Below are 121896 nucleotides of genomic sequence, written 5' to 3'. Positions count from 1 at the left end.
TGCAGGCAATATTTTTATCTAGCATTCTTTTTGTTCTGTATTAAATGTTGTGTAAAAAAAACACACAAAAAAACACTTAAATAATCCTGGATTCGCGAAAAAACGTCTGCTCCTGAACGCCTCATGATCACGTGCGTGCAGAGCAGTCAAAATAAAACGTCACCGCTCCGCCCCTTCAAACTGACAGCCTCGTAGCCAATCAGAGTAAATCCTACTACGTAGCGTACGTGCATCACGGCTACGTGCCAGGCTGCACGGTACGTGCAGTGGAAGTGCAGCGTCGCCAGTGTTCCCTTGTGTTGTCGTTTAATCTTAACCTGCCCATGTGTGTTACCTCGTGTCTGAAACTCTTTCGCACGGGAGGAGTGAGTGTGACGCAGCTTTAGTGTGGTTTGCGGTAAGAGGAAACTCAGCCGGAATATGTGCTGTGCAGGGCCCCTCGCTTTGGACTTGTGAGCAAGCTGCTAGCTACTTTTAGCTGTTTAAGCTCAGCTGGGATTAAGCGTAACGCAAGATTTTAACCTGCCCAAATACGGTTAGTATAATAACTAGTTAAATAGCGAGCTAACTGGTGGCCTTGCTGTGCTGTTGTTTGCCAGAGGAAACACTCCATTTGGAAAGCAATCCCACTAGCAAACGGTTCACCTTACTGGTGAATTAGGAAAGAGCTTGGTGCACCTGGTGACCTTCCTTGACACCTGGGTGTGTGTCTGTTTACTTCACTCCCAGACTTCTGTGAACGGACAATACTTCCATCTGACATATGACCCAACATGTCAGCTCCGTAACAGCAGTACCGAGCAGGGCTCCCGTTCAGCACTTTTAATTGGACATGTAATTGAGTTTATGGTTGTGTGTTCACTCATAAGAATGACTCGCCGCCCAGTGGGGAACTTGGTGTGTCTTGGGAATCGAGCCTTCAGCCTGCTGTATGGAAACTCCCTTCGCCCCCTCCACACTTCAATATGCAACACCTCATCTCAGCCAAAAAGTGGATTCAATCCGGGAAAAGTAGCAGTGGTTACAAAGACTACGCGATATGAGTTTGAACAGCAGCGGTATCGCTATGCAGGGCTTTCTGAAGAGGACTTGAAACACCTGGTAAGACCAGACATGCCTGTGACCTCCCAGGAAAAACAAACGCTGATATTTTACCAGGTTTATTTGTGTCTGTCTTGCAGCTTGCTATGAAGGGGTCGAGCTACAGCGGCCTGCTGGAAAGACACAACATCCACACTAACAATGTGGAACATATTGTGAGGAGTCTGCGGTAAGATGTGGCCCTTCACAGCCACGTTTCTAAGAAGCAGACAAGGAAGGATTCCTTTTTTCACAGCCGGGACTCCATTTGTAAAAGGCTGTTTTAACAATCTGTGTTTGCAGGAAAGAAGGCATTGAGGTACGAGTCGTGAAGCGAGGAGAATATGATGAAGAGGTAGTGCGGTGGGCAGATGCCATCATCTCTGCTGGAGGTAGAAATTTATTAGTTATTTGGGTGTATTTGTACTTCAGCCTCCTGCCTGTGACATTGATTCATTACAAATGAAGTGAAGGTACTACATGCCATTAATTCCAGGAAAGTCACCGTTTGTAAATGTTGGATTTTATGGTCATTACTATTTGTTTGAATAAATGAAAACTGAATAAAATAATCTTCCTTAAACACCAACTTTCGTGTCCAGCACAGGCATGACGTACAGAATGGGCAGGACTTTAACTTATTCAGCTCAGGGGCCAAAAAGTCACATGAACAGAGGCTTTCAGACAACAGACGCAAATACACAATACAAGTTCTTTAACTGCAGTTTGTTTTGTTAGGTGATGGGACAATGCTACTTGTTGCCAGTAAGGTTTTAAGCAAGGACAAACCAGTTGTTGGAGTAAACACAGACCCTGAGAGGTAAAACACTGAACAGCATTTTTTGGGAAGGGCTTGGATTGTTAAATGTTTGTCAAACAATAATACCTGATACCTGCTCTTTGCAAAGAAAAACTTCAGAGGAAGTTGGTTCATAAGCATAATGTCACGTCATAACTCCACATTGTTACTATTTAACGTTCCTCTAATATTCAGCTGAGTTCATTACATTTCTCTCTTTCAACTAAAGGTCAGAAGGTCATCTGTGCCTGCCTGTGCGGTACACTCGTGCCTTCCCAGAGGCACTGGAGAAACTCTGCCGTGGTGAGTTCAGGTGCGTATTAAACCACGAATAATCTGAGTGCTGTGACTTCCTTCAGGTGAACATCCTGCCCTGTCCTCCTGTGTGTTTTCCATCTCTTACCTTCCAGCATCTTTTTCCAGCTCATTAGTGAAAACCTACAAGTTAGTCACTTTGTAAGGTACTGCTAGTGGTTGACTAATACGGGTTTTTCAATGGCCAATATATAATGCCCATTTTGAAAACAAAGAAAAGTCGTATGATTCCATTATTCCATACAGAGTGCAACGAGTGTTGCTTTAGATGGAAGTTAATCAATGAAATAGAAACACACATTGGGTTCTGCTGTAGATTTTAGAACCTGACTGGTGTTTAAGGGAGAGCGGGGTACAGTTTGTCAGAAGTGATGTCATTCAGCTGCATTAATCTCTACAGTATAATAATATCTATTTAATGCTGGTAGCCCATAATGCTGTAGAAAAGACGACGGTGACTGAGGAACTTTAGGGGTCCAAACTTTATCACCAGCTTCCAAAAACTCACAAGGGGGAGCACTAGACGTGTCCAGACATTTCTTGTTCAGCGGCCTCGTGAGTGCAGGTGATTAACCAGCTGACCCTGGGGCAGTTTCTGTCATTAGCTTACAGTTCAAGCCCCGTTTAAACCCGTATTATCTGGAGAAAGTCACACGGTGAGAGACAGGAGAGCCTAAATCCAGTTTTTTTTAACTGCTAGCGGAGGTCACTGTGTCTGAATGTGCTGTTTGAAGCTGAAGTGTAAGTTACAGAGTTTAGTAAAACTCAGCAGTTAGAATTGATTGGTGATTGTCAGGTCAAAGGATGTCTTAAGCTGATGAAACACGGGGCAACTTTTTGAGCAATGTTGCTGGGCAATATTGTTAGTGGCAAGTCCGACTATGTTTTGAACGGATAGTGGCGGGGCGCGTGGTGGGGGAAGGGGATTACGGTAGTAATCTTTACTCATTACCATTGACGGCAACGTTGCCCTGCACAATTGCTCTAAACATTGCTCTGTGTATCATCAGCTTTACTTTTGAGGTTAATACCCGTATACATTTGTGACATCTTTGTTCCATAAAACTGTTTCAGCAGTTTTTCGACCAAACGTAAACCTAACACCGACTTACTGAGTCTGTGCTCACATTTATATTGCTAATATCTTAAAAATGAATATCTTTCACCATATTTGCAGAAGTGAAGGAAACTCTTAAGTGTGGATTAAACATGATATTGTGGCATTAATATTATGCCTGAATAGCTTCAAACGTCTTGAACAACATAGAGAGGCAAATCAACTACATAAAGAGGAGAGGACCTGCATCCTTCATGTGTTTTTGGTGAAGTAGCCATTGAGCCAGATTGTTGAGGCGCCTGAATCAGCCACAAAGAAAACAACACTCCTCTCTGCTGAAGTGATCTCGGCTCATGCAGTTAATTGGGTTATTGAATTAAGGCATTTGTGCAACCCCAGTATTGTTGCATTGTGGGAAATGTAGGATCCAGCGTTTCTGAAGCCTGACCCATACAGAGGACTAAAAGTCAGGATGGCTGTCTTTGCTACTTGATTCTGACTAAATCAGTGGAGATCCCCTTATATAAACCATAAGTTTGTTGTACATTTACAGCCTCTCCGGTACAATAAAAGTGCTACAGGTGTTAATAAACTTTATTGGTTTGTTGAAAGAAAGATATAAGATGCAACATTTCTTTCCTCAGAATATAACTACAATATTTAAAGGACGAGCCGCTGGTTCAGTTTAGGCCCAGGGGTGCTCTGTACGGCAGATCTTGTCCTCTCACCTCTCTGTGCGTGTTCAGGTGGCTGTGGCGTCAGAGGATCCGTCTGCACTTAGAGGGCACAGGAATCAATCCCACCCCCGTGGACCTGCACGAGCAGCAGCTTAGCCTGGAGCAGCACAGCCAAGCTCACCGCATCACCACCATGGACAGCCGGCGGAGTACGACTCCAACACCTGTCATGTGTACCTGTCCCTGTCTGTCTGCCTGTCCTGTCTGCCCCACTGTTGTTTGTCCATTAGGGTTAGATTGGCTATAATGGGTTTTTTGACCTCTAATCAGGAACTTGATTATTATTTATTTTCTCGCTGTTCTTCTACTAATTCAGTGCCATTTCTCAGGGACAGGAAGACTACATGAGAGCTTCTCCAAGCCTAGTCTCCTCCCGATCAGAAGCCTGAATGAAATCTTCATCGGAGAATCTTTGTCCTCCAGGTACCTCTGTCATCCAAACTCTGTCCACGCGCGCATGTTTTAACCCTCATTAATCCCCAGACCTTTCACCAGCACCGTACTCATCTCTCCAGCACTCATCAGGGGAATCTCTGTCCACCACAGGGTGAAGTTAAAATCCTTCAAACCCCATGTTAACCTCTTGCTCCATAGGGCTTCCTACTATGAGATCTCTGTGGACGACGGCCCATGGGAAAAGCAGAAGAGCTCAGGACTCAGCATTTGCACAGGAACAGGATCCAAAGCATGGTACATTTAACTATACTCAACTTTGTTTTACATTTAATGTTTCTCTAGTGCCTAATCCTCATCCACCATGTATTTAAGGGAGTTACAGTCAAAGTTTTATTTTTTATATTTTCACAAAGTTTCAAATTGCAGATCTAATAATGAAACAAATAAATACTATATGAAGGTGCATCCCAGAGACATACAAAACCAGAAAGGTTTCTGTTTGTCTCCCCCTGCTTCCACTCTTTATGCTAAGCTAAACTCTGGCTGTAGCTTCATGCTTAAACAGACATGACAGTGGTATCGATTCTTCTCATGTAACTCTAAAAAAAACAGTGTGTAAGTGTATTTTCCAAAATGTCCCAAACTATTCCTTTAATTCAGTATATCTTTTTTTGTAAGAAACACTCATGCCCTATAGGTTTTTAACAGGCCTGTGAAAACTTAGCCGTAAAAGAGCATTATGTAACATGTCCAAAGTATTAACTGCTCACAATCATTGTAATTAGGCATTTTTTGGTGAGAATGTATCAGAAACCTACAGAGCAAACGTATGGAGAGTGGAGATGTGAATTATGCCGCAGGATAAGTTTATGAATGGTACTGTATGATTAGTCGTGAAATCGGGTCCCCATTGAAATCTTTCCATCCAACTGCTGTGAAAGGGTGGGAGTATGACCTTATTGGCGCTCTTCGCTTTTGTATCAGACATTCTCCAGCTGGTGGCAAAAGAGAAGCAAACTTTTTTGTCTGGTTACTACAGCATAGTATAGATGTTTCTGGAACAAGCTTTATCTGTCAATAGATGGGTAGGTGTGTAATTAAGATGTCAAAACATATAGCAAGATATGATTTATTAATATTTATGATGGTTTTATTGCAGAACTTTAGAACAACCACAATCTCATTAATCACATTAGCTTGATTTCCAGGTAACATCAGTGCTCCAAAATAATCATGTTAAATAAAATGCAAAGAGCACAATAAACTAAAATGGTGGTGAGGTGGGTACAATCCCCTGCAGTAAACAGTTTTTACATCCCAGCTGGTATGAAGCAGTAATATTTGTGATGAAAGTCAGAGAGAGCTGTCAGTTTGTTACATAGCTGAAATGATTATTAAATCATAGTGACTCCCAGTATGCACCAGTGCCCAATCACTACAGTACATAGTTATGACATCCCATGGGTTAAATCCTGTATTAATCCACTTTTCTGCTCCTAATGTTTTTTTTTCTTTCTTGGTGTCTGCAGGTCCTATAACATCAACAAACTTGTTGAACAAGCTGTGGAGGACATTCTAAAAATCGGTATGTGTGTGCACTTTTCGATGGAAGTCTAAAGTGAAACTTTTTTTCCCCACCTGACTTCACTGACAAACAATGTGTCTTTTCTCAGGAAAGTCCCAAACGGGTCTTGATATCCCACTTAATCCTGACTTTATTGAAAAGGGTGAGTTGATAGTCGTGTTTTTATTGTCAACTAGCATTTTTGGGCCCTTTGTTTTATGTGACGGTGCTATCTCTGTGTGTTCAGTTACTGATGAGTACAACGAGTCTCTGGTGTTCAGTCCAGACGACAGGCGTTTGTTCTACAGCATCAGGGAGCCCATCGTCAACAGAGTCTTCTCCAGCAGTCGGCAGAGAGGCTTCGCCAGCAAGTCAGTGAGCGTTCCTCAACCTCAGAACCCAGGCTAAGTGAGAGTTCACACTGGAGAAGCTGTAAAAATGTATCTTTTGAATGTTGTGATGCCTCTGCTGCTTCAGGGTGTGTGTCCGCTCACGGTGTTGGGATGCCTGCATGGTGGTCGACGGTGGGACTTCATTTGAGTTCAATGACGGTGCCATCGCTACAATCAGCATGAGTGAGGAGGACGAGCTCCGCACAGTCCTTCTTGAAAACTGAGATGAGTCCAGAGCACAGGACATTTGACTGGTTTCCCTCCAACCAACAGTGTTAAAAGGGAAGTACCAGTTTTTAGCTTTTAGCCTGTGTTGAATATTTTTATACCTGGGAAGGGGGGAAATATTATTGTTACTTTTAAATGTGTGCATTGTGCCTTTTTTAAAATTAGTTTCATTTTCTTTTTGCTTTTTAATCTCCATCCCACTGGTTATAACAAGTTATAATCCACCAGGTTAAAAAGGCTACTATCCATTTTGTAGATATTATGTCAAGCAACATGTTAAGTATGTTACTATTGACTGTCTTCTAAGCAGCCCTCATTCTCTCAACATCCAAATCAATATAAAGCATATGACAATATCAATCTTACAATTTAATGGCACCTTGAACAAAGTACAGATCTACATAGACACCATTACAACACATTTTCAATACATGCCTCCACCCTTGCCTGGGGGTCTGTATTAAGACTTCCCTACCCTGTCTGTGGCATTCAGCCCCAAACCCATTGGTTCATACGGAAGACGTACATCTTTGAAAACCGCTCACAAATATACCATTTTATTTTATTTTTCAAAGGCTCAGTGGTTTCCTAAAACAGCTACTTATGGTAGTTTTTAACAGGCATTACTCAAACAGGAGAAAACAGTGCATTTGTTAGGGACTGTTTTCAGCGCTGGGTGAATCCACATGTGGTGCTGTAGTGAGTGTTTGGGGCAGCAGGACGGTGTGTGTGTGGGACGGAGTCAGAAAAATCATGGTGATGAAGGAGCATGTCACACTGTGCAGCAGGGAGGCTCGCTGATGTGTGTTAAAAGTTAGTGGACAACAATTCCGGAGACATCCGGCTATGAGACACACAGGACTTGTTAGTAGATACATTCAGTGTTGTTTTGAGTCTGCACATGGGATTTGTTGACAATAGTAAAAATATCACCAGGCTTATATTTTCAATTGTGAAATTTGCGCTGAAAGTATATAGAGGTGTCTGTATAGTGAACTGACAGCACAGCAGCTGTTTTTTTTTTTTTTTTTTTTTTTTTTTTTTTTTTTTTTACAGCTTGTTTTGTTCACTAAAGATATTTTTGGAACATAGCTTATATTTTTTTGTAGCTGATTGGGTGCTAAAAATGAAGTTTGAGAGAAAAGAATTAAGGGCACTAAAAACTCCATGCCTAAAGAGGCATTTTGTTCCATGTTTTAAGTGTCAAGTGTCTTGTACCTCTCACAAGACAGGAACAATTGGCTTTAAATGTGCTACTGAAAGAGCAGCATGTACCAGAGGTGGACATGTCTAATATTTTCACAACAAAAAACAGTTCAAACTGTGTCTGTGATATGAAGTGATACAAATTATTTTAAACCGGTAAGGCCACTTGGCATTTAAGTCTTTAACAGTGCTGTTTGGTGATGCTGAAATGATAGAGAACATGTTTGACCAAGATGGTGTAGTTGTAATGATTTTAATTATAATAAGAATCTAGTAGGTCTCTTATATGAGCTTGTAATTCCACTTGATCAGTAAAACAGTATTGGTGCACCTTGTAACACCTCCCTGCCCTGGACTCTGAACCAGGTGTTCTTTTTTGAGGAGTGGTCTACAAAACGACCAGGAAATTGTAATATGCAGCCTGCCAAAGGCATAGTGTCACTATGTAAGGATGTTTTGTGTTTCAATCAGATAAAGTGATATTACAAGGAAATGGTGTTTGTGTGCTTATTTAAACTCTGTATGAACCCATTTTAATGTACTCCAAAGAAGGTTAGTCAGGGGCAACTGGACTTGGTTGAAGATACTGGAAGACGTTTCGTCCCTCATCCAAAGGACTTCTTCAGTTCTGACTGACTGGCAGGGAAACTCAGCTATTTAACCTCAGTGGGGTCGTTGGCCCGGGTCATCGATACCGCTGGTTCGTTAGTGTTCCTGGCTGTGGGAACGACAGTTGTTAGGACTACCCGAGGCCAAGACTGAACGACCATCGTTGGCATCTTCACCTGAGGCTGCATCCAAACTACTCCGTAAAATAAAGTTTACAAAGGGAGAATTAAAACTGTTAGCCTCCTGAATGTAGCACGGGAGTGTGGCGGCAGTAAACAGACTGGGAGTCGTCGCAAAGTAAACGGCGACATGCGCAGTACAAGTGTAGGCAGATAAGTGTTATTTGAACGGTACAGAATATTTTAATAAAAATACCATGTCAAAAACTCTGTCAGAAGCATCGTGCTTTTGCTTTTCATGACTTCTAAGACCCAATCAGAGAGCCGACCGTGAGCAGCCGCGTCATCGTTTCTGAAGTCCTCCGTTTTGGCCCGTCTTCACTAAAACACCCTCCGGAGTTTTGAAACGCAAAACGGGGCCGGCAGCGTTTCCAAACTTCTCTGTTGTAGGTCTTCGTTTTCGGCGTTGTAGTCTGAATTGGAGGTGCAAACGTAGCAACAGGTCTCCGTTTTAATTCCAAAACGCAGTAGTGTGGCTGGAGCCTGAGGCCAAGAGGTCACTTTTGTTCCGTTTCCTGGGGAGTAATGAAAGCATTGTTGGGGATAAGTGGTGGCGTAGACCCCCTCCCATGTTCAGCGACGGCTTCTCAACCCTGGTGTAGATGCTTCCTTGAAACCTCTATAAAACAATCCATCTTCTCTGTCTAAAATGTGCACCTGGTGGTCCTCAAACGAGTGTCCTCTGTCCTTCAGATGTAAGTAGACTGCAGAGTCTTGACCTGAGGAGTTGGCCCTTCTGTGTTGAGCCATGCGTTTGTGTAGTGGTTGTTTAGTCTCCCCAATATACAGGTCTGTGCATTCCTCACTGCATTGGACCGCATACACTAGATTGTTTGGGTGTGCGGTCTTTAACAGGCCACCCCACAGAGGTTAAATAGCTGAGTTTCCCTGCTGTGTCTTGGATGAGGGACGACATGGTCTTGTTCAGGTTTGAGACATCTCTGCCTCTTAGACACTGTTAAAAGTTTCCATTGGAACACTTTCTTTGGTGGAAAGTAGTAGCTAACGTTACTAATCTTGACCGTGAGATGTGTTTGTTCTACACAATTGCTCGCACACTGATTCTGTAAACTGATGTTGAATCAATTTTATTTATTTTTAAATTATAGTCCAGTCACCTCCATTGGTCTGTGGTGGAAACAGAGATGGATTTATTAAAACCAATGAGTGAGACTGCAGACGCCCATTCTAGTATTGCATCAGATATAAAACCAATGTTAAAAATTCAAATAAATGTTAAATATTGTGATATCCAGCTGGTCATACCTGGCTGTTATTGCTACAGATAATATTCTATATTTACTATATGATATTCAACAATGAATGAACCTTTTCCATAAAAGACACATGACAATAAGAAATACACAGGGTTAACTAAATATGACTTAACGTGTGAAGAAATGATGGCTGAATTTCAGTTAGCTGCTTCAGTTTCAGGTTCCTGGTGTTGTACACATGTCATGGCTCACTGGGACACTTGATTAGAACAGAGCCATCATTACTGTTATTAGTAACACCTGTGATTTTTCTACTATGCCATGTCCAAATGCCAGCTGGGAAAAAGACCTGTACTACGTAAGTTTAACATACCCAAGATATTTCTTTTATCTGCCTTCACTAACTAACAACCAGAATAAAGATAAGCGGTCACACAACGCTAATTATCAACTTGGTAAATCAACCCAGTGTTTCCCAATCCAGCCATGAGTGCATTCACATGAAAGAGGCGGTGTTTGCAGCAGATGACCAATCGCAGAGCGGCAGATTTTACTCATGAAGCAAACTAATATTAGACAAATATGAAGAAGTTAATAATCCTGACTAAAAGCAACACAGCTGCCACATGCAGGAAGGACAGCTGACAACGACATTGTAGACCGCGTGAATGAGGATGTTAACAGGCTTGTAATATCACTGCCCCATCATTACGGCACGAGCAGATCTGACTATAATTACATTTTTGTGTTCCATTAAATGAATGTATCGTACTGAATAATAAATAGATTCCTTTATTTAATGTACTCAAAACTTTTTTAAAACATTGCTCTGAAAGAACTTCATAAAGCAACAAAATGAAGAAATCCATTCATGCCATAAAAAGTGCTCAAAAAGACACAGACATGCTCCAAGCAGGTTAGCCATTCAGCATAAAGCGGAGGTCGAGCAGGAACATGGGGGAGGCAGGAAGCCTCCACAGCTCCAGAGCCAGAAACACCTGCAGGAGACCGAAGGAGAGAGGAGAGGGACGAGGAAGAAGAAGTGGAGTTAGTATCATGCAATAACGGGATAAGACTACATACAGATGGAGAAGAGGAGAGAGTAGCCCAGTCCATCATGGGAAGCCCCCCTGCAGTCTAGGCCTATAGCAGCATAACTAAGGGATGGTTCAGGACTCACCTGAGCCAGCTGTAACTGCACTGTGTGCACAATTATTAGGTGAATTGTATTCCTCAGGATTTATTTTATGGATGAACAAACACAACTAAGGGAACGTGAGTTTTGTCTTGCTCAGGATATGTGTGCAGATCAAATTACTTGTTTATTCTCAGTTTTGAAGTGTAACAACACACCTTCCATATATGTAGTCAATTTCTTGATCTGTTCACGACCAGCAGGCTCACAGCAACCACGCTGTTCGAAGAGGTGTATTCTCTTCCCTGTGGGCCCACAAGTTTTCATTAGGATTCAAGTAAGGTAAGGAAGAGGGGCAGGTCATTATTTGAGGCCCTTGCTGGCTAGCCAAGCAGTGGAGTACTTGGAAGCATGTGATGGAGCATAAAGCATGGCCTTGAAAACTGAAGGCTTCTACATTTGAGGAACAACATACAATCATCAACAGAGCATAAAATACAGCATGAGATCTACAACTGACAATACAAGAAAGTATGTGAAAGTATCTTCCAGAAACTGGCAGCAGGTTTGGGAGTTTACTTCAGTACATCTTCAACCCGAAAAGGTCCAACTATCTCATCCTTAATGATAGCAGCCCATAACAGTACCCCTCCTCCACCTTGCTGGCGCCTGAGTCGAAGTGGTGCCCTGTGTCCATCAGTGATCCAGCCTTGGGCCCATTCATCTGGTCCATCAAGAGCCACTCTCATTTCATCTGTCCATAAAACCTTTGAAAAATCTCTCCTCAGGTATTTCTTTGCCCAATCTTGACGCTTCAACTTGGGAATCTTCTTCAGTGGTGGTCGACCCAAACTGGAACCTGGTTCCACAGGAGAGGAGCTTGATAGCTGAACGCTCTGGCTCCTAGTCTACTTTTGGAGACTCTAGGAACCACAAGTAACCCTGCATTCTGGGAGCGCAGTGCTCTGGTGGGGTAGTAAGGTACTATGAGCTCTTTAAGATAAGATGGTGCCTGACCATTAAGAGCTTTGTATGTGAGAAGAAGTGCTCACTAACAGATTTGTGAACAGTATTTGAGAGAAATAGGCCTTTGTGGACATAGAGAAACACTTAGATCTTTGAGCTCAGCTCATGAGGAATGGGGGCAAAAACAAAAGTGTTGTGTTTATAATTTTGTTCAGTGAATGATCTCCTTTCCTGGTTCTTGTCAGTACACACACCACAACATTCCGGATCAACAGAAGAGTCTTTAGTGGCTTATTCAGGCAGTTTAATAAGGAACCTAGCAGCCTAGCAGTAACAAATGCATGGACTAGTTTTTCCACATCATTTTGAAACAGGATATTCCAGATTTTTGCAATGTTACATCGGTGAAAAAAGGCGGTCCTTGAAGTTTGTTTTATGTGAGAGTTAAACGACATGTCCTGATCAAAGATAAGTCAGATTCCTCACGGTGGTGCTGGAGGCCAGGGCGATGCATCCAGAGTAACTATACACAGCTAAAAAAGAAACGTCCTCTCATTGCAATTGCAATTTGTTGCCCTGGCAACATCGGCAGACCTCATGCCTCTTTGCAGCATGCCTAAGGCACGTTGACGCAGATGAGCAGGGACCCTGCACATCTTTCTTTTGGTGTTTTTCAGAGTCAGTAGAAAGGTCTCTTTAGTGTTTAGTTTTTATAACTTTGACCTTAATTGCCTACAGTCTGAACGCTGTTAGTGTCTTAACCATTCCACAGGTGCATGTTTGATTGTTTGTGGTTCTTTGAACAAGCATGGAAGACATTATTTACACCCTTTACAATAAAGATCTGTAAAGTCATGTTTTTTTTTTTTTACAGAATTATCTTTAAAATACAGAGTCCTGAAAAATGGACATTTCTTTTTTTTTTCTTTAGATGATGGGTCTCGGAGGTGTTTGGGGCCAAGTTTAATATCATGGAAAACATGGATGACCTGCAAATTTGTTGGTTATTTTACATCCTGTACACACGCTTGGAGTTTAGTTAACTGATTGGTTTCATATGGCTTGATAGATATAAATGAGTCATTTGCATAACAATGTTTATGGAATATTTCCTGATAATAATGCCTAAAGGAAGCATAAATAAGGTGAATATGATTGGTCCAAGCACAGAACTTTGTAGAACTATACCTCTGGCGTGCATAGAGGATTCATCGTTAACATGTACAAACTGATCGTTGAGATAAATAGACAAAAGTAAAGGATATGCACACGACACATACCTCTAATTAATCCCATGAATTTGTTGAATGTGAGAATGGATTCAAAGAGTAAACAAGAGTTTCCTCAGCAGGTGGAGGCGCTGTTGTGCTTTTTTGTACACAGTCAGCGTGTTGTGCAAAGGACAGGCAGGTGTCCATCTCTGTTCCCAGGACTCAACCTGCTCCACCAGCTGACCCTGGATATTGAGAGGTTGGAAGACATGGGAAGATGTTTTGACTCTGCCTCTTTTGTGTTATATTGAGCTCAAGTGAGTGTTCAGTAAATGTTTGGTCCAGGTTGACGGCCTGTCAGTATTGGGACAGGGCATCCTTGCCAGTCAGGTGTGCCACCAGGGCCATGTCATCTGCGTACTTAGAAAGAGCCATTCCTCCACTGCTGCAGGAGATGTTAGTATAAGCAGAGAAGACACAGCCCTGGGGGAGTCCGGTGTTTAAAACCAACTTGCTGGATTTCAAACCATTTAAAAACAACTTTCACACTCAACTCTGAACATTTTGTCTCAGTCTGACAAATAAAATAGCTTCTACTCAATGCAAGGAAACAAGCTGACACAATGGTTTGGGTATTCAGTGGTTTACTTGAAAAAAGGGAAGATGAACAATTCACAAGTTAAAATTCATTTCAAGTTCAGTCTGTATGGCATTTGAGTTGTAATCTAGAGCAGTGAGCACATCTACCTGACCCCTGTACACAGACATAATGAGCTTAAAAGCAGCCACTGTCAGGCTGGGGAGGAGTCACGCTAATGAATGATGAGCAGTTATTACAGTAGCACACAGCGAGGCCATGTGTAAGCCTGCATATAAACATAGTGTCTGTTCAGCAACAACGCGGTTCAACGGGAATTCTCCAACTAGTCTGGAGATCCAAAACACATAATTTTACATTAAAACTTCCTTGCTGATTTTAACTGTTCTCATTATTAGAGCTGAGAACAGGATGTTTCTGCCATCAGTATTAAAATGTATCTGATTAACATTTCATTGAGCCTTTTCAACCATGTTTCCCTTACAAGATATTTTAAATTAACACATTAGAACAAAACGGATTAAAAAAACAAAATCCACTAAAAGTGTGTTAACACATTCCAACAAGAACTGGATTCAACATCCAAATGTGACTTCCTACATAAAATATTACATTTCTCTACAAGCTTGCATGTTCAGCACTTCACAGCTTGGTCCAGCATGTGACCTTGAGTATGTAAAGGCCAGCAAACACTAAAAGCCTGTTCTATTAGCAGCAAGAAACACTGAAACATGGCTCCATCACTGCACAACAGGCTGCACTCCCCGTTATGCGTGTTGGAATACCCCAGGGATAAAACAATCAACAGAAACAAACTGCTTAAAACACGAGGCGCAGGGGTTACAGTTTGAACCTCAGATGACACTTCCTGTTCCACATGGCGCGGTTGCTGCAGGAGCCGGTGAGCCTGCTGGCTGGCGTAGGCCGAGCGATGCTGGAGAACGGCCTGGAATTGAGGCCGACGTAAGGCAACTCCTTCTTCAGAGAAGGCAGATGGCCGTCCTGTACAAGGCCGAACACATCCAGCAGGCCCAGCATGGGGAACGTCTTACCGAGGTCGCTGCAAATACAGACACTAGTTTGAGCATACAAGCCTAAAAACCAGTCGCACAAGGGTAAGAGAAGCAGGGGCAGCAGCGGGGTAAGTTACGTGAGAGCAGCGAGGTGGATGTGGTAACAGCGACTCAGGGACAGATGCCGCAGATGCTTCAGCTGTTTGAGGACGGGGAAGCTGTCGGCCATCAGCAGAGTGCTGTCACTGTAACACAGAGGAACCACAGGTGAATAGTGTTCTGTACTGATTTGTTTTGGCCATGAAATATGTGCGTTTCCATCAGCTTGTTTGGAGCGAATAAACCAGGCTACGGCAAGCGTAGTTACATCAGTAGGTGACGTTACACATGGCTGTAATAAACAAGACGTATGGGTTCCAAACCAGAAACAAAACCAGTCGCTGTTGGAAAAAAAAAAAAAAAAAGGGGAGAGAGGTCCTCAGAAATGCGTTTCAAGCAGGCAAGTTGCTGCTAGCCAAGACTCTGCACGTTACGGGAATAGCTGGTGTTTTGCATGCCTGCTGAGAATTACATGCACCTCCAGATAATGCTTTTAAACGCTATAATATACTTTCATAACAATTGATGAACCCCACAACGATACACTCAGATTTTATGAACATTTCGAATATTTTATTACACTCAGAAGCAGCATTCATTGAGAGTCAGCATAAATATGCTGTGATAACCCCATTTGAACAGTGTGCAGAGCAAAGGATCTGAAAAGGACCTTTAAGAGGTGAATGCATAATTTGGCAGAACAGAGGCTACCTGCCAAGACTTGCATCCACCTCTCTTCTCAGCACAAATGAACGTTACCAGCTGTGGAGGTGCAGAAAATTCTCAGCAGGCGTGCAGAGTTCTGCACAACTGGACAAAACGCTGACAGCAGAAACAGCTGATCAGTCGTGAGTTACAAGCTAATTCACTCCATTCACTATGGATGGTGTCCAACGGCAACACACGTGTATATGGTGAGTCTCCATAGTCAAAGACTGGCAATATTGTAGCAGCATTAATACATTTATAAAATGTTACGCCACACAAGACATTCTCTGTATTGAGTCTGTCCTCCAGGATATGCGAACATGAACATACGGACACACACGGATGTAGCTTACAGGTCCAAACTGTTCACGAGGAATAAAATCTTACCTTAAATCTAGAGTTTCAATATGGGGGCATCGCGTCACCAACACCTTCACATCTGTAAAAAGACAAAATACTGGCATCTCAGATCTTTGTGTCTGCAACAAAAGTGAACAGGAAGTTTCATCCAACAGCAGCAGATGGATCTGGTGACACACTCCCTGCCGAAATGCAACCAATCAGTGTGAAACCTTATAAAGAACGTTTGATGCGACAGGTTTCCTCTGGCCGTTTGTGTTGTACAGGAACCGCGGGTGTCGGCTTCTCGACTGCACGGTGGCAGCTAGGCCCTTCTGAGCATTCTGACGGACTCAAGCCATTGACGCATGAATGCACTTCTTACGCAGAGAACGTCAGTCGAGTAGGTGGTCCTGAGCAATCTGAGCTCAATGCTCCTGGGTGCACTCACAGCTGTCCACTTATGATGGGATCACCCAAGACACCAGGGCTGAATGGTTTAAAAAAATAAAAACAAAAAACAAACAACTGACAAAAGCGATATGATTCGTGATATTTTAGGGAATGATTAAGCAATAGCTCATAACAGGCCGTGGTATACGCTTATTAGACCACAGTTAAGGGGCGTCGTTTGGATCGACGTGAAGCAAAGTATGGCAAAAAGAAAGCAGGCTAACAGACACTACTGACTTTATTTCAGACATTTCTTCTCTCTAGATATATGCGCACGTTGCCGTTTGTTTTGCAGCCACTTAAAAACAAACAAACTGTCCACTGCCAGTAGAGGGACTTTGGTAACTTGGATTTATATGATAATATGCTTGCTACTGTGTGCCGGCGGCCAGCACAGTGTTACATAACACTTTAATATTATACCTACCAGAAAGGGCGGAATTGCGTCTCTCCTTGAGCAATAGTCTTTTGAACAGGCTATTTAAACTTAAACTTTGCTGCAATATCGCAGACATCTGGGGCAAGTAGTGGACTGCTGTGTGTGTTTTCATGTGTGAGAGGGGGAGTGTTGAATCACGTAATAGGTCTCTCTCCCTCTCTCTAAAAATCAGATCACATTTTAACACACGGTGTAAATGGGGCGTGAGACCCCCCCCCGGAAGCTCAGATTATAACTAATTATAACTTTGAAGACATTTAAAATGATTATGGATGTTTTGTTTTTGCAAGATCTGTACCAAACAAAGATGTTCTCTTAGGATGTGTATGCCAGGACATCTCTGCAGCACCACAACACAGCTGGTGTAAACAGGGACAAACACACAGAGCAGAGAGGCAGGCGTCGTGTTCCTAGTCCACAGCCAAGATCCACATTATTGGACCCAAGTATCAGCTAAAATTCCATCGTTTGAACAATAATGATCATTTAATTTTCTTGCTCATCTGCCAATAATATATCAGCCACCAAATATATCGTGCATCCCTTACTTGTAAACACTCAAAATCCTGCCTGTTCAAAGTCCACATCTGGAGCATGGAACTCTGGTTTCCACAGACATTCCTCACTTTGTTATTCATGTGCCGTGCTCTAAAACTATAAACACGTGAGTTTACACGTGCACAGGAAATGGAAAGACTAACCTGGTCGATATAGATCGAGACATTGCTCAGGTGGTACAGAGCTACACAAACCGGTAGAAAAGGCTTCTAGCATGAAGAGAAAGTAGAGTGTTTGGAATAATTACTCATGGAAAGATCGGAAGCAACTTTGTGTGAAGTAAAAATGTTACTTACCGTCTAATGTGAGGTTCTCTCTGTAACCACTGAGGTTGAGGTGCGTAACACTGGAGCTCAGATTATCAACAACACTCTTCACATGATTATTGTTGAAGTCACACCATGATATGTTCAACTGCTTTAATCTGCACAGGGGAAAAAAGCACAACAGCATCAGTAAATGACAGACGGAGGATGAATAGAACCAGCTGTTATTTGGATAACAGGGTTTGGCAGACGGAGCTGACCTGGAGCAGGATTTGAGCATGTCAGACAAAGCAGGAGCAGAGAAGCCGGAGCAGCCACTTAGGTTGAGCTGCAGCAGGTTTGGGTTCTTGGACAGGGAGCTGAGAGAGAGAGACAAAAACAATCCATCATCCAGCTGAATCAGTTACCGAGAGAAGACCAGAGAGGCCCACACCTAAGAGAGTAACCCTGCAATAATGATGAGAAACGTGTTGCTTCCATTTGAACTGCCATTTTTCCACCTAATAAATGTATTGCAACAGCTTTGGAGGTGTTTGAAAGCATTTTTGCAACTTCAATAAAAAGGAAAACTTAAATATCACATTAGCATTCTCACTGCCCAGTACTTTGTTGAAGCACCTTTGGCAGATATTACAGCCTTGGATCTTCTTGGTTTTGGATGTGACAGCTTTGCACACCTGGAGTTGGGGATTTTGTACCTGGATGGGGAGCCATATTTGGGTCTTGATTGCACTCACAACCAGGCTCTGACAGGGCCACTCAAGGACACTGACATAGTTCGGTCATTGTCTTGCTGGAAGGTGAACCTTATGTACTTTTCTTCGTTCAGCTTTCCCATCAAACCTGGCTAGAAACACACACGCGCACACCCCCCCCCCCCCCGGCATCCTGACTCTGGCTAAATCTACATCTGTCCACTGTAGAGACTCTATCCACCACCTGGACGAGGTACTAGTATACCTGAGTGCATTAGTATCATATTCTAAACATTAAATAAAGAGTAATGTTCAGTTAAAAGTATACTGTTAGTAGCCTATAACAATATTACTATATTCATAATAATAAGCGGAGAAGAGCTCACACACACCGTTTGTTTTTTTTAAATCGCACACTTTTTGTAGTTGTAATCTCACATGACGACATCGCGACTGCGATAAGATTAATCGTGCAGCCCTACTCCAGACATGACGATTAGAACTGAGGCCAAACAGTTCAATCTTTGTTTCTTCAGACAAGAGAAGCTTGTTTCTCAGTCTGAGTCTGCTTTAGGTTGTTTAGGCTTTCATGCACGGTTCAGTGAAGAGAGGCCTCCATCCAGCCACTCTGCCGTGAAGCCCAGATCGGTTCAGTGTTGCAGTGATGGTTGTCCTTCTGGACGTTTCTCCACACAGGATCTGACGCTCAGCCAGAGTGACGATTAGGTTTGTGGTCACCTCTCTTGCCAAGGCCCTTCTGCCCCAACTGCGCAGTTTAACCAGGTGGCCGACTCTAGGAAAACTCCTGGATGTTCCAAACTCCATGTACGGATGATGGAAGCCACTGAGCTACTGGAAACCGTCACTGCAGCAGAATTGTCTGTAGCCTGCAGTTCCTTCCACCTCATGGCTCGGTCTTTTGCTTCCGATGTGCATTGTCGGCTGTGAGACCTTGGCTGAGTTCAGCGCCAACAAAACATTTTTCCTTCAACAGAAACGATGGTTCCCTGAACACCCTGCTGTGGACGCAAGCGCACTGAATTTTCCTGCCTTTTTAACACCGTTGTGTTTACAAAACTGTCACAGCTGATTGGGTAACACCCGAGACACGCCCACCAAACATACCTCGAAGCCCGTTGCAAGGAAACATGTCGTTCAATCCGAAAATGTCGCAAACTGGTGCAAAACATTTTGAGATTGAACTCGCCCCTCAAAGACATATGTGCCTTTCCAAAGCATGTCCAACCAATCGGATTTCATGAAAATGAACACATCGTTCAACTCCTCTCCAGTACGCTTTCAGCCACCTTGCCTTCGTCAGGGTGAAGCCCTGCCGTCAAGCTGTAGAAACAGCTCAAAGGTGATCGAGAAACGGGAGTGACCCGAGCTAGATTTCAAGACATCAACAAGGATTCCAAGGGGACAGAATCAGCAACATGTGCACACCTTTGATGAAACAAAGGTTTGCTCATTCAGTGGAGAGGAGTAGAGTGGAATAGAGTGTAAAAACTTACCTGATGATGATGTCAGAGAGCTGCAGACCCTCCAGGCTCAGATACTCCAAGAGCCTGCAGTGACAGATGATGCTCTCCAGAGCTGAGGTGGGGATGATCGAGCTGGACAGATCCATCTCAACGATCTGCAGTGGCCTAACAACAGAAAGGACAAAAAATTTTAAAAAATTTGTTTGTTTTTTTAAAAAGCACAATTCCATCAGGTGTCTTTTTAAAGTCACTTCAGATGTTTCCTACTTTCAGAAGGACTGAAATGTTCCATTTGGGAAGAAAGCATATAATAGCCGCCTCCATTAGCTCTGTAAATGCCACAATGATGAAACCAAAGTTAATATTTTTAGATACAAGCAAAACTAAACTAGTAAATGACTTTAGGTCCAAATCTGTGGTTACAGTGCTAGTTGAGCCAAACTTGAGCTGGTGTGTGGTGGCAGCAGCTCTCAGTGTTTCAGTTAAACTCTGGGTTAGGCTCTAATTCCTTAAAACAGCTGGTCACTGTAGTTTTAGCAAATATTACTCAATGTAATGTAACTGGGGGGAGAAAGTGCATTTGCAGTGTGTGTTCCTGGTAATGAAGGAGGTGTCGTGCTGTGCAGCAGTAAGGCTCACTGACATGTTAATAGTTTCTAAACTATGGAGCTCTGAGGAGGAAGGAGAGATCAGGCTGTGTCACACACTCCTGTTAGTAGGAGACAGTGTTGGTTTGGGTCCTCACAGGGGATTTGTTGACAAGACAAGATAGAATATAGAATATCCCTAGAGTTATTTTTAAACACCCAAATGGAGCAAGGCAGATACAAAGCCTTCCACGGCCTGAGTTGTACAGACCAGACTAAGACATGGACAGCGCGCCGTCAGCTGCTGGACTCACCCTGTTCCTGTGAAGTGCAGCTCTTCCACAAAGGAGCGAGGGCAGCGCAGCCTGCGGATTCCGGTCTTCAGCACCTGCTGCAGAGCTGGACCCATGTGGGTCAAACCTTCCAGATCCACGCTGTGCCACAGAGACTCATCAAACCTGCAACAGTCACAAGCAGGGAGGGCTACTTTAATGCCCAAGTCCGTCTGCAGTAAACAGCCTGCACAGACTAAACCTCCCTTTGACCTTGTCACATTATCTATGTAGCATTCACTGCCCTGGGAACATGTGTAGAATTGTAGAAGCTACTTAAGAGTCAGTTTCAGCTTCAATCTGACTTTGAATGTTGAATACGAGGATGCACCGCTGCACGACACATTTCCTTTTACCCTGACGTTTAAGAAATCAGATTACAGACCTCCGGTTACCGAAGCAGTGTTCATTTTTTTGACAACTTTTTGATTAAATCTACTGTCACTATGATTAAATCTACTGACAGCTCGAGCCCAAAAGGTTAGGAAGGGACGTCACTGTCACAATCTAGTGGTTTGAGACTCACGCTAAGCGATGCCAGCGTTTGCAAACAGTTGACATCCTGAGGAGGTCCTGCAGAGACAGGTAGAAGAGGATCTTGAGTAGCAGCTCGTCAGGTAGGTGGTCCCATGAAATGTCAGCTGAGGGAAATAACGGAAGAAGAGCAAAGGTTATAGCGACACACAACCTCTGCAGCTGCTAAGAGGAGGTCAGAAAGCAGATTCCTACCTGAGGTGGAGTCTTTTTTCCTCCTGGATCTCCTGGCGAGGACAAACTGGCTGCTGTCGTTCTCTTTCCCCTTGCTGGTGAGCCGCTGGTGCTTGTGGCTTGGAGACCACTGCTGGATGAGCTCTGTTGGAGTGCACTCAGTGTCCAGGCCCTCACTAAGACAGTCCCTGGACTTGCGTTTCATGACCCTCTTGGGCTGAGACAACATGGAGCCCTGGAGACTCAGGCAGGGCAGATCCTGCAGTGGCATGCTGGGTGGAAGGAGAAACGAACCAAACACATTTATATTCGATATATTAGAACGGTTATATAACCCTTCCCCCCTTTCCTTTTATAGCAACATCTCAGAGAAAGATTCGTTCGCGACCAGCTTCCTCCAGAAGAGAACCCCTCTCTGCCCGCCATATTGCTCCAGCGCCGTGACCGCGCAAACTAACTGCAAAAGGAAACGCGAATACTTTGTCACTTCCATTTCAAGAGATATATGTGTGCCTTTTTATTTTCACTCATATTAGCTGGTTTACCGTTTTCTAAACCAGGAAGAAAGCACAGGGAGACGTGCACGGAGGCCTGGCTGAGATGAAAGCGCGGCATCAATCATTAGCTTCAGTTTTAACGTTATATTAAAGCTGCTCGGACACACTCAAACCATGACCAACCGTACAGCCTTTAACTCACTTAAAAGCTTCTTTGAGAGATTGATGCGATTTTTTTTATTTGTAACCCAACAGAAGTAACAAACCAGGTAACTTTACTTTGGCTCATTTCCACATGGACGGTAATTTACGTTTGAGATGAACTGACAGTGTCGCTCGAAATGTTTTCTGTTAAAGTATAAAAACACGTAACCATACCTGTCTGTTGGCATCTCCGGTTCAGCTCAGAATAACGTTATAGAACCGACTGCTCATGAAGCGGCTGACTATTTCCCCTGCAGACCTGATCTGGATCACTGATCGGGACTCTTTAAACTCACCGCCAGCAGCACGGCGCCCTGTATCACCACGTCATGACGTATCTTCGCCATACGTTTTACGTGGCCCATGTGGCATTCCAGTCTTGCTCGTTTTTCCGCCTTTTTTTAAAATAAATGCTAAGAGGAGCGTCGGTAGTTTCTCCATTACGTGAATCGGAAAACAACAGAAGATGCCATCTCAGTAGGGTTAAACTTAAACTGTTAATGAGCACAAAGGCACGTGGTTCAAGAGAAACAATAAAAAACGCATAAATTCAAACTTCTGTAGACAGACATTTAAACGCCAACTCATCCTCAGCAGATCATCACTACTACTCTGAAAGCCCCTTTAAGTTTAGGCAATTTGTGATTTAGTGATATACAAAAAAAATTTCCTTCTTAAATTTATTGTGCAATTTTAATACACACTTCTCAGAGGGCTCAAGTTCTTGTGTCATCAGGAAATAACTGCTTGTTATGTTTTGTTTGCTGATTCAGGGTAAGACATTTTGAAATATTTGGGGCAACCTGGTTGCTCTCATTTTCTCCCTCTGTGACCCTCATTTCCATATTCATGAAATGCCTGGAGAAACTGCTTCTGAATACCATGCTTACCGCCGTTAGACAGGGCCAAACAAAGGACAGAGGACGTTGTGACATGCCTCCTCCACTCCCTCTATACCTCCCTTACACCTGGAATCACCAGAATCCTCTTTGTGGACTTCAGCCCCACTTTCAACACAATCCAACACCACCAAATGATCAATACACTCCTACATCTCATCATCCTTCCACTCCTCATCCACTTTTGGTCCAGCTCAGCAACAGGCGGGCTGTAAGAATTGACACAGTAAGATCACCAAACCCCCCCAGGGCTGTCTTCAGTCCCTTTCTTTACACCCTCTATTCACACATTTCAGCATCAGCCCTGCACATACTTCAAATTCTCAGATGATGCTTTCATACTTGGAGAAGCAGCGTTCAGTTTTTATGCTCCATATATCTGTAACAAACTCCCAGAAAACTGCAGGTCTGCTGAAACTGTTCTTTTAAATCAAAAATGAAGACTTTTCATTTTACCACTGCCTTCAATTAAATGAAATTTAAGGTTGTAGATTGATAACTTACACTGCACTGTAACTTTTTATATTTCCCTGTTGGTTTTATGTAAAACACTTTGAATTACCTTGTTGAAATGTGCTATACAAATAAACTTACCTTGTCCTGCCCTACTCATAGACAACTAGTGCCTATTCCATTTTTCACTTCACATAAGGGTGCCCAGCTGAATGTCTAACCAAAAGAACTGTGCTTACAGATGAGTGGATACATATGTGAGCATGTTTATGTGTGTGGAAGTCTCTATGGGCAGAAATGGGTCGCCACAAGTACTCAAGTAGAAGTAAAAGTGGTCATCTAAATAACTACTTGAGTTAGAGTACAAAAGTATTTACTGAAAAAAAAACTTGAGTAGCGAGTAACTTAATAAAAAATAAATCAATCTTTCATTTGATGTGGATATGTGAAATAATTTCAGCTACTGATGTTCTCCCTCAGGTAAAAAAAAAAAAAAAGCAAAGATACACTTGAATTTCTTTGTGATTGAAAGTCCTCATCTCCTGATTAGATAACCTGCTACATATACACCAGGACAATATTCCCAGTGTGTATCACTCAAGTGTGATTACAATATATTGCATTAATGTTATAGTATGTTAAGTACACCAAGAAGTAAAGAGAGCTTTATTGTTGGTGAGCGGCCTGGATGAAAGAGATGACTGTCGGAAGATAGCTCTGTTGCCAATTGTGGAATAAATAGGACATATGCTCCAAAAGTTCTCAATCCCAATGAATGGAAAAGGACTGCGTCTACACAAGTAAGACACATTATGTTTTTTGGGCCACGAAGGACAGACCAAAAATATTCAAAAACAAGGGTGGACAATTTTTTTTAATTGACTCAATTACAATTTAAGCAGATTTCATCTTGACAAGTTCCATTTAAGTGCATTTCGTGTTTTAATGGGTCCACAGGGACATTCAAGTGTAGTCAGTGTAGTTTGTTTTATACCGAAATTCAATTTCAAACTCATCTGAGGTTAGAGGGTGAACGATGTGAAGCTGATGGCCTCTGTTAGCTTCACTGACCTCAGTGATATGTGCATTTTATACAGTTTCAATTTCTACCATTATTATTATTATTACATACAGTAACGATGTATTAGTCAGATAATGCAAATTGAAATGGCCCATTTAAATATTAATATAATTCCAGTGTTAAACAGATTACACAGAATGCCAACACTCCTGTCAGAATATTTAGACATCTACAACAAAGACACGACTAGGTCATGTGTAAGAAGCACTTTGTCAAATCCTGACAAAATATAAGTAGAAACCGTGCAAAATGTTTTCATTTTTAAAAAAAGGCTGGAAGGTAATAGTCAGGTGTTCCAAATAGATAAGTTAAAACCAGAAAGCTGATAACTTCATGTGGTCCATGTAGCACTTATTGGTGCCCATTAATGTAATAACCATCACACCACTCTGGTTCATCCAGGTGGCATCAGAGTACCAGTTTAGCCATCTCAGCTCATGTTGTGGTGTACATGAATATAGCCTCTGCAGTTCATGTAAACATATTTGGCTTCAAGTTAAGTTAAAGACATGAGCTGCACACGTTTGTGCGGCCGTCTGTAAGGCTCTGGGTGAAGCTTGGCTTGATGTGAGGCTTGGAGCAGCCTTGGTTCAAACTAACCTGCTCTAAGCATCTGCCACTGTAGGGAAGCTTCTGAGAAACCTGGGTACAGCTAATCCCTTTCAGGTAAACACAAAAAGCTAGTATCACAAAACCTCATCTATACACACAGAAATTATTTTTCTTCCATAAAAAGGTAATTGTGTATTTATGCAGAGCGCGAATCCATTATTTTAAACTTAATTGTCCGTTTACTTGGAGGAAGCTGGGTCGAGGTGTTTGAGTACTCCTCCCACCAGGTGGAGGCTTCCGGTAATGAGGACGTGGATCTCGGCTGCATCGCAGAGCGCAGCAGCTTTGGCCATGATGCTGGGTTTAACTGGTAAGACTGTTTTGGTTGGGTCTGCCAGCACCGAATCCCTGCCCTGGGTGATCCACTGGAGGGCGCTGAGGATGCAGGGGAACACCAGGGCATCTGCCTTCTTTTCAGGGATCAGGGGCAGGCTGCCCTCGATGAGCAGCTGTGTACCTTTTTTATCCCCCAGGCTGTTGTGGAGACGCCAGCTCCTCTCATTGTCCAAGCAGCGAGTCAACATGTTCTCCACTGAGACGTTGAAGTTCTGCTGGTCTGAGAGGTGTGGGAATGACAGGATGAAGTTAACAGGTTTTCTGGGAAACAGCTGCCATTTTAAAATCTCTCAGTGTAAAAGCAGTAGTTCAGCATTTTGGGAAATATTCTTATTTGCTTTTTGCATTCTTACATAAGCAAAACTGTAAAAATGACTTTTATGTGGTTGAACTATTTCTTGTGGAACAAGAAGCACTGGGCAAATATTGTTTGTCTAGAAATACTTCAAACCCAACCCCACAAAACTACAAATTGTATTTTGTATGGATTAAAACAAACAGGATACAGCATATTTTAATCTTGCTTCCAGTCTTTATGCTTAGCAAGGTTAACCACATCTTAACTCCTTCTCAGCAGAGACATGAGATTGGTATCCGTCTTCTTATCTTATTCTTAATGCTTAGAAATAAAGCAAACATGCATATTTCCCAAAAGGTTGTTGTTCCTTTAAATGAACCACAGACTTCCTGCCTGTAGACGCCATTCTCAAAACTACAGAATGCTTTGAATAATTTGCAGTCATGAAAAGTACATGTGATTTGTGGTTAATAGGCTAAAGGCCAGAGTTTGCATGTTCTCCCGGTGCAGCTCCAGGTGCTCTGGTTTCCTCCCACAGTCCAAAGACATGCAGGGTAGGTTAACTGGCGAATCGAAATTGGCGTGGGTGTGAATGTGAGAGTGACTGGTTGTCTGTCTATTTGTGTCAGCCCAAAAATGTAAGCTGGGATTGGTGCCAGCCCCCCACAACCCTCTAGTAAGGATAAGCAAGTGTAGCTAATGGGTGGATGAATTAAAGATCACTGGTATGATCCCTTTTAGGTAGAGATTGATTTTAGCTGCCAACAGCCAAAAGCAACATGCTCAATGATCTTACCTGCATTGCAAGAAGCGATGACTTCAGTGATGTTTGGACAAAACACTGCAAAGTCAAACTGACATGGCTGAAAAAAGGCAAGACACACAAATATCTATATTAGTTGGCTGAACAATGTTGTCAAATCAAACCTTCTGGTGGGATCTTGCTTACTTCAGCCAGGGTGAAAAGATGATGTCAGAGCAAGACAATCAGATTTTCTGGTTAAAGCTGGGGTGGGCACTATGGGCATTATTTGTTTAATTAGTTCACATTCTCTTTACATCTGACACGAATCAATAAATAAAATGCTGTGGTGTCTGTCGCAGGATTGTAGCAAACACGGCCTGCCTGCACTCTTCCTATGCCCTCACTGTGCATGTGTGTTTTGGGGGAGTGGCTGTGGAGGGAGGCCTGAAGGGAGGGGGTTTGGTTGGATACTTTCAAAATCTAGTTTCTCCAACATTGCCATCCCCAGCTTTAAAGATGGAGGTTTCTACACTGAATATAGCCAATTTAATATGAATCTGGCTTTGTTCTTACTTCTCCTAATTCATAATGCTCTAAAGAGCCATCTTTGGGGTAAATAAGTTCTTTGTGGAGTGAACAATAAGACACATGTATCAGTCAACTTACAGCGAAGTCAAAGAACAACATTGAAGATGAGCTCTCGAGTGATCCCATGTCTGCTCTGAGCAGGAAGTGTCACAGTCTGCTCCTGAGGTTCCCCTTGGCCTCGGTCTCCAGCCCCTGCTCCCTAGTGTGCATGTGGAAGATGCCACATGCACACTTCTTTACATGGGTTTTAATCACACTCGTAGGGTGCAAAAACTATGGTGCAGCTAGTTTATTGATTTCTCGTCTGCTTTTAATTGTATTCAGCCTTATATTTTTGCAGAAATGCGAATGAGTACCCACACTGACCTTGGCCTTGTAAGCTGGCTGATGGACTTTCTAACGGGGGAGGCCCCAACGTGTGGTTTAAGTGGCATTTTATCAGACATCCTAATTTCCTCTCGCATCTCTTGTACACAAACGTGTCAAAGCCATTAAGTGGGGAGCCACATCCTGAAGTTTGCTGATGATTCTGTCGTCGTGTCACTTCTCAATAGCATGGACCCAGACAATAGTTCTGTCATGTCTGAGTTCACTGACTGGTGCAAGGCATCCTTGATGGACATAAACGTTTCCAATATAAAGGAGATTGTTCTTTTTTGGGGAAAAATCCTCTGGGCATCGCAGTATTTCCCAGAATTCCTCAATGATCAGGCTGAGGTTGTCCATCAGTATAAACATCCGGGCACAGTGATTTACAACAAACTGACTGCTGAGCATCATGTGGATGCGGTGTGTAAGAAAGCACTATGTGGTTTTAACGTGGACAATACTTTGATGAAAATGTTTTATTCTTGTCTTAGTGAAATTGAAAGTTTGCTTTTATCAGCTGGTATGGCTCACTTTCAGTAAAGAACAGGAACAGACTACAATGCATTGTGAAAATCTGCACAAAGATTGCTGTTAAAGACCTCGATTAAAGCACTCTTTTGTCCCTGCTGCCACTGGTTTCTGAAACAACTCACTGTGATTATACATGGCATTCGTTACTTTAAAAGTTGGAGCTTCTATGTTTAGTAAGATATTGTAGTGCCTGCGATGGACTGGCGACCTGTCCAGGGTGTACCCCGTCTTTCACCCAATGTCAGCTGGGATTGGCTCCAGCCCCCTGCGACCCTGTACTCAGGATAAGCGGTTGCCGATGGATGGAAGATATTGTAGTGGATTTATTTTACTAGTTTTACTAAACAATAACTGTTAACAGCTAACAGCTTCTGTGAGTGTTTGTGTGTATTGTGGTTCTTCTGAGTTTTAATGCGTTTGTGCTGCACAATTATTTACCCCTCGGGGATAAAAAAAGAATTCCTTCCTAGGTCATGTTTTTCTTTGTTTCATGTCATTCATTCATTGTTTCCCATTTTATTTTGAAATACTTCTGTCCTCTTGTTTCAGTTACTTCACTTCATGCCTGTGTTGTCTGTGATTGTCTGCCCTGCTCCGATATATATAATATTTTTCTTTCATGATCTGTTATTTCCCCTTTCACTTTTATTATGGAGACAACTAAAGTCAGAGTCAGAGAGTCTACCTCTATCAGCAGAGTAGTATGCGCTCCATTCTTAAAAACCTGTCATTTAAAAAAAATGTTTGTAAAATCCATAATGTATTGCATAATAATTAACATGGGAAATAATCAAATATAGAAGAGAACCAAGCTGCAGTTTCCTCATTTTCTCTACAAGTCAATCCATATACACACTCCAATACCCACAACAACACTGAGCTTAACAGCTGTGACGACAATGACCTTGTTCTCTGTATTGCTGAAAGCAGTTGTACTCACCACCAGAAGTTTCAGCATGGCTGCTGAGTCTCTCTCTCCTGTGGCATTGAACAGCAAAACTCTGGCTACAGGTCCACTACAACACACACACACACACACGCCAAGGTCTTACATCAGTATTGCTTAACCTTTTGAAAAATGTTAAGTGGTAAACAAGTGGTTGTTTAGTAGAAGCAGAGGCCAGTGGCCCGTACTACAAAGGGAGTTCAACCTACTCAGAGTTAACTCAGGGTTATCAGGTAAACTCAGGGTTGACAAACTCTGACCGCTACACTGGAGTTAAACGGTACTACGATCGTGGATAAGATGTTGGTTAGTTGAGTCGTGTTAACTCAATTGGAGTTGGTGCGCGTTCTCATAAAAGGGGTGTGTTCGGCCGTGCAGGCAGAGCTTTTCACAACGGTGCATGCTGCGTATTTTCCACAGTAGAATGCACGTTGATTGTGTCAGGATATGAGGAGTTTAAAGACACGTTTACGGCCAAATCTAACACGGTGGCGGCTGACAAAGCCAGGGAGACTTGCTGGCATCGCATTGAGTAAATTTGTAGCCTAATTATCTTCACAGTGTTCTTATTGTATGTATTTTATGGGCTCTTATTTTATGTGTAATATGATTAAGATGTAAAGGTAGAACTGCACATAAGGTCCATTGTAATAGAAAAAAAAAGGAGCCAGTGGAGAGGGTTAATAGTCCGATACACATTTCCAAGATTAATCTACAAGTAAAAAACTTGAATATTCTCTGACAGTCACATTTATGAGAGAAACTTCACTTTGCAAGGCTGCAACATCACACACACACACACACACACACGTCTGCCGTGTATTATGCATGCATTGGAAAGTTATATTAAACTTTGCAATCGGATTTAGCAGTGAGGAAATACTCCTGAGTTTAGCTCACAATCATTCTCATGCACCTTAGAGACTTTGCCTTGGATTCAGCATATTCAGAAGAAAGCACCAGAATGATTTTCGATTTTTTATGACATTAATTTCAGGGAATTTCCGATTTTTCTTCTTGTAACTTTCATCTAGGATTTTTTTTCTTGGTTATTAACCCCAACCTGGCTCCCTATTTTTTGGACACCATAGTCCAATCTAAATATGTGAAAACACTTAGGATAATTCAATTATAGACTACAGATGGGCTCCTAAGAAACTGTCCTGTTAATTAATTAAGATTCCTCTCTAAAATCCCCGAGGCTGCAGGTTCAGTAAATGCTGGAACTGAAGCCGTGGTTCAGATTTTATTGTTGTGATCTTAGGGCTGGACAATAAAACAATAACCATAATTATCGTGATATGATTTTTTTTTCCATAACAGATGTTCAGTAAGTATTAAATTAATGTTTGATTTTACTTACTTTAATCATCATCATTTAATCATCAACCACCGCTAGACTGATGTTATTAATGTTGTGCTCTACAGAGTCTTTGCATTCTAACTAACTCCTTTTAACTTTAAAGCTTCTGCTTCATTGTGCTTTCTTTGTCTGCAACTTGTGTCCGCGTTCGTGCACGCTGAACATATGGTGCAGATCACGCATTCGCACAGACACGCTCTCCTTATCACTCACACCTCTTTGTCTTTTAGTTTAGTGCATTTTAGTTAAGAGTCATCTGACATGTTGTGCTTTTATTTATCTTTTAAATAAATGCTTGTCTATGTACGTGCTGGTTTCTTTGATGTTGCATAAAGTGAATATATTGCCAACCTCTTCTACATAGAACTCCAAATTCTTCAACCTACTAGCATCTACAGATACATATATCTGTATGTGATTAACACATTGATAGGGATGTGTCTAGTTCAGACAGTAAGTGCAGTACAACATGTACTGCTACTTACAGCATATACCAATTTTTTCTCATTTTTAAATTGGAAAGTGAACATACATAATGCAGACACAGTAAATCTGCATTCACAGCGCGACACGTAAACCTGTACACATCAAGATAATTCATTATTGTATAAAATAAAAAGTGGACATAAGGGCACCTTAATTGCCGGGTTCAGTACTATGATCACCTCCAAACACAGTTTCATCAGGTAGCCTGATGGATGCAGGTACAACAGAGTCATGTCATTGGGGAGTGATGTTCACCTTGCATTCCTTTCATGCTGGGCTGCAGTCTCTCTGAACCAGTGTACACAGGCCTGCATACTGCGCATGGTGTGAGCTCCATCCAAGAAGTAGGTGACTGCTCCGTGTTTCAGAGTCTGGTTCCTTCCAGGCCACTCTGTGTCTGCCAGCCCTGAGACCAAACCATAGAACATACATAACCATACTGGATGTTGTCACATTTAACCTGTGAAATGCTAACCCTTTGATTTTAATTGATTTTGAGGCCCAAATATCACAACTACCAGTAGCACAATGGGTCTCGGATATTTGAAGAGCTTTAGTGTGCATTTGTCTGAATTAATCTGGTGAAACAGAAACAGGACATTTCTACATAATTAAGATGTCAGCTGTTGTTCTTCTTAACTGCATGTCTACTTTTTACAAGGGATGTACTTCAAGACAAATAATTATCCCTCCCCCCAAATTTGCTCTTCTCAACAGGGACTGTGCTTCAGGACTCACCTTTCAACATGATGGGGCTGGGCTTGAAGGAAGTCACCTGAAGTACACTTGTGTTGTCAACACCAGTGGAGAGATAGCTTTTATCTGTTGAGAGAGACAAATGAAACAACCTTAAGCCCTTTATAGACTTGGAATAGACAACACTGCTGTAACATAATGTAATTATGGTTGAACTTTTTATTTAATCTTCTTTGGCACGGCACAAAGAGGGAGAACATTTTTAAAGGCTGATCTGACAAGTAAATATAGGCTCATTAACAGTGTTCTGTTATCAAACTTTTTCCTTTGTGGCCAAGGGATGATAATTAAGCAATACATTTATTGTGTTTTATAAGAAGGCTGCTGTGGCCTCTTTATGTCTAGCCTAGCCAAATGGCTGTTCCTGTCCTGTCTAACCTGGTAGGCATCTTTTCTGTAGCCAAGTGTGACTCAGCTGGAGGGCCAGCGAGGCATTTGAGTGCTGGTGCTGCCCTGCCAGCCCCAGACGCAAAGGTCCACAGTCTGTCTGGTAGTCCTCCAGCTCTGGACACACCCACAGAGGACACTAAAACAACAGGTTAAACTGTTTTACATTCAACTGAACAGCTGGGGGAGAGATTTTAACAACTATGTTTATTTAAACCTTTACATTTTACTGTGATGTGACAGTGAAAACATTAGTCTGAACGCTCACTTACTTGTTTCTCTTCAGCCCTGTTCCTGAGCACAGCCATCGCATCTTCTGGCTGTTTCACTGTGAAGGCAGGAACCCCCGGCTGAAAACACATGATCAACAGCTAGTGAGATGACGTAGAAAAATACTGTGTAGTTTTATTTTGTAGGACTTCAGTGTCTCTCCACAAAGCATGAATTGAAGTATGTAACTGAAATATTTAGTCAGCCAGCACACCTTGAAAATGCCTCCTTTTTGCCAGGCAATCTTTTCGATGGTATCTCCAAGAATCTGAGTGTGGTCTATACCCAGAGAGGAGATGCCACACACCCACGGTCTCCTGGTGACCCAGAAGCACAGAGGAGAAAACACAATGGTGAAATTGTATTTCAACACTGATAAAGTTGTAAACAAAACTTTATGGTGACAATGTACCATCATCTTGACAAGCAATAGTATACTTCAATATGTAACTGGCAAGGCCCTCAGTGTTATCAGATTTGTCAGCCTCATAATTTGACATATGTGATAAGTTGGAGCTTCTCTCAGTCTGGCATGGCAGCTATCACTGCTCACACCAACCACTCCGTTATTCTTCTTTAAAAACAAGAGAACCTTTTCAGAGAAATTGAACAGTAGGCTGAAAAGCTGTGTTTCACTGCCCTCTCTTTCTTTTGCACATGTAACCACACCAATCAGTGAAGTCACAGTGTACTGACACACTCTGGAGCAGAGATTCTCATTTTCAGTCCTGAAGACTGGCAAAAAAGTCCAGAGCGGTGGAAACAAAGTTCAATGTTTTTCCAATTTAATTAATTCTGACAAGTCACATAATGTCAGGTCAGTAGATTATGCTGCCATACTGTATAACAAAAGACCAGGGGAGGAACAATACATGCCAGCAAGTATCATGGGACATTTAAGCTGCAAACTTAAAAACTGTAGTTATAAACTTGACTCTCCAGAGGCAACAGAATGAAACTTTTAGCTTCTGAAATGCATTTTTAGACGCTCTGATGGAGCTCAGGATTGATCTGGAGCACAGCTGCTTTACGCCAAACTAGTTTACTTTATGAACCTGGACTGTGTGAGACCTTTTGGACGAGTAGAACACATTAATTAACATTAGATCCTGAGTGTTACGATTCCTCCCTTTCTTTCTGCTGTGGCTTCGTTGGCTGTTTCCTGCTGGAGCTGGCAGTTTGGGAGGGCTCGTTAGATAATGTAGGCCTCAGCCTAGGCTTCATCCATTCACCGGCAACTTTATTAGGTACACCTGTTCAAATGCTTGTTAACAAAAATAGCTGCAGCCAATCACATGGCAGCAACTCAATACATTTAGGCATGTAGCTGTGGTCAAGACAACTTGGTGAAGTTCAAACCGAGCATCAGAATGGGGAAGAAAGGGAATTTAAGTGACTTTGAACGTGGCATGGTTGTTGGTGCCAGACGGGCTGCTCTGAGTATTTCAGAAACTGCTGATCTACTGGGATTTTCACACACAGCCATCTCCAGGCTTTACAGAGAATGGTCTGAAAAAGAGGACATATCCAGTGAACAGCTGTGTGGAATGGGAGATTCTCATCATGGATCTCCATCTGGGCATCACTAGAACCCTTCTATGAAGACGCAACTTATTTTCTCAATAATGCACCCTTTAAATAGTAGGAAAACTTTAGACCAGGTTTTACTTGGTCACTGGCGTAATGCCTTTCTACTGCCTCACATTAGCAATGTGCTGACCACACTTCCTTGTAAGATCAATACGGTCATGGCCGAGAAGATGGGTGCACAACACGGGCAATGGGCGTGAAAAAGACAACTGCGATGATCGTAAACCGATGGAAGCTTTGTGTCGGGTTTAAGGTAGGTATGTCCACTTTGGAAACTATTCCCATGTAGTGAATATTTAATAAGCAAATAACCTTAGATGACACCTCACATCATAACTAAACTTTAATGTCAACATTCTGTTAATATGGGAGAGTAGCAGTGATATATGGCTCGTCAGGAATAATAACATGCTCACATGTTGACAGTCTTTTCTATAGTCAATGACTGAACATTGTAACCTTCATGAAGGCAGAATTTGCCTGTGTGTCTGTATCAAATTGACATGTCAGTCACGCACACAAAGCTAAAGATTAATTCTTGAATGTTGAACATATTAATGCTACTTTTTTTGTAACAAACAATCGTTGTTCACTAGTCCCTGATCTGAAGTATGTTCTGAAACTTGAGTCATTTAAGCAATATAAATATATCAAGTCTGAATAAAATGTGATCAAGAATGTAAAGATAACCAAATACTAACTCTCTATTTCCAGTTTGAAGAAGGTAAGTCAGTTACAAGTGACAGCAGCCTTATAAATAGTCTTACCTTATAATGTTGGTGCAGTCATATGCTCCACCAATCCCAACTTCAATTACAGCTAAATCCACCTGGACAAAGGGCAGAGTTGTTTAGATTTGAGGCAAGTTAGTAATTTAAGTAATAAAACTGTTTGCTCTGCTAGCAGACTGGAGGATGGTGATGTTAGTTCATTAGTCTGCTGCACACAGGTGCAAAGAATCTTCTACAGGCCAGAAAACATCAAACTTATCAGGTTCGAATCTAATGGCTGGGACTAAGGCGAGTGTTTCACATCAGTGTCAAATGATGAGAATTATGTATAACTCCCCAAAACACTTTGGATTCCTGTTTGCGGGCTGCTGATGAAGGCAACACAGGCCTGCCAACTTACCTTCTCCTGAAGAAACACATGGAAGGCCAAGATGGTGAGGAAACGGAAGTATGCCGGCATCGTCCCTCCATGGGCGTTCTGAAGGGGTCAAAAAACACATCAAAGCCCCTATGTGTGGAATACTTCTAACTACATCATCTTTCTAATGATCTTGATACAATAAATATGTCTAAAAATCGAAAGGAAACAAACTAAACAAAAAGACAACCCTGGTGAAAGTTGCAGGTGCCGTTTATGGGTTTGCTGCCAGTCTGACATCTCAACTGTGTGGAAGTAAGACGATTCCTAATGTCACACATAGTGGTGTAAAAGCGCAGTCATCAATATATTTCTCTTAACAAGAATTCTGATGACTGTAATGTGAAAGGTGTTGCTTGTAGTGACAAACCCACAGAGAATTACTATTAGACGCCCCAGTTCCTCTCCGCTCTACAGAGGTTACTGGAGTCTTTCAGCCATGATTATTTCTTATTTGAAAAAAGAATCATTAGATCAATCAATTAAGTTATTGACTAATTTAGATTATTCTAAAGCTTTTTTTTTTTTTAATTACTGGATTAATATAACAATTTCTCAAATTCATATCAAAAACGTATTCATATTTTGTTCAATAATCATCGTGAAAGAGACAAAGCCAGTTAGAATAATGATATTAGTAGTTTATAGGGCTGTCCCGAAATGTCATTTTTTGAGCTTTGAAGCTTCGACGCTTCGTCAGGTCCCGTTATGCCGATTGTTTAAACGTGTGTTGATAAGCAGGCTGTCATTTCACGAGCTACAGCTGTGTATTTAATAGAAGCAGAACAGCAGGAGGATAAATGCCCAAGAAGTGTGCCTGTCTGTGTGTGCGCATGTGTGAGACAGAAAGAGCGCTCTGTTTATTTATTCTCATAGCGTGGGCTAATAACTAAGTGATTATTACCAAAACTTGTTTTTAACTTTGTTATGGCAAGGCTAGCAGACTAAGGAAGAGAGGATTTACATTAAAGGGGAATATTTATTGCGGGGGATGAGCCGTATTTCTGGTAGCCGAACTAAATCTAACACGTGTATGCAAATTCACTTTTAACTTTAATTAAAGCGACTAGCCTAAATGCTCTTCTTCTACAATCTGTCTAATATAGTTATTTAAATGGGTTCGTTATGTTGTTTGTTTCCAACCAACAGTTTACTGATTAATTTTAAAATGTAGGAAATTTCCACACTGCTGTTTAAAGTGCTCTCACACAGCTGAGGGCTTCATTTTGTTTTCCCTTTGATGTGAACTGGAGCGTTATGTTCACTGATGTCAGCGTAGGTCAGGCGAGCAAAAAAACTTGAATGTTTACCCAACGATCAAGTGTTCGAATATTTGGGTCCAGCCCTAGTAGTTTATTTAAAGAGGTGGTAGTATGCTCATTTCCAGGTTCAAAATGTTATTTAGGGGTTTTACCAGAACAGGTTTACATGGTTTAATTAAAAAAAAAACACACCATCTTTTTTGTCATACTGCACATTGCTGCAGCTCCTCTTTTCACCCTGTGTTGAAGGCTTCGTTTTAGCTATGGAGTGATACATCTTGTCTCTAAATGATCTTTATTGGGAGTTGCACATGCTCAGTTCCTAGTTAAGGACTACTGGCCAATCAGAAGCAGAGTAGGGCGGGTCAGTGAGAAGCCGGTAAACACGGCTTCGGTTCAGCTGTACATGTTGCCGACCAGCTTGGCAACATGGACTGGAGCAAGAGTTTCAGAGTGGTGAGTTATTAATCTGTAACAAAAGGCAGTTCAGAGCAGAGCTTTCTGTGGGAGATGGGAACTCCCTTTGGACTGGACTTTGGGCTTTTTCACTTTGCAAACCTGTTACATGCACAAAAAAGGTAGATGGCTCAATAAAGGAGAGGAGAAAAGCCAAAAAGCATAATACCACTTTTTTTTAAGAATTGTGCAATTTCCTAGTGCAATGTGATGATATTATAGCAGCAAGCAGCGAAGAGTGAGCCCTTGCACGACACAGTGTGCCGCACCCTGGCACCATAGTTCTTTTGATTCAGAATTTTCATGAATAATGGACACTGCAGGAGGAGTTAAATCTTGTCATTGTTGTGGATATTGGTCCCCAAGGACATTCAGCCTCTCCCCTTTTCTCCCTCCTCTGTAATTTGCATTTTATCATGCGTCTGTCTCCCTCTGTGTGTTAGTTCGTATGGCCTATCCTCGCTTCAGCTCTCTGTGGTGGAGAGGAGGGGGTGTGGCTGATCCTACCTAGTGGGCAGAATGACAATGACCCCAGCCCAGGCCCTTTTAGCAAACATGTGAAATTTGGAAAAGATCTGATGATGTGCACAGGTACAAATTGTGAAACATCAAAACAGTGAAATTTAACACTACAACAACACGGTTCAAAGGAAACTAAAAAGCGTCACAATTTAACATCACAAAAGGTTTAAAAAGGCACTGCCCAAAATTGAAGTCATTTCGATTAACTCTCAAGGAGGAACTTATAAAGTACCAAAAGTCCCTTAAAATTGCATTTTCATTTCAAAATGGCTGAGGATATTGCTCTAAACAGCAGCTTCTTCTTCTTGTCTGCACATGATACATCTGCCTCCCAAATTTCGTAAAGGACCCTCTCCCCCACGCACGCCTTGAGGGAAGCGACAGTCGGGTCTCGGTGACACGGCTCTGAATTAGACACTGCATTTATCAAACATGAAGCGTGGAAAAGATCTGGTCGACGTGTCACAGTTCCTTATTTCAAAACACTGTTAGCACGCTTACTTATTTGTTTTTAACATTGGAATATCAAAATTTGTTGCCGCAGCAATGCCATCTGAAGAGAAATTTAATTTTCAATTCAAAATTGCTGGCTGCCGGGGAGTTTTCGGGTATCCTAAAACTCCTCCAAAATGTGTTACCAAATTCAAATAATAATCTTACCAAAAATAAGATGTTCCTGGCACTTTTGTGCTCGGGTATCTAATAACGATGCATGGTGTAATGTTACATTACCATGACAGTAGCAGTGCAGAAATTACTTTTAACACGAGGGCGATCAAGAAACATCTAGAAAATTTAAGTGGTAGTCTCCTAACAGACTACCACTAACAGAAACACATAGCCAATTCCAATATATCATAAACAAAAAATCTCAGAACCTTATTTTGTTACTAGCCACTTCTGTTTTTAGAGAAAAGGCTCAGATAAACCCACTGTGAATTAAACTATCAGCACCAAACAGCACAGGGAAAAAGTTAGCAAGATATTTTTCACTGGAGTTGGTGGAGACCAAAACAGAGCTGAAAGAACAGAGGAGACACGATTTAATTCAAATTAATGATAATGTTAGTCTTTGTCTTGTGTGGCAACTGTGTGCCAACACATTAGCCATACCCACTTTATGGGGTGATAATGTGTCAATGTTAAATTTACAGTCCAAAAAAAAAAATCTCCAATTGGATTCAACTTCTGAATGAAGTCCCTAAATGCTAAGATGTCCTATTTCGAGTTATTTATAAAAGAGTGATTTATCGAGATTCCTTGAATGTCTCAGAGTGACATCACTTCTCTACTTCACATAGTATGCGTTTTTAGAAAAAGAATGACCGTCAATGTGTCCAAAGTATTTAAGGAGTCAAACTGCACACTGAATGCTGGTAATGTGACCAAAGTGCGTCACATGAGGGTCATGCTCCTCCTGACATGAGGGTTCTCATTTTCTACCAGACTCAATTATAACCTCCAGCCCTGATAATAAGCTAGTTCCACTCAGAATGGGAAAAGCAACATGATGCACAGTCCGATATAATGCCACAGAAATCACTGCTTGGAACTAGGCCTGGCCGATAAGACCTAAAATCTAAAATCACCATTAATTGAACACTTCCTCTAATTCTTCTACTACTACCTCTAGTACGATTAATGATTATTTTGTTTTTGTTTTGTCATTGGCAAGGTTTGAAGCTACTGCAAATACACTCAATTACAGGTGGGACATTTTTCCCCATTCACAGATGTCAAAAATCGATTATCTAAATGTTATTCGATAACGACATGTTGACGTGCACATAACACACATGTTCCCCCTATATTTGCCTCATTGCCATTGCTGAAGAGCGCCACTACTAACATCTCACACAGTTAATAATATCAATGTGCTGCTTATGATTTTCTCAATCCACACAATAAAATCAAAGTGTCTGTTGTTTCCACAACTGCTGGAAAGTGTAGCCGGTTAGCACTAGCTAACATCTCGCTGTGCTCCAGACTCTGGTCTGGAAGCTGAGTACGACTGGACAAGCCAGACTCACATGACCACAAACGCTGTAGTATGTTTTTAAGGGGAAAATACATGAATACACACACAGTGGGGGAACAGGATTAAAAAACCGAGATAACTGAAAATTACGTCATTTAGAGGGTCTGAATTTTGTTTTCGATTGCTTTTCAATTAATCGTCCAGCCCTCCTTGGAATGCCAGCCGTTGCTTTTAGACAATTAATGGTTAATCCATTGAATAGGTTCACTGAGTGAAGTGAATGAATAGCCAGGGTTAGTCTGGCAGTAAAGTTTCTTTCCAGCCAGGCTATTTACAAACAACAGTTACATTTAAAACTGAGAAGGAGCTGTGTTTTGCAACTATGCAACCTTGCCTTGTTACATGACCTACCTTAGTTTCATCCAGCCGTCCATAAACCTGCCAGAAGTATTTAGTGAAGAGTTCTTTTCCAATGGGCTGTCCGTTGATTCTAATCCTTTCCCTGACTTGGACCAAATGTGGGGAACTGCAACCAAGAAGAAAAAGCAGTGTTTAGCCACTTTTCACTGGCTGAGTAGAAGGAAATAACATGGCAACATGCATAATATAAATGTTAAGCATGTTATTGCAGGTGTACATAACATAATAAGTAAGAGACCTGTTTCAAGGCATCAATAATGTCCTGTGTCGTCCTTTACTGGATGACCAAACAAATGAAGCTGATCAAAATATTATTATTAGTATTGTTGAGTGCATAAGGTTAGATTTCACTGTGAAAGTGTGATTCCAGTATTCTGAGTGAAATGGGAGAATTAACAGCACATTGTCTAGCCTACAGTGCTGTGTGTCTCACATGCAGTTAGCCTCCTTATACAAATCTTGCTGGGTTTAAATACTTATGGGCCATAAAATAATGAACACAAGGAATAAGAGCCTTCTTCCATACATTCTTGCTGGAGAACCCAATGACACTTGTTGCCACTGCGAATATCAACAAGTCAGTGAGCTAAAACGGATATGATGTGCACACAGCCTCATCTGTAGTGGCTCTCCAAGGTGGGATAAAATCAAGAACAACTGGACCTGGCTGAGGTTGCTTGAAGATATTTTGCCTCTCTTCCAAAAGGCTTCTTCAGCTATGGATCTTAGCTGATCTTGATCTCCATGTTGGCTGGCTCACCTTAATCATCAGGACTAAATGCAAAATACTCCCAAACAGGGTCAGAAGCATTTTTCTCTCAACTAGTCCAAGTAGCTCCTTTCTGTGAGTATAGTAGGTGTGTCTGAGCTGAAGTGACGCAGCAGCAGGTGAATGCAGCGGAGCAGAGAAAAAGCTGAGAAGTAAAGCAGTAAATGTACAGTGTAGGTTACAGTTTGTCAGCGAATAAAAGCTGCAGCTAACGCTCATGTGTTGATTACCTACTGCTGGAAAAGGGAAGGCGGTAGTCGCATTGTAGATGATGTCAGGCAGTTTTGCAAGGCGTCGCCCACCAATGTTGAGGACATCCACTACAATACATCATCTCCGTGTGGGTTTAGTAGAAAAAGGAGCATCTTTATTCGTGAAAGTCCGTTACCCTGATACCGCACAGCCTACTTAGGATTTGCTTTACTTTAATGATGGCAAAATCCCACAGTATTATTATTGTGTTACTGTTTTGCATAATGGTTTAAATATTAGATGCCCACAGGTAGGAATCACCTGGGAACATCTTTAGAAGATAAATGTGCAAACTGGGAAGCACAGAGTATCGGAGTAGAAAATTGCAGCAACAATTTTTTTTAAACCACGCTTCTAGTTTATGTCTGACTTACATCTTCTCTCCTGTTTTGTTGCACCTGCCAGGGTGGGACAAATTACACCTTATTGGTGATGGAGGACAGAGACCTCGCGTAATGCCCAGCACATTCTGTATTCACACAATGTCATGAATTCAATTCACTTTCAGTTCAGCAGATACCACCTATTTTCCAAACTCAATCAATGGTTCTGTGTGGCAAGTAAACCTTATACGATGTGTACCAACACCATCGTGACATGTAACATCTGAATCCAAAAGGTGCTGTGGTATCTTTGCCAGTGTTTACAAGCTGTAAGCCATCTGCTGCAGTTTGATTATCAGTTGACAGAGATTCAACGTCATGCCACCTGCATTCCATTTAAACAGGTTTCCCCCACTCTCGCCACTATATAACAAGCAGTGCTGGCATGACCGAACAGAGCACAGCCAATGACCACACCTTACGTTACAGGTCATTAAGTTCCAGCACTGGAAAAAGATGTCTGAGGAATAGGCAGTTATGGTGTTAACTGCAATACTCCACTATTCTTTCATCCTGATTTGGTAACTATCTCTGGTTTCTACATAACTAACAGCCTGATGTTCATGTACTGCCAATATCATCGTAATATTCATACAATGTTTTACCTGTAAAATCCTGTGCGGAAGCCATAATTTCTCAAAATCTGTTCAGTAAATGCACATGTTGACCCCTGAAAGATAAACATAGTTAGAGGCCGCCCTCCTACAGCTGTCACAATAGTTTGTGTCATTTAGTGAATAAACTGACATTTGAAATCATGTTTGTGTGACCTTTTCTTAGAGCTTGCATAATGGGAGCTAGGAGCTAAATATTAAACCGAACACTATGACCTAAATGTAGACAAAGGTTAAGCCAGATCAAAACTCTTCCGTTCTATTTGTGAATACGTCTGTACGTAGTTAAAGAATTACAAACTGGGCCTTTAAAATGCAACATGCAACACACACCAACATGCAGCTTGTGTGTCTAGTCAGCTCACCTTGCCCTTTGTTCCAGTCACATGAATGATATTGAGATGGTCTAATTCTTCCACCTTTAAAAACCACACACACACACACAGAAGACTAAACTAGATAAGACTAAAGGAAATACTTATCATGTTAAATAATAACATTGTTGATAATACTTGAAGTCATCAGTATTACATTACAAACATGCCCTGTGTACTATTTGAGCTGATATAACTGACTCACTGTCAGGCCGCCTCTTTCCAGGAAGGCTCTCATGGCCTGGAGCTGCTGCTGAGGGTGGCTCCGCTCTCGTCGTACCTGCTCCAGAGCACTGGCGTTGGTCTGTAGTGTGTTCAGAGTGCAAATGGCATCCTGCGGCAAAAGCAGAGAATGGTTTCAGAACAGCATGCTTAAAAAAAAATAAAAATAACACAAACCACCATAATCTACACAGTACAGGACAGAAGCTTGAACCCCATTCACACATCCTGCCTGGGACATTTTGCTATGTAACAAGAGCATCATGACTGGCTGTCTTACAGTAAGTAGCTGGTATTTAAGACCAGTGCTTATCCATGAGTTGACTGACTGGGCCAGCTTACAACTAATTCCATAATGTAAAAAGGAAATCATTTCCTCATGCTGGACCCGGATCATTGCGCTGAAATGATTGGCCTATTGATCAATTAGTCCATCAACAGAAAAATCTATCATTTCTCAGAGAACAATTCCAAGCATTCACCGTTTCTAACTTTTCTGTTTTCCAGCATTGTAAATTGATTAGATTTTGGACTGTTGGTCAGACAAAGCAAACAATCTGCAAGATATTACACAAATCCCATGTGCACAATGTATTGACTCAATATCATTTTTTACAAATATCACTTTGTGCAGTGTAACATCGTAACTGTCATAGGAAGTATGCAATATTCTGTTTATTTAGTGGAGAGATGCATCCGTAGCTGTGGGGCTTAGTTGTGTTCAATTTTGAAACAGCTATACGATCATGTGTCTCAGGCCAGTTGCGCTGTCATATGCAAGTGTGAGTGCATGGGTCCACTACACAAACATGTGCTATGGAGCATAGCACGTGATGTGTGTGCATACGACAGCTTTTGAGTGACGAGAGAGCGGGAGAGAAACGAATAAAGAAAAGCGACGTGAGTCACAGGAGTGAAAGAAAAGAATGGACAAAAGTAAGAAGATGTGTGGCTCAGAGATGCAACAGTGTATCAGAAACAGGCCCATCAACTTGTGTTTTTACATATGTTTAACAATATCAAAAGTAGAATCGGTTTAGCAAAATTCATGATCAATATCACATTTTTGCCAATATTGTGAACATCTAGTGCAGACTCAAACCTACGACTGTCTCTACTAACAGGTCCTGTGTGTGTATCACAGCCTGATGTCTCTTCTTCCTCTGAGCCATTAAAACCCATCAAGGAGCCTCACTGCTGCACTGGGTCACATGTTCATTCAACACCATGAACACACACTGTAGTTTATTCTAACTCAGTCCCACATACACCGTCCTGCTGCCCCAAATACTCACTAGAGCACCACATTCATCCGCCACTGAAAATAGTCCCCCACAAATGCACTGTTTCCTCCTGTTTGTTTAAAAATACAGCCTTTTTAAGGATTTACATCTTCAGTAGAAACTAATGGACTTGGGGCTGAGTGTCAGTCAGACTGTTGGTCTTTCCTTTTTAAAGTCGTTTTTTAAATCTTTAATTTTACTTTTCCTTAAGTAGGGCATGCAATGCAAACTGACCCTTTCCTGCTGCTGCAGCTTCACATTAAAAACTTTTAACTGGCGAAACACAAGTTGACTTTTATTTTGAAGTAGTCACAGGAAATGCAATCTGTCTGTAAGCGAGATCAACGCTGACCGCTGTTATTGTTCACAAATGTATCTACACAACAAGACAACCGTCCCTTAACAGTTTTCTGACAGTGCACCAGTTTGAAATACTGCAGTGAGTAATGCAACAGTCAGTGGCAGACGCAGTGAGCTGTTAAAGAGCTGCAGGCGACAGGCTGCACACCTCCACCTTCTCACAAGGTAACCAACTCCTTTCGCTGTTCACAGACTCATGTTGTGTGCAGCATAAAGTCAGATCATGACTGCTCACAGAATTATCGAAAATACCAATAACTAGTCTGTTTAGCTTCCCGGACTTCGGTGCTATGTGCTATTAAAAGTCATCTGCTACCACCAATAGGCTTAACTACAGGTCTCTCGTGCACAATAATGGCGCATAGCGTCAAAACCGGTTGATTAAAGCCAATCAGAGAGTTACATTTACAATTACAGATTTTAGCCATCACTCCTCAGTGAACTGCCTCCTTGGCTGTGGTCTGAGAGCATTTTCTAGTTAAGTAGGCCTGTCTAGTAGCCTATGTAGATTCATCATTATGGATTTAGGCCTACTATGTATTTTAGTAGTCTGTTTACCCTGATATAAACCGTTCATTTTAAGAAAGCTGAAAATAGTAAACAGTAATATGGCAATTATTTTTGAAAGTCCAACCCCACAGTGTCTGCTTAGAACAAATGTAGTTGAGGGCCCCTGATGTAGAGGTCAGTTAAATAATAGTCTACTTCCATTGGTGGTTAAAAATAAGTTTTCATAGTTTGGAAAGATTCTTTGCTCCAAATAGCCAAAAAGACATCAGTGCATGCATGGTTGGCATTAGCAACTTGCTGGTAACTAGTTCTTTATTGTACTTATGATATCCCATTAAAATTACCACAATGAAAATGTGGATATGACTTATACAGTCCAGTGTTTCCCATTTTCCCAGTCCAGTGGGGCCCGCTAGGGTCTAATCTGTTCAGCCACAGTTTCCTAAAGAAGCGAAAACATTCTCAAACTTCTCATTTTAACATTAAATTTCTTTATTTTCATCGGTCAAACAAAATAAAATTGAAAGCGCCATATGGCTTTGTTCCCTTATCAATTCGCAAGAGAATCCAATTTAATTAAATAAGTTGTATAATTAAGATATTAAATCAATTTAAATAAGTTCTTTTAGGAGGTTAAAAAAGTAACTAAGTAACTTTTACTCTGAGTAAATTTTAAATGAGCTACTTTTTACTTGAGTAGATTTTATATCTGTAATTTTACTTGTACTTAAGTAAACGTTCATCAAAGTAATCACACTTTTACTTAAGTAGAGTATTCTTGTACTCTTTCCACCTCTGGGTATGACAGCGGTATCAACCTATTTCTCTCTGCCAGAAAGCAAATAAGCATATTTCCCAAAAAGCCCAAGTATTCCTTTAAAAGAAGAATACAACACATATCTTTACCAATATTTATGTCCAAAATTACCGGTATAATTCTATCTACAGCACATTCCCTGTTGAGCAAAAGCAGACATTTCACTGGGCTTATGTTTATCACTGCCAGCAAAACGAAAGTACCAGTACGAATGCTGAGTTTCACTGAAATCCACATAAAAAATGCGCTGAGAACATGTACGTGAGGGAAACTGAATGTTCTGTTTCTGAATAAAATAAACCATTGCTGCGGTTATTGCTGTTGGCAAATTGACTGCTCCAAGATAATAAAGTGTGTCCTGGCTTTCTACATAACGCAACGCAGAGTTAGACCTACTACATCAACTTTGGGAACCTGTGATGGACATTGGTTACGGTTTTCTGACATTTTATGGACCAAACCATAAACCAAAAAAGAAATCTCATTCAATAATGAAAACAATCTTTAGTCGCCTTGATTAGCGTGGAGAACAATCCCATCAATTATGGCTGAGTCACATTTAATTGTAATGGACATGTGCATTATAAAACATCAACCTTGCCAGAGAGTGGCTGTGCTGGCAGTGGATGTGGCTGCATCACCTTCATTTGCATTAACACTGCGATAAATGAACACAAGCCAAGTGTCTTTCTAGTGACTGTCCTGACAGTTCCTTGTATCACTTAAGATATAGAAGTGTGAGTAATACTAAGTGAAAACACAACACAACCACTGATGACAAAAAAGGTAAACACACATCACGTTAAAGTGAAACTCTCATATGTCATCAAAGAAGAGGTTCAGAACACGTGTTAGCACACAGGTTGCACTTTGACGTGTTGAGCCAGTAACAGATAGTAAGCAGCTCTGTCCACACTGTAACGTAACTTTTCATAGCACAGTCACTCTAACCAACTGCTAATTTGTTAGCACATGGTCACTCGGCTCCGTTAACTAACTTAAATCGGCTACTTCAAGTAGTTCCGTGTGATCCTGTCAGCCATGTTTCTATCCATCTCCAAACTGTACAGTCAGAGTTGTAGCAGTTGTGAATGCGGTTGTATTGCAAACTTGTTGTAGCGCTGGTGGCTAGCTAGCTCGCTAGCAGCCGCTGCAAACACGGGTAGAAGAGACTGTAACCCGGCTTACCTGGTACTCCATGCCTGGTATCTGGGGTGCCGTTTTGGTGCTGGAGAGTCTGACTGAAAGGCCCGCCAACCTGCATGCACAGTCCTTCCTTCGGAGCCTCGCGGCAAACGCGCAGCCCTGCTGCCACACGCGAGACATGCACACCATGATGGGCGTCGAGCTGTCACAGGAAGCTGCAGCCAAATATGGGAGGTTTTCTTCACAGACGTAATGACGTTGCGCCAAAGGAAATTAAGATTAAGACATTTTCATGACAAACTACTTCACAAAAACAACTGAGTGAATTTTATCTATTGACATGTATTTCTTATTTGTTACATATTTAAGAAGTTAAACTAACATTCAATTTCAATTAGAAACAATTTAAAACATGGGGTTGAACTAAGAACATGACATTGCTCTAATAAAATGAAAAGTTTAGAATCGTGCATACATTGTTATCATTACATTAACTTCGATGATAATTTCATGATTGTCCTTGAGGGCAATTGATGGACGCATTTGTACATAATTCTCAATCCTTCCAAAATGTAATACAATATGAACCAATAGAATAGATAGATTAGATATATTTTCTTGTTCAGTCTTGCAGAAAGTACATCTGTTATCAGCATCTAGAAATCTATAAATAGACAATAGCTTGTTGGACATATTGTGTAATATTTTCAGATGTATCTCTTTAATTTTGGTTGTGATGTAGAATCTAAAAGGAACAAATAGTTCCTTGCACCAGTTAACTTAAAATGAGAGTTCCAAAAAGATGTTCCATGTGGTGTTTGTGTTAGTATTGTAGATTCATTTTCTAAAATGTCTCTTGGTGCATCTGTTGCTTATAATATCAATACTTTCTAATTAATTACAAACTAAATTCCTTGAACATGATAGGGAATGTTATCTCTTTAGGAAATCAAGTTTGTGTCAACCTAATTCTGTAAATAAGTCATTTTATTATCAACAAATATTTTTTCCTGTCGTAGTTTTCACCAAATCACAAAATAAATGATCATTTAATAAGTTATTGTTTACAGGGCGGCACAGTGGTGCAGTGGTTAGCATGGTCGCCTCACAGCAAGAAGGTCGAGGGTCTTTCTGTGTGGAGTTTGCATGTTCTCCCCGTGTCTGCGTGGGTTCTCTCCGGGTGCACCATCCAAAGACATGCGGACTAGGTTAATTGGTGACCCTAAATTGTCCTTAGGTGTGAGCGTGGGTGATTGTTCATCTATGTGTGGCCCTGCGACAGACTGGTGACCTGTCCAGGGTGTATCCCGCCTTTTGCCTGATGCCAGCTGGGATAGGCTTCAGCCCCCCGTGACCCTGTCCGCAGGATAAGCGGTTGAAGATGGATGGATGGAAGTTATTGTTTAATTTCTAATAACCATGTAACTTACTTTTCTGTTGTTTGGTACCTACTAAATGGATTGTAATTCATTTGAAAATCCTGGATTCTAAAGATAAATGGCATTGTTTCAGGAGCAATTTTAGGATCAGACCTTTAGGGGGGCTTAGCCCCTAATGAGAATGTAGCATGCATACAGTTCCCTGCAAAAGTGTTCATTAATTTCACTGGATAACAATTAATACATTAATATTTTCATTATGTTTAATGAATTACTAACATGGGTTTTATGCTACATGTGAATATGTTTTTTTTTTTTTTTTTTTTTTAAACCTGTCCTGCCCAGCAGCCTGGTATAGAGTATAATGACCTGGATACCATATTGTGCCAGACAGATTTTACTTTAACAAGAGAGTATTAAAATACTCCTTTGTCTGTTTTATTATTTATTTAATTATGTATTGATTTGTCACCGGGCCGGACAGGGGGGAAGACACGGGGATGGGGGGGCACAAACAGACAGCACAGAGAAAGGACAACACCTGTAAGAGAAGGGGGAAAGGGGGATGGAGGGTGGGGACAACAGGGAAAAGCTGTGGGAAACACCAATTGCAACAAACACAAACAATAAAAATAAAAATAATAATAATAGTAAAAGACAACCAGCCGAACAGCAGCAATAAACAGCTGACATAGTAAGACAACTAAGAGAAAAATGAAAACAAGAAACAGTCACACACACTAAATAAGCAACACAGCACAGCCACGAGAACTGGAATAATAATTAATTTAAATAAGTAACTGAAAGAAAAGCATCAGGAATAATTCTACCAGGGACAACCTAAATTTGTTTGTGTCTATGTGTGAGAGTGATTGTGTCTGTGTGCGTGTGGGTGAATGTGTCTGTATGTGTGTGGGTACATGTGTGTGCGCATAAGCCTGTTAAAGAATGTAGTTGTTAGTGAGAGTGGGATGCCACGACTGTGCCACACCTATCCCAGCAACACGCAGGCAAGAACCCCAGTAGCCAATAGGGGTGGGAGAAAGTAGATCTATTGTTACTGTTATTTCCTATTTTAATGCGGTTAATGATTATTTGTAAAAAAGCATTCCAGTCAGCAGATGTGTATTTTCTTTGTGTTCTTCTGTTGTTGGTAAATATACAGTTCTGTATGCCGTCCAGATACTTTGTTCTGCACAGTACTTTCTTCATTGTATTTTGACAGTAACATTGAATGCACTTTTAACTGAGGTAAGGTTTATTCATGTAATTTAATTTCTTTTATGTTATTTTAAATGAATTTCTGACATTTCTTGTAAAGTGCATTAAGTATGACAAATGTTTAAATAAAGAATTTGAAATTTTATAATTACTGTGTCATTAGTACTTGTGTAGGTTTAAAAAATAATGCATGCATGAATGAATGAATAAATAAATAATATAAATAATCTAAAAGAAATACTGGGATTACAGTAGTGTAACTGTAGTTTTTTTTTACAGCAACAGTACTGTATTCTGAATTACATAATTACAGTAACATATTTGTTACTGTAAAAGTGAAAAACAGTTACAGTACTGTAAATCTGAATTACAGTAACTTACTGGCAACAGTGTTATATTATATATATTTATAAACTATTAACAGTTTTATTCACCGCGGGAGTTTTCCTCGTTTTACTCGCTGTTTATATTCCACCTCAGGCCTGTGTTAGTGAGGCGTTACTACACCTGGCCGACCAGATAACTAACGTGGAGAAAAAACATCCAGACTCCCTGCTCATAGTTCTTGGGGACTTTAACAAAGCAAACCTCAGTCATGAACTTCCAAAATACAGAGAGCATAGGTTATTAAGTGTCCCACCAGGGACACCCCCATCTTCACTCAGATCTTCAACAAATCACTGAAGCTGTGTGAAGTTCCCTCCTGCTTCAAACGCTCCACAGTCATCCCGGCCCCCAAAAAACCCTCCATCTCTGGACTAAATGACTACAGGCCCGTCGCCCTGACATCTGTAGTCATGAAGTCCTTTGAAAGACTGGTGTTGGCCCACCTGAAGGACATTACAGGCCCCCTGCTGGACCCCCTGCAGTTTGCCTACAGGGCTAACAGGTCAGTGGATGATGCTGTCAACTTGGGTCTGCATCACATCCTGAAACACCTCGACTCTCCAGGGACATATGCAAGGATCCTGTTCGTGGACTTTAGCTCGGCGTTCAACACCATCATCCCGGACATCCTCAGCACCAAACTCACCCAGCTCACTCTGCCAGCCTCCACCTGTCAGTGGATCACAGACTTCCTGACTGACAGGAGTCAGCAGGTGAGGCTGGGAAACATCCCATCCAGCACCCAGACTATCAGCACTGGCGCCCCCCAGGGGTGTGTGCTCTCCCCACTGCTCTTCTCCCTCTACACCAACGACTGCACCTCAGGAGACCCATCTGTCAAACTCCTGAAGTTGGCTGACGACACAACGGTCCTCTGCCTCATCCGGGACGGTGACGAGTCGGCCTACAGATGGAAGGTTGATCAGCTGGCTCTCTGGTGCGGTCAGAACAACCTGGGCAGGAAACATCACTGCAGATCCATCTCACCCTGGACACAACCTGTTCCAGCTCCTCCCCTCTGGTAGGCGCTACAGAGCACTGTACGCCAAAACCAACTGACTCAGGAACAGTTTCTTCCCACAAGTCATCACTCTGATGAACAGCTGATTTCTGACTCACAGTGTCAGGAACAATTCCTGTGCAATAACCCAGTAACTCTGCCACCTGTTTACTGGTTTCCACTTATTATTTATTTATTCACCATTCTCTATTTCAGAGCTGTTCATACTATGTCATATTGTATATACTGTATACGAGTTTAATTGTCATGATACAAAGTTTATTATCTTGAATATATACGCTCTGTATGAGTGTTCAGGATAATGCCTCAACCTGTATTGTTGCTGTAGGAGACATGAATGCTGATATTTCTGATGCAAACTCTCTGTTTGCTAATCACTTAATGCTAAGTGATTAAGCTCTGACACTGGTTTAATACAGTTAAAACAGTTATACTTAAATCAGTGAGGCATGGCATACCACCTCATGGTTAGCTCATTGTGTATGTACAACTGATGCTCACGCTTCCGTGGATGCTATGACGATTAATTTTGAGTTTGCCATTATAGATCATATACCGTTTTCTCTGTCTTTAAATGTTAAAAACTTACCAGTGTTAACGGAGGCTAATAGCATTAACACAGGAAGACTAGACTAGACTAAATTAACCGTGGAAGATTTCCAGATGTATTATGTTAGGACTGAGGGGTTGCTGGGAAACATTGCACTGCCCAAAGACACCATAAGATGTTGTGATATTAATTGTAAGAATCCACAACATAGTAATGATTTATGTGTTCTATATGACTCAATTGTTGATACAATTAATATTGCCAGTAGGCATTTTTATAAACCTCAGCGAATGGCATATACCATCAAGCCTGGTTGGAACGAGCATGTAGCAGAACTTCATGCCAAAGCTCGGTGTGCACTGAAAGACTGGATAGTGTCAGGTAGAGATAGACAGGGCCCTTTATTTGAAGAGAAGGGCAAATGCAAATTTTAAATATGCACTAAGATATATAAAAAAGAATGAGTACTCGATGAGGTCTGACTCTTTGGCATGTAAGATGCATAACAGAAGTTATAATGACTTTTGGAAAGAGGTTAGAGCCATGGTACTAAAATGTCCTCAGATATTGAGGGTGTCAGTGGCTCAGATGTAATTTGCCAGATGCAACATTATCATGAGCTGTTTAACTGTATTGGGAGAAATACTTTTGAGGTGGAAAAAATTGATAATGATGAAAATGTGGTTATTAATTCAGAAGAGGTCAAATCTGCAGTATTGGGATTAGATGATAATAGAGTGTGTGGGACCGATCAAATAACCGCTGAACATCTAAAATATGCAAGCAAGAAACTTGTTCCCCTGTTTGCTATTTGTATGACTGATTTCTAGTTCATGGGATTCTGCCTGAATCTATCTTACCAGCTTTATTAGTGCACGTCATTAAAGACAAAACTGGCAAAATAAACAGCATGGACAATTATAGACCTTTAGCCCTAGCTAGTATTGTATCAAAAGCGTTGGAGAGAATTCTTCTTAACTGGTTGGAACAGTATATTTTTACGACTGATAACCAATTTGGTTTTAAACGTCAACACAGTACAGATATGTGTATATTTGCCTTAAAGGAAATTTTAGATGACTATAATAGCCAGAATTCCACAGCGTTTATGTGTTTTATAGATGCCTCTAAGGCATTTGATTGGGTAAACCATGAAAAATAGTTTCTTAAGTTGCAACATAGAGAAATTCCCAAAGTAATTATAAGAATCCTAGTCTTCTGGTATTCACACCAGTCAATGCAGGTGAAATGCGGGGGCTCTGTATCATAACCATTTACTGTTGGTAATGGTGTTCGGCAGGGTGGTATTTTGTCACCTTTCCTTTTTAACGTGTATATGGATGACTTGTCACAACAATTAAATAAATGTAATACAGGACGTATGATAGGCAATACTCTCACGAATCACCTTATGTATGCAGATGACTTGGTAATCATTTGCCCATATAGCGCTGGGTTACAACAACTGTTGAAGGTTTGCTCTCAGTACGGTGCAGATTTTGATATCAAATATAATGCAAGTAAGAGCAATATCATGATTGTTAGAAGTAAAGAAGACAGGAAATTAGTATTCCCTGATTTCTTTTATCTGGTACTGCCCTTAAAGTGTGTGATGAGATTAAATATGTTGGCCATCATATTGTAAATGATTTATCAGATGATTAGGACATCAATAGACAGTGTCGCAAGATATATGCTCAGGCTAATGTGCTTGCACGTAAATTTGGCATGTGTTCTGCTTATGTTAAAGTAGCCTTGTTCAAAGCATTCTGTACACCACTATATACTGCCCACTTGTGGCAGTCTTACAGCAAAAAGAACATGCAGAGGCTGAATGTAGCGTATAATAATGCCATGAGACTGCTCTTAAAACAACCAAAATGGTGTAGTGCCAGTCATATGTTTGTTAATGTTGGGGTGCCTACATGCTCTTCCTTAATAAGAAATCTTATTTTTAGATACATTTGTAGAATGTCTGTCTCTGAAAATAGAATTATACAAGCTTTAACCCACAATGATTTTAGCTCAGTCAGGTATACATCTAGACTGTTGAGACATTGGTGCTCCTGTTTGTATATTACAAGTGAAAGATATAGACTTATTTTATTAATTTTTTTAATGTACTGTATATTTATTGTTTTGTTGTAGCTGTTGTTTTTTGTCTTGTTTTTTCTGTGTTCTATGGACCTTCCATTCTGAGTCCTGAAAAAAGTCATTATTATACCAATACACCTACCTCAGGTCATAAGGTCATAGGTCTTATTTATTTTTTCCAGCATCCTTTGCACTATGTTACATCACACTGTGTACATGGGTTAGGGTTAGGGTTAGGGGTACCTGTATATCATATCCACCTTCAACATGTACATAATGAGAATAGTTTACTCTTGCATCGTTTACACTCTGATCACTGCACTATTTGTCAATATGTCTATATTGTTTTGTTCATAGTGTGTATATTAGTGTTGTCTATTCTGTAGTTTGTGTCTGATTTTATTTTATTATTATTTTATTATAGTGTTATGTTATTATTGTATAAGTAAGCACATCGTGAGCAATGTACAATCCTGGAGTCAAATTCCTCATATGTGTACACATACCTGGCAATAAAACTGATTCTGATTCTGATTCTGACAAGTCAGAAAAACAACTTGGAAAGTCTGCAGAAATGTTGGTACATTACTTGTAGAGCTGACGTCATATTACGCAAAAATATTGCTCACATACATTTGTTAAATGGTATTAGATTATTGTTTGCATTAACCATGATAATATGTCAAGTAAAGCAATATTTTAGTGGCTTTAGGGAATGTGCTGGTGAAGAATCACATATCACATATACAACAACTCATCACTCAGATGCTGTACAAAAACGTCCACGTTGTTTCCACATTACAGTTTCAGCTCATGAACACATCCAAGTCAAAAGAATGACCATCCCAACTCGGGGATTGGGACTGACTATATAAAGGGCCACACATGCTAATGTAAGAAAGTGTAGAACATATTACACTGTAGGAAATCAACAGGCAAGGCAAGTTTATTTATAGCACATTTCAACAACAAGGTAATTCAAAGTGCTTTACATTAAACATAAAAGCAACAGGGAAATATAAAAAAGTTTAAAAGCAACATAGGGAAATTGTAAAAAAAAAAAAAAAAACACTTTAAAATATAATAAAAGTTACAGTGCAGAGTACAATCAGGGTTAAAAGAGTTAAATGGAAAATAAAAACAGGCTGATGGATTGAGCAAATAATTGAGTTACAATTATTTTGAAAAGAGAATAAACAGAGAAGTACACTTAATCTACTCTCTCTAGCTAGTCTGTACTCGGGTCCATAGCAATCTTTGGGTCAACTGAAACTCCAAAAACCCAGAGAAACCAGGACGTCTGTCTGCAGGCCACTTTGATCCAGTTATACTCTGGACCCCCCTGAGTGTTTACAGGTGGACAGAGGTTCCTGCAAATCACTCAGGCGTGAGATTTAAGACCACTTCCTTCACTCTGTTCAATCTCACTCTCATTATCTTTTCACTCAATTACCTACTCATTTCTCACCGTGTAAATATTTAATTAAAAGCAATGGTAAAAAGCTAAAAACAAAGAAAAAGAAAACAGGACAGTAAAAGTTACAGTGCAGTGTAAGTAATCCATCTACTAGTTAAAGGCAGTGGTAAAAAGAAAAATCTTGAATATTTAATTAAAAGCAATGGTAAAGTCTTAATTTAAAAGAACTGACAGTTATCTGGGAGTTTGTTCCAAATATATGGAGCATAATAACTGAACGCTGCTTCTCCTTGTTTAGTTTTGACTCCTGAGAGGTCTGGATTGGTTCGTAACAAAGCAGAAGATCAGAAATGTATTTTTGGCCCTAAAACATTTAGTGCTTTATAAACTAACAGCAGGAGTTTGAAATCAGTTCTTTGACATACAGGAAGCCAATGTAAAGACCTCAGAACTGGAGTGATGTGATCCACCTTTTTGGTCTTAGTGAGGACTCAAGCAGCAGCGTTCTGAATCAGCTGCAGCTGTCTGATCGATTTCTTAGGGAGCCCTGTAAGGACACTGTTACAGTAGTCGAGTCGACTGAAGATAAATGCATAGATAAGTTTTTCCAGGTCTTGCTGAAACATAAGTCCTTTAATCCTTGATATATTCTTCAGTAGGCAGACTTAATGTGGCTCCTCAAATTCAGTTGTTAGTCCATGACTACACCAAGAGATGATTCAGGCAGGAAGGAAAGGGAATAAAAGCAGATGTGGTAAAGGACACACAGAAAGCTGTTTTTCTGCAATACCTGAAGGATATAGGGTTATATTATAGAGTTTGTGTTTTTTTTAAGTTGTATTATTATGATGTAAAGGAGACTCGTCCAGCAATTCCTGCTACATACTCTGGTACAGGAGGAAGCAGTAGGCCCATTTCTAAATCATGGTTGCAACCCGCCATAAAGCCAAAAGAAGAACTCGGGGAGTCTACAAATTACCTGTAGAGGGCAGAAATACTCCTTAGCTACGTGTAGTCTGCCGCAGATGTCATCATCATCATCATCAGAAGAAGAACGGACTAAGAATGCAGCGAGACAAAACTAGCAACGCCGGTGGGGCTGAAAAGTAAGATTAAACCTATTTGCAATTTTATTTATAAGACATTTGTATTTTCATCAATTTAAGCACATTAGCACATGTTCTGTATAGCTCATGTTTTAACCTAAATGTGTTAATATCAAGTAAAATGTCTCTTCAGGTCCGACCGAGAGGCCGCCATAATGTCGAAATACTACGATGGAGTTGAATTTCCTTTCTGTGACGAGTTCTCCAAATATGAAAAAATGGCAAAAATAGGGCAAGGGACCTTTGGGTGAGTAACGTTAGTACACAAACAGTTTATGGTGGGAGTTTATCTGTGAATGCGTGTTGTGTGTTTGTGTTGCTAACGTTAGCTGTGCGGATAGCTAACTTTAGTCGTACGGAATAACGTTACGTTAGCTACAAATAACTCGTTTTTCTCTTCTATACAGTCTGTGGTTGTTCTCCATGTGGCCCAAAGTCGTTTATCTGTTATGTTCAGGAGACTCTTAGAAGTGCAGCACACAGAGTCACACAACCTAGCTTTAGCCTGTTGTAATATGTGCTGCCAAGTTGATTGCGTATTGACCTAACGTTAGCTAAGAAATGGACGTAGCAGTCTGTACTTTATAAACCGTAATATAACATCATAAATAACCACACTTGCCCACACGTGTAAGTGAATAAAACGTTAGAAAAGTATTTATAATATTTGTATAATTAAGACCCAAGTAGAAATGGGAGTACTATGTTAAGGTAGAAATGATTTGCCAGTGTAGAGTAAAGTCCATTATTTGTGTCTCTTGTGTTGTAATCCTCTCCTCACAGGGAGGTGTTCAAAGCAAAGCACAGACAGACCGGGAAGAAGGTCGCACTGAAGAAAGTTTTAATGGAAAATGAGAAAGAAGGGGTAAGAGGCCATTCAGATTCTAGTTGTTTATTTTATGGCCTGATATGCTAAATGTCCACAACTGCGACCGTGAGTAGTTGTTGATGTGGACATGAGTGTTTGTTATGTGGAAATAGTAAATAATTATTATTTATTACAAGTTTATTCTTATTTTTGAATTAATTATTAATTGCTGAGGTCTGGAAAAACAGGGGCGAGAAATGTTAGTAAGACACAGGTTGTAAACAAACCACTAGGTTAATGCATTTGGAAGAATAAATGTTTCAACTGACCATCACAGTTTACAGGCTTCCTTGTTCAATTTTGACCTACGGTACTTGTTGTAGTTCCGTAGTTGCATTTTTACTGTGTAATGAGAGAGATTAACCAACATTCAGGTGCGCTCACTTTCAGTTTGACCTCCAAATACAGTGTTTCAGATAACCTGTGACTCAGTTTCAGATAATTTGTGACTCTGTTCATTAATCACAGGGTTTGGGGTTCAATCCCCAGCCCCTCCTGTCCACATGTCAAAGTGTCATTTGGACAGACACCAAGCCCTTAATTGCTCCCGATGGTCAGGCCAGTGCTATGCATGGCAACTTTGAATTGTTGGTGTGTTTACAACCTGACTGCACTTGTTTATTGCCCAGTTGTAACTGATAAGAATTATGGTCATAACTTTGAAAATAAGACTCGAGTTGTCATGAACCATAATAAAGGTTTTGCTTATCTTTATTCTTTATGTTGTTATGTTTTCGATGTCTAGGGTTTATCCAAACCGCATTAACTTACTGTTGGCTGGGCCTCCTCCTCTGATGTCTTTAATGTGGCTGCTGCCTCTTTTACTTTTCCTTACTTAAAAATATAAAACGTTACCAACTATAAAGCTCAAGTTTGACTGACTTGCAGTGAAAACTGTTTTAAACTCCTGCCGTTCACTTCTTTGAGTGACTGTAGATTAAAAGCTGCTGCGTATGTCCTATCCTCATAGTGCTGCTTGTCTTTATTCTGCTCTGGCTGCGTACATCTTAAATATGGACTAAATGCATAATTCATATTGGTGCATCATTGTTTCTAGACAGTCATTATAGAAGTTTCCTCTGGCTGCTTTGTTTCAGTTCCCAATCACAGCTCTGAGAGAGATCAAGATCCTGCAGCTGCTCAAACATGAGAATGTGGTCAATCTGATTGAGATCTGCAGAACCAAAGGTTGGTGTCACGAGTCTTCAGTCTGTAAATTTGCTCTGACAATCAATTTGCTGTCTTTTATGTATGTTTGTGTCATTTGTTCTACAATGTGTAAATAGCAAAATATGTGTAATAGGAGCAGAAAGCATATATTGCATAAAATTATTTTGATGGAAGTAGAGCTGTAACGGTTCGTGTATTTGTGCCGATTCGTCATGGTACGCTGGTCACGGTCTTGTACACAGACTACACTATGTAGATTAAAGTAATGTGGAACCTTGCCGCCAGTTCTGCCCGGAAACATGTTAGCAATATGTGCACAACATATGTACATCTGTGCAAAATAGCACAACAACACAACACACAGAAAGCAGCTGTTATTACTGACTAGTCAACAGAAAGAAGGCCAGCTGTGCATCTGTCCTGCATCCTTTTAGCTCATGCAAAAGAGTAAAAGCCAGTCTCTGCCACTCTGTCTTTTTCTCTTCCTCGCTTCCTCCGATGTCGTCTTCAGTCTCTTCTCAGACTCTGCCATGATATCCATACTGAGAATACTGCGCTAGCTTCTTTAAAATAACTTACATTGTACACTATATAGTTTTTGCGTTGATGGTGTGAACCACTACACCGTCGTGATAAATGTCCTGGCCAGGATTCCAGCGTTACATAGCACATTAGCTGATGCGATTCTCCCTATTACAAGTCAATGTACCATCAAAAGGACTTTGAAGCTGTTATTTTACGATAAAATTACTTTATAATGTTGCATAAAATATAGCCATTGTCAAACTAAAGAAACAAACTGCTACCTCAGTCCCCAGTAAGATGACTTTGTCTGTCTTTGATACTTGCACTACTGTCTTTTCAAAATAAATGCGTCCTAACCCATTTAGTTTTTCATTTGCACCAAACGGTGACTCCTAAACCGGGTTATAAACTGACCCATGACTTTTTCCCCCTCTCATTGTTCCTGAAGCTACTCAGTTCAACAGATACAAAGGCAGCATCTACCTGGTGTTTGACTTCTGTGAGCACGACCTGGCCGGGCTGCTGAGCAATGCCAATGTGAAGTTCACTCTGGCAGAGATCAAAAAGGTTATGCAGATGTTGCTCAATGGATTGTACTACATCCACAGGAACAAGGTAAGGCGCTGATAAAGATGACTGTCCACTGGTTATTTTGGCCTCTGGGGTCTAAAACAAAATATATATGTAAAATACCTTTTTAAATAGAGTGCTGAGAAAACTGGCACGTATCTGGTGAGGAGGAAAGATCACACTGAACTGGCCACAAGTCTTATCAGCTGATCCCACTAGTGCAGAAGACAACCATCAGTTTTACTACAACTACAATCACTGTTGTATTGAAGATCTGGGAGAATATAACCCCAACTGCACTCAGACTGTATCATCTAGTTAACCTCATGTTGGCCTCCTAAATATATAAAAAACAGCTTCTTTTTAGTTTAAAGCTCATACCTGAAGAATAGAATAAGCACACATCTGCAGGCCACCAAGATGTGATGTCTAATGATCCCTTGTATTTGATGCATTTGTTTTCCTGAAAGTATACCATCTCATTTGTTATGTATATACATAATTGTTACAGTGTCTTGTGGTCTTGATCATAATATTGTATTCTCTTGCGTCAGATCCTTCACAGAGACATGAAAGCAGCCAACGTGCTCATTACCAGAGACGGTGTCCTGAAGCTGGCTGACTTTGGTTTGGCTCGAGCCTTCAGCCTGGCTAAAAACAGCCAGGGGAACCGCTACACCAACCGCGTGGTCACACTCTGGTACAGACCTCCAGAGCTGCTGCTGGGTAAGAGACCACCAAAAAATTCCATGCAGCGCACAAAGGCAGAAATATGCAAACATCATTCATAAGAGCATTGTTGACGAGGATTATCAAAAAGAAAGCCTTTTTGTTGGGCATGATCCTGGCGTTGGTGTGCAACTTGTCTTTTAAAATAGACTTGTAGATGTAAATATATACATGTGCTGGTCATAATTAGAATATCATCAAAAAGTTGGTTTATTTCAGTAATTCCATTCAAAAAGTGAAACTTGCATATTATATTCATTCATTACACACAGACTGATATTTCAAATGTTTATTTCATTTAATTGTGATTATTAAAACTGACAACTAATGAAAATCCCAAATTCAGTATCTCCGAAAATTTTAATATTACTTATACCAATCCAAAAAAAGGATTTTTAGAAATGTTGGCCAGTATGAGCATGAAAAGTATGAGCATGTACAGCACTCAATACTTAGTTGGGGCTCCTTTCGCCTGAATTACTGCAGCAATGCGGCGTGGCATGGAGTCCATCAGTCTGTGGCACTGCTCAGGTGTTACGAGAGTGCTCTGATAGTGGCCTTCAGCTCTTCTGCCGTATCGCATCTTCCTCTTCACAATACCCCATAGATTTTCTATAGGGTTAAGGTCAGGCGAGTTTGCTGGCCAATTAAGAAGAGGGATACCATGGTACTTAAACCAGGTACTGGTAGCTTTGGCACTGTGTGCAGGTGCCAAGTCCTGTTGGAAAATGAAATCTGCATCTCCATAAAGTTGGTCAGCAGCAGGAAGTGCTCTAAAACTTCCTGGTAGACGGCTGTGTTGACCTTGGACCTCAGAAAACACAGTGGACCAACACCAGCAGATGACATGGCACCCCAAACCATCACTGACTGTGGAAACTTTACACTGGACTTCAAGCAACGTGGATTCTGTGCCTCTCCTCTCTTCCTCCAGACTCTGGGACCTTGATTTCCAAAGGAAATGCAAAATTTACTTTCATCAGAGAACATAACTTTGGACCACTCAGCAGCAGTCCAGTCCTTTTTGTCTTTAGCCCAGGCGAGACGCTTCTGACGCTGTGTCTTGTTCAAGAGTGGCTTGACACAAGGAATGCGACAGCTGAAACCCATGTCTTGCATACGTCTGTGCGTGTTGGTTCTTGAAGCACTGACTCCAGCTGCAGTCCACTCTTTGTGAATCTCCCCCACATTTTTGAATGGGTTTTGTTTCACAATCCTCTCCAGGGTGCGGTTATCCCTATTGCTTGTACACTTTTTTCTACCACATCTTTTCCTTCCCTTCACCACTCTATTAATGTGCTTGGACACAGAGCTCTGTGAACAGCCAGCCTCTTTAGCAATGACCTTTTGTGTCTTGCCCTCCTTGTGCAAGGTGTCAATGGTCGTCTTTTGGACAGCTGCCAAGTCAGCAGTCTTCCCCATGATTGTGTAGCCTACAGAACTAGACTGAGAGACCATCTAAAGGCCTTTGCAGGTGTTTTGAGTTAATTAGCTGATTAGAGTGTGGCACCAGGTGTCTTCAATATTGAACCTTTTCACAATATTCTAATTTTCTGAGATACTGATTTTGGGGTTTTCATTAGTTGTCAGTTATAATCATCAAAATTAAAAGGAATGAACACTTGAAATATATCAGTCTGTGTGGAATGAATGTATACATTATACAAGTTTCACTTTTTGAATAGAATTACTGAAATAAATCAACTTTTTGATGATATTCTAATTATGACCAGCACCTGTACTTCATGCCACAGTTAGTCACAGCTGAGACGCAAGCCTGCGCGCAGCGGGACAGACAGACAGCTGCATAAATCAAAATGTTTTGCGTTTTACATAAATAAATCGAAGTTAACAACGAGAACAGGATAAAGAAATAAGACGCCGTTTGCAGACGCTGTTCTACTGAATTGTTTCCCAGCACATCCAAAAGATAACAAATGGTCTGACCCGCTTTGAGTGTTTCTGTCACTCAATTTTGAGAAGACGATTAACCTAAGCTAAATTTGGAGTGCACACGTATTCAAGCCTTTATGGTAAATCCACTGAAACGGCCCAGAGCAAGCAGACAGGCAGGTCAGCGACTTTCTCCTGTCAGTTTCTCTCCTTACAAAGACGAGTGTTGCAGTTTGAGAGTCCTACATGAAGAGAGGCTGTGAAGTCTTCATGTTACGCCGTATGAGCACCACATACAACATTATTTATCAAACTGGGTCAGACTTGATGAATTTAGCGCGAGGATACACATGTGACAACGTACGGTTTTCAAAATAAGGTGTCTATACAGGATGGAAATAAGATTAATTGGATTATATTCACAGAAAGTATAAAACATATTACATGTGTCCATTAAAAGTAAATGGACACATGTAATTTACTTTACTGGACCCTCTCGGGCCTCAGACCCCCCACCATAGTCTCTCCAAATCCGGATGGAAACACTGAGGAAAAAGCACCTTTTGAATGTTTAATTTATGCACTGGGAAAAAAATGTGAATTTACATGTTCAGTGTTTTTTCATTATATTTGGTTTCAGCCAAGAGTTTTCATTTCGGTGCATCTCTAGTTTCCATTGCACCTTGTTGCATCTCTCTTTCATCGATACACCAATTTTTCCTCCTCAGCCAAGGGTAAAAACCTTTTTGTGATATTTCAAAATTAGTTTTTTTAATTTCTGGCGTTTAAATAAGGATGGAAACACATGTTGTCATCAAACGTTAGATTCATGACAAGTAATGATCTAGAGAACTCACGGATGCTGAGTTTACAAAGTGCTGCACAAATTACAAAAAGGACAAAACCAATAATGTTCCTTTTGATGAGCACAGTATAAACTCATTGCTGCAAAACATCATTCAGCCTCTATGAGATGGACAAACTGGCAACTCTGCTGCAGATTAGTTTAAAGGTATAGTTTAAAAGTACCTTGTGGCGTCTTGTTGTAAATAAAGTTTCTGATTTACATTCAGTCTTTTTCACAAACACATGTGTATCCTTGAGGTCTAACAAACATAATATTAGCAAAGCTGATGTGTCTGCAAGTTGGCAAACTTCTAGTGTCCTTCACTGCATTTGCTGGCACATCTACAGCCTGGAGATCAGTGGAATAGTGTGAAACCATTATAGGACTGTATCGTGTGCTGCATGAACAAACAAAACCAACATGTTAAAACCCCATTACGCTACTCCACAGGGTACCTCTTCATTTTCATACCCGAAGAAAGCTTGCAGTATTTAATTATTAATCCCATCCTTTTTTGGGGGGGTAGGTGAACGAGACTACGGCCCCCCCATTGACCTGTGGGGTGGGGGCTGCATCATGGCAGAGATGTGGACCAGAAGTCCCATAATGCAAGGCAACACTGAGCAGCACCAGCTCACTCTCATCAGCCAGCTCTGTGGCTCCATCACTGCTGAGGTCAGATATCATGACGAGTTTAGAGTCAAGTTGCATTACTTGTCTGCTATGTCAACCAAATCCTGAAACATCTTCCCTTTCTGTCAGGTGTGGCCTGGTGTGGATAAGAAGTATGAGCTTTACCAGAAAATGGAGCTGCCTAAAGGCCAAAAGAGGAAAGTGAAGGATCGTCTCAAAGCCTATGTGAAAGACCCGTACGCCCTGGATCTGATAGATAAACTCCTGGTCCTGGACCCGGCACAGCGCATAGACAGCGACGACGCGCTCAACCATGACTTCTTCTGGTCCGACCCCATGCCGTCAGACCTGAAGAACATGCTCTCCACCCACAATACCTCCATGTTTGAATACCTGGCCCCGCCCAGACGGAGAGGCCACATGCCACAGCAGCAGCCCAATCAGAACAGAAACCCAGCCACCACCAGTCAGACGGAGTTTGATCGAGTGTTTTAGTGGCTGAAGAAGTTTACGGACAAGTAGTTTACCTTGTTGGACTTTTTGTTGAGTAACAAATGACAGCCGGCCTAATGTTGAAGGTGGGTACGCATTCCTTTTTTGTTTTGAGGATTGGCGGACATTACCTGGAGCTCTCTACAGTTTCATATGATCACTGTTTGTTTGACCAGGGACAGGACTGTAATTTCCAAAGTTATTCGGAGCCCTTTGCAAGCCAAGTTATTATCTTCTGACTTAGTGCTTTTTCTCCAGCTAGAGATGAAGAGTCAGTGTTCAGCTCTGTATAAACGGCTTTGCTATGTTCACATTAGTTTTAATTGTGATTGCAAGTTTGGGAATGAGTCTGGTATTTTAGTTTTTTGACAGTTTTACACTTGTTTTATCATTGTTTTGTATAAAATAGCTCTCTCTAAAGCCTGTGCAGTATTTTGAGGTTATTTATAATAAGAAAGCGAGAATGTCTTTATTTAAACTATTTTAGAAGGACACCACAAACATTTCTGAACACATGTCCAGCAGCGACATACCTCAAATAAAATGTTTTTTTCCCTCTATAAATATGACTTTTTGTGTGACCTGAAGAGTTCTTAGGGGTTAAACTCACACACTGGAAAAAGTACATTTTGTGTGAGCTGGTGTTCCTGAATCTTTGTTTAAAACCAAACAACAACATGAAGTTGGACAGCAGCCTGGGCTTTGTCTGCCCAGTTTAGAAAGTCAAGGGGGCCAAGACTCACTAAAGCTTGTTTCAGAGTTGGTGATGTTAGAAAAAGTTAAATGTGTTAGAATGAGGAAGAATGCTTTTATATCTTGATAATCTTTCATATGGACACTAAAAAATACCATTAAAACTAAACCTTAATGATGCTAGGGATGAGAAGTTGTTACAAAATGCCTTCCACATTTCAAGACTAGACGCTGAAGTAACCGCATTTTCTTTTAGGTTGTTTGTCCGCTCTTCCTGAAATGTTAAAACACCTAGTATTATGGGGATCTAAAATGTCTTCAAAATATGCCCTTAAGTTAACGAAGGGGGGGTGGACATACAGTAATGACAAGGTCGAATTAGGCATCATAAGTGCAGACACCTGTGTAGGTAGAGTACGGATGTACAGGTGCTTTAAGATTTTACAAAACATGATGCATTATTTTTTATTAAACTAACAAACCTAATAAGAAGATAGAATTTGCTCCACCTTGACCATCTACTACATTAAATGCTTTTACTTTAATGCATCAGTAGTAACAAATCCATCATATATATCACTGACATGGTCCACTCTGCATGATAAGTACGTTAAGTTAGATATTTTGATATTTAAAGTACATTTTTCTGACGATACTTACATACTTGTAACAAGTTTTCACTGGTAACGCCAGCAGCAACTTCAAACCAGCCGCAGTTATGACCGACTGCATGACACATTGCCTCCAGTAGGTGGCAGCATCAGATTACTGTATCATTTAATAGTGGCACATATTTTGTATACTGCTACTGAACCCTTGGAAATCTTTATTACTCTAGCTTTAGCCATAAGTAACCAAAAGAGCCTTTACATATGGCTCTTCCATGTTTGCTGGAATGGCAAATGCTAAAAACATTTTTAGGTTCCTGTGCTTGTCCCAGAACAATTGAGCCTTCTGGACGTTCCAACTGCAACCCTGAGTCTTCTAATTCAAACCTACTAAATGGGTTGCATCTAGAACCTTCTGAGGGTCCAGGTAAGAACCTTACTTACTTGGACCAGCAACTTAATTGTGAAATTTGAGCTTTACCTGAACTATTTTTCGGTTTTACAATAAAAGATTTAAATGATGGTTACAGATGGTTTTGTCTGTTACTATGGTATTATTTCCCACACTTGGTACAAAACACAACAGATCATCAAAAAAAACCTTTTTTCACAACTATAACTACATCTGTCATTAAGTCCAAAAAATATGTAGGAAGACATGTTTCACATTGAAATACATTATGTTCTGAATTGATCATCACTGGACCATTTGCTTAAGATACATGTATGTATTTATTTTTCCTGATATGTTGAGATTGCAAACTTTAGAATTACTACCCTAAGTCATGATATTTTTATGTGACCTCAGTGGGATTAAAACCCACAACCTTCGCTTTGGTACTATTGTTGCAGGCATGTGGTAAAATTTCACAGCTCTTAGTACATAACTCCAAACTCATCACACTTGTAGCACAACCAGTCTTTCATTCAAAACTTGCCATCGTGCATTCATTTGGATTGTAAACATCTCTCACCACACAACCATTGATTAAAATATAAGTTTCTCGTGAAATTTCATGAGAACAGATGGTTTAATCAACCAAAACACAACATGATATCTTTTCAGTTTAGTCCTTTTAACTCAGTGAATCCAATAACCAACAATGCAAGATACATGTTTGAAATCGCCTTAGAAGTGCTGTGGATACTGTAAAAGACCAATTACACAGTTTTCACATTTCCCAACATTTACAGAGTCTGTCATTTCCATAATATCCATCCGATATGTAATCATATATGTTATGATCAAAGAAGACATCCTCCCACATTGTCACATAGGTGACTCCTTACGGTTGGTAGGCTGATGGATGCCACATTGGCAAAGGTGTCATTGTTCTCCTCAATTGCCTGCTTTATTTCTGGCAGTAGTATTCCCTGCCTGTCCACTCCTGCTGGTCAGTCAGGAAACCACTATGGGGTTTTCTGTCCATTCTAAGCATAGAATTGAGTATACCGTTGACATCATGCTGTAAGAACTCTGTAACACGTTTGATGAATTTAAATGCATTACAATTTACAGAACTGTAAGTGGCAAAGCAGAGTATATCTCTGATCTCCTTTGTTGAATTTAAACACCGAATGAAAGACTTGGAACCAGAAGCAATAAATTGTTGTCACTGCTTTTGAAATAACAACTTCCTTTAAACCTATGTACAAATTGTACTTTTAATTGGTCTTAAAGTTATACTGTTTATTTGTCCATCTTAAGAGTTTTTGTTGAATGTCCTTTGCTTGTTGTGGGTGTGTCTGGTGTTCGTATCTGTAACTCCACTCTGTCAATATGCTGCCGTTTTCGCCAGGTCTCTCTTGAAAAATCTCAATGAGATCATCTGGTTAAATAAAGGTTAAATATCAAAATAAAAGATATCCTACAAACTTACCAGTTTTCTTGCTGAAAAGTTTGGATGATAGAATTGACAGTTGATCTTTTTAGATTTGGATCAACTAATCTGGCAGCCTCTGTAAATGCTCCGTATTTGTATAGCGCCTTTCTAGTCTTTTCGAGCACTCAAAGAGCTTTTACACTACATCTGCATTCACACACTGAGTAAGTGCTCCAACAGAAACTAACATTCACACACTGGTGGACCACCAGAGGTAATTTGGGGTTCAGTATCTTACCAAAGGATACTTCAACCTCCTGCTATGTTTCAACCCGCTCTACCTCCTGAGCCACAGCTCCCTCTGCCATAGTAAAACCTCAGTTCACCACATGATCACTACAGACAACAGTTCTGCCTCCCTCTTTCTGACAACCAACCATTTGATGGGCCCTATGCCCGCCTCCCTGACCTCACGGTTGGTGCCCATGCCCACCTCTCTGAAGGATCCCTTGTCCACCAGCTCTTCCTAAGGAAATTGCCAGTGTTGACACAGCCTTTTATTGGGTGACCAATTGTGGTTACCACTAGGTGAAATCCATTAGCAATAATTAGTAGGCTATTCATTATGTGTGGTTACATGTAATTTAGATGTTCATACAAACACATTTTATATAGCTGACAAACCAATTTAAAATCTATAGGTTTACCAAACAGTTCCGTGATTAACCATTAAGAGCAGTTTGATTTAAGTGTTAGTCAAAGGTTTTTATGCAAATCAGAAGAGAAGCATTTTAAAAGTATTGTGAGCATTGTATCGTGAAAGACAATTACTTACTACTACTACTGAAAAAGTTACTCTGTATTTTTGTGTGTTGAACTTTTGAACAATTGAACATGTGATTACATGTTAAAAAAACAGCCTTTGTGAATATCTGCTTTGAGTTTTGTACTAAGAGTTGTGAAATTTTACCACCTACTAGCGTTAATTAATCTCTGGGGTGTTGATAACCACCTTGTCTCACCAAGAGGAGGATTGCAGAATTCGCAGATAGAGGTTGCTGGCTGCTGGTAGGGCGGGTTGGCCAGCAGTTGTGGTGGTTCAATCCTTTGTGTCATCATACTGGTTTGATCCCCAGCTCCTCCTGTCCACGTGTCCTTGAGCAAGATACTCAACCCCAAATAGCTCCATGTCTATATGTATGGTGAAAAAGGCAAATCGCTCTGGACAAAAGTGTCTACCAAGTGAAAGGAATGGAATATTTATTTATTTTTGCTTTGGCTTGATCTCCAGCAGATGATATATCGGACTCTTTAGCTATAGTCGCTAACTTTGTCAGTCTGCTGTTTGGTGCTGAGCAGACATGTACAGTGAGTTTTTGTGAGTTTTCTTTGTTGCTGATAACAGCTGCCTCCCGCTGCCAAACACGACGCTACGAGAGCAGTAAGAATCAGCCAAAACAGTGAAGTTGTGGGTGGGAAAACCAGATTGAAGATGCCAACGTGCGGTTTTCTGAAAAAATACTTTTATATTTCAAATTCTTACCTATGGATCGGCTGCATGGTTTATCTCACAAATAACACAAAAAGGTATTAAGGGTTTTTCTCCCCCCTCTTTCTACGAATCATAAATAACCAAAATAATTTGTCCGACGTGTTGTTTGAAGTAAATCGTTCTTAGTATTTAGAGTTTGCTCTTTCAAATAACTTTTCCAGAAAATGTTGGCGGAAAAAGGCTTTCTTAAGAACTGTCTTTTTTGTACTCTGTGTACTCTACAAGCAGTAGAGAAAATACAAATTATGTAAAAATGTTTCAAGAAGGTATTTATGAATATGTATAATATATATTTGCCATGTGTATGTATTTGTCAAGAATCACCTCAGGCTCATAGTTTCACCCATGATGGATTGCTCTCTAAGTTCCAAAGCTCGTCTGCTGTCACTTCCACTGAGGAATGTGTGTGTGTGTGTGTGTGTGTGTGTGTGTGTGGGTGGTGGTGGTGGTGGTGGGGGGCTACTGTGTGTTGACAACGATGACAAGAACAACCAACATAAATTAGAAAGTGCTCCAATGGACAGATGGGCCTCCGACTGCAGAGGCCGGCATGCAAATGGTCTCCTAACTCATCACCATAGAAACAACACTGATGATTATCTGTATGGATGAGAGGCCAGCATGCAAAATGACACTCTAAATTGTGCCAGGTTTGGGCCACAGTAGGGTACCCTGTGAACTGGCTCCAAAGGGCTTATTATGGTGTTCTTTCTGAATGATGTGACACTTGGCTTCAGGGTTTGTTTGGGGCAAATGCCATGTCAGATTGGGACAAATGTCATTTCAGATTCACAGGTCTTGCTCCTGAGCGCTAGAAAAAGATTGCTGCTATACTTGATGGGGTTCTGCTCTGTAGAGGTAAATCATTTTGAACAGCCTGATACATACTCTTGCCTTTCTGCAATCTACATGCCCTTAAATCTTCAGGAGAATGCGAAGCAAACCCCACCCCAAGAAAACTATCTGTCATCTACACATCTATTTCCTCTTTCCCAAAACCATCTTCACTGCAGCAAGTGATCTCAGGCTACATCTAGTGAAGTTCTGTACCATTTCTTGCTTTTGTTCTTTAGCGTGAGTTTTTGTTAAACAGTGTTAACTGTGATGTGCATCTCTGTGTTGCTTGGATTCTACAGCGGAGGCAGGAGACATCATTTTGAGACCTAGATTTTGCAGTCTGGTTCTACAGCTGACAGTGTTGATCAGTCGGCCCTGCACTTTGGTCCAAACTGAAATATCTCAACAACTTTGTCATGAAATGTTTTTAAATGTTTGGTCCCCAGAGGATAAATCCTAATGACTCTGGTTACTCCTAACTTTTCATCAAGCGTCAGCATCAGATCATAATTCCAACTATGAATAATGACATTCCCATCAGCCTTAACTATACTTTATGTTTAGTGCTTTCATGCTAACATGCTAAACTAAGGTGGTGAACATGGTAAACATGCTAGGTAGACATGGTAGACATGCTAAATATCAGCATGTTAGCATCGTTGGTGTGAGCAAGATAGCATGCGGATGTTAGCATGTAGCTCAAAGCACCAATGGCCCCATGTATCAGAATCCGCTTTGACTCCGGTTCTTCACTGCTCTCAATGTACTTGCACAGAAATAATATAACAGCTAAAAAAGAACAGCTAAGAACACAGACGACAAAGCTGAACAAAAGAAGGTGAAAGAATAGACAAGTATATAAAAAAAAGTAGGTGTATATATAAATACATACTTGAATTGGGCTTTATCGGCACGGCAAACAGACAATACATTGCTGAAGCAAGTGTAAAATAAAAACGTGTGCATGCGTGTGCTGTGTGTCACTCACTGTCCCTCAGGTTATGGAATGCTGATACATATTGAACAGCAAGATATGCCCTGTTTCCTTCTCAGTGACCACATATTCTGTTGTCTTTTGGTTGCCATTCATTCTTGTGTTTTCCTTTTGAATTGCCAGTTTGTGCCACTGAGTCTGCACTTGGCCTCTGCTTTCTATCTCTAACATTAGAGAGATATTCTGACAATTCATAATCTCTTTTTAGGGCTGGATAACATTGTTATAATTTGGTTTATTCTGATTGGTATTGGGAAAGCAGTTTGGGACAATAGAATATTGAACATCTTGCAGCACCCTGCTCCTCTGGGCTGCTGCACTGAGCATTTAGTTTTTAATGCTGTCCGGACCACAAGCTTTCCTTGGCCTGAGAGTAATTTGGAAATCAAGGGGGTTTTGGTTGTCTTTAACTGTTTCTTCTAATGCTTTTTTATTTTAATTGAATTAATTAGATTTATTGGTATGTCTTTATACAGATTTTCTAAATGTGCTCTCCAGATTTCACCATTTTGGATGGGAGTGCTTGTGGTTGCTTTGTGTTGCTTTGTTGTTCCACATATCCCAGAATTGATTTTGATTAATGTCATTTTCCACATCTTCAAGTTTCATGTGAGTACAATTTAGTTTTTTTTCTTCTCCTAATTGTGCATTTATATTTGTTTATTTCATTGTACCTAATGCGTATGGCTGGGTTGTTTGGGTTACGATTATTCTCAGATCTTTTCTGATGGTCTTGCATTCTTGATCAAACCATTTGTCTGATTGCACTCATAGTGGAGGGGTCCATGTCAGTGACTGCATAGTCTACTACAGAGCTGAGGCGTATGTGACTCTCCCTAGAATCTACTGTTAACTGTGTACAAGCCTAACACCCGACACAGATGCTCTTCCTCCCTGCCACTTATTTCTGAGTCATAGTTGTTCAATGGGTGATGGTTGGTGTGGAAAACAGTGGAGACTGACCAAACACTTGGTTGTTGCCCTGGGGGTAGATGACATCAGGGTTCATTTCCTGTTGACCCATTCAGATCTCCAGTTAGAAGCACATTTCCCTGTGCTGGAAACACACAATTTCTTGTTGTACAGTTTAAAAAATGTCTTCTTCAATATAAGGAGAATATACTGGGTGCAGGAGTGGCCAGTATTTATGATGCATGAATTTAAAATTCATATTTCAAATACAAAGTAGGATTTTGTTATTTGTATTTAATAGGGTTGATGTAAACGAGTCTTGTATTTTGTAGAAGTCTACATGATGACATCATAAATCACGGCCTCTGATTGGTGCCTATTCAGTAATTCAGGTTCAGGTTTCCAGATTTCCATTTCCATTTAGCATAAATTGCTACAATTCTTAACAGTTCCTTTTGTTTTATTAGCCTAGGCAAAATTTTTATCAATTTACGTAATGTTCTAACTATTTGACCTGAGTAGCAGCCCTCACAGTTTATGTTAGCTTGCTACTTGCAGCCTATGTTAAGTTTTTGTTGGTTTTACATTACTTTCTAATGCCACGAGATGGTGTAAATTGTTAAATGCATTATTAATCAGAATAATTTATTGCAACGCCATTAAACAGCAGGGTGCCAACCCATCCACCACTGGTGTTTGTTGTAGCTCAGGTGATGCAAAGTAGGCCCTTCATTACCAAACGCCAACTAACTAAATTACGATACAATTATGAGGAATCTCAAACTGTTAAACATTAAACTGCTGGTTACTTTAAAACTAATCTTTGTGATCACAGGGAGATGTAAATATATGATCTGTTAACTGGTTGCATATTTCAGGTTTATAACATGACTCAGGAAGCAAGGAAGAGCTGTTGCTCACAAACACTGGTCACTTAATCAGCTCAGTCAGAGTACTGGTGATGAATAGATCAAATAGGCTGATAGACAGAAGGTTTGCGAAGTGATTTCATGGTACGTTGGGAAAGTATTTTTAGTCATTTAGAAATACAAAAATACAGTGGTTTCTTTTGTTACACGGCATAACTGTTGTATTTTTTAGTTTATTTTGATGCACTTAAAGTTAGGGTATTTGGTGACATAGGTTTTGTTTTTGATTTGTTTTCTGATTCAGCATCTAGCTGAAAATCTGTGTTCATTGTAGGTCTGAACAACAAAAGGACCACAAACAACTTTCTTCATTTAATAGAAAGATTGTTCTTTTTATGATCTCTTTTTTCCCCCATTAACTTTTATTATGGAGACAATTAAAGTGAGATCCTGTGTGTCAGCAAGAAACACTTTTTACATCATTTATTGTTATTTCCATTCAGTCACATGTGAGGCTGATCATTCCTGAGCACCGGCTTTGATTGATGAGTTAGCCTTCATCATTTCAATGTCCCCGGAAACATTTAGCCTAAAAAATTATTTCCAATGTTCAAAAGACACCATCTTAGACATATTCTTAGTTATTCAATAATGAATACACAACCATAATATTAATATAGATGCTTATAATGAATAAATGATATAAAGAAATGATTCTGTGCCTCTGAGCAGGACACCGTATAAACACTGAAGGTTGTTCTTCATGTGCATGTGTTTGTTAAACAGGTAACTGCTACAGTGAAGAAAGCAATGCTGCTCTGGCAGTGATAACTATGTGCCTTTGTTAGAATCAGCATGGTGCATATGTGTGCGGACACAACTCCATCAAAAGTCTCAGTTGTTAGAGCCGACCGTCATCATCAGAAATGGACACCGCTTTAGAGGAAATGATGTCTCATTTCTCTAAATGTATATTTCCTCGTTCCTTCTCTCCTCACATGGTAAAGATGCAAGTGAGGGAAACGTGGATGCAGTTAAGAGACTTAAGTGTGTTGCGGGTGTGGCGATGACTCACTCTCCCCTGGGCTCCCCGGTACCTGCACACCCTCCTTTCATCTGCTCATCAGCCCAGCAGTTTACGTACCTGATTCTTCAGTCACTCATTGCCAGATGTACTCAGCTTCTGTAGTTGTAATGCTCAGGCCTTTCTTGTGAATTCCTAGTCTTCTAGTTGAAATCCCGTTGTATGTTTGATTGTTTAATCCTGTTTGCCCTTATGCTTCAGGACCACGTTCACCTGCCTGCAACTACTCTCAGCCTGCAACGCCAAACCAACACCAGCCAAACGCACAACCTCAATCATTCAGCCTGCTCTGTCTACGCCATTGCTCACCACCCTCTTCCTCTGCCTTCTTCCCTCATTCCTTTTAAAATAAACAATTTTAGTTTTAATCTTTCAACTGCCTGTGTCAGAGTCTGTTTCTGGGTTACCAGTGTACTGACTATGACTATTTTTATCATTCTGTTTATGTGTCTTAGCTGACCAAAAGCCAGGTGCACAGAATGAGCAGCATCTCCCTGATGCCTCCCAGCTCAGAGGTAGCAGGGGGAGGTACTGTGGAAGTAGGCTGGGCTACAACTGCAGCATAGCTCTGCAGCTGTGGGTGCGGAGGGGGACAAGGGACAAGGGGCAGGGGACGCTGCATATCTCTGCTGCTGTAAAGGGGATCGGTGGGCAGGGGCTAAGGAGGGGGAAGGTAACCTGGTCTGGTTGTGCTTCTCAGTGGTGAGGTGGTGGGTACGTGGGGGTTAGGAGGTCCAGGCTGAACAGTGGTGTCATAATTATGTCATGGATGACATGAGAAGGGGTGTCTGTCCTAGGTAGCAGGGTGGAGACCACAATGCAAGTGTCAGGGAATTCCCAACTGGCCTGCTCGGCCATCTTCCGTACTGCTTCAGCAGCGTCTTTCACTAGCAAGGACCACAATCAACAGATACGAATAAATGATTTATTGCTAAACAAACAGAAGATGTATGATGCTTGCAGTAGCTGAATAGATATTCAAAAGCGTTGTGGGGAAGCTACGATACGGAAATCCGCCGTAGCGCACTGGCATGACGGACCCCCATATATCTCTATGTAGAGGAAGGAGATGAGGAGACCGGACAGAGAAAGGGGTGGGCGGGAGGGGTGTGGAATGCGAGAGCGAAGAAGAGGAAGTGCGTTGTGTAGATATTTATGGAAATTTATGGAGTGACGTCATTGATGTGTGGTCCCACTCCTGTGTCTCTGTACTTTCCATTGTGGGGACTGATGAGAGAGAGAATGAGTCTGTCAGGCTTTGAACTTGTTAAAGTTCCTTTTTCTATTCACACCATCCTCCTTGCCTTTTGCTAACTGAGCATGTCTTGCTTCGAGACTTCCTCTGAGGTCAGGTGCCAGGGCCTGCTTGTCTCTCTTGAGCTGCTGGAGTTCCTCTTTAAAAGGTACAATGCTTTGGCCAGAATTGTTGTTTAAAACATTCCCAAAATGAACTCACATGATCAACAGAATGTAGTTCTGAAGTCATGTCAAAGACGTACAGTGTTGTGTTGCAGAGATATCTACGGAAATTAGCATGCTAAACTGCTAGCCCTGGCCCATTCTGTCTTATAACACCACTTTGTGCCTCAAGAGGTAATAATGAGTCACTGTAGATCCAGTCACCCCTCAGTCCATCATGAGAGGACATAAAGTAGAGATGCCCCGAGGGCTTCTCCAGTGATGAAAAGTAACAAAGTAAAAATCCTTAATTTTTAGGGATTTGTACTTTACTTGAGTATTTTTAGTTGATGCATCATTTTACATTCGCTTCGCTACATTTCTAAGCCAAATAATGAGTTTTTACTCGTTTTTACTATGTTACATTCCGCACGAGAAATCGTTCCATCATTATCAGCACGCAGCACACTTGAGTGGCGCAGCATTAAAAAATACATGTATAACTAATAATGCCAACTCAGCGCAAATCAACTTCGCCCATGTGGTGTCTGAACAATAATGCTACGATGATGTGTTGAGAAGAAACCCGCTTGACGCTGTTGTTGATCATAAAAGTTTATTAAATCAAAGAGTTCAGCATCAATTACAAGCTCTGCAGCAGCTTGGAGAGTGACCCAGCCCGATGGCCACTGTCTCTCTGTACATCAAACATAGCTTATATAGGATATGTTTAGGTACCATAGAAGGGTTTGAGTCTGCAAAGTAAAAGGTCAAGCCCATAGAAGGGTACAGTTCTATCTTGAGGTAACAAAACAAGGGGTTAGAGGTCAAATTCTATAGAAGGGTTCAGTCCCTTCAAACTACATAACCACCAATCACTGCTCTCCCCGTAGAACACCTCCCCAAAGGCCACTGACCCTCTGTCTTGCTGCTACAGTGCTATTTTGAACTGTTATGAGTCAAATGCATAAGTATTGGATACTACACCCAGCTGATACGACACCGGCATACGCAGTGGTAGTAGTCACTCTCGCGCAGTTCCGGAGGGCCCCACTTCACTCTCGTGTCAAAAGTGAAAGCAAGTGTTTTCAACGTTGATGAGAGGATGAAGAGGGACTATCCTTCTGGGATAGAGAAAGAAGAGAAAAAACTCAATGAGAGTGACTTTCAGGAACAGTAGTCAGGTAAACTTTTGTTCCCTCCTCTCAAAGTCTGATGTCAGCAGATAACAGTACCAGAGTGATCCCAAGTCACAAGCAAGTTCCAAGTTACTGTGATGAAAATCAAGCATGTCAAGTCAAGTCATTGCTGGGGACAAGCAACTCACAAGTCAAGTCATATCAAGGGCGTCACTTTGTGTTGAAAAGTGGCGGGGACATAAGGGCTTAGATAGAGTTCTGGAGGTCGTCCCGCAGAACATTGGAGCATTAAACACTTTTTTTCCTGTATTTTGCAGACATTTTCTGCTCCAATATAGCAGCTTGTTTGTTTTTTACCTTAAGTTACTTTTTTTGGACATTGCACATTTGTTCCTTCTACATATAAAAAGTATTGCATGTTTTCTTATTGTTCAAATAGATAATCTCAAAGCATTTTCCTTTAGCATCTGTTGGTGCTATTTTTCAAAAATGCTTTCAAAAAGTGATGGGGACAAAATCAACCATTTCAAAATGTGTTCCCAGCGTCCCCAGTGTAAATGACACCTATGAGTCATATGAAATTTTTAGGAATTAGAAAGGTGGAAATTCAACTGTATGATCATTCTGGAAGATGTAGTGTTTCTGTTCTCTGGTCACACTGTATTGAACTATACACAAAGGTGTTTCTATTATTTAGCCTACTATTAGCTCCACTGATTATTGAAATGGGGTAGAAAAACAGAGTAATAGAAACACGTGTCAGTAACCATAACATAAAATTACAACAGCACCAAAGTGCAGCCAAACAAAATGAGCACACAGTTGAATCAATAGCTCTCTAAAATAGTTTAAACCAATACTGAATCTTAAAGCCAAGATTTATTACAGAACTAGTGTATTAGACTGCATTCGTTATAGCTCTGTTTTCCTACTAAACTTGCAACTGGGTATAGCTTAAACTTAAAGCTAGCTTTCTATGCGTTGGACAAGCCTATAAGTTAGCTGTAAAAGCCACAGTCACATAACATACCTTTCTTTATGGGTTCTGTACAGACGGATGAAGTTAGATGTTATTGTGGTCGTGTCACTGATTTTTGAGCTGCAGACCTTGCACACAGCTATTCTTTTATTCTTATCGTCATCGACAACATAATCCTTGAATATCTATGTTATATTACATGTCACATGTCAGCCTTTTTCCATGTTGCTGGTTCCGGAGAACTGGATTGCTCCGTGTAAGCACACATGGTTTCGGGATTATCCTGCAAACATCAACAGTCCTCTGTTTCAGGTAATGAAAACCAAGTCAAAGTCAAGTCGAGTCTTATCTGTTTAAGTCAAGCAAGTCTCAAGTCTTCAAATTTACGACTCAGGTCTGACTTCGGTCTAGTCATGAGACTCGAGTCTCCTACCTCTGAACAGTACCTAATGTTAAGTTATTGTGCAGCTGCAGTGACTCTGAATTTCTAAAGCCAACAACAAAAAGGCTGAAAACTGTTTTAATACCTTTAAATATAGACCACACCTGGCAAAGGTTTAAATATTTGTGTCTTCTTATATATTTGTATACTGTTCTGTATGCTTCTTTATGTTCCATGTACACTTTATTTCTCTTTTTGCAATAAAGATTTAAGGAGGAAAAAAAAAATCAGATTATTCCAACACCACATGAAATCAGTCACTGCTCACCCCTCACTTTCCAGCAGTGGAGAAGAAGTTATGGTGGCCGACACGCTCTGCTGGCTCTCATGTTAAATAATATGTGTAGTCCTCTATTTGTCCAAATTTAACTTTTCTTCTTACTTCTAACAAACCAGATGACTAGTTCTACTACTACTACTACTTCTGCTTGTTTTTGTACGTATTCAACTTAGTGACGAAACACGCTCTGTGGAGAAGTGTGCCAGGCGAAGATTCGATGCTTCGATGGGCAGAGCCTGATTCGACTGTCAATCTCTCAGTCGAAGCTTCGCAGCGAAACAAGGATCATGCCATTTTGCCGATATGGGGGTGCTCAGTGTCTGATTTTACATAGTTTTCTCCCAATAAGTTAATATACAGCCTATAACAATATACATTTCAACATTTAATGCTGTAAATAAACATTTGAAAAGAATAAAAATTTCAGTAATTGTTTTTAAAATCTGTAAATAAATCCACTGCGCATGTGGAGGCCTAGAGTGTATGTGTGTAGGGGCAGAAGAGACGGAGCCCCAGCTTCACTGGTGTTGTGCCGAGTTGTTCGCACCTCGCGGGACTTTCGGATAATTTATCACTGTTGATGAACCACATAAAGAATATTTTATCGTTTTTTGGCAGCCCGCTACTTGAAATAGACCCGCGAGGAACTGCGACGTGCATGTAGTTGTCGGCAGCACGTCATACGCGCAAAACTCTGCACAAGACCGGCAATCAGAGAGAGAGAGACAGAGAGACAGAGAGAGAGAGAGAGAAAAGGGTCTTCAAAAAGCCTCAGCTTAGCTTAGAAATTTACAGTGCAAGTTGAATAAATAGAGACTGCAACTCTGCAGCTTCTCAAGATAACCCGCCCCCCCGGCTCGCAATCGCCGTGCACAAAAACACACATGATTTGACTATCAGTCGACTATAGGCAGACTTGACCTAAACGGTTCATTATGTAAGGTCTTCATACACCACGTTTTTGCTCATATGTGACTCAGATCTGATCTTTTTATGACAGTGTGAACAGGCCAAGTCACATGGAATCTTATCTTTTCCAGTTCAGATTTGGGCCACGGTGAACGAAAAATCTCCACAAAAGCAATAATTAAACATGTGGCTCTCTTTCTACTCTACCTCGCTATCAACTGCTCCCAGATTCACTTTCTGACACCTAAAATCCACCGGACCGCGACCTTTCTTCTGAGTAATGGGCATGATACTTGTCCGTGCATACATAGTGGAGAGAGACAGAGCGAGAGACAGTGAGAGAGATTGTGTTTCAGTTGCGTTGTACAGTGCCAGAAACTGTAATGACAAGAACAGAAATTTGTGTACACTTGTCATAATTCAGGAGAAATGTGACCCTTGAGAGGACACTAAAATGCGGGAGTGTCTCTTGAAAATTGGGAGGGTTAGCAATTAAGAGCTAACCGGGGCTAACCTCTGTGGCTCCTTGTTTACAACAGCGTGGCGTGGTGTTCTTCAGGCCATGGACAGTTCACACTGGGAGTCTGATATGGGTCACATTTGAACAATAATGTGAACTGTCAAACAAAAAAATTGGATACGGGAAAAAAATTGGAATTGAAAATTGAGGCCTGCAGTCTGCATTTCTGACAATAGATCCTCCTAAATATTACACACTAGACCTTTAAGGGATTAAGTGTGTCAAGTCCTTCAACTAGACAAAGTCTGCAAACATGCAGTGCATGGAGCTAAATTTGCTAACATGCTCACAGTGACAATGCTAACATGTTGATCCTCTTTGATTAGTGCAACCTTATGGTTGGTGCTGGCTCAGGCCTCTCTTGGTTATTATGCTATCTGATCACAAACTGATACGGTTCACAATTCCTTCTCCAACCGCACACCCCTGCCTCCTCAGAGAAATCACCTTCCGCAACCTTAAATCCATTGATCCCCAGCATCTCTCTGATCTGCTCTCCACCACTCTCCACCTGGACTCAACTCTCACCTCACCCGATGATCTCAAAAACCACCTCAACTCCGCTTTGTGTATCTCCCTTAACACTCTGGCCCCCCTTAAAACAAAAACCGTCACCTTTAACAGGTTTTCCTTCACTTTTTCGCTGATATGATCAACACTATTTATCAATCTCTATCCCCTGCATCTGACCTCCCAGTATCTACTCCAGCACCTACTGCGGACCCTCTTCCCCCTATCCCACCTGACCTCCCTCCTCCTCCTCCACACTGCCTCCTCTCCAAGTTTGATCTGGTCACCACTCCTGAAATCTCTAAACTCATCAGCTCTTCCAAACCCACTACCTGCTCACTTGACTCCCTCCCTACTCCACTCTGGAAGTCATGCCTCCCCGTCCTTTCCCCCTACTTCACTAACCTCTTTAACTCCTCACTGTCCCCTCTGCTTTCAATACCGCAGTTGTCACCCAGTCCTTAAAAAACCTGGTCTGGATCCCTCTTCCCTTAATAACTACTGCCCAATATCCAACCTCCCCTTTCTGTCTAAAACCCTTGAACGTATAGTTGCCTCACAATTACAAACTCATCTTCATGCCAATAACCAATTTGAACCTTTCCAATCTGGTTTTCGCTCCCCCACCCCCACAACACAGAAACTGCTCTCCTCAAAGTCTTCAACGACCTCTTCACTTCCGCTGACACCGGTTCCCTTAACATCCTTATTCTTCTTGACCTGAGTGCAGCATTTGATACCGTGAGCAATAACGTCCTGCTCAACAGACTCAAAGACCTTGGTATCGAAGGTACTGCACTCACCTGGCTCTGTTCCTACCTTTCCAACAGATCCCACTACATCTCTCTTCAAGACCATACCACTGCTACAGTCACAGTCACCCAAGGCGTTCCCTAAGGCTCCATACTCGGCCCCCTTCTCATCATCATTAACATCCTCCCCCTTGGTCAGATACTCCGCCACTTCAGCCTGAACTTCCACTGTTATGCCGATGACACCCAGATCTACCTCAGTACTAAACCCCGACAATCCCCCCTCTCCCACATCAACTGCTGTCTGTCAGCTATTAAAACCTGGATGCAACACAACTTCCTCAAACTAAACAGCAATAAAACAGAATTCCTCCTCATAGGCTCCAAATCCACTCTCAGCAAAGCCAATAATCCCACTCTCACCATCGACGGCACCATTGTCTCCCCATCTCCCCAGGCCCTCAACCTCAGTTTGATTTTTGATTCAACCCTCTCCCTTGAGCCCCACATCCATCATGTCATTAAAACCTCCTTCTTTCACCTTCGCAACATTGCCAAAATCAGACTCTCATTCAAACCTTCTGCTGCTGAAAGACTCATTTACGCCTTCATCTCCTTACAGCTGGACTACTGCAACTCACTGCTCCTTGGTATCAGCTCAACCTACATAAAAAGACTCCAACTGGTCCAGAACTCAGCCGCACGACTCATCACCTGCTCCAAATCCTGGCACCACATCACTCCAGTCCTAAAACAACTACACTGGCTTCCCATTTCTCATTGGATCACATACAAAATCCTGGTCCTTACCTACAAAGCCATTCACCACCTGGCCCCTTCATACCTCACTGTCCTCCTCTCCCCCTACCAACCCTCACGGTCCCTCAGATCAACCTCAGCCGGTCTCCTCTGCATCCCGATGTCCAAGCTCCGCAGTTTTGGGGAAAGAGCCTTTTCCAGGGCAGCTCCCAGGCTCTGGAACTCCCTCCCCCATGAGATCCGCACCTCTGAGTCCCTCACCATTTTCCAGTCCCGCTTTAAGACCCATCTCTTCACCTCTGCCTATCCGTAGCCGTTTGTTGTCATGCTTCTTTATCTGCTCTGTAAAGCGACTTTGAGTTCGAGAAAAGCGCTATACAAATTCAATTTATTCTTATTATTATAGGTCTAGACTGCAGGGAGACCTCCCATGATGCACTGAGCTCCTCTCTCCTCCTCTCCCTCTTCATCTGTATTCATTCTTATCCCATTAACGCAACTTCTTCCCTCTACCGTAGTCTTGTGCTTTCTCGTCCCTCTCTTCTCTCCTTCTGTCTCTTTCTGCAGCTGTTTCTGGCTCCAGAGCTGTGGAGTCTGGATTTGTGGTTGCAGACCACATGTTGCCCCCATGTTCCTGCTCGACACCCGCTGCCATAATTATTATTATTATTGCTATTGTTATTATCAATAATATTGTTATTGTTATTAGTACTGTGCCTTTACTGTTGTTTTGCTTTTCTGTGTGGATATTGCATCTCTCTTCTGTATTTCCTGTTATGAAATGCCACTATATAAATAAAATAAATATAATTTTTAATAGTTGTAATACTTCACATCTTAGTTTAGCATGTTAGCATACTAACAAGGGACCATGAATGTATGTACAAAATTCCATGGCAATCCATCCAACGGTTAAGATATTTAAGTAAGGACCAAAGTGATGGATCGACCAACCAACAGTCATTGCCTTCCGTAGAGCTACACTGCTAGCATGGCAAAAAATGCACAAGACTTCACCAAAATATGATAATATTAATGTAAATGTGTGGCAAGATGTCTGTGAAGATTCTCAGTCATCCAGGTCATAGTTATCCAAAGAAGGTTAAAATCAAGGGCAACTGGACTTAGTTGAAGATACTAGAAGACGTTTCGTCCCCCATCAAAGAGACTTCTTCAGTTCTGACTGACTGGTAGGGAAACTAAGCTTGTTGTCGATACCGTTGGTTTGTTAGTGCTGGTCACTGAGGATACTGAGGTCACTGAGGTTAAATAGCTTAGTGTCTTATGATTCATCAGTGTTCAATTCTTCCTTCCTCAAATGTTGATTTCCCAGTATGATGATGCCAGCACAGAAGCAAGGAGTAACATTTCTTCCACTTGTCATGTTGCATTGCTCTTATCTGTTTAATTTTAGAAGGCAGGGAGGCCGAGCCAGTCGGACAAGGCAAAAGAATTATCTTTTATTTTCTCCGTCACTTTCTTCCCTCTCTTTTCCCATTTTCCCCCCTCCACCATCATTTCAATCCTAGCCAGCGGCGGCTGTATGTGGCTGATGGCATCCGGCGTGCAGGGCAGCACACACGAAAGGGGTCCTGTCACTCACTAGAGGCAGCCATATGTGTGCCTGCATGAGCTCCGTGCCAGCAGCGGGCTGTCTCTGCCAGAAGACATTAGGGAAGCAGCAGGGTGTCATTAAGGCGGCACGATGATTGATTAACCATAAATCGTGAGCATAAGACCAACCAGTCCTTGCTTCTACCTCTCCCTTCACACAACAAACACACACACACAGACACACACACAGACACAGACACACACAGACACACAGACACACACACACACACACACACACACAGACACACAGACACACACACACACACACAACTTTCCCACCTACACAGACAAAGTCACAAAGAGAGCAGTGGGCTGAGGTGGAGATGGAAACAGAGAGAGCCCCCTGCAGATGCGAGGGTGTAATTGCATTAGCTGCCCAGTAGGGAGAGGATGAGCTTGGGTTGCTCTGAAATGAACACAGTTAGGGGGCCACATCAAGCCATTAGTAGCACTTCAGCCCTCTGCTTCACTCCTGAGGCAGATTTCATATGCAGCTTTTCTGCGGTGGCTCCTGTGGGGAGTTAATGGCAGCTCCCGGTTGCTTATCCTGTTCTCTGGCTGGCTTTCTGTTGAGGTTGAGAGAGTGACTTTAAAAATGAGCTGTAAAGAGTTTTGGTTTTTACACTACATGTCTTTAACTCTATGGGAAGGACATTAGAAATCACGAAATTCAAGACCATTATCAGTCCTGTCCTTTTGGAACTTAACCAGGGATGGAACAAAAACAATGTCATAAATCACAGGTTTTGGTATCTGGTCTGAAAATTAAAAAAAAATATATTACAGGGGAGCCAGAGGGTCTCATCTGAAATCAATAACATAAGCAACATAAGTAAACTTTACAGTATAGTATAGTTGTATAGTATAGTTTTCAACTTTGGTGATCCCCTGACTCTGACCTTATTCAAACTGACACAAACTGCATTTCCATCCAGCTGTTTTTGTGGAAATGCTGGATATTCAAAAAGAAGACTGAGGTGGAAAAGTTGGTGAATCAATAAAATCACATTCTACATGGTTTTCTACCATTTGACTGGAGTTCTTTTAATTACGGGGTGTTTCCTCTTCTTCTGCAGTTGTTCAATGCCACCTCACTAGAGAATTGTCTCCATTCGCTGTTTATCTACATAAACCAACTCTTATTCGCATAACAGCTGTGGACTGAAACACTCATTCATTCACATTTTCATTTGCAGTCTGGAAATTCAGTTAAAATTTACAACAAAGCTGGCCTGGCTTTGGTAAGCTGGTGTTTCTATCGGCGACATACTTTTAATTAATGATACGGCAGAATAAACAGAATGTCATCTAACAGAATAAAGGGACAGGAAGTCAAGAAACAGGAAGACAAGAAATTTTGTTTTAAATTAATTATTTTTTTAAAGTTTGGAAGTTATTCAACGTAATCCTTTGTAATCCTTTGATTTACAAAGAATGTGGTTATTTAATAAGTGTATGGATTACACTGCAGACTGAGTGACAGCTGTTTCATGTGAATGAGTCAACTTGAGACAAATGCATGTTGAGTAGACCAGCGTCATCCATGTATTTATATATGAAAGGTGTATTAGTCTCGTTTCTTGTTGGTTTACATCCTGTTAACCACATGGTCAACATGTTAAGCACTATAAAACTCAGTCACAGTTATCCATCATCCTTGATCCTGTCAACAGATGACCAGGCTTTCATGTTCAACTTACTCACTAAATGATTTCAGAAATGCAACACAACGTCGCAGCCCCAAAACAGATGAAAAGACAGTATCCATAAAACTTGTGGAAATCCCATAGAAGCATGTGTGTAAAATGACCAACCTCTAATGGTGTCTGCGTTACATTTCTTCCTCTACCTCTATCCCTCTGCTGCTGAGTTGCGGCACCACAGAGAGATGAATGAAATCAGCATAGAGGGAGTTACCAATGGGACCGCTCCAGCTAATGTTTTGTTTGGTATTAACATGCACAAATCATTTAAACTCCCACTGATTTGGATGAAAAAACATTTGGAATAGGGCTCATCAATCAAAGGGCACACACACAGGAGCTGTCAAAATCCTGGGGTGCGCTGTGTGTTCCTGTGTGTTACATTGCTCAAAGGAATTGATATTATAAAGCACAAACCTCTCTCTCCACTGCAAATTTAATGATCCATTTTATTCTCTTCTTTCATGTTTGAGACCAGAGGAGGGTCATGAGCACATGTGAAGCACCTGGACAACCCTGGGTCCCTTTTTTCTTCACTATATAACCACACCAACCCTTCATTCTCTCTTGCCTACCACACATGTCAACCATATCATAACGTGTTCATTATTTTGCTGTAGGATAAAATCATTTATTTTCATACATATACAATAAAAATATTTGATTTAGGCTCACTAGTTACAAAAAAGTGAATGGGTGAATGGATAGTAAGTAGTAGTAGCCCCCCCCAAAACCACAGTATTTTCACACCCATAACCTGGACTATTCTGCGTGGCACCTATAGGTGTCCCCCTATGTTGCCTACAGGAAGGGCCTCTGCCGTTCATTTCATTGGTGAATGTAGCCTTTTACTTAAGTAAAAATAGCCTACCAATACTAAATTGAAAATAGTAAAGTAAAGTAAAAATCCTACATTCAAAATCCTTCTTAAAGGTTCTATGTGTAACTTTCATAAAACGCTTGTTATTAATGCCACTGGTGGCCAATAACTGAACTGCAGCATCCTGTTGCTCGCGTTCACACTCCATAGGCTTGAGCAAGCATCTTTCTGGGCATTGGTCAAAACACTGATGTGACATACACGAGACTGAATGCTGGAAAATAAATTACGATCATAAATAGAATAACGTTACTATGAGTAATGGTTCTATATTTTCCTTGGACCATTAGCTCCATGATTCTGACTAGCTTGCCGTTTGCAAAACAGCCAACGCCACAAAGCAACCAACACTATTTTTCAAACACGTCGTTAGAGCCACTGTGTGAGAAAAAGTTTTCCAGGGTCAGTGGATATCATGCTGATATGTTAGCACTAGCTACATTTAGGCTAGCAGCTTTTTGGTATCCTTTCTGGTGCAGCCAAGAGCAAAAAAAAGAGGAAAAGACACAATGACAGAGAGTAGCTTTACACAAGTTTCTCTTGGGCACTTCAAAAGCTGCAAGCTGGCCTCAATTACCAGCTGCAACCACAAGACCCTCCACTGCAGAGGAAGGCAGAGGCTCTGTACCCGAAGACTTGCGGCAGAGGCAGGTGATTTTAGCTCCAATGTTACATTAGCAGTAGAGTAGCAGCGGGTCGCAACTTTGACAGATACTGAGGATGATTCCTCTGTGACACAGTAAGGTTAGCGTATTGCGCACACAGCCACCAGTCAGCTCAGGGAATATCATTTCCAAAACACACTTACCAGTCTGGAAGAAGCCCAGTCCATGACAGCCAGTGCGCTGCTTACCAACAGCAGTGGCTGGACTATGGTCAGACGATTACTAAGCTTGTCTATTAGACTCGAGAGGTGTCACTTTTATTTACATTGGTCAACTTTTGTTTTGCATGGAAGCCCTAAGCGGCCATAGATTCAAGTATTTTTTTTACTCCGTTTTCCCATGATAACGGGATAATTATCTCGAGATAACGAATGTTGTTTTCCCGTGATAATGGGATAATTTTCTCATGACCTCAAGATAACAAAACAGTTATTTAACACATGGGTTGGCAGGGACGTTTCTTAATGGTAATTTTAAAATTACGAAACATCAAACATTTCCTGACGGCTATTTCAGAACCTTTGAAATAGCCATTGGAAAATGTTTGATTGGATTCTCCTGAATGTCTTTATAACAACTTTGTTAAAGAGGATGCTAAAAAAAACACACAAAAGAAGAAAAAAAAAGTAATTGAGAGAGTCCAACACAATCCTTGAGTTATGAGTCCTGTGCTCTACCAACTGAGCTAACCAGTGACATTTTTTAAAAATTATCCTAAAGAAATGCACCTGCCCACCCATGTATTCAGCTATGGTTTGTTATCTCGAGATCACAAGAAAATTATCCCGTTATAAAGGGAAGGTGGAGTAAAAAAAATATTTGAACGGATGGCCGCTTAGGGCTTCCATAGCTTTTAACCCACACACACACACACACACACACACACACACACACACGAGGTTAAAAGCCAATGCCTACTCTTCGATTCCCACCACCCACTGGAGCACAAGCTAGGGGTCATGAGAACACTGCACCACAGAGCGGAAAACATACCAACAAGCGCCCAAGTTAGACAGAAGGAACAGAACCACCTGAAGGGGGCACTTACAGCCTGTGGATACCCTAAATGGACCTTTGTGAAAACAGCCAAGATCCAAGAACAAAACTACAGGGGAGGAGGAAAAGTAGGTCAAATGCAACAACATTGAGATTCCATATGTGTCTGGAGTATCAGAGAAACTCAGGAGGATTTTCAACAAACACCACATCCCTGTGTTTTTTAAACCCAAGAACACACTAAGACAGATGCTGGTCCACCCCAAAGACCGCACACCCAAACACAAGAAAAGCAATCTAGTGTATGCGGTCCAATGCAGTGAGGAATGCACAGACCTGTATATTGGGGAGACTAAACAACCACTACACAAACGCATGGCTCAACACAGAAGGGCCAACTCCTCAGGTCAAGACTCTGCAGTCTACTTACATCTGAAGGACAGAGGACACTCGTTTGAGGACCACCAGGTGCACATTTTAGACAGAGAAGATGGATGGTTTGAAAGAGGTGTCAAGGAAGCATCTACACCAGGGTTGAGAAGCCGTCGCTGAACATGGGAGGGGGTCTACGCCACCACTTATCCCCCACTTAGAATGCTGTCCTTTCATCACTTCCCCGGAAACTCAACAAAGGTAACCTATTGGCCTCAGGTGAAGTTACAACAACCAGGAACACTAACGAACCAGTGGTATCGATGACCCTGGCAAACGACCCCACTGAGGTTAAATAGCTGAGTTTCCCTGCCAGTCAGTCAGAACTGAAGAAGTCCTTTGGATGAGGGACGAAACGTCTTCCAGTATCTTCAACCAAGTCCAGTTGCCCTTGACTTTAACCTTCGTTGGATAACCTCAAACTAAGCATTTTTTGTTTACTTGCTGGGATCCAGAAAAGGAGTTTTTTGTTAAGATGTGGACCTATGTCCTATGTCCCTGACCCCCCGGACCTCCCCAATACAGTGAAGCTGCACATTTTTGAGTGGCCTTTTATTGTGGCCAGCTTAAGGCACACCTGTGCAATACCCATGCTATCTGATCAGCATCTTCATATCCACACCTGTGAGGTGGATGGATTATCTCGGCAAAGGAGAAGTGCTCGCTAAGACAGATTTTGTGAACATTATTTGAGAGGAATAGGCCTTTTGTGTACATAGAGAAAGTCTTAGATCTTTGAGTTCAGCTCATGATGAATGGGGGCAAAAACAAAACAAAAGACAACCTCTGGATATGACGCTGAGCACGTGCGCTCTACTTCTTTGGTCGAACATGGCGAGGCCTGTTCTGAGTGGAACCTGTCCTGCTGAACCACTGTATGGTCTTGGCCACCGTGCTGCAGCTCAGTTTCAGGGTCTTGGCAATCTTCTTACAGCCTAGGCCATCTTTATGTAGAGCAACAATTCTTTTTTTCAGATCCTCAGAGAGATGAAAAGATATAATCAAATATTTACAAAAATGTGAGGGGTGTACTCACTTTTGTGAGATACTGTATATAAAGATTTTTTGTCTCACTTGTTTAACATCCCAGTAAGTTTGAATTGTTTCCACAAAATTAACTGAACGATTGAACTGCGGAGAATGTAACTAATAATAACTAACTAACTAATGATGTGTAGCATGTCCATATTAACAAAAGTTTAAACATTTTCATTTTTATGTGCGATCTAACTAGCTCGAGTGGCCAACCCAGAGAGCTTTAAGAGGTTTTATACATCCAAATAACTATAAAAACCAGACCTGAGACCTGCGTTTATTGGTCAAAACGTGTGGCCACACAAAGCCAGTAACAGGGACAGGCGTCTAAATGGAACTCTGCTTTAATTTAAATTTTACAGCTAAGTTTCTTAGCAGGAGTCTCCCATGTCAGCAGTTGAATGACAATTGAGACTGGAACATAGTAAGGATTCCTGTACATGGGGCGTGTGCTCTACCAACTGAGCTAACCGCACCCCAGATCAAGAGATTTACTCAAAAGTCATTAACACACTGAACTCTGCACTGAAATTACAAACCTTATAGACACTGTGCAATATCATATCACTACCACTATTTACTTATTATTTATTATTTTTTTCTGTGCAATACACACTGTTAAGATTATATTTTTTAATCAAGGCACATACCAATCGATTTTCAACTGCAGTTTTTGTCTCTATTTTAATACTATGTGGTGTATCTGCCCAATTGTCCAGCGGGCCCACCAGCAAAACTCTTTCAAAGCCTTCACAGATATTTTGGACTTTTTCAATTGGACTCATGCAATTATTAAATTCATAAAGGTCACATAGGTCTTGTATTTTGGTCACAACCCTTCTATATTGCTTTGCTGAAAAGTGTCTTGGTCCTCCTTGTCATCTCTTCTTTTATATGATTCCCCAAGCCATGGGTTCCCAGAAGGCTGGCCTGACTGAATATCAAAAAGAGCAATTTGACTGGGCCTTTGAAATGCTTAGCTGTAATGTCAGTCCTGGGCTCTTTCAGATAGAAAGGAGAGGGAAATGTCAGTGCAGATTTCTATCAGCCATGTCAATAAAGAGTGCCCTCTTGGTGGCCAGCTGGGCCTGCCAACAGGACAACTGCCCTTTTATAGCCCATGTTTATAGAGCTTTTAGCAAGGATTTGGAGATGCATTTTAACATTCAATGTGCACATGTTTCCCCCTCAGGAAAAGGCTTGAGGTCACCAAAACAAAAACTTGTTTCCGTAACAACATTTACTTGTTGGAAAGGTAAACTTCTTATCTTTTGTTTATGTCCATCACTGTGGGAGAAGGACAATACAAGCTGTCTGAATAATCCTTCAGTTGTCACCTTAAATGTTTCTGTGTGTCAGAAATACACAGTGAACCTTTACATGTAATATGCATCCTTTAGGGAGTTAAGCTGCTTGCAGTTATCCACATAAAATACATTTTTGTTAATACATGGTATTTTAATTATTAAACTTTTGTCAATCTTATTTGGCAGCCATTATGTCATTTCTAACCTAGTTCTGTATGTATGTCTAGATATCTGGATAAGGCACAACACATGTTAATACAGATGTAAATGCACACAGAACTTATTGTGATCTGAGGTGGTTTGGTTCACATTAGCTGTGGTTGCAAGTGCACGATTTTTTAATCCAATTTCAGTCATTCTGATTAGAGATTTCAACTTAACTGTTTACATGGACACTAAATAAAGTGATCTGATAAGATTTTTTTTTACGTACACAAAATGTTTCTGCTGCTGTGACGCATTTAATCTGCCGGAAATATAATTAAGAAGAATAAGAAGTTGTTCCGCCTGTTGAAACACTATTTAAGTTGGACCCACATTGTGTCCTAGGAACAATATTTTGCATTTCGGCAGTTAAGCAGCAGTCAGCCACAGCCATGCTTATATTTTCCTATTCAACAGATTATCAAAGAATTACACAACCCCTCACATTCACCATTGAAAATTCCTCCCAATAGGACCAGTTTCTTCTCATTAAGGTGGTTACACATGCCATTTTTATTCTGATTGGGTTATTATTATGACTATTAATGGAATATTAGGCTCCATGTAAACTCATCTATTATACTGAAAACCAGGGGCTGAACTTACCTTGTTAACCTTAAATCCTGCTTCTTAGTACAGGCCCCTGGAGCATGATGGTACACAGCAGTCCTCACAGAAGATGATGCAGGACGTTGCAGCCTCTGTGTACTCAATCCAAACTGTTGGTAGTAGACCTGAAAACATCCCAGCCAGTACAGTCCAAGCATGGACGAAGAATTTTGTTCCGAAAAGTGTTTCCGGCTCGGATCCTGACAGTAGCACAAGGTAGTGACAACGGGCCCCAATGCAAGCTGTTATGATGGGCCCTTGGGTTCCACAATTACGAAGCACATGCTCACACACTGTGTTTGGGTCTAAACCCTATATTGGCAAATTTGTGTGACTTGTTTACTTATTGTACACGGTTTAACAACTGATAAGATTATATGCAGGAAATACCTAACCTCCTTACATCAATTTCTTTTCATATTAACATATTAAATTGAACAGTTCTCTTTATGTGCTTCTCTCCAACACACAGACACGCTCCCAGTCACCACTGTGGACTCCTTCCACTTCCTGGGGACTATCAACTCCCAGGACCTCAAGTGGGAGCTGAACATCACCTCCCTCACCAAGAAGGCCCAGCGGAGGATGTACTTCCTGCGGCAGCTGAAGAAGTTCAGCCTACCAAAGACAATGATGGTGCACTTCTACACCGCCAGAGTCCATCCTCACCTCCTCCATCACCATCTGGTACTCCGATGGTGCTCATGTCTGGTACAGACCTGGCACGTCGCACATATTTGTTGTTTATTGTTGATCTTTGTTGTTGTATATTTTTATGTTGTCAGTTTATATATTTATATTTACACAATATTCTCTTTGTTGTGTTACTTCTGCACGGCACAGACCCAGAATAATGCACATGTATATATCTGCAACGTTGTTCTTCCATTCCATATTTATATATTTCTACATTTATTTATGTTGACTGTATGTTTGTCTACGTGTAGCACCTTATCACCACAGCAAATTCCTCGTATCTGTAAAACACTACCTGGCAATAAAGCTCCTTCTGATTCTGATTCTTCTGATTCTCTCAGACAGAGAGGCAGGAGATTATGGTGAATAAGAAAGAAAAACGGCCTACCTAAAAACAACATCATGTGGCCACCACCGGCCAGCTATGGCGCACACACGGGTTAATTGCCCATTCACACAATCGAACAGAGCAGAACATAAGATTGGGCAGCCATACAGATATTACCCACAATCATCGTTGCATATGTAGGCTATGTGATACGAATATTCTAAAGAAAATAAGACAATATTGATTCTGTGGAATCTGTGGAATCTAGAAGACTTTTGTGGTTAAACTACTGACTGACACCATGGCTGTCTACTGTTGCATGATGACTGTAGTTTTATTTTTACGATGAGACCGACAAAGTCCTGCTCATAACCTGGTGGAGCCCTTGTACAGTACGGGCCCAGGTGTGGCTGCACTGTCTATACCTACGCCCCTGGATTCTGACAATAGCTTGGGTACCACAATGTTGTATGTAATGTTCAACAGTTGAGCTGGTCCTCGAGGTGTCTGTGGAGGTAACAGCGATTTTGACTCTGTATGGAGAGAGCAGGGCACAGGTGTTAGCCTTCTCTCCGTTCCTTTTGTAGGTATGGTCGTTATGTAGTGTATAAGGCTCTCCTTAAGGATCCAGAAATGTGTTTGGCAAGCACAAAATAAAAGAGATAAACAAAAGAAAACAGACTGGCGTCAAGGCCGCACCTCAGTGGACTTCTGCACTCATGTGGGGCTTTGGCCAGTGGAAATTCAGGGTTTAAATTTTCCCCAAATTCACACTCAGGTGGGATTCACGTGGGACAAGAGCTGTTTTGGCGCTGTTTCTTTGTTCAAGTCTTTTGGCTTTAAATGCAGGCCGCTCCTTTGTTTCACATAAAGTGAGATCCCAACACCTCGTATCGAGGAGTGGCAAAGAGACCGTCAGAGTCCATGATGCCCTTACAACGTAAGTGCAGTCAGTGACCCCAATCACATTTGGAAATTGGCTCGTGGCTGTAAATTGTACTATGATGTTTGCCTGCTCACCCACAGTGTAGGGAAACTTAACTTTGTATGTAAGATAATATAAGATAGACTTTATTGATCTGACTCTGGGGAAATTCACTTGTCACAGCAGCTCAAGATCATCCAGATGGCATTACTTTGAACTGGTAGGCCAAAGGGACTGTTGAAGGCAGTTTTTTATCTGCTGTCTTTATCCATTTGAACTTGCCAGTAGCTACCATGAAGGTCCAACTTAGTGAACACCACAGCTCCAGGTCACTAGTAAGTGACTGGTAAGGGACAGACATCTGTGTGACTAGGTACATAAATTTTCCTGTAATCCACACAGAACCTTGGATTTGGATCATGTTTCTTAGGCACCAAGACAACTGGCATAAAGAGTTGTTGATGGTTTTATGAGCGCTTCTGTTTGATGGGCACTTCCTGGGTAAGAAAAATGTTGTGTGTGAGAATACTATTGCATCCCAGTGTTGCTGTGCAGACATTTGTAGTGGCCATAAAAACTGATTCTTCCCAAAAACATCTAGGTGAAGGTTGCTGCTAGCAGCCTGTAGGAGGTCAGGGCAGGGTGCAGGCAAGAGCTACTGCAGAGAAGAAGGCAAGCTGTGATGGAAGACCAGCATTGGGCCCCATTACAGATTCACTCAAGAACTGGTACAGGCTCTTTTTGTTAGACTTAAACCAGTAACGACTCTTCGAGACATCAAACAAGAAAATAAAGTCAAGTCCCACCACTTCAGGGAACTACAATCAAGACTACAAGCAGGCAAGATGACATAAGGTGAGGTTATTCGATGGGACTGTAATGTCAGGCTCATTTCACTCCAACCTATAAGTTGTCTTCCTTTTCCATCTGCTAGGTACCAGGGTCCCCTTGTCCAAGGCTTTTAGCACACGTGTTCCTTCTTAAGTTGCTGGCCAAGGCGGACAAGTCCATCGACAGGTAACTCTAGCTGACATGCCAGTTGGGTGTATTGTTTTTCAAAATCAATTTGAGTATTTCCTAATCCACAATATTTGTTTTCCAGCCCTTGCATAGTGACCGGTACATGATGGTAAAGGCTCTGACGCTTTCACCCTCTCTCTATTGTGCAACTCTCTGCCAGTTCATCTTCATAGTCCTCTGACAGGAAGGCCGCATGGAACTGGTCATGGAATTCCTTCCAAGTATGGATTTTATGGCAGCACACATCCCACCAATCTCTCAAGCACATCACGCAGGGTGGCAATGAGCTCCTTGCCTGTGAGTGGACTGAAAGTGGGGAAAACTTCACACTCTTTCCCATGAACCTGTTCTTCAATTCCCCATGAAAGGTGGATCCTCCTGGTGACCCAAAATTTTCATCTGCCATGCCAGGCTGTTCAGTGGATTGTAAGATCAGAGAAAAGATCCTTCAGCAGGTAATTATGTGTTTGCAGATATATCAAACTGCTTATCCACATGTTTGAAAACCTATTTGTTCCTGCAATAGGTATGTCACTGTTTTGGTTGCTTGTTGAATCCCATAGCCAGAAAACGTTTCCTCTACAAGGTTGAGGTCTGTTTTGACAGCATTAAGAGTTAAGGGATGAAGAAGCTCAAAAAACACAGTGAGGTCCATATCCAACAGAGAATATGTTTATGGGAGGTATAGGATTTGACAATGTTGACTCTACTGATCCTGCTTCCATATTACACCACAAGATCTCTGAGTTAACAGCCATTTTGCGGAGCTGGGTGGAGATTAGGACGCTGAGCCGGGCAGCAGTGAGGCACAATGAGTTCATAAATCTTTCCACCCACACTGGCAATTGATTGCAAAGGCTTGGAACTTCCCGGGGTGCCTTTGTGCCAGGGTATAATTAGAAAATGGTGAAAAAACTTACAGATATGATGTGGTTCCAAAAGTAAAACAAACAGAAGCACAGAATACACAACAAGAGTGAGTAGTCCAAATGTCCAAAGGAGAGCACAGGAACACACCAGACCAGAACCGTGATATTAATCCATTAATTGGGAATGAGCTGATGTTGGTTTTTGACAGAATAAAATATGAACCAATGAGCAGTAGCTCAGTCTTACTACTGTTGAGTTGTAAGTAATTAGTTGTCATCCATGTCTGTGTATCATAGACAGGTAGTGAGTGTACTGGAGTGGAGTATGGAGCTGGGTTTGTGGACAAGAAGAGGGTTTTTTGAGGGTTTTTTGTAAGAGTCTAGCGCTCTCCCTGCCGCAGACCTTATGACTGTAAAATAATATTACTCCCTGATGCCCCACTTCCATTAAGAAAACTTTACAATCTCCCTTGCCCTGAAAGGGAGGCCATAGAGGTCTACATTAGAGATTCCCTGAGAACAGGTCTAATCCAGCCATCCTCCTACCCTGTAGCCACGGGATTCTTCTTTGTGGCTAAGAACGACAAGATTCTCCATCCCTGTATTGATTAGCGCGGCCTCAACAGTATCACTGTAAAGAACAAGTACCCTCTGCCTCTAATCATCTCAGTTTCCAAACCACTACAGCAAGCCACAATCTTCTTGAACTTGGACCTCCAGGAGGGTGGTGAATGGAAGACCGCGTTCAACATCCCCTTGGCCAATTCCAGGTAATGCCCTTTGGATTGACTAACACCCCAGCTGTTTTTTAGAGTCTGGTAAACAACGTCCTCCGAGATTTCCTGAACCATTTTGTTTTTGTCTACCTTGACGACATTTTGATTTTTTTCTAGAAACCTCAATGAACCATGTCCCATGTCCCATCTCCAGCAGAGCCCCTGGCGGACATGGGAAGTGCAAGTTCCACTCTAGTTCTGTGAGTTTTTGGCGTACATTTTTGGGTGCGGGCAGATGAAGGCAGACCCAGGCAAGGTCAAGGCGGTCATGGAGTGGCCAATCCCTACTACAAGAAAGCAATTACAACCATTCCTGGGGTTTACTAACTTCTACTGTAGGTTTATTAAGAGACTATAGTAAGGTCACAGTACCAACGACTCAATTAACCTCCATTAAGTCCCCTTTTATCTGGTCTCCTGAAGCCCAAACTGCCTTTATCAGACTCAAGACCCTTTTCACATCCACCCGAATCTTAGTTCACCCGGACCCCGACAAGCAGTTCATCGCAGAGGTAGATGCATCCGGCAGTTGCAGTGTTCTGACCCTGACTCTGGCCATTCATCCAGGCCCTCTCCTCCCGCCCAGGTCATCAACGATCATCCGGCCTACACTGTTCAGCTACTTTTGGATGTGCACCGTTAAGGTAGGGGGCTGCAATATCTGGTGGACTGACTGATGTTAATAATTTCTGGACAACAACGGAGTTCTATGGCTGTGATATACACACAAAACTAGTAGGATACATTTATTGTTGGTTTGGTTCTGCACATGGGAAAAAAGATTGACTACCACCAGACTTATCCTAAATGTTTAGTAATTGACAAGGAACCTCTGGTGGCCGTGTGAATTATAGCACTTGTTTGTCAGAAGCAAAGGAGGAAGTGTGATGTTGCTATAGAGCCTCAAAACCTGGTAGGAAGGAGGTTGGGGTGAATTGATCAGTCAGCAGAGTGTGCAAATTTGACATGGGGAGACTCCAGGTTGTTTCCCTTTTCCTACCGATGGTCATCAATGGTTGGAAGCCATGACCTGAGTATGGAGGGTCCCTGCCAAAGTCAAGTGAATTGTCTCAAATTACTTTTAACTCCATTTAGGTTATCGATAAGTATCAGAGCCACTCTTTTGAAATGTCAAGTTCTTTGTGCTTGTGTATGTGTGTGTATGCACACACATCCATGAGCAAGTGCACACACACACACACACACACACACACACACACACACACACACACACACACACACACACACACACACACAACTCTGCATATTGGTTAAGACACTTAAAAGACCAGAAAATGCATCATCACTTGTTCAAATACAGTTGGCGACCTTCATTGGATTTCTTGCTTCCTGTCATCTTGCCATAATTATCATCTAATAAAGGCAGACAATGCCCTAAGAATAATTTAACAAGACAAATAAATGTCCCTGCCCATTACCAAACCTACACCCTTTCTTTTAGACCAAAATCTAATGGTTCATTTAACCTTGGTTCACTAACATTAATGAAGTAGTTACTTTAACCCACGCCATGATTATTTCCTAATAAGGATAGTTTTAATGGGACAACCATCACATTTTGTCAAGACTGAAAGTTCTTTGTTGAGTTTTGGTGGGTGTCAAAACTATCTACCTATCTAGGTCCATTTATCAGGTTGCTGTTCTGGAGCAATGGATCATTGCACAAGTTCAGAAAAATTTTAAACATCTACAGTTTGTGTGACAGCCTGTTGAACAGCCTCTTAATGGACATTGTGGTGAGATATTTTTTCAAATAAATATTTTGTCATTTAGTTCATTAGTTTTTGTCACAAACCCCCGGTCGTGACCCTGACCTTCCTGTTGGGATGTGTGTGTGTGATTGTAGTTTTCTTTTCCCCTTGGGGCGTTTATGGTGTGCTTGGTGTGTTTTGGGTTTTGTCTGTCTCTCTGTGTTCTGCTTCCTCCCTCATGCTCTGGGGCTGCTGGTGGGCATGGTTTCCTGAGCTCCAGTTTACACACCTGAGACTCATCCAGTTAATCAGCACACCAGTACCTCAGCCTACAATCAACCCACCTTAAAAGACCAGCCCAACCTTCCAGTCCCTGCTGGATTGTTGTATCTCACAGTACGAACACGCCAGCCTGTTGCTGGTCCTGAACTATCAGCATCTTGTCTGAACCCTTGCATTAGTATTAACTTGTTTTTCTGTCTCGACCACAGCATACCTGCCCATGCCTGACTTGGATTCCCTCCTGTGCCACGGAAACCCCTGAGCTCTGGAACCAGGACCACATGCCCCTTGGAACAACCATCCCCAAGCCACACCTGTCTCTCCCTTGTGTTCAATAAATCTTTGCACTGCTCATACTTTGGTCTTCCTGGCCCCGGTCCTGACAGTTTTGTTAGATTGTCAGATAAAGAAAACAGAAGGACCTTATAAGGTTCCACCTCAGAATTTTGCAGACTTAATTATTTTACACCCTGCTGATCAATAAAGACAGACGACATGAAACGTGATCGAAACTGAATGGTTTTCCTGAGCTGAGGACTCATCTGGTCACCCAGCTGCTTTCTCTCATAATACTTCAGTGGCTTTTGACGCCCACAAGCAATTTCCTACAGATGACTATCACATTACTTCAAATTAAACTGCATTACCTCACACCCAATGAAGAGGTTTATTTACTTAACAGATGGTGGATTTATCCTGGGGAAATATGAAAGGTGCGTCTTTGGATCCTGCATGTATGCTCATTTTTAATTGTTTTATAGAGTGAGGTCAGGTTAAATGGCATTTTTATTAACACGCAGACTTTAAGCCTGATGGTTAAGAAATAGTAATAATCTGTCCTAACCTCTGCCTCTCTGGCCCTCCTTCCAGCCACATTCCCACTTCCCTCAGGGTCATGCATTTCCTAGGAACTCTCCAGACTTGCTGTTCTACATCCATCCACCAGATGCCCTCAGACATTTCCCCCAGTCCCAGTCACCTTAAATTTTGTTACCTGTTCCTGTTTCCTGACCTGCTCACCTATTGTGCCCCTCTTGGATTTGTTTGATGGGAATGCCTACTTGTAAGCCTTGAGTAATTTTTTTCCTTTATTCTATCTGCTTGCCTGGAGTGTATTTGTCTCTGTTTGAGTCCTCCTCCCTTTGTTGCCAGAATTTACCAGTCATGTCATATGTTCTGGTTAAAATGCTGAGCATTTCAGAGGGTTGACTGAGAATAAAATAGCTGTGGTGCTAAGTTCTAATTCAATTTTCATTCAATTTTATTTATATAGCGCCAAATCACAACAACAGTTATCTCACAGCGCTTTTCATAAAAGAGCAGGTCTAGACCATACTCTATGATTATTGTTATTTACAGAAGCCCAACAGTTCCCACTAAGTTCCCCTAAGTGAAATTAAGTTATTTCTGGGATGGGCTGTATCAGTGTCACTGCTAAATCTATTAAATATAGATTATTTGTGTAACTTTGTCTTTGTAAATAGAATGTTTTGGGCTAAAAAGTAAAATACATCGTCATTGAATAGCTTTATGGAATTAACCTAACACAGGCTACCTGGAAGTGAGAAAAACAAGGTTGAAGAATCCCCAGGCTAAAAAGCTTAAATGTGTTGCAGAACTGGGATCAAAACACGTTCCATGAGGAAGCATGATGTATGGCTGTTTCCTGTTTTGCTTTGTGCCCTCCACTCTGCTGCAGTTGGACTGAACGTGTCTCTGAAGCATCCTGAGTTGAGACCTGTTGTCTGTCTGAGAGGCTGCTGACAGTGGAGCAGATAAAGACAGAGGTGGTCAGTGTTGAAGAGGGAAATGGAAATAATGACCTCTTGGTTGGCAGAGATATCACCTTATCATTTGCCCTTTAGCTCTCTGACTTCATCAGAGATGAGTGGGACTGTTGTACAGGACAGGAAGTGTGTACAAGTGTAAAAATTCTTTCTTACAAGTAAAAGCCCAGCATTCAAAATATTACCTAAGTAAAAGTATGTCAGAAAAATGCACTTTAAATATCAAAAGTAAAAGTAGTTATTAAGGACTAAGTCAGTGATCTGATGGATTTGCTATTATTGATGCAAAACAGTAATAGCAGCATTTTAATGTTGTAGATAGTCGAGGTGAAGAAAATTCTAGCTACTTATTATGTTAGTTTAATAAATAATAATGCATTATCACTATGTTAGCCTGAAGAAGCAATGGGCGAAACGCGTTCAGCTACTGGCCTGCATCATGCGGGCAGAACTTAGTCCAGTGGTAATTCTGGACTGTCCTTTGCTGTACTCAGCATACTTCAGACTGCTTTCCTTCTTGTCTGGGTGGAGTGACATATGATGCTAATGATGGTGATTAAGAAAGGAACATCTTATCTTTATGCTGATCTTGAGGAAGTCCAGCTTGATCTGAATTTTTTTTTCATCGCTGTGTTTATCTCAGTCGTTATGGGTCGTACTCTTTGACAACCTTATCCAAACTGCTCCAGCTGTGTCTGTGGAGCTGTCAAAGGTTTCAGTCAGGCTCGTCACGTGAGCCGTGGTTTCAACAATGTCCTAAATGTCAGTATTCCTCTTTTCCTTTTTCTTTCTCTGGGTAACTGGAGGGAGAGCCAATTTTGTCTTTTTCTGACTTTTACTGCACCAGAGCATCAGTGGATGTTGAATTTTTTTTGGTTTCGAATCTCTCTGTTGCTGCCCAGTCAGATTTTAGCAGCAGCTTCACCCATTGCATACTCATCTTACTAGACTGGATCTGGGACTGGAGCATGTAGGAGGAGGAGGAGCGGAGTCCAGGACTGGATCAGCCGGAATGGATTCCATGACTTGTACCTCGGTTAAAGAAGAAATAATCAGTTGATTTGTTCTTGTGATCAGTCATCATTATGCTAATCAGTTTTCAGTTCTGAGTTTTCCTTAACCTCAAATGTTGTCTTCTTCTAGCCTGCCCATGGGCACTTCCTTCACTCTGTTCAATCTCACTCTTTTTACCTTTTCTCTCAATTATCTACTCATTTCTCACCGTGTAAGTTCTTTTCCTTTTCTTTCTGGAACGGAGCAAAGATCACGGCTCCGCTGAACACAGCTTCTCCCTCCAGGGAGGATTTCAAGCCGCCGTCTGTCCTTCAACGGAGTCCGAATCCCTCGTTCGTCCCATCTGGGGTGCCAAATTGTCGTGGAAATTATATTCCTGGTGAGGGGCTGAGCAAATACTTGAGTTACAACAAACCGTTGTCTTTGAAGAATTTATTTAACAAAAGAGAATAAACAGAGAAGTACTACAACACAAATAGCTGGACCAGAGGTTCTGTCTCCTAAGACAGTCACTAACGTCTGGCCCCGAGCAAAGGGATGCATCATCATTTACACAGTCTAGGTTTCTATGTTTTGGGGAACAGAGATCCTCTCTCGGCCTTGAATGAACATTCCAGGAGAGGAGAGGAACAACAAGCAACAAACAATCTCACAGCTCTGACCTAAACCCTAGTAAATGTGGACAGACTAACATAAGAAGTATAGGAGAGCAAAGGTTAAGGATAAAACACAGTAGTAGTAGTAGTAGTAGTAAAAGAACATACATAAAAGATTAAATGAAAGAGGACACAATTTTCATGTACGGGAGCGTAGGACGGTGGCTGTGTGCAGCTCTTTATGGGATGTAGGAGAGTTAATGAGATGTACATTTGTCAAATCAACCAGTTAGTCCTCAACTTTAAAGAGGTGGTATTCTTCTCATTTTCAGGTTCAAAATCCTATTTAGGGGTTGTACTACAACAGGTTTACATGGTTTCATTTTCAAAAAACACCATATTTTTGTCATTCTGGTAATAGCCAATCAGAAGCAGAGAAGGGCGGGTCAGCGAAAAGATGGTAAACAGATTCAGCTGTACATGTTGCCGAACAGGTTGGAAATTTGGACTGGAACAAGAGTTTCAGAGTGCTGAGTTATTAATCTGTGACAAAAGTATCTTTCATCCATAAAGTTTTAACTGAGCTCTGTCTCTACATCACAGTAAGAACTTTATGTCCACTGACTGCCTGGAGGGTAGCTAGTGTTTGGAAGGGAGAGGGGAGCTGTGTGCTGCAGCTCAGTGAGGGCGTGTCGGACTAGTCGCTCAGTGAGCATTATGACACGTATTTTCATTGTGACGTCACAAGAAAGGGAAGTAAAGGCTGGACTTCAAACAAGCTGTTTTCAGGCAGTTCAGAGCAGAGTTTTCTTGGGAGATTCGAACTCCCTTTGGGGTGGGCTTTTTCACTTTGCAAACCTAGGACATGCACAAAAAAGATACATAACTCAACTGCATTTGATGACGTAATCTGTACTCTGTGCATGCGTTGGCGTCTGTAGCTACCTGTTGGAAGCTCCGTCTTAAACCTGACTCTTATCCAGTTTTAATCCACACTTTTACGTTAAATTAATCCTTTTATTTAACTTAACTGACCACAACAAAGCTACTTAAGAAAAGCGAACAAAAAGATTGCTGACCTTATGGAAGACATCCGACGACTTTCAGAGGAACTCAAAGAGAAAGATTCCCTGCTGACTGGCTTTATGGATGTGGCTTCAGTACAAGCCAAACAGATTGTTTCTCTTAGCGCAACCGCTAACATCCAGGACACCGTGCTATAGGACCCCTCTACCCTTCCAAGGCTTTCCTCCTGCTCGACTCCGAAGCATCAGTCAACCTGGGCTGAAGTGTTGGTCCGTGGCTGCAAGAGAGGCTCGGACGGGGCTGCTTCTCCTCCGCACATCGGCCTCTCCAACCGCTATGCAGCCCTGTCTGACGACACTCCGGTCCATCCAGCGGATTCACCTGCGGCTTCGAGTCTCCCTGATATGGATCTCTTTCGGCGGACAGTGCCTGCCGACACTATTGCATCTCCTCCACCGGCTGCATCTCCTGCACTGGCGGCAAACGGTGATCAACTGGGACACCGGTCTGCCGCTGGGCCTGATCGGCAGCCGTCATCCCGGTCAAAAACCTCCGCTTCCCGATGTAGGATCCTGAAGGAGGCTGTGCTCAGACGCTCCGGAGGCCGTCTCTACCCTGCACCGTCAGGTAGCCCTTCTCTCAGGTCTGTTACTGCTACTCCAACACTACACTCGGCAGCTCACTCACTCCATCCTCAGTCCGCACACAGTGTTGAAGCAAATTCTGCTCCGTCCTGCTCTGGAACCCCACAACCAGCATCTCCTCGTCCTCTTTTCTCCCCAACCACACTAATAATTGGTGACTCCATAACCAGAAACATCCGTTTCTTTAACTCTACCACTCACTGCTTCCCCGGTGCCACCACGGCTGACATTTAAAAAAAATCTCCAGGATCTAATGCCGTCGCTCCCGTCCTCCATCACAAGAGTGATAGTCCATGTCGGAACAAATGACACAGCTCTTCAGCAGTCTGAGCTGACAAAATCAGATTTTAACTGTCTTTGTAACTTTTTAAAGCAGTGTGGAAAGTCCATTTTTATCTCTGGTCCCATTCCCACAGTTGGTCGCGGTGCTGGCCGCTTCAGTAGACTCCTTGGCCTCCACGACTGGCTCATCGTGTGTGTTATGTCTGCAAATCTAGATTTTATGTTTTTAACTGAATCATGGTTGCAAATGAATGACTATAGCCAGCTAGCTGAACTGTGTCCGCCTCAATATGATTGTTTTAGTCAACCGAGGGTCAGTGGTCGTGTTGGTGGGCTAGTGAGTGTGTATAGGAATGTCATCAAGTACGCTGTGATGAATTTAACTCCTTTGAAGTTCTCACTCTTAAAGTTGGAGGGCTGCAACCTATCATATTTGTTATAATTTATCGCCCCCCAAAACCGCCTGGAGGATTTTTATCAGAACTTCCTGAATTTTTATCTACTCTGGTTTTAAATTATGACAGAATTGTTCTTTGTGGCGATTTTAATATTCATGTTGATGACCCCAACAATGTTAATGCAACTGACTTTTTAAATATGGCCCCTTCTTTTAACTTCAAACAACATGTCAAAGGACAAACACATAACCGTGGTCATACACTGGACTTGGTTTTTACCCTGGGTGTCAGCATTTCCTCTGTGGAATTAGTGGACATGACCATATCTGACCACAGATGTATTGTTTTTAGCTGCGATTCGCCTGTTACTCATGCCGCCTCTCCAAGCTCCGTGTGTTCTCGCATCTTTAATGAACAAAGTGTTTCAAAGTTTTGCGCATTCTTTCAGAGCCAAAGCCAACACCTGTCTGATTCCAACACCAACAATCTGGTCGATCACTTCAATCATATCTGCTTGTCGTCACTAAATATTACTGCTCCTCTAAAGGTTAGGCCTACGTCTAAAGCTAGTAAACAACCCTGGATAAATGACAGCATTCGCAGCCTAAAAAGGGAATGCAGGAAAGCAGAGCGCAGATGGAAAAAATCCAGTCTCCAAGTCCATTACCTCAGTCTGAAGGATTTATTAATTAACTACAATAACATGGTTAAGGATGCGAGAACACACTATTTTTCTGAACTCATTACTACACATAAACACAATCCCAGGTTTCTGTTTAAGACTGTGGATCAGCTGGTAAACCCAACCCCTCCTTGTGCCTCAGCTGGAAGTAATGATGACTGTGAATTGTTTTTATCTTATTTTACCAATAAGGTGGTGTCAATCTGAGCCTCTATTACCCCCGCGGCCTATTACTCAGAGGTCCCTCACCAGCAACAAGAGAGTTTTAACCAGTTTTATCCCATCGACTTCTCTGAGCTTTTAAAAACAGTATCACAAATGAGAGTGTCCTCCAGCCCACTTGATGTAATACCTACAAAGTTTTTACTGAAAGTAATGGATTCTGTTGGGCCCCATTTGATCTCTGTTTTTAACAGCTCCCTATCTACTGGTTGTGTCCCTGATTATTTTAAAACGGCTTGCGTAAACCCACTTTTAAAGAAACCTGGTTTACATCCCTCCCTCCATCAAAATTTTAGACCAATTTCAAAACTGACTTTTACTGCAAAGATTCTAGAAAGAATTGTGTCCAAACAGCTGCTCACTGTACTGGAAAATAACAAATTATTTGAAAAGTTTCAGTCTGGTTTTAGGAAGTACCACAGCACTGAGACTGCCCTGCTTAAAGTCACCAATGACCTTTTAATGTCTGCTGATGAAGGTATGTGCTCAGTCCTGGTACTCCTGGACCTTAGCGCTGTTTTTGACACCATTGATCACAACATCATGTTAGACAGACTGAGGCACTGGGTGGGGATCTCTGGTACTGCCCTAGAATGGTTTTCATCCTACCTGTCAAATAGGAAGTTTTGCGTGTCTGTAAACAACTATGTCTCCTCGTTCTGTCCAGTCAAATATGGTGTGCCTCAGGGGTCGGTCTTAGGACCCATTTTGTTTTCCTTGTATCTGCTTCCCCTTGGACATATTATCCATAAACATGGTATTTCTTTATGCTGATGACACAAATATACTTACCCGTCAGATCCACAGACCCTGGAATGCTGAGTTCACTTAACAACTGCTTTTGTGAAGTTAAACAATGGATTTCAAATAATTTCCTCCAGCTGAACTCAGACAAAACAGAAATCCTGGTCATTGGGTCCCAGCAGATGGCAAAGCAAATACTGCCATCTGCTGGTTCGCTAGTAAATCACATTAAGCCTGTGGCAAAGAACCTTGGTGTTTGGTTTGATAGTAATTTAAATTTCGAGCAGCACACCACTTGTTCAAAAGCTTGTTCAATCATGTTTTTATCAACTTAGAAATATAGCAAAAATTCGATCTATGTTAACTTTTAAGGACACAAAGACCATTTTACACGCCTTCATCTCATCACGCCTGGATTATTGCAACAGCCTTTTCACTTGTTTAACCCAAAAATCTATTGATTGACTCCAGACTGTCCAGAACTCAGCTGCAAGGCTTTTAACCAGAACAAAGACTGAGACTACAGCTAGCCGTCTAAAACACTATTTAGGTGAATTTAAACAATGGCTAAGTTGCTAAATGCATCTTGTTGTCATGTAAGGGCCCTGTTCATGTTGGACAGACATTTTAATTGCATTTTGTGTCTGTTAAGAGGCACAAAGACACTCTTTATGTATATGCCCCCATAACTGCCATTTTAGCTGAGTGGGAGCTCTGGGGGTTTAGCTGTAGCAGCTCCGTGTTGAAAGCACCAATCCGGTTCTTTTTTTTTTCTATAGACAGTACTCACAAAGGTATAACAATCAAGATTAACTTAAAAATTGCCTGGAGTTCTCCTTTAAGTCCCTTCTTAAAACATACTTTTATAGGAGAGCCTTTCCCGATTTTATTTGACTTTATTTTATCCCTTTTATTTTATTCTATTTTATTCTATTTTACTTATTTTATATTTATCTTAAACGTGTATTTTAGTCTTTTCAATGTTTTCTTGCTTTTATCTCTTATTGTTTTTGTATTATTGTCTTTTGGGTATTATTGTCTTTACACTTGTTAAAGCACTTTGTAACTTGTTTTTGAAAAGTGCTCTACAAATAAAGATTATTATTATTATTATTATTAAAATAATAATAATAATAATAATAATAATAATAATAAAGGAGAGGGAAAAAAACAAAAACCATAATACCACCTCTTGTCTTTAAAACCAATATATAGTGCTTGAAAACACGATGGAATAAATAGCTTTGTGTGATTAGGATAATCCTGAAATTATGCTACAACCTTACAACAGAAAGCCTGCGCAATGACAGATGCTACCAAGTTGCAGTATGAGAAATTTGATATATACTTGGGACTAAATGTCAGTATACAGTATCTCAGCCTTTGCTGCTTCATTTTTAAAAAAAATTTAATTTCCTCTGGTAAACCCCAACTTTATGGAAATGTAACACTAATGCTAAATCACTGGAGTTAGCTTTAAACATATTCATATTCCTCAGAGGATGAACCTTTTTAATTAGAACGACCTCATGGTGTTTTCTTCTTATGCCACTCTCAAGACAAATTATTGTAATTCTACTAAATACAAAAAAGTAAAAACTTAATGTATATAACTGTACATTACAATATGTAGTTTTCGTAATTCCAGCACTTTTTGATGCAAATGTATATTTTATTTTTATTTTCTTACTTTTTCATGTGTGTCTGTGTGTTCCTGAATAAGGTTAGGGAGTGCCGGCCACCGGGTGCAGATCCTGCGTCAACAAATGACTCTAAAGCTATTTTCGGCACCATGTCCTCATTAAAACATTCCACAAAGTGCCCCTCTATAAAACGCCCTTGGCTTCATGTTTAGGTGTCTAATTAGGGTCCTTGCGTCAGCCTTGGTCTTGGCTTGTGTGTCAATTTAATGAGGCAATTAGGGATATTAGTGATTTTGTATCTGGACTATCAGGAGATTTGAGGGGAACGTGAAAGTGAAGTGGGAGGACAGGGGGGTAGGTTTGCAGACATGTTCATGCAGGCTCCAGGAATGACAAGCTGCAAAGAAAAAAAAGAAAAGAAATAATGTTAATTATAAATGTTTAAGAGACACCAGCCCATCTAGGTTCCATGGATAATTATGTCAAAAGTGCAGTAACTATTGCAAACTATTGAGACTTTAAAAATTAAAATGGTTGACAGGCACTTTTTTTGTTTAAAAGAATAGTTTGACAATAGATAACTAGCTAGCTGACCAAAATCTTGCTGAGGATTTCCATGCCTGCTCTTTCGTTCTGTAAACCAATGCTCTGAGTTGAGAGATGAACACTGAAATGTTGATTAAGGACTTCCCTATAATGCATTACATTCAGAGCAGTATACTGAAGTTTAGGGCACAAGTAGCCTGCAGACACTGACACAGATCCAACAGTCTCTTGATACAACAGACTGCAGATCATATTGTTAAATTATTTCTAAACTTTGGGGGCATTAAAGCCCAGCCATTTGCTGCATTTCTTTAAAGTTGAATGACACTGGGGAACAGCCAAAATATCAACTTGATCGCTGACACTTGAGCTAATGTAGACTAGAAATAAGCCAAATGCAATTTGAATTGCCCCATTTGTATGCCTACGACTTTGCGGAGGGCACAGGTCTGTATCTGTGATTGAAGTACAGTATGTGTCAGTGGAACCCCGTGTGTAGGCTTCTGTGTGTGAGCCACTGTGTGAGCTGAGTGCCGTGCTGCAAATTGCATCTGTTCCTAATTACAGAGTGCTAATGAAAGCCTGTACTCCTGGTGGGCCTACTGAGGACCGGCTTGGCACCTCGCCTCTGCCACTCAGAGGAGGAAAGAGAGTGATGACACACACAGAGTCATAAACAAAATGAAATACATATAGAACATACTGATGAAGACAGCAGTGATGGCCAGCAGCTGATCATGGGACTATGATGGACTATGTGGCGGGGGGGCAGTAAACATCCCAGAGCAAGGGGTGGTCATTTGGAGAGCCATTCATGAGTTGGTTCACTAGTAGCAGGTTAACAAAGCAGTCTTCCCATCACTACAAAGTGCTGCAACTAGGCCTATGTTATGGAGTACTGAAAACTGGACCCAGAAACGCGACTGCAGACAGGTACTGTTCAAAAGAGAGTTTGCTACAAACAGAATGTGCAATAATTCAGAGAGACCAATGGGGAGATGGTAACCAGTCCGAGCAGGGAAGGCAGAGTTGTCAGAGACCGCAGGTAAACCGATGGATCTGAGCAGGCAGGGTAAAACACACAGATTAGTTGTGAAGGAATAATCTCAACGAGGGGAAAAGCATAATACCACATAGGTAAACTGATGATCAGGTGAATACTGGGGCGCTGAACCAGGGCTGATATACTGTTGGTGCTGATTACTGAATGAGTGAGCGGTGTGTGGATCTTGGACAGCAGGAGCTGGGGGAAAATGAGTCATGCCTCTCTGAACACTTCAGCACAGACAGAGGAAACAGACAGGCATAAACTGACAGGATAAACATGGGATGAACAATAGAAGAGAACACAGGGAAACGGGGGAAGGACTGCTGGATTACAGCCTAACTAAAAAAGAATACACTGGCTCTACTTAAAAAAATTAGATAATAAGAAGAATAAGATAATAATTTGCATTAATCTTTTTGAGGAATTCCAACTCAAGCCATTTTTGAGTACATCTCATCAGTCTTTTATAGTTAGACGAACTCAATTAGTTTAGTAACCAACTTGATTTGCTTTGTCCTCTACAAGCTTAATTAAGCTGAACCATCTTAATTTTAATTAAAAAGTTTTGGTGTTATTAAGTGTTCAAACTATTTGATTATAAATTATTCCAACTTCTTTATTTTACTTTCATTCTACTCAGAAATGTCAATGCAAATTGTTACATATTTCTTCCCCTGAATATTATCAACTTAATTCACTTCAGTCAGAAGAAATTACACATAGCAATTCTAGTTTCAACAAACTTTATTGAAACTAGTGCCAACTTAATACAGCTGCTGTATGTTGCACAACAACGCTTAACATACAAGAGGTGCAGTATTTCCTGTTGAATTATTCACATTTTTAGGACAGAAGTTTACTTTTTAGATGCATTGCCTTCGGACTGGCTTTCAGACCATCCTGTGTTGTCTGTCTCCCTGTTCTCCTCCTCCTGTGTCGTCTGCCTTCCTGTTCTCCTCCTCCTGTGCCTTGTCCCTGTCCTCCTCCTCCTGTGTCGTCTGCCTTACTGTTCTCCTCCTCCTGTGCCCTCTCCCTGTCCTCCTCCTGTGTCATCTGTCTCCCTGTTCTCTTCCTCCTGTGTCGTCTGTCTCCCCGTCCTCCTCCTCCTGTGTCGTCTGCCTCCCTGTTCTCTTCCTCTAGTGCCCTCTCCCTGTCCTCCTCCTGTGTCATCTGTCTCCCTGTTCTCTTCCTCCTGTGTCGTCTGTCTCCCCGTCCTCCTCCTCCTGTGTCGTCTGCCTCCCTGTTCTCTTCCTCTAGTGCCCTCTCCCTGTGTCATCTGCCTCCCTGTTCTTTTCCTCCTGTGTCCTTTGTCTCCCTGTCCTCCTCCTGTGTCGTCTGCCTCCCTGTTCTCTTCCTCCTGTGCCCTCTACCTGTCCTCCTCCCGTATTGTCTGTCTCCCTGTTCTCCTCCTCCTGTGCTGTCTGTATCCCTGTCCTCCTCCTGTGTTGTCTGTCTCCCTGTCCTCCTCCTCCTGTGTTGTCTGTTTCCCTGTCCTCCTCCTCCTGTGTTGTCTGTCTCCCTGTCCTCCTCCTCCTGTGTTGTCTGTCTCCCTGTCCTCCTCCTCCTGTGTTGTCTGTCTCCCTGTCCTCCTCCTCCTCCTGTGTTGTCTGTCTCCCTGTTCTCTTCCTCTAGTGCCCTCTCCCTGTCCTCCTCCTGTGTCATCTGCCTCCCTGTTCTTTTCCTCCTGTGTCCTTTGTCTCCCTGTCCTCCTCCTGTGTCGTCTGCCTCCCTGTTCTCTTCCTCCTGTGCCCTCTACCTGTCCTCCTCCCGTATTGTCTGTCTCCCTGTTCTCCTCCTCCTGTGCTGTCTGTATCCCTGTCCTCCTCCTGTGTTGTCTGTCTCCCTGTCCTCCTCCTCCTGTGTTGTCTGTTTCCCTGTCCTCCTGCTCCTGTGTTGTCTGTCTCCCTGTCCTCCTCCTCCTGTGTTGTCTGTCTCCCTGTCCTCCTCCTCCTCCTGTGTTGTCTGTCTCCCTGTTCTCCTCCTGTGTCGTCTGTCTCCCTGTCCTCCGCCTCCTGTGTCGTCTGATTTTCTGTGTACGCATGTTCTTGTTTATAGTAGCCTATAGTGATGCAAGGCAGGGACAGCCAGCTACTTTAGCTCAGATCTGCCACTGTTTGCAATATTCAATTGTGATTTATTGTAGGGTGAGTACCATACATCCTCTTTTCCCCAGACATGGCCTGTTTTGGGACCTAAAAAATGCGTCCAGCTGGGATTTCTAAATCGCCTAAAATGTCTGGGATTCCTTTCTCTTTAGGTCCCATTTTCTCACATGCCACCATTAGTCTAAACTACATCTCAATCATTACCCTCAGCACCACAGCTACATCACAGAGCAGCAGCTTGTCAACAATGACATATGGCACCTGAACAGTGTAAAAAGTTCTTGAAGTGTGCCGGTTATTCCATTAGTTACTAGTACTAGTAGTAGAACTTTCGAAATGTTTATCTCGTTCTGCATGAATGGTTCTGATTATTAACAAGTTAGCACTTTACAAGCATTAACAACAGAGACTAATCATGTAAGGCATTTTTTCTTTCACAAGGATTTAATAATCTTTATTTATAGAGCACTTTTAAAAACAATGTGACAAAGTACTTTCACAAGAGCAAAGAAAGTTGAATGAATGGGAAAAAACGTAACTTAATGAAAATGCTGTAACTGAAATTAAGATAACAGTAAGCTGCAGTATCTCACAAAAGTGAGAACACCGCTCACATATTTGTAAATATTTCATTGTATCTTTTCATTTGACAACACTGAAGAAATGACACTTTGCTACAATGTAAAGTAGTGAGTGTACAGCTTGTATAACAGTGTAAATTTGCTGTCCCCTCAAAATAACACATCACATAGCCATTGAAGTCTAGACCCCTGGTAACAAGTGTGAGTACACCCCTGAGTGAAAATGTCCAAATTGGGCCCAAAGTGTCAATATTTTGTGTGGTCACCATTATTTTCCAGCACTGCTTTAACCCTCTTGGGCATGGAGTTCAGAGCTTCACGGGTTGCCACAGGAGTCCTCTTCCAGTCCTTCATGACGACATCACAGAGCTGGTGGATGTTGGAGACCTTGCACTCCTCCACCTTCCGTTTGAGGATGCCCCACAGATGCTCAATAGGGTTTAGGTCTGAAGACATGCTTGGCCAGTCAATCACCTTTACCCTCAGCTTCTTGAGCGAGGCAGCAGTCGTCTTGGAGGTGTGTTTGGGGTCGTTATCATGTTGGAGTACTGCCCTGCGGCCCAGTCTCCGCAGGAAGGGGATCCTGCTCTGCTTCACTATGTCACAGTACATGTTGGCATTCATGGTTCCCTCAATGAACTGTTGGTCCCCAGTGCCAGCAGCAGTCATGCAGCCCCAGACCAGGACACTCCAACCACCATGCTGGACTGTAGGCAAGACACATTTGTCTTTGTACTCCTCACCTGGTTGCCGCCACACACGCTTGACACCATCTGAACCAAATAAGTTTATCTTGGTCTCATCAGACCACAGGACATGGTTCCAGTAATCCATGTCCTTAGTCTGCTTGTCTTCAGCAAACTGTTTGAGGGCTTTCTTGTGCATCATGTTTAGAAGAGGCTTCTTTTTGGGACGACAGCCACGCAGACCAATTTGCAGTGTGCAGCGTATGGTCTGAGCACTGACAGGCTGACCCCCCACCCTTTCAACCTCTGCAGCAATTCTGGCAGCACTCATTTCCCAAAGACAACCTCTGGAAATGACGCTGAGCACGTTGCCTGTTCAGAGTGGAACCTGTCCTGTTGAACCGCTGTATGGTCTTGGCCACCGTGCTACAGCTCAGTTTCAGGGTCTTGGCAAACTTCTTACAGCCTCGGCCATCTTTATGTAAATCAACCATTCTTTTTTTCAGATCCTCAGAGAGTTATTTGCCATGAGGTGCCATGCTGAACTTCCAGTGACCAGTATCAGGGAGTGTAAGAGCGATAACACCAAATTTAACACACTTCCTCCCCATTCACACCTGAGACCTTATAACACTAACGAGTCACATGACACCGGGGAGGAAAAATGGCTAATTGGGCCCAATTTGGACATTTTCACTTAGGGGTGTACTCACTTTTTTTGTTGTGATGAGTTATTTTGAGGGGACAGCAAATTAATACTGTTATGAAAGCTGTACACTCACTACTTTACATTGTAACAAAGTGTCATTTCTTCAGTGTTGAAACATGAAAAGATACAATGAAATATTTACAATAATGTAAGGGGTGTACTCACTTTTGTGAAATACTTTATATGATACTATTATCTAAAATTATAATGAATACACTAACATTAGTCCTAATTAAACCTGAACAAGACAGAAAATGGTTTATTTATGAATCAGTTGAATTGTTCAATATTAATGAGCTGCTGAAATGTTACAAATAGGCCCACTATAAACAATCTGTAGGCAGACATTAGCCAAATACAGTGTAACCCATTAATATATTAGTATTTCAAGGGGGGGAATTTTAAAATACCATACAGCCTGTTCACAATTACATGCAAAATAAGTTGGACATTTCAACCATTTATCCATTTCTTTTAGCTACATATTTCAACTAGTTATCATATTACTTTTAACTATTTTAACTGTTTATCCATTTATTTTGGTATTTCAATCATTTATCTATTACTTTTTAACTATTTGAACTTTTTATCCGTTATTTTTAGCAAACAGTTTATCTATACTTTTAGCTAACTATCTGAACAACACTGTACACTTAGTAGTGTGGATGTGGATATATATTTTTTAATCAAATCATAATTTCTATTTTTTCAAATTAGTTGAGCTACTCCCCATTCTTTCCATGTACCCCCTGGTAACTGCAGAATTACCACATGGAGTCCAACCCCTGGGAATCACGGTGGTGTAGATAACTCTCATTTTTGCATGCGGTACACCATCCAGGAGCTGCACTGTGCCATTGCGTCACGGTTCTGCATTTTTTGTTCTGTTAACATTGCAAGGAGAATCCACAAAACTCGATCTGAAATCTGCAGAGTGATTCTGAATCAAAAATGATCGATTCTTGTTTTTCCCCTCCATACCAAATCCTCTATGTACAAAAAAAGTGCGCATGCAAGTATGTGAATAATGCTGTTCTTATCATCTTTTCTATGTAAACTTGTAGCTAAAAAGGAATTATAGAAGCATTCCGACTGGAAATATTTGCAGCACATTATTGATTCAGTTTTAGGATAGGATAAGAAAACAGGGGTTGCAAAAATACCTGTTTACTTTAAAACTTTACTTTCAACACCCAGGACCATCCCAAGTTTGGGATGTAGTATTGGTAAGTGCTGTATCCGTGATCACTTACATACTGTATCTGAATGTAAAAGGTTCATGTATTTATAAATGAGTCAGAATCCATGCCCATGTTCACACACAATATGTGTGAGTGACTTGTGTGAGAACTTGCATTACTCCTCTTACTGTATAGTTGTTTCTGCTTTTATTAGGAGGAATGCTTCTCTATTCACCATCTGCCTCTTTTTCATTTCCTTCCTATTATTACAGAATTAGGAGAACTATCTAGAAGGTTTGCTGTGGGAGGTGGGGTGTAAAACTCAAGCAGGGACCCTCAATGTTGCTAATTCATTTACAGATTAAATTAGATGGATGGAGCCCTTGCCGTTATTAAAACAGAGAGGGAGAGAATGTTGCCAGCACTACAGGACTTTTTAATTACAACTCCACATCCCCGCTTGCTGACGTCTGGGGAACCAGTTAATTAAAATCCTCATTATTTTGCTTTTAATTAGTTCCCCCCTCTTTTGTTTCCCTGTGCCATATGGCAATGTTCTGTGGTCAAATCAACTTAATTGAGCTAATTAAGTTGATCAGTTTAATTATTCAAAGTATTCTGATTGGATGAAATGACTACCCCATCCCCCCTTCTCACCCACCAAAAAATCCCTGCTTCAAACTCCCATCTTACGTACTTAAATTCACAGCATATCTGTTTCATATGATAGTAACTGATGGGCAGTGCAGCTCACATCTTATATCAAATCACCAGCAATATCTTGGTGACTCAACATACAAACTTCCAAAGACAAAAGAGAGAAGAGTCTCATATAACAATCATGGAATCCAGGACCTTCAATTATCCTTTGACCTTGAGAAATGGTGGGCGAGAAGGCAACTTTAATAGTTATAAGATGTCTCCCATTTCAGCAAGAGGGCCTGACTGCAGATCACATGATACCCTTAGGGTTACAGTATATTTAATAATGTTAGCAGACTTTTTGGTCACAGCATTTAATATACCACTGGTTTGTTTGTTAAATAACAGCCATGGGTCAATTCCAAAAACTAGCTAAATATTGTTTCTTGTAGAAACACTTGGCTAAATTAGCTTGATAAAGACAAGGTCAACAGGTGTATTTAGATAAAGTGCAGGTGACATTAGCCTTAGTAAATGTGTTAGTCCAGGCCTATAAGGCCATATGTTACAATGAACCATTTGTCACAAATTTAATTTATAAACCTCCCTTATGTTGTCTGTGTCAGTGTTTGTTTTTAGGAAATTATTTATGCATGTGCCTAAACTCATACTGCTTTCTAATCACATGTACAAAACATGACAAGCTTTTTAACATTTAACAGAAAAATAGCAGTCACAACAACACTTAACATATAACAGTCCTGCAAAAAAGGCAGATGTTAGCTTTAAGTTGGATCTGTCAAATGTCCGTATAAAAGACAGTTACATTATTATGCAGGGAAACTTTTGAACATTCTGCGTTCTGTGTGGCTTTCTCACAAAGGGATTTGATTTCATTTATACAGGTGCAACATTTTGACTTTTAAAAAAAGTCATGGGTTGAAATATATAGCCTAAATAAAATCTGAGCCAATGTCAGGTCACAACATAGACATCGGCTCAACCTTTTAAAAATTATTTAATTTCTATGTACTGACATGTTTTGTCAATGACTACGAATTTCACCAATAGCCTACTTATGTTGACATCAGGGCCAAGCACAACCATTAAATATTCAAGAATTCCTGTGCATCTGTTCAGATTAACTTTTTAATGTAAAATAATAAATTACAATATTGTCATTTTTATTAATATCTTAAAGCAACATTAAGTAAGATGTATTTTTTGTGTGATTTGGCCTACCGTTTCAGGGTGTCATAAAGAAGGACAGTTGTACACATGCATTTGTCATTACCTATGATAGAAAACTAGCAAGTTGCCAACTTTGCTTACAGCCCAACATCAAGCAAGTGCAACAACACAAAACACAGCAATATTACTGACTAGTCCGACTGTGTAAACAGAAAGAATGCCAGCTCGACGTCTGTCTTGCAGCCTTTTATTTCTTAAGCACTCTTGCCAATGTCCAGCAGCCTCTTGCTTGGTCACTCACTATTTCTCATCTTAGTTTTCTTCCGTCAACGTCCTTTTCAGTCTATTCGCCTCTGCCATTAGCTGACGTTATGTACATAGAGGCTGCTGAGCCCGGTTATATTGCTTCTCTCCACCAGCAGCATAATGTTGCTTGAAACTTGGGTGGCGAGCTAGCCAACAAAGTTAACTTTAGACAGCAACTGAGCAAGAGCACTTACAGTAACGTTACCGATGTCCGAGTTTGTTATCCAGTAAGTTTGCTCACAACTCGAGATTTACAGCTTGCGGCTAAACCAAAGACTGTACCTCTGTCTGTGAAACCTGAAACCAACAACACAATGATTTTTAAGTAGTGCTGCGGAAAAAAATGTAACCGCGATTAATCACATGATTTTCTGCAATTAATTGCTTTTAATCGCATTGTTTGTGATTAATCGCTTATGCCCAAAATTTAATAATGAATTCTAAAGTAGTGTATTGCGAACTTTTAATTTAAATGTACTGCTAGAATAACATAGGGTTTACAAACACTTTAAACCAATAAGGTGCTTTTTACCAGCAGTATCCCTTTACTCATTATCAATAAAATATCTTTTGTAAATCTCAACTTAAACATTGATGTAATCAAATCGAATATAAAACCAAAGTTATTTGCCACTGCCGGTAGTTCAGAGCCACAATCATAACATCATAACAGACACTTTCTGAGCAACAGGTTAACATCTATAAATCTGTTTTCTTGTTGTTTTTTTCTGAACAGGTATCAGCAGAAAATTTTTCTTTTATCAGGGAGCAGCAGAAACAGTCTTTGTTCAGCAGCAAGTGTCCCTGTTAGAGTGAGGTGAAGTGGTCGCCTCACCCGCACGCCCACCCACTGCCAGAGTTGAAATGTCTTGAACTTTTTGTACGGGATGTGCAGCACAAATAATTGGAAGAGAGAAGGATCCTCGCTGTTTGTGAGTTTCCAGAATATATTACTGTTTACTACTAGGACATCAACAGGAGGGAATTACCATGACAGAGCATCCCCACAAATCTAGATGAAGGCCTATCAGGTAAAGTTATTTAAGTTAAATAGGCTACAGCTGTGTAGCACACAGAAGACGTTGCCATGGTTACTATGACACTCTTTGTCAAACTGTGTTATAGCACATTTTTTACACAGAAGTTTCAGTAATGTTACCTTCTAATCCTGAGAATAAAATAAGTTAAAAGCACAAGCTCTGCATCCTTTAAAATGAGAAAGTCCATCCAATTTCAAAGGCTCCTCCAATTTAGTTTGAGAATTGTGGCTTTTGCCAGTAGGCTATCCCACAATGCCTTGCATAAGTTATTTTAGGTTGTATTCACGCATTCCTACTTAGGTTGAAAAGCTTGTAATTATCAGATGCCTGAGTCATATTTACCACATGTTTGATTGTAGTGGTCGATCGGTCAAATACATTACATGAAGTGAACCAATTAGTAGCCTATTTAGAAATCATACATGACTTTCAGCACTGTCAAAAATATAGACGTTTCATACAGCGCTTCGGCAACAACTGTTATTGGATCCGGGTGTGTAAGAAGGGCACTTATTTCCCATCTATTCATTATCCAATATATTTTAATCTGGCAAGACTTAGAAATAGGTTAATTGCATATTAGACACACATCACTGTGGCTAGACAATGTCATACATGTACAATGACTTCCATTACCAACAAATGCAGACTACTGCAGGAGACTTTTAAGGCAGAAATTACTGGAATGAAGGTACCGTCACTTAACAATATTTATATCATCAAGGACAGCAGCTAGTCACTGCTGTCATCTGGAATATACTAATAGAACATGTACCAGCTGCTTTAGTCTTCCTTTTCCCCACAGGCATGCTGATTAATAGTACACACATACTAACAAATACTACACATAATTAATTTACTTAATTAATTTACTAATATTTAATTAGTTATTATAAATTAATTATCAATTATTCATTTACTCCATACAGACTGAGTGTAAAAGATCAATTCATCTGTTGAGCTCATAACTAAAGTTAGCAACAATTTTCAGTAGTATAAAACGTGCAGCTACCAGCATGGGTTTCCAGATATGGTCGGTGAGCAGATGTTTGAGTATAGGCCTCTGTACAGGCACAAAAGCACAAAGTCTTCTAACCTCACTATGACTTATTTATATTTGTGTTATTGGATTTAAAAAACAAACAAGATAATGTGTTAATTGAGCTTCATGGGTGTTGAAGCGTACTTATTATTTAACATTATTTTCCCTATTATTTTAGCTTAGATTAGAGAATGACCTGTCAGGGTTTGGTCTTGATTTCCCTAATGTGGCTCACCTGTTTGTTCACCCTCCCTGCTCATGTGTGTGTCACTATATACACTGCTCAAAAAAATAAAGGGAACACTTAAACAACACAATGTAACTCCAAGTCAATCACACTCCTGTGAAATCAAAGTGTCCATGTATGGACACTGTATGCTGGTACCGTTGGCCCTGGGTTCCTCCTAATGCAAAACAATGCTAGATCTCATGTGGCTGGAGTGTGTCAGCAGTTCCTGCAAGAGGAAGGCATTGATGCTATGGACCGGCCCGCCCGTTCCCCAGACCTGAATCCAATTGAGCACATCTGGGACATCATGTCTCGCTCCATCCACCAACGCCATGTTGCACCACAGACTGTCCAGGAGTTGGTGGATGCTTTAGTCCAGGTCTGGGAGGAGATCCCTCAGGAGACCATCCGCCACCTCATCAGGAGCACGCCCAGGCATTGTAGGGAGGTCATACAGGCACGTGGAGGCCACACACACTACTGAGCCTCAATTTGACTTGTTTTAAGGACATTACATCAAAGTTGGATCGGCCTGTAGTTTGGTTTTCCACTTTGATTTTGAGTGTGACTCCAAATCCAGACCTCCATGGGTTGATAAATTTGATTTCCTTTGATAATTTTTGTGTGACTTTGTTGTAAGCACATTCAACTATGTAAAGAAAGAAGTATTTAATGAGATAATTTCATTCATTCAGATCTAGGATGTGTTATTTTAGTGTTCCCTTTATTTTTTTTGAGCAGTGTATATAGTCCTTGTCTTGTCCTCACCATATCGTTGTTCATGCAACCCTCGTCTTGGGCATCCACCTGAACCCCTGTCTGTTTGCTTGCCATCTATGTGTCTTTGGATTATTATTCTCACCTGCCTGGCACCCAGGATTATTGTTTGTTCCATTTGCCGGTGGATTTGGGACTGTTACCTTTTGGATTTACCGTTTGTTATTTGGATACATTTGTTGTTTGGATTATTTCATTCATTTTATTTAGTGTTTCGTATGAATAATCAATAAACTCTACCTGCTTTGCTTGAGTGTCTGTGATTGGGTCCTGAACCAGTTTACCAGTCTGAGCGCACAGCATCTATCCTGACACCTAATTAAATTCAAAGGACTTCAAGTCCAATGTCCAACTTTTGTATGGTTGGACCACTGTTCTATTGAGACTAAGTCCAGATATTGTCATGGGAGGCTGAGTGCAGTCTTAGGTGTGGACCCAAATGCAAACATTAATCACAAAACTAAACAAAACAGGCTTACATAAAGCACTAGGCAAAGTCCAAAACTGAGATAATCCAAGAAGCCTGTCATGGGTTGGCTGAGTGAAGACTGAGGTGTGGACTGAAATGCAGACCAAAATGCGAGGATGCAGTTCAAGAAGATTTATTAACTCAAAAAACCAAACTGAAACAAGCTTACGTGGAAGCACAAGGTAAAGTCCAAACTGAGGTAAATCCAAACACAAGGTAGTCCAAAGATCTAGGGAAATACAGAGCTCTAGGCAGAACACTCAACATAGACCACAAGGACGTGACCAAGACTGAAGACACAAGCAGGCATATACACACACACACACACACACACACACACACACACACAGGGACTAACGAGCGGTGCGGGAGCAACACAGGTTAGGAGGATAATGAGACACAGGCAGGCAGAGAGACAGCAGGGGAAAACAGACAGACACCAATAAGGCCATAGGGAGACTAATAATAACAACCAGGAAGAAACAGAATATAAACAACTGATCCAGAACATAAGCAGACAGATCACAAATTTACCAATAAACTACAACTAACAGGGAAAATAGACTGAACTAAGATTAAAAGCAACACAGAGCAAATATGGACAATATGATACAGAAGTGCACAGACCAGGAGTAGATACTAAGACATGAATTAAAATGCAGGACAAAACTAGAATACGAGACTAGACAGATACTAAGAACTGAACACTACACATTAAACAGGAAGTAAAGCATATGGGAACACGCAAGGACAGAGTTATCAGTAAGTAAAGTAAGCAAGTAAAATAGAAAATGGGGAACAACAGCATAACAGAACAAAACCAGGGCAGGGAACAGAGACAGGACCAAACAGGAAACAGGACTACACTAACATGAAGACATGGGACCAAGGACTAAGACACAGACACAAGGAGCAGGGGGAGCAGACAGAAAAAGCAACAAACAGAGAAACAGACAGAGATTAGGACGAAACAGAACACAAGGTAGACAAGTCCAAAATAATAAACACAGAACCAAGAATAAATACAAAGACAAGAACTAAGACACCGAACTAGAATGCAAATGAACAAAAGAATAAACAAGGCTACACAGAGAAATACAGAACCACAAACCAAAAACAGACTTAAACAGGAAAACATGAACACAGTTCGACCCAACAGGCGAATCCCCTCTGTGGACCGCTGTTGGTTTACTAGTCAAAAGAGGCATGTGGGTGACCTGGTTTTAGCTTTAACTTAAATAATATAGAACATTTTGTTCTCGAAATATAATTTCACATAATATTAAAATGTAATTCCCATTAAAAATATCAATTTATTTAGAAAAATATTATAACAATTTGTTTTATTAAAATTACAATTTTATGTGTGGCTATACATCGCATAAGATTACAATTGTTACTACTAAGAGACAAACAAATACGCTTTTTGTATCCCTTGACAGTTGCCCTAACATCCAGTTGTATACACTCACCTAAAGGATTATTAGGAACACCTGTTCAATTTCTCATTAATGCAATTATCTAATCAACCAATCACATGGCAGTTGCTTCAATACATTTAGGGGTGTGGTCCTGGTCAAGACAATCTCCTGAACTCCACACTGATTGTCAGAATGGGAAAAAAAGGTGATTTATGCAATTTTGAGCGTGGCATGGTTGTTGGTGCCAGACGGGCCGGTCTGAGTATTTCACAATCTGCTCAGTTACTGGGATTTTCACGCACAACCATTTCTAGGGTTTACAAAGAATGGTGTGAAAAGGGAAAAAAACATCCAGTATCCGGCAGTCCTGTGGGCGAAAATGCCTTGTTGATGCTAGAGGTCAGAGGAGAATGGGCCGACTGATTCGAGCTGATAGAAGAGCAACTTTGACTGAAATAACCACTCGTTACAACCGAGGTATGCAGCAAAGCATTTGTGAAGCCACAACACGCACAACCTTGAGGCAGATGGGCTACAACAGCAGAAGACCCCACCGGGTACATCTCCACTACAAATAGGAAAAAGAGGCTACAATTTGCAAGAGTTCACCAAAATTGGACAGTTGAAGACTGGAAAAATTTTGCCTGGTCTGATGAGTCTCGATTTCTGTTGAGACATTCAGATGGTAGAGTCAGAATTTGGCGTAAACAGAATGAGAACATGGATCCATCATCCAGATTGTTATTCACTTCGGCGGTAATGACTCCCGGTTACGCCAATCAGAGGTCACTAAGATTAATGTTGAGTCGGTGTGTACATATGCAAAAACAATGTCGGACACCGTAGTTTTCTCTGGACCCCTGCCAAATCTGACCAGTGATGACTTTCTGGGGAAGACCTGGTCTGATCCGGAGAGACGGCATCCATCCCACTTGGGAAGGAGCAGATCTCATTTCTAGAAATCTGGCCAAGTTTATTAGTGGACCAAATCCATGACAACCCAGAGTTGAGACCAGGAGGCAGAGTCGCAGTCTAACACACTTCTCTGCCCTTCTTTTTCAGCAGTTACCCACCCAAAACCCTACGCAGAGTCGCAGTCTAACACACTTCTCTGCTCCTCCATTTCAGGAGTTACTTAGTGAAAATCCTATAGTGACTGTGTCTGTCCCCCGACCATTGAAATTATTTAAAAAGGTAAACAGAAGAGGAGCTGTGCATAAAAACCTCATAAAAATTAAAACCACAAGAGCAATAGTGCAAACGAATAGGAGAGTTAAATGTGGACTCTTAAACATCAGATCTCTCTCTTCTAAAGGTGTACTAGTAAATGAACTAATATCAGATTATGATATTAATTTATTTTGTCTTACTGAAACCTGGCTGGGAGATGGAGAATATGTTAGCCTAAATGAATCCACCCCTCCCAGTCATATTAATACTCACATTCCTCGCGGCACAGGCCGAGGAGGTGGAGTTACAGCTATCTTCGACTCTAGCCTACTAATCAGCTCTAAACCTAAACTAAACTATAACTCATTTGAAAGCCTTGTTCTTAGTCTTTCGCACCCAAGTTGGAAATCACTGCAACCAATTCTCTTCGTTATAGTGTACCGAGCACCTGGCCCGTATTCTGAATTCTTATCTGAATTTGCAGAGTTTTTGTCAACTTTAGTCCTTGAAACGGACAAAGTTATTATTGTAGGGGATTTTAATATTTATGTGGATGTTGAGAATGACAGCTTCAGTACTGCGTTTATCTCTCTGTTAGATTCCATTGGCTTCTCTCAGAGTGTTCATGAACCGACTCACTGTTTTAACCACACCCTCGACCTTGTTTTGGTATATGGTATTGAAATTGAACATTTAGTGGTGTTCCCACAGAATCCCTCTTTGTCCGACCACTGTTTGATAACTTTTGAGTTTGTATTGCTGAACTACACGCCATTGGGCAAAAATTTCTATACAAGATGTCTGTCTGATAGTGCTGTAGCTAAATTTAAGGATGCGATTCCATCAGCTCTAAATACATTATCTAGTCACAAAGTAACAGAGGACTCCTATGCTAATTTCAGTCCATCCCAAATCGATCATCTTGTTGATAGTGCTGCAGGCTCGCTGCGAATGACACTGGACTCTGTAGCCCCTCTAAAAAAGAAAATACTAAAACAAAGACGGTCAGCTCCATGGTATAATACTGAAACTCGCAAATTAAAGCAACTATCGCAGAAACTTGAGAAGAATTGGCGTTCCACCAAAGTGGAAAATTTCTGGTTTAATTTGGCAAGATAGTCTTAAAACTTATAGGAAGGCCCTCTGTAATGCTAGAGCAGCGTACTACTCGTCATTAATAGAGGAAAATAGGAACAACCCCAGGTTTCTTTTCAGCACTGTAGCCAGGCTGACAGAGAGTCACAGCTCTATTGAGCCAAGTATTCCCATAGCTCTCAGTAGTTACGACTTCATGAGCTTCTTTAATGATAAAATTCTAGCTATTAGAGACAAAATTCACCAAGACCTGCCCTCAATTGGCACCAACTTATCTCTTAACTCAGGAACCTTAGAAACAGCTGTA

The 121896-nt window shown here is 41.3% G+C and overlaps 4 protein-coding genes across 8 annotated transcripts; 2 read left to right on the top strand and 2 right to left on the bottom strand.

Annotated features, from left to right (window-relative positions):
- The first annotated feature begins 241 nt into the window (after positions 1–241).
- On the top strand, positions 242–8267 carry nadk2 (NAD kinase 2, mitochondrial). Of its 5 annotated transcripts, XM_038733698.1 has the most exons (13): positions 242–535; positions 870–1101; positions 1182–1270; positions 1384–1472; positions 1819–1900; positions 2109–2192; positions 3998–4161; positions 4318–4411; positions 4535–4678; positions 5914–5969; positions 6058–6111; positions 6196–6319; positions 6426–8267. In XM_038733698.1, exons 2-13 carry the CDS (start codon positions 871–873, stop codon positions 6562–6564), a joined length of 1350 nt encoding a protein of 449 aa, XP_038589626.1. In that variant the 5' UTR covers positions 242–535; position 870; the 3' UTR covers positions 6565–8267. The 5 variants fall into 5 exon arrangements, with proteins under 5 accessions (XP_038589626.1, XP_038589624.1, XP_038589625.1 ...); XM_038733696.1 differs by having other exon boundaries at positions 243–1101; XM_038733697.1 differs by having other exon boundaries at positions 244–1101; positions 3998–4137.
- A 5451-nt stretch (positions 8268–13718) lies between these two features.
- skp2 (S-phase kinase-associated protein 2, E3 ubiquitin protein ligase) lies at positions 13719–22389 on the bottom strand. The gene is made up of 10 exons (XM_038733695.1): positions 22246–22389; positions 21392–21642; positions 21189–21303; positions 20645–20788; positions 19774–19908; positions 17825–17923; positions 17595–17722; positions 15897–15948; positions 14840–14947; positions 13719–14749 (listed from the first exon to the last, which is right to left on the bottom strand). Exons 1-10 carry the CDS (start codon positions 22257–22259, stop codon positions 14530–14532), a joined length of 1266 nt encoding a protein of 421 aa, XP_038589623.1. The 5' UTR covers positions 22260–22389; the 3' UTR covers positions 13719–14529.
- Positions 22390–24278: 1889 nt separating this feature from the next.
- Positions 24279–46506, bottom strand: fpgs (folylpolyglutamate synthase). The gene is made up of 15 exons (XM_038733694.1): positions 46341–46506; positions 42166–42294; positions 41952–42005; positions 41578–41642; positions 39560–39674; positions 34913–34990; positions 34549–34610; positions 32406–32508; positions 32194–32271; positions 31913–32060; positions 31517–31600; positions 31034–31184; positions 28924–28999; positions 26547–26613; positions 24279–25672 (listed from the first exon to the last, which is right to left on the bottom strand). Exons 1-15 carry the CDS (start codon positions 46485–46487, stop codon positions 25296–25298), a joined length of 1734 nt encoding a protein of 577 aa, XP_038589622.1. The 5' UTR covers positions 46488–46506; the 3' UTR covers positions 24279–25295.
- Positions 46507–55356: 8850 nt separating this feature from the next.
- Positions 55357–63769, top strand: cdk9 (cyclin-dependent kinase 9 (CDC2-related kinase)). Its single transcript, XM_038733873.1, has 8 exons — positions 55357–55473; positions 55607–55720; positions 56257–56338; positions 57439–57529; positions 58485–58651; positions 59161–59332; positions 62602–62750; positions 62838–63769. Exons 1-8 carry the CDS (start codon positions 55433–55435, stop codon positions 63201–63203), a joined length of 1182 nt encoding a protein of 393 aa, XP_038589801.1. The 5' UTR covers positions 55357–55432; the 3' UTR covers positions 63204–63769.
- The last annotated feature ends 58127 nt before the right edge of the window (positions 63770–121896 follow it).

The sequence above is a fragment of the Micropterus salmoides genome, unplaced genomic scaffold (assembly GCF_014851395.1).
Source record: "Micropterus salmoides isolate LMB-PRFRI ecotype aquatic unplaced genomic scaffold, ASM1485139v1 Ms_hic_scaffold_20, whole genome shotgun sequence".
Classification (NCBI taxonomy): Eukaryota; Metazoa; Chordata; class Actinopteri; order Centrarchiformes; family Centrarchidae; genus Micropterus; species Micropterus salmoides.
The sequence above is the reverse complement of the archived record's forward strand: the minus strand, read 5'-3'. Positions and strand labels throughout refer to the sequence as shown.

What these genes read in the sequence shown, in the direction of transcription:
- skp2 (XM_038733695.1), bottom strand. An exon ending in CTGCACTTCACAGGAACAGG is followed by an intron (nt 19,909 to 20,644) that starts GTGAGTCCAGCA and finishes TTCTGTTGTTAG; the next exon opens with GCCACTGCAGATCGTTGAGA. An exon ending in AGAGAACCTCACATTAGACG is followed by an intron (nt 15,949 to 17,594) that starts GTAAGTAACATT and finishes GTCTTTTTACAG; the next exon opens with ATGTGAAGGTGTTGGTGACG.
- nadk2 (XM_038733696.1), top strand. Translation starts at nt 847, where the DNA reads ATGGTTGTGTGTTCACTCATAAGAATGACTCGCCGCCCAGTGGGGAAC. An exon ending in GGAGAATCTTTGTCCTCCAG is followed by an intron (nt 4,412 to 4,534) that starts GTACCTCTGTCA and finishes TGTCCACCACAG; the next exon opens with GGTGAAGTTAAAATCCTTCA. An exon ending in TCCTGACTTTATTGAAAAGG is followed by an intron (nt 6,112 to 6,195) that starts GTGAGTTGATAG and finishes CTGTGTGTTCAG; the next exon opens with TTACTGATGAGTACAACGAG.
- cdk9 (XM_038733873.1), top strand. Translation starts at nt 55,433, where the DNA reads ATGCAGCGAGACAAAACTAGCAACGCCGGTGGGGCTGAAAA. An exon ending in ACCTCCAGAGCTGCTGCTGG is followed by an intron (nt 59,333 to 62,601) that starts GTAAGAGACCAC and finishes TTGGGGGGGTAG; the next exon opens with GTGAACGAGACTACGGCCCC. An exon ending in GTGGCTCCATCACTGCTGAG is followed by an intron (nt 62,751 to 62,837) that starts GTCAGATATCAT and finishes CCTTTCTGTCAG; the next exon opens with GTGTGGCCTGGTGTGGATAA.
- fpgs (XM_038733694.1), bottom strand. Translation starts at nt 46,487, where the DNA reads ATGGTGTGCATGTCTCGCGTGTGGCAGCAGGGCTGCGCGTTTGCCGCG. An exon ending in ACAGGGCTGAAGAGAAACAA is followed by an intron (nt 32,061 to 32,193) that starts GTAAGTGAGCGT and finishes CTGTTGTTTTAG; the next exon opens with TGTCCTCTGTGGGTGTGTCC. An exon ending in CCATGCTGAAACTTCTGGTG is followed by an intron (nt 26,614 to 28,923) that starts GTGAGTACAACT and finishes GCCTTTTTTCAG; the next exon opens with CCATGTCAGTTTGACTTTGC.